We start from the raw sequence: 122,738 nt of genomic DNA on the forward strand, positions 1-122,738 counted from the left end.
GCCTTTAAAAAAACAAACATCTATTTATTTTTGTGTGATTGTTTTTAGAATCTGGGAAGGGAGTGTTTATTTACAGCAAAAAATATTCCTAAGAGTAGGTGGCTGACCCCCTTCTCTGGCCAGCTTCTGTTTGCTGTTCACAGACAGTGGGTCTGGCACCCAGCAGGTGGCTGAATTGCTGATCTGTTCCCAAAGAGCTGGGAACTGGGCTGTGATGCGGGAATTTGGGTTTATGAATCCCATCTCTGGCTTGAGGAGTCTCAGGTGGCTCTGCTATATCCTCAGACCCATGAGGAAGACAGCCACTTTTCATGATTAAGAGCTGAGGCTCTCGTCTGTGGTTCAGCCACACCTTTGAACACTCATCTTTTCAGTCGTGCCTTTTGAATGCTGGCTTCTCACTCAGCCCTGGGACTTCAGCCTAAATGCAGATTAGGGGTTTAGGAGAAGGAACCAAAGTGAAGTACTCTTCATTTATTCAGTCGTCTATTCATTTATCAAAAGGATTGCAGAAATAAACAGTGCACAGATCCCATCTTTGAGGTGTTCCAGTCTAGTGGGGAGAACAGCTGGTGCAATAGATTCTTGTAACATATCTATTGTATATGCTACAATAAGGGTACTAGAAGCACACATTCTTTGGAATACAGGAGGAAAAGCAACAAAAGCATGGAAATTAGACAAGGCTTTGCAGAGGATGTGACAAAAGTCAACTGGACATTTTGAACCTATGTACAATGTTGTGCATCTTACAGACGCTCAATAAAGTAATTATTGACAACTCATTAGCTTTTCTGTAAAATATTGCAAACTGGAGACTCCTCATTGATGAAATGAGGTTTGAGGATTATTTTAGTTATTAATGCTGCTGTAACAGAGATACAAGAAATGGTAGCTTTAACAAACAAGTTTATTTTCTCAGTTAAGAGACTGGAAGTCCACATTCAGGGTGCTGGCTGTAGGGAAAGGCTTTCTCCCCCTGTTGGCTCTGGAGGAAGGCCCTTGTCTTTTCAACTTCTACCCCTTGTTTCCTTGGTGACTGTCCTGTAGCTTGGTGTTTTTCTTTCCCATCTCTGCTCCTTTCTCTGTTTCCTTAATCTGCTTCTATATCTCCAAAGAGATTGATTTAAGATATACCCTACATGAATACTGCCTCATTAACATACCAGAGAAAACCCATCCCCAAATGAGATTATAACCACAGGTATAGGCCTTAGTATTTTTTTAAAAAATTGTTTTTATTTGGACGGGGATGACATACAATTCAAACCATAATAGGAATTATCTGTGATTTTGTTTTTTAAATTTTCTTCTTGATCTGCATTAATTCAAACAGTAACATATTAATTACATCTGGCTTTTGTTCATTGTTTAAATTTTGAGTCATACTGTGAAAACAAAGAGGGTATGGTCCGTGAAACAGGCCTTAGAACTACTTTTCTCTGTTGTTTTTCTGCAAAGCTTTTTTTTTTCCTCAGCTGTTTGGGACATCCAGTGTTTGTGACTGTCCTTTATAAATAAGCACCAAAGGCTTATTGCTTCCCTAATTCTGAAGCACATAGAAAATTCTAGAAGTAGGCTTACTTGTATTTGTTTAATTCCTTAGTAAACTCCCACTGTCTGAGAAATAGCAAGCAGTCTCTGAAGGGGGACAGGTCCTCTCTGTGGCCTTTACTACAGGGAACCGGCTCTGGATTGGAGGTGGTAGTCATTCTTGGCTGCCTTTCCCAGTGTGGGCAGGACCTGATGTGTGATGTGATCCTGTGTCTTGTTTCCCATTGGTTCCCCACACAATACATGCTTTTCAGAATGTTACACAAGTATAGTGTGGTCTGCTTGATATTCACAAATAGGCTCTCAGACTTCTTATTGCCTCTTTCTGGAGATGACTTCCCTGGTCATGGACTGTATGCTAACAATGAGACTCCCAACCAATTATTTTTGAGCTTAAAATTCAAGAAAGAAAGTGCTCTTGTGTACCACTCATCATCTTTTACTGTGTTCAATGTATCTCAGGAGTTTAAAAAAGATTATTCCTGGAGGTTGCTAGTGTGTAATGGCTAGGAGCCCAGGCTTTGGAGTCAAAATGACTTAGGTTCAAATTCTGGTGTCATAACTTAGTGCATGGTCTTGGAAAATTTCTTTACCACCCAAAGCCTCAGGTTTCTTATCTGTAAAATGGAACTGATCATTGTACATGGTACAAAGGATTGTTATTAAGAATAAAGTGAGCTAATGCATATAAAAGGAGCTCTGATAGCATAGTGGTTACAAGTAGGGCTGCTAACTGCAAGGTCAGCAGTTCAAAACTACCAGCCCTTCTGCGGGAGAAAGATGAGGCTTTCTACTCCCACAAAGATTTACAACCTTTGTTGTACAGGTCAGAAACCCTGTACAAGTTTGCTATGAGTCAGAACCGACTCCATGGTATATCACCACCACCACCAATGCATGTAAGGAGTCCTGGTATGGTGCTGAAAGGATCAGCAATGGGCTCTTAACCACAAGGTTGGCGGTTCAAACCCACCAGTCACTCCTCGGAAATACAGGGTAGCTATGAATCAGAACTATCTCCACAGCAACAACAATGCAAAAAAGCATTCATTACTGTATCTGATAAATAATTACTTAATTATTAATTAATTACTTAAATAATTACTGTTGCTGTAAATTGTTGTTGATAATAAAACCCACACATCATAGACTGGAAGTTACCTGAGAAGTCAAGATGTCTCTAGATCACAGCAGAAAGGACTGGAGTTATGAGTCCAGGCCATAACTGAACATGAAGGAAGTCAGCGCCTCAGTGGTGTCGATGTGTCTGAAAACAGGTCAGGGTTGGCTCTGCAGTCTAGGAAATAGGGACTCAGAGAATAATATTGGAACGCGCCATGTTTCCAATATTATTAAGCAAGTGAGAGCTAAGCATTTCTGGGCTGTGAAGTAGGAATTTTTCCTGCAGGAAAAAACTCCATTTCACTGAGACCATGGCCACAGCACCTTCCTTCTATAACAGACTCAGCTTCCCAAGTTGCAAGAGAGTGAACTAGAGGAAAGGCCTGTGCATTTTACCTGCAGAAAAGGATGATGACCTCAAATCATTACTCTTATTCTTCAGCCTCTTGTGAGTAAATAACCCTTTCATTGATGAACTGTTTTGTTTGTGAGACTTTGTAGATATAATGTATTTTTGCTAATGGAATGCATGCTGAACCATGGAGTTTAAAATTTTTTCCTAGGTATGAGGGATTTTGAGAAATATTATGTGGGACATATATGCCCCAATGGAATCTTGTGATAATCACTTGAATATTACCTAATCCTGAACCTGCACCTTCCCAGTGACACACAGGAAACAGTAAATATATATATATGTCAGATCTTGCTGCAAGACTCCCAAAGAAACAAAAGTTTTACACAATCATCCCTCCAGGATGCACACACAGCCTCATACAACACAGCAATATGTCATTGACAAACTTCCTTCTGTTTTACACAATTACACAAGTCCCCACTCAGCACCAGCACATCCTATATGTGTGTGTGTGTGTGTGTGAAGCTTCCCAAGAAACCCTAGAGGTGCAAAGTGTAAGTGGTATTTATCTGTACCATGGATTATGAAAGAATTAAGGCATTAAGAATTAGTCCCCAAAAGGCTAATTGATATTGGAGTATTGATAGGTAGAATTTCTACCTCCACAGCAAAGCCTTGGATCCTGTCTCCAATGATCATCCAGTTGATACCACCCATCCATATACACCAGGTACAATCCCCAAGATGCCTTGCCTAGCTTCCTCAGTGTCATCTTTGGGTTGTCTTATCCCATCTGCAGTATCTACAACCAATGCCAATGCTGATAATACTTTCGGAAATTGGAGGCTTGAGTGTGATATAAAACTGCTTATCTCTAAAGATAAAACAGTTATCTCTGAAGACTATATAATTGTTGTTGTTGTTTAATGAGAGATTATTTTTATATTTAAAAAATCCATACAATAACTCAAATCAAATGAACCAAAGGGTAAACTTGACCAGTAATTAAAAAATGAGAAGAGGTCTATTTAGTCTATGTATACTGACTTGGACCACTTAGTGGATCACTCTGAGACAAACATTTAAAAAGAGCCACACTGACAGATGCTGAGAGTTCATGAATAGTTTTTGAACCACCCTTTTCCACTTGCAAACTCCTTTCTCTCATCTTGGATTCCATACTGGGAATCTTCTCATCTCTCTCTGTTTCTTGCATCAATGTACTGGGTTCCTTCTGGATTGCTAGGCCTTGATCCTTCAGGACTGATGTTGCCTCTTTTATCTTGATGTAGTTACATTCCCCAGAAAGACGACTTTTATAACCCAGGTTTCCTTCCCTATGGGCAGCTGCTCAAGTAGCCCCAGCTTAAAGGGTCCTATCTTTATTTTTTAACGTTTTTATTGTGAATTGAGTGAAGGTTTACAGAACAGATCATCAGTTTCACATTCAGCAAATCATATACTTTGCCTCAATACAATGATTGCAATCCCCTCCATGTACCAACTGTCAAAGGTATTAACCTCTATTCACTTTAACTATTGCATTTCTCCTGTGTCTCTCACTGCCTTTATCTTTCCTCTGATAACCTCCCTCTTGTTACCTAGCGCCTGCCCTGTCACCCATGTTAACATGTGTCTACCCTGTAGACCATGAATGATTTTTTCTGCCCCCTCCCTCTGTAACTATCATTATTTCTTTTATTAAGAAAATATTTTCTTAACTTTTACCACATTGGTCTCATACAATATTGTCATTTTTTGCTAATTGACTAACTTCACTCAACATAATGTCCTCCAAGTTGATCCATGTTGTGAGGTGTTTGGTGGATTCATCATTATTATTTAGTGTTGCATAGTATTTATTCCACTGTGTGTATGTACCAAACTTTCTTTCACCATTCTTTTGTTGATGGGCATTTAGGCTATCTCTTTTTGATGTATCTCTGTAGACAGCTTATTAAAGGATCCTGCTTTCTTATTTGATCTGATCTCTTTGTCTCCTGACTGGTACATTTAATCCATTTACATTCATTGTAATTATCAATAGGTACGAATTAATTGCTGTCATTTCGCTGTGCGTTTTTTGTGCGTGTGTGTGTGGTACTGCTGGTTTCTTTGTTCCACATAATTTTCTGCTCTAATTTTTTTTGTGGTTTTTTTTTTATTTTCTTAATTTTTGTTGTGTTCATGTTTACTGAATCTTTCTGGTGTTTCTCTTTTTATATTTAGATGTACAGGTATATGAATTTTCTTTGAGGTTTCCCTATAACATTAATTTTTTCCCTATTTAAAACATCTGTTTTATCTTGAAATCTTCTTGAATTCCTTGCCAGTTGGAAGTTCTGTATGTATACTATTCCATCTTTTTGTTCTGTAGTTGACTTCATTATAAAGTAATATCTCTGGTTCCCTATTTTCAGTCTTTTGGGTTTGTTTTTTGTGAAATACTTCTATATTTGGAATGAGTTTTGGATGTTGTTATGTGTGATAATCTCAGGTTGTTGTCTGTTGGTGTGGCTCCCAACCACATGGCTCTGAACTTCTGGATCTGTGCTGGGGGTGGAAGAGGGTGGAAACTGGTCAGCACTCTGGTCACCAGGGGAGTATGGGGGAAAAGAAGGAATCGCACCTTTCCCATCATCTGTGTGAACCTGCTCTGCCAGGCCTCCTATTGTCAAAGCTGCTCATAAGATGGTTGTACTGCATCTGGTCGGCCGTTCACAAATCAGTCTCCCTCTCTTGCCATCTCTGCTCAGCTTCTCCTCCCATCAAGCATTCAATTCACTTCTTTAACCTTTCCTCTGAAGTTCAGGGCTCCAGAATTCTCATCTGTATCTGTTTCATTTGGCCTCCCTTATCTTTGTTGTAGAGGGTCTGTGCAGTGAGTCGCCTAATCCATCATCTTATGGGAAGTCTACAAGGGCCCCTCTTTTAATGAGCACCCTAAACATAATCAAAAGGCTCCTGGACAAGCAGTAGATGTTTGTGAAGGCAACACAGGGGCTTTAGTTTTGCAACCACCAGGAGTTAAACTTACATGAATTTTAAAGTATGGTATAGGAAAATACAATTCACAATAAATGAGAGGGATTTTAAGAACAGATATACTAATGCAGTGGTGACGGTGGTATTAACAGAGAAGGCTGATGCCTAAGATGCTCATAAACCAGCGATCACTATTATTCTTATGTTCATATGCCTGAAAATCCTTTCTAAATACAAATGTATTTTGGGCATTCCTTGCCTATCTGAAAATGTTTATTGGCTTCCTTTTCATCTGAAGATGGTGGACTCGCCCTTATATACCCACTCCTCACTTAATCAAAGTAGGTTCCGAAGACCAGGTTGTTAACATGAAAATAGGTGTTTTGTGAAAATGGAGGATGACAACATTACTACGGAACTGCCAAATTCCATAACTGCCAAACCACTGAGAATAATGGCCCAGCCAAGTTTACATGTGACATTTAAACATCCCAGCCGGCATTACTATCGCCTTGTACTTTGCTGTACATTCTGCCAGGCATATATTGTTCCAAAAGATCTTCAACTATCTCCTCTGTGGACTTGTGTGATTCTTCCTGTTCCGGAATGCTGATAATTCTTAAGTTATTCCTCTTCATGTTGTCCAACATGAATCTTAAGCCTTCTTCAGATTTTTTTTTTAATCCTTTTTTGTGTTTGCTCTTCTTAGTAGTGTTGAGAGATTTATCTTCTAGCTCACTAGTTCTGGCTTCTATCTCTTCAGTTCTACTCCTTTGTCCTTTCAGTGTATTGTCCATTTCTGATATTCTATTATTAATCATTTGGACCTCTTTCTGTAGGTTTTGAATTGTTTCCAACACCGTATCTATCTTATTTGATTGTTCCTATAGCGCTTTCCTGACTTCTTTCTTATTTTCCTCAACTCCATTATATAGTATTTTGATACATTTTATAATCGTTTTTCTGAATTCCTTCTCAGGCATTTCCAAAGCCTGCACATCTTCCAGTATGGAATGTAGGTCTACTTCTGGCTCATTTGTCCCAGTCACTTTATCTCATTTCTGGACTTGTGCTGATATGGTCATCTGTTTCTGTTTTTTGGGCATATTCAGGAGTTATCTGTGGCCTTAATACTTAGATGAATGTGTATTTTGGTATTTTTTATACTTTCTGATTGCCTCCAGGTATACGTGATCAGGAGATGGGCCTCCCTTTTCACTCTTCTTCCTCAGAAATTTCAAGATGCCACTGTTGGTCATTGTGATGTAACTCAACATTTTTTAAGTTTCAGCCTCTTCCCTTTTTAGTCCGCCTGTCTCACTCCACAATCCCCATTCAGGCCTTTTTCCTAGTGATAAACAGTTCAGGGCTGGCTGTGGCCGTTTCACTGCAGTTTGGTTTTAAGTGGAAACCGTCACTTCAAGTTTTGAGAAGATCTGTGCGCATGTATAGTAGAACCATCTGAGGGTGGGAGTGGGGATGGGGGGGGTAGGGTGTCCACTCACTCAAGCACCCCCTCTAGTCACCAGAATGGAGGTGCACAGACAGTGAGAGACCAATTAACGGATGAAAAAAAGAAAATGTTCACACCTTTATCTCCGTGGTTCTGTCAGGCTTCCATGACTACTCTGATCCTTGCCCTGCTTGGTCTTTCCCGAGATGGTGGCTCTGGGAGCAGATGAGTGTCTTGAATTAGAAAACAATGGATTTCTTGCTTCTGCTACAAATTACCATAGCTGTAAGCCTTTCAACCTTCTAAATATTCCTTTATATGTGGTTCAGAGTTCCAGCACCATCCTCTGAGCCTGCTTGATTCAGTATTCTGTGTTGTTGCTGATGGAGCTCCTCACTGCCCTTCCACCTGATCTGCCATCTTGTTTGTTCTCCCAGGCATATATTGTTAATGAGCAAAATAGTAAAATGGTAGATTTTTTTACTAGTGTAAATACAAAATGTTGGATAACAAGATTGTCAGTGAGGAGTAGGTGCAGTACCTTATAGTTTGCAGATGTACTTTCACCTACAGCGGTCTGACAAGGGCACTGGTCAGTACCTATCACAGGCATCTAGACCTTGGCAGGACAAGCCTAGGACTCTGTTCCTCTTTTCCTGGGGAGTGTTGTTTCTTATTGTGTAGAGAAGGAACACATTCAATAAAATGAACCCAACAGTCAATATAAAACTGTTTTTCTTTTTTAACTTCACGGTCCAAGAGAAGTTTCATCCAGCACTTTATATAATCCATATTCTTCCAATCTGGAATATTACTATCTAGAACCTTCCTATAAGGATGGTGTCATGAAAGAAGTCATGTCCTTCAAAAAGCTTCCAGAATTTCTATCTTCTTTACTAGGTAGGAATAAGGAAGTCAAGATCAAATTCACTGTGAATTCTGCACTGAAGTGCTTCTATAAAGAGCTGCGGTGTAGGGTTTCTTGTTTGTTTTAGTGTTTTAGGTTTGGTTGGTTGGTTTTTAAGCCTGGACTTTGGAGTTAATCTGTAAATCTGGATATGAGTTTTAGTTCTGCTATGATGCTTTTTGTGAGCTTTAATCCATCCCCAGTAACATGTAGATGATAAAATTTTCAGCCTCCTAGAGTTAGTGTAAGGATCAAATGAGACAATGTGCTTTGTACACTACAAACCATTATAATAATATAAAGATTTATTGTTATTTGAAGCTCCAGGATTGACTTTTTTTTTTTTTTTTACAAATTGGTGTATGGTTCATGTTTAAAGTGAAAATTAAAGCATATATCCACAAAGAGTGAACAGTTTAGCCAAAGGTTAGGTTAAACAGTAAATGGATTGTTATGCCTTGATAAGGTTCTGAACTTAAAGTCCTCAGAATTCTGCCTTTTAGCTCTTCTTAGGCCCTACATTCTTAAAGCTCAATAAACTTCCTCTCTAGTAGGCTAGTCAATACACACCTCACAACCATTTGCTTTTCTTTTATATGGACCAGCTGAAAAGAAAATACAATATGAATTATATAACAATAAGTGACTGAACAAGAAACAGGTGTAGAAAGTAAAAAGTCACATGTGAACCTCTGAGAACTTGCAGGAACCACCCGTACCTCCCCTGGCAGCCTGTAAGCTGAGCAGTCCATGACTACCACCACACCAACCATGCTACCATGAACACCAGACAGTAGCTCCCAGAATTCTGATTCTGAGGGCTGTTAGCAAGTGTCTGTTTCCCCAAGTTATCTGTCGACTCATCATACCCAGTCAGAGCCTGTTCACTGCATCTAGAAGTAAACTTGCCCGGAAGCGCAAGTCCCTGAATTGAGGAGCTGGTAGGCTAGTTGCTCTCCGGGGACACATGGGATCTGCCTTTACATCCCATGAGCTACTGCAATTTCTCTGGGTGTCATCACAGGCCTATCTGCCACAGAAGAAGAGATGGTCTGGCCAAATAGCAGATAATAAGATGTTTTGCTTTTCAACAAATACTTACATGTCATTGGGACACAGAAATTCTGAAGTGAGTTTAGCCTCTCTGTCAGAACGATCCCCAGGCTTCTGGGACATTATTTGGAAGGACAGTGTTGATTAGTCCTGGAACATCATCACCATCATCATCATGTTCATTATTTACAGTACTAGTATTTATTCTTCCCAGACTTGTGGAATTAATTAGTGGAGTTACACTTAGGAGCAGGTGGTAGCCAACCTGAGAGCATTTTAGAAATACTGGTAATGCTTGTTGCTTCCAAATAACTCCGTCAGCAGCCCTCAGTGCTGCCAGAAATACTACCACCTGGCACTCTCCCTCTCAGTTGTCACTGCTTTCTATAAAAATGCAAACAGTTAAAAAAGTGGTAACGTGTTAATACTAGCAACTTAGAATAAATGGTCTTAGAGCTGGGAACAACTCCTACACACAAATTACTGTTTTGAAAGGTAAGTGGTATGGTGAGAAACAGAATTGAGAATGAAGAGGTGCCTTCTGAGACCAGCATCCCATGGTTCTGGGAGTACAGTGAAGTGCCTTCTAAGGTTTTAGAGATAATGTCAACAAATTGCTTTCTTAATGTCAAATATAAGATCAGGCCATAATGAAGTAGAGACATGCCCTTAAAAGAAACAGTAAGTTGTTGGGCCTACTTCACTTATAACCAGTGATTTGTTGGTGAGTTTTTAACAACCAGCTTCCAGGGGCAGGGGGATGGCCCTGATTTATCATGTTTGCCAATTTCTGTGGTATAAATACTCCCACCATGACTAATTTTAAGCTGCCAATGAGACATCACTGAATGCAGAGTTGATAAAAGATAAACATAGGCTACTCTCCTGAACTGTGCAAGTCAGTAAGAGTCAGCTCTACCACGTCACTACATTTTTATTAAGATACAGTGAATATAATAAGATACAGATATGTTTGTTGTTGTTGTTAAGTGCTATCGAGTCGGTTCTGACCCATAGCGACCCTGTATAGGGTTTCTGAGAAGCAGCTGGTGAGCTTGAACCACTGACCTTGTAGTTCAAGTGGCTTTGCAGTCTGGCGCATTAACCCACAGTGCCACACCAGGACTCTAAGATACAGATATAGACATGTGGCTATATAGATACAGAGAGAATGCTGCTAGAAGAAGAAGAAGAGATCAGTCATGGAATGGTACAGAGGGAGAATCACTAAGACCAACACTGACTGGACCCATATAGGAACTGTCCTGGACAGAGGAAGACTAGACAATTTGAACTTTGAGTATTTCCAAAGACCATTCACCTGGCCAGTAAAATGAACTCATCCAATACCATTCACACTTGCCTTATCCAAGCACCTCGTGTTTGATCCCATTCCCGCTAAATAACCTTCTGATCATAAATTGTCTTCCTGTGGTGGTTTACCTCTATGGCGAGAGTGCACTGAACACATATAGATTCCAAAGCCCCTTGACAATGCTTTCTCACAACAAAGCTTAACAAAGTAGCTTTAGATTGTTTTGGCTTCTTGTGTCTTCTGAAAATATTGTTACTGAAGATGCCAATGGCAGTGTTACAACCTATACATTAGTTCTACTTCTCACTGTAAAGGAATAAAATGTCATTGTGGCGTTATTCTCAATTTCTTATGTGTCTTAGTCTGAATCCATTTTTTTTTTAAGAACCTAATAATCTAAAAGCTAATCAGAGCACACATGAGTAAAGACCTGAGACTGTGGTGCACAAGTCAACGTGTAGGATTCTACACCACCCCAGCTAACCTTCCCTGAAACTTCACTGTCACTGTTCCATCTTCTCTCTCAGGACTCACATCTGAGCTCTGTAATCACTATTTATGAGTCAAATGTCATGAGGACGTGTTAAAAATCAATGAAAACTTATCTGCTGTCTTTGTACTTCCAGATCGCAAAATGTATCAGTCAGAATTCCTTTGTTTGCATGCAGCAAAACACCCCCTTAAGACAGCCTAGGCCCAACTTTGCTGGGTCTTATAATGATAGCTTGAGAAGGGTCTGTTGGGTCCGATTGATAAGGACACCAATGAAAACAGAACTCTATTGCTATCCCTATGTTGGTTTCCTTTTCCCCCTAGAGATAGCCTTTCTTCATACAGTGTAGGACATGGTCACAGGCAACTCTGGATATTTACTCCTAGAGGCTCACATCCAGAGAGGAAGCTTCTAAAAGGAAATCTTGAAGGAGCTTCTTTGTGAAACCTAGGCATCTAAGGCAGCAAACTGTGGATCCAGAATCATGGGAAATAGAGTAGAAATGATCCTTCTCCTGATGCTCCCAGTGATGGTAAACCAACTACCTGTAGCAGTAACCAGGGGACACGCAGTTGGGAACACCTATTTGGGAGCTGCTCCTTTTCGCCAATATTCTTCCTACTCATTCAGAGATATGGCAAGAAATGTCTTGTTTCAAGTCTCATTCTGCTTCTTACTAGTTTGAGCAAGTTATTTGACCTCTCTCTGCCTTTATTTCCTCAGCAGTAAAATGAAGATAGTAAGGTCTCTTCATTTATCTCATCAGAGTTATTGTGAAGATCAAATGAGAAAATGACTGTGATCACACATTACAGACACAAGGTGCTATTGTTTACCATGATTTTTTCAATGTATTATGGAAGGGGGAAACCAAGACATAGCTTTAATTGCTAAGAAACTGGCCGGTCCTAGTGCAATCTGAGTGGGCAGAGGAACGACAACACTGTTGGGGAGGACACTCTGCAGAAATTGGACATTCATTTTTTATATACAAAAATATATATTTGTTTTATTTTTATAAAACAAAATTGGACATTATTGTTTATATGACTTCCTTAATGCTATCAGCATGATGACAACAATAATAAACAATAAAAAATGTGTCACACACTTATGTTCTAGGCACTGTACTAAAATGTCTATCTAGTTTATTCTGAGTTTACGAAGGAGGACACCGAGGCTTAGGGAAGATAAGTAACTTGCCCAAGGTCAGCAGCCAGTATGTGGACTTGGGTCTTAACATATGTGTAACCTGCTAAGCTTTCCCTTACAAGGGAATGTTTCTTAGCTCAATATTTTAATAAGTGACTTAGTCATTCTCTTTCAATCCCAAAGCAGGTAGGTAGAGTTATATTAGGAATCAGAAAACAGAACCTTGTTCTAGGATTGTCTGTATTTTATCTAGAACTGAGTTGTTATTGTTAAGTGCCTTCAAGTTGGTTCTGACTCAGTTGAGAGAGGATGTTTATGATTGGGTTTTCAAAATAAATGTTCTTCTTTAGATTTTAAAAATAAAGCTAGTAAAATTTCACTAGAACTGTAGATGGCTTGCAAAGCGTAGGTTGATCTGCTTTGTAGATTTTCTGGTTAAAGAAGACATGTGAAGCAGGGAATCCTTACTCATTGAGCACATCATGTCCATTAAACACTTTATTAGGCACAGAAGGTAGACCAGAAGTACAGGTGTGTGCTTGTGTTTATAGTGTTTATATTGTGTGTCTTATAGACCATGGTGGAGGTTATGTGTGGAGAAGACTGATCAATATATAATATGGCAAAGAGCTAGCATCCTTAATATAATATAATACAATATAATAAGATGGTGGTGGTGGTTATATGCTGTGGAGTTGGTTCCAACTCATAGCGAGCCTGTATAGCGCTTCCGAGGCTGTAAATCTTTACGGGAGCAGAAAACCTCATCTTTCTCCTACGGAACAGCTGGTAGTTTTGGACTGCTGACCTTGCAGTTCACATCCCAATTAGTAACCACTATGCACTACCAGAGCTCCTTAATATAATATGATAGACATATAATATATATGTATCTTATAAAAGTACATAAGAGAACTATCATCACTATTTTTTGGTTCCTGTTGTTACGTGAAGTTTCTGTTGATCTTTTTGAAAGCAATGAGTTTATAGAAATGCAGATTAGGAATATAATCCTTTTCCAAAAGACCTGTTTTAGGTACATATATTGTTTTAAACAGTCAAAAAAAGTTAAAATGGATGAAGGCTTTCAGAAAAAACTGTTTCCATTTTGAGAAGGAAACAGACAAAAATATTTTCTTATCTTTAAGAAGGGATTTAAAATCAGAAGTGAATTCATTTACTTGAGCTAGAGGTAAGCTTGTAGACTGGGGTGTATTTATTGTATCCCTTGATGTAAAAAAATCATCATTGTGAGCAGGTGTTTGACTTCTCCCTGAGTAATTCCAACCCATATTCGGGGATGGAGAATGCATTTTATTGTTGTTAAGCGCCCCATCAAATCAAAATCATGAGGTCTGGACCTGCCAAGTCAACCACAGTTCCAGTCATCACATTGTTAAGTGCTGTCAGGACGGTCACAACCTATAGTAACCCTGTATAGAGTTTCCGAGGAGCAGCTGGTGAACTGAACCACCGACCTTGCACTTCAAGGCTACTTTGCGGTCCAGCGCATTAACCCACAGTGCCACACCAGGACTCCAGTCATCACATTAGGAGTGAGTTAATTAAATGTTTGACCAAATATAGCAGACTAATTTTTAAGTTGATTATTTTATATGGTCTGTGAATGATATTATCATTTTGGCAGAAAAAACATTCCCTACCCCTGAACTGTTTGATTTCAAAGGACTGTGGAGTCATCTACATGGAAATGAAGATTGAGTAAACGCTGATCACAAACATTTGACGATCCTGAAAACACTAAATATGGATTCTGTCTCAGAGGGGAATGTTCTTGGGGAGCTTCACAGCCCTGCCAGTTTGACAGCAAAGTGTTCTAGATGGGAAACCTTTTCAGTTCTTTGCTCAGACTTATTCCAGTGAAAATCAATCCTCCTGTAAGAGGGACCAAGGACTTCAGTTTAACTGGAAGCCTGAACTGCTTCCAAAGCTCCCTTTGTTTTCTTTGACCTGGAGGCCTGTTTGATCAACAGGCTTGGATAGGTGTTGCTCTACCGCTGATAGCCAGAGTCCTGTCAGACCATCACCTTCATTATGTTGGGCAAAAGCTGATGACCAGGCAGAAAGCAAGTTGTAGACACACTGGCACAGTTTTACCTCCACGTCCATGTTAACATGGAAAAGTCACTATTGGACCTTTAAGATGAAAGAGCCCCCTACCACTGATGAATGATTCTCCACTTGGCCATCACTGCCCTGAAGTTTTGTCCCTACCTTTACAGATAGTGCAATGCTCTCAGCTCAGGACCCCTGAAGCTCTCTGTTACCTCAACATGCTCTCTGAGTCTAATCTTGGTACCAGAACTCCACCACCAATTTCTGAGATCTACTCTCAGCTCTTCCAAAAGAGCTGGACTTCATGTCCAGACCCAGAAGTCCACCCATCAAACACTGCAGTGCACGCTGGAACACAGGGTGAGCACTGGCTTCTGGGGTTTATCCTATCATTTCTGGGATTTACCCCTGAGAGTACAACCTAAAAACACAAGAGTACAGCCTGGCTCCCAATTTTCCAATGAGGAAGCCCCACTCCCCTAGAACATTCCTAGAAACAACTCGCTCTCTCCTCAAATGAACAGATCTGTTGTTTTTTTCTCCTTTTCCTAATATGGATTCCTTACCCTTCTAATTTTCCACATCACCAGCTGCTCAGTGGGAGAAAGATGAGACTTTCTGCTCCCATAAAGATTTACAACCTCAGAAACCTATACAGGGTCATTAATGAGTTGGACTCCTGGTGTGGCGCGGAAGGATCAGCACTGGACTGCAAACCACGTGGTCTGCAGTTCAAACCCACCAGCTGCTCCTCGGAAACCCTATGAATCAAAACCAACTGGACAGTACTTAACAACAACAAAGGGTCGGACCTCACTCGAGGGCACTCAGCAACAGCAATTGCCCATAGACAAGTTATGGTGATTTTGTATAGGGTAGCATACTGTCTCTCTCAGAAGCAGATTAAACAGGTCCTGTTCTCCCTCAGGGTGAAATGGATACATCATGGCAACAAGAAAAATATAATAAAATGATTCCACTTTTCATATAGGAGCACTAGTTGCGTAGTGGGTTAGGAGCTGGGCTGCTAACCCCTAGGTCAGCAGTTCGAATCTACCAGCCACTCTGAAAGATTTACAGCCTCAGAAACTACATACAGGGTCTCTATAAGTCAGAACTGACTCCACAGCACACAACTACCAGCCACCATTTTTCATAAAAACAATTATAACAATTGAGAGAAACATTGATAACAAGCAAGTGATAAAATTTTCAAAGGAGAAGAGTAAGAAGGGGAGGAGAGATTTGACTTGAGATTAAAAGAAAATGATAGATACAAATGATTAAAGTGCTCCACAGCTAACCAAAAGTTGGAGGTTCGAGTCCACCCAGAGACACCTCAGAAGAAAGCTGAGTGATCTACTTCTGAAAGATTGTCGCCATTACAAGCCCTGTGGAGCAGAGTTGTATTCTGAAAAACCTGACTCAGTGGCAGCTGGAAAAACAGAACAGTTAAGTGAGCTTTTTTTTGGAATCATGTACATTGCCCCCATTCCCAGTACCTTGGCAGTTAGTCAGGCTCAGAATAAAGGGTCCAATTCAGAGGACCGTCGGCTGTGGTCTCATGGATTATATCTATTTGTGCCGGAAGAAGACCAAAACCCTCTCAAGTGAGATGCAGAACTTTATCATTTCAAATACAAATTTAAACTCATATGTTTGTGTTATACTCATGGTTTGTGAAACATGTTTTAGATAATTTTAAGCCATGAAACATGAGTCCAGGTGTGGCACTGTAGGTTAAGCACTGCTAACCACAAGGTTGCGGTTCAAATCAAATACCAGCTGCTCCTTGGAAACCCTATAGAGGGTCACTATGAGTCGGAGCCGACTCGATGGCACCTGACAACATGTGAGAAGCACTGGGACTGGCACAAACCTAAGTTATAGAAGCTGTTAATGACTTGACTATAATGAACTCAATGGGAACTCTTTAGAGTTTTTACCCCAGCCTATTCAACTTCAGTATTAGTGTGGGGGTTATGAATCGGGCTGCTAACCTCAAGGTTGGCAATTCGAAACTACCATCTGTTCCTTGGGAGAAAGATGAGGCTTTCTGCTCCCGTAAAGATTTGCAGCCTTGGAAACCCTGGGCAGGGTCGCTATGAGTCTCAACCGACTCCACGGTATTTAAGAACACAACAATCTCTTGTGAAGCTTGAGAAAAGACCTTATGCTATTCATTTTCCCTGCTGTAAGCATTTGAAACAAACTTGAATTGAAAGAATCCCTGGCATGTTTCTGAACTCACACATGATGGGACGCATTTTTATTGTTGTTTTGATGCGATGTTTTCTTTCTTTCCTTTATTTGTTTGCTCTTGGCAAGGAACTGGGACCTCCATGATGAACAAGATCCAGGCAGTGTCTTTAAAGGGTTCATAGGCTTGTGTTTAACTGGCAGGGAAACCCCTCCTGCCTTGCATAAGGGTCACTATGAGTAGAGAAGGGTGGGTGGTATGGGTACATAGAGCCAATCAAAATTCAGGTTTATACACAGAAACTAGATCAGTCAGATCCAGTTGTCTAGGGACATTGATTAACCACAGTTAGCTGCAATGAAATGACTAACTGCATTTACTCCTGAGGAAATGTGTCTCTCTTCTCTGTATTCCTCCATCCCCACACATACTACATTGTACTGAAGTTGTCTGAGGTTTGCTTCTGGCACTGAAGTCTGTTTGAGTCCTCTTTTTATCCCACTAGTCAGCATCAGCATCCACCATGGAGTGGGGATTAACAACCAAGTATTGGATTATAAAAACATTCAACAGATGTCCTCACTGGGTAGAATATTGAATTTAGAAGAGTACCAAGAAAACCTGGTATATAATAGGTGCTCTAAGTATTGAACCAGACAATGCTTGCTTTGTCTTGAGGCTATTTATAGCCATATTTTATTTTCCTTTGTAATCCTGGTGTAGGGCTGTAGGATAAGCCCTGGACTGCAAGCTCAGCAATTCAAAGCCACCAACTTCTCCTTCAAAACCCTATACAGGTTCTCCTGGCTTTTCCTTCTCCAGAGAAGAGGGTGAGGCTGGATCCAGCCCAGACGTGAGAGATGGGGCCTGGAAAGTGTGCCATTTCCTTCATGTCATCTCACTCACTTTGCACGCTGCCCTTCAAACTGTTATTGGTATGATTAGTTGTTCATGTCTTACTGACTCACCATCTCTTGCCATGGGCCTTTCTGAGTGAACGGTTCCTGAATTATTTACTTCGTGGAACTGCTCACTGGGTATTGTATAGGTCACAATTTGGAACCCTAGATCAAATAAATTCAATACTGTAAATTGATTCAATTTGGTGCTATGTCTAATCTCAACAACATTAAAAATGTACTAGACTGCCCTGAAGTCTCCTTGGGAAGGTTAAGCAGAGCACCTTGCTCTGTTCATCTTAGAGCTTTGCAGGTCAGTGTGGGCTGGAGATCTTTTGAAGGTTGTCTTGGAGTTAGGCCCCTAAACATGGTAGTTCCCTTCAGGAAAGACTTTCCTTATTCTGGGTCTAGGACGTATTGCAGCTCCATTATCAATGGATCTCCAAGTCACTCAGTAATGTGACTTTTATTTTTATTTGTGTATTTTAAACTTATTGTCATTTTAGTGGTTGAATCTCGGTAGGCATACAGCCTTTGCTGTTGTTAAATGTCATCAAGTTGGTTCCGACTCATAGCGACCCTGCATACGGTTTCGGAGGAGTGGCTGGTGAGCTTGAACCACAGACCTTACGGCTCAAACTGACTTTGCAATCCAGTGCTTATTCCTACAGGACTATACCAGGATTCCTTCAGGCTGCCCTCAAATAAATGCAACTTCCCATCTGTGCTGAGTTATTAGCAAGAACAAGTGGTCTACATAGCCAATGCAAATGAAGAAGGAAAGCAGGAAAAGGGAGGGTTGGGAGGAGAATTTTGTAATGTATGGAGCTGTGAGTGCAAGCACCTCATTTTTGCCTCATCCCTAAATAACCACCCCCACATATTGACATTCTCCTAAGGAGTCATTCAGTCTGCCTGTCTGGTCTGAGGTCTCTCTGTGACCACAGCCAGCACCCACTGGCCTGGGCCTTGGCAATTATCCTTGGTCTGAGACTGGCTCTTACCTCCGTGGGCACCTGTGGATGCTGCCAATAGTTTCTCAAGGAATACCCCAAGGTCTACCAGCTGCAGAGCAGATGGAAAATACTCTTTCCAGGCCCTGGAGGTAAGGCTGAGGCCTGAACATGGAGGTGAGGCAGGAGGGTCATTGTGGAGGCACACCCAGGTAGAAAGCATTGTCTTTTCAGAACTGAATGAGGAGGCAGAGGGCACATGACACCAGGCTCCCAAGATAGTTACACTCTGGCTCTGAGAGTTACCAAGCACTACAAAGAGGTAGAACCAGTAAAGAGGGAGATGGGAGAAGGAAGGACTAGGAAGATGTTGTTTACTGAGACATGCAGAAGAACTGGAGACAAATGCATGGCAGCCTCTTGGAGGGTCTGGGTGGAAAGCGGACAATGTCAAAATGGCATGCATTTATTGTTTCTTATACCTGTGTGGTTGTTGTTGTTGTGTGCCGTGGAGTCGGTTCTGACTCATAGCGACTCTGTACAGGGTTTCCGAGGCTGTAAATCTTTACGGGAGCAGAAAGCCTCATCTTTCTCCCACAGAACAGCTGGTAGTTTCGAACTGCTGACCCTGAGGTTCACAGCCCAATTTGAAACCACTATGCTACCAGAGTAGATATCAGTAAGTCAGAAAACACTGCTACAAAATTACAGAAACCTTTACTAAACAAAAATATCAAAATGTGACGCTATTGTGTCTCGACATAGCCTCCATATAGTTCTAGACACTTCTGAAGGCAGGGTTACCATCTCGTTAACCTTTTTCTGAGAATTCTGTGATCTTCCATTCACAGCTACCAAAATGGCAGCTTTGTCATCCTGGAGGAATTCAAAACGTGTGTCTTTTCAATGTTCTTTGCGTATAGGAAACAAAAAGAAGTTTGTAGGGGTCATGTCAGGGTGGACGGGGCAAGATTTCCTATGAAATTCTCATAGGACAGCCCTTACCACCCTTGATGAATGAGCAGGTACATTGTAGGGCTGGAAAATAATTCCTTTGCACAACTTTTCTGGTCTTCTCCTCACCAATGCAGTTTCAGTTTTCATAAAACTTCTTCCTAGTAAGCCTCTGTGATTGCTCTGTATTCTTTGAATTCCTGTGGAATCTCCAAGACAATCACCATAACTTCAATTTAGTTGACTTCAATTGAACTGATGCAGCGGATTTCCTTGGAAGCCACTGTTTTGAGGGGACCTTTGTTTTGAAGGCACCCCAAGAAGACAAAGACAAGTGTATTACTGAGAGACATTTTATGCAGCCATCCATTGATTCAAGAGACATGTTTGGACACGTTTTGTTTGAAATAAACTCATGATTATATGAACTACCAGTTCCACAGGAGAAGGTAAGGCTTTCTGCTCCCATAAAGATTTACAGCCTCGGAAACCCTGTACAGAGTCTCTATGGGTCGGAACTGACTCCACAGCAGATAACAATAACATATGAACTGGAATCCTAGTTCATAGAAATGTGTGTGTGTGTATGAATACATGTATTGCATTAGGCAAATCTGCTGCACAAGACCTCTTTAGAGTATTGAAGAACAAAGACGCCGGTTTGAGGACTAAGGTGCGCCTGACCCAAGCCATGGTATTTTCAATAACCTCATATGCATGCAAAATTTGGACAGTGAATAAGGAAGACTGTAGAAGAAGTGATATACTTGAGTTTATGGTGTTGGAAGAGAATATTAAAAGTACCATGGACTGCCAAAAAAACCCCAAACAAATTTGTATTGTTAGACGTACAGTCAGAATGCTCCTTAGAAGCCAGGATGGCCAGACTTCATCTCTCATACTTGAGACATATTATCCAGAGGGACCAGTCTCTGGAGAAAGATATCATGCTTGGTAAAATGGAGGGTCAGCGAAAAAGTGGAAGACCCCCAACAAGATGGACTGACACAGTGGCAGCAGCAATGGGTTCAAGAATTGTTGATAAAAAATAAATATTTTGTTGTTGTTAAGTGCCATTGAGTCAGTTCCCACTCATAGAGACCCTGTATAGGGTTTCCAAGGAGTAGCTGGTGAGTTTGAACCATCGACTGTGTGGTTCATACAGATCTTGCAGTCCAGTGCTTTATTCCACAGTGCCACACCAGAACTCCTATATTTGTATATTCAACAATATAATAGATATAGTTGTTGTTGTTGTTGTTATGTGTCCTCAAGTCAGTATAGACTTACAGTGATTTTATGCACAACAGAACAAAACACTGCTCCATCCTGTGCCAACCTCACAATATTTCCACATTTGAGCCCATTGCTGCTGGCACTATGCCCATTCACCTAATTGGGGTCTTCCTCTTTTTCGATAACTCTCCACTTTACCAAGCATAATGTCCTTCTCAAGAGACTGGTCCCTCCAGATAATATGTCAAGTATAAAAGATGAAGTCTGGCCATCCTGGCTTCTAAGGAGTCTGGCTATATGTCTAACAACACAGATTTGTTTGTTCTTTTGGCAGTCCATGGTACTTTCAATATTCTCCTCCAACACCATAACTCAAAAGTATATAAGGGAGGCTTCAAGGGTGGCACTCAGTCAAAGTGCAGGGAAAGTTCCCTCCTTTCTACTCTGTCAGAGTGATTTCCCACAGGCGAAAACCTCAAGGAGTGTGGCGTGTGACTCTCTTTGGAATTCTCTGAGGGGAGGGTGCCTGGGTGTAGAAGGGTAGGTGAGAGGGCAGGGACAAAGGAGCATTGTTTCCGCAGATTGGGCTGGCCTGGACAGCTTTGACTCGGCTGTGGGCATGAACGTGGGCAGGTTTCCTCCCCCTAGAGAAGTTCTCCATACCCACCCACAATGGACAACCTAAACAATAGTTTTATTACAAATCAAGCATCCAAAAAAATGTCAAGGATCGTCTTTTGTTTTTATTTTTTTCTTCCCTTGTCCAGGCTGGGTTCAGTTTGTCCTGCCTTCCGTGTGGCTGTACGGAGATCCGGGGTCGTCAGGAGGTCGCCAAGCGACAATGTGCCTTTCCCAGCATAGCTCAGCCCCTCACCACCGCGCGCAGGATGGAGATGCTGTTTTCTAGCTGAGGCCGGAAGTCAGGATAAACCAAGTCCTGTCTCGGGGATGGCACGGAGCGACAACATAGATGAAGGTCTCCCCTTCTCCCCTAGTCTACACCACGCTCACTATACCAAAGCTGGCAAACCAGCAGTTGTGATGGAAGGGGGAAAAGAATAGCGACCCTGTATAGGGTTTTCTAGGAGTCCTGGCGTGCCGCTGTGGGTTAATGCGCCAGACTGCAAAGCTGTTTGAACTGCAAGGTCGGCGGTTCAAGCTCACCAGCTGCTCCTTGGAAACCCTAAACAGGGTGGCTATGGGTTGGAATCGACTCGACAGCACGTAACAACAACAACATACATATACATTTTATATAAATAAGGAGCTTTGGTAGCGTAGTGGTTACGAATCGGGCTGCGAACCACAAAGTCAGCAGTTTGAAACTACCAGCTGTTCCGCGGGAGAAAGATGAGGCGTTCTGCTCCGGTAAAGATTTACAGCCTCCGAAACCCTGGTCAGGGTTGCTATGAGTCGGAACCAACTCCACGGCACATAACAACAACTATATATATATATAGTTGTTGTTAAGTACCATAGAGTTGGTTCATATACAGGGTTGCTATGAGTAGGAACTGACTTAACGGCGCTTAACTATAACAACAACACAATACAAGAGGACTTCAAAAAGTACGTGGAAAAATGGAATGATAAGATCATGGGTTTTTTCCCACGAACTTTTTGAAGGGCCGCGTATATTATATACAATATATCTATGTAATGTATATACATGTTATATATATATCTATATTTCTCCACTGGAGACAGATAATGCTTTATGCTTCGGCAAAGATGGACAGCCTCGAAAACCCGATGCATGAGTCGGAATCAACTGGACGACACTTAACAACATATCACTCCGAGGGGGCTTAATAAAGTTGTGGGAAATTTCTACTGTCTTTCAATTATATATATCGGGCCCATCTGCAAGGAAAACGGTGGGTCCTCTGACAAACAGCTCCTTAGTTCCAGGAGGGATGATGGCTTTCCGCTTGGGGAAGAGGAGCTGGACCCAGTTTCTCCTCGGGTTTGTCTGCTGCTTTGCGGGTTCTGAGGCGCCTAGGGGCTTCTCCCCAATATTTGAGTTCGAAGGAGGAGGGGATAGAGGTTCGAGAAGCAAGAGGTAAAATCACCACGATTAGCTTCCAGCTTGCTTTGCCCAGGCGGTGGACGCGAGTCCGATGGGGGCAGCCCTACTGTTCTCCCACGGTCCCCGCGTTCCCCGCATCTCTGTGGACACACCGCCACACGGGGTGTGAAGTGTTCGAACCCCTAGAAACAGTCGGCGGAGGCCAGGTGGGACAGCCAGGCTTGGTCTCGCAGGTCGAACCTCATGTCCCTCCTTCCTGCCTTCCTAGGGATGGAGTCCTTTAAAAAGAAAGAGGGACGCCGTAGATTCCTCCCCAGAAAATGCATCCTCATCTACCAGTTCTGCGTTACCCTTCCGAGCTCCCGAAGGGACCCAGTCCCACCTCCAGAAGGACTCCAGACTTGACCTCTCCTGACCCTACCCAAGCCAGCTCGGGAGTGCCTGGAGCAGGCTAACCCCAGGGGCCTCACCCAGGGGCTCGACTGGGAAAGGATCGGCCGTGCTCACCACGCAGAGGGCCGTTTGTTAATTTACGCCTAGAAAGGGCTGTGGGGCGACGGGGAAAGTTGGGGGGGGGCTTTTGTGTGAATCCGCCTCGGGCAAGCCTCAGGGGAGGTCGGAGAAGAAGTTGCTGGAAGATCTTGGACTCAGAGGAGTCAGATGAAGCAAATGGGCAGTAGCATCAAACTCCGGCAGCCTGTTGGCTTATTTCAATACAATCTTATACTTCGTGAGCCCCAAAGGGTCTGCTCTTACCTAGACCATGTTTTTTTCTCTCTCTTTTTTTTGGGATGCATTCGGGATTCTACTATAAACTGATCCCATCGTCTCCCCTGCAGAGGGCAACCTTACTCTAAATTCTTGCGCTCCCTCTACAGCTACGCCTTTCCTAACCAGTGGCATGGAACAGGTGTCTCCCTAGTTGGGTTGCAGCCATGTCCTTCACATGCATTATGTTTTCTCCTCCTTGGGCACTGGGCGCCCTCCAGTGGGTCTCTACCCTCCACTCTGCTGTAAGTCTTAGGGAAAAGTATTCCTACACATTTATTTTTAACAGAGCCACTAGGAACTGGCTCCATTGAGATAACTGTTCTCTAGGCCTTTCCTTAGGGACGACTTACATTTTAAGGAGACACAGAAACCTCCAAGTTACCGAAAAGGAGGCCAGGAAACGGTAGGGTTAGGATAGGAGAAAGTGGTGGGGGAAGAGAAAGTTGGCCCTGCAGTCTCTGAACGTTTAGCTGCCTTCCATTTGATTCCAGTGTATAGCAACCACTGTGACCCTTGTAAAGTAAATGTCTATCTTCTGTCCAAAAACCCAACAGTGGATTATAGAGGGTACTTGGCCAGCAGGAGGCTATGCAGTGAATCAGACAAGAGAGGGTGCTGACCCAGGTCATGTTTTTGAAAAGTAGAATAAGATTTCCTGTTAGACTGCTTATGGGGTATAAGAAAAAGAGAGGGATCAAAGATGACTCCAAGACAGATGAAAAGATGGCATTGCCACTGACTAAAATTGGAAGACTGTGGTGAGCGGTATAGAAGAGTTCACCTTTGGACATTGAGTAGGAGATGTGTGTTAGAAAAACCAATGGAGTGATTGACTAGACAGACACACAGAAGAAGAGAACTCAGCTAGAAATAGAACTGTGGGGTGGTTAGGACACAGGTGTACAGAAAGATTATAGGTGAGATCACCAGTAAGTGAGTGAGTGTAGAGAAGTCCTAGGTCTGAACGCTAAGGGGCTGTAACATGTACATGTTACCCGTTTCCTCTGCTTGACTACAATTCCCATGACACTCTTACATAACCCCCACGATCCTCTTTTGGTCACTGCTCTGTGCAGTGCCTGCTGAAGGAACATCTATTAAACAAATGAACCTAATCTCTCTAACTTATTTTTTATCACATGTGTTATGACCATATAAAATGATCCCAAACCAAACCCCACTGCTATGGACTTGGTTCCGATTTACAGCGACCCTGCAGTACAGAGTAGACCTTCCCCACAGGGTTTTCTCGGCTGTCACCTTTACAGGAGCAGATTGCCATGTTCCTCCCAACAACCAGCTGATGACTTTGAACCACCAAACTTGTAATTAGCAGCCAAGCACTTAATCACTGCACCATCAGGGGTCCTTATAAAATGAAACCTACTCCATAAAGTTGTTGTCAGGAAAAGCCAAATAAAAGCAAACATACTTTACAAATAGTTGTTGTTATTAAGTGCTGTTGAGTCAGTTCTGACTCCTCATAGTGAGCCTGTATAGGGTTTTTGAGGAGCTGGTGGTTTGAACCATCGACCTTTAGGCTAGTAGTCTAGTGTTTATCATGCAGTGCCACACCAGGACTCCATGATTTCCAATTGTTGTTGTTGTTGTTAGGTGCCATTGAGTCGGTACCGTCTCATAGCAACCCAATGCACAACAGAATGAAACACTGTCCGATCCTGTACCAACCTCACTGCTGTTGCCACACTTGAGTTCATCGATACTGCCACCTGGCCAATCCATCTAGTTGGGGGTCCTCCTGTTTTTCTCTGACCCTCCACCTTACCAAACATGATATCCTTCTCCAGCAACCGGTCCCTCCTGACAATATGTCAGAAGTATGAGAGACGAAGTTTGGCCATCCTGGCCTCCAAGGAGTACTCTGGCTGCACTTCTTCCAACACAGATCTGTTGGTTCTTTTGGAAGCCCATGGTACTTTCAATATTCTTCTCCAACAACTATAACTCAAAAGCATCAATTCTTCTACAGTCTTCCTTATTCACTGTCCAGTTGTCGCATGCATATGAGGTTATTGAACGTACCGTGGCTTGGGTCAGGTGCACCTTAGTCCTCAAGCTGACATCTTTGCTCTTCAACACTTTAAAAAGGTCTTGTACAGCAGATTTGCCTAATGCAATACGTCATTTGATTTCTTGACTGCTGCTTCCATGAGTGTTGATAGTTGATCCAAGAAGAATGAAGTCCTTGACAACTTTAATCTTTTTTCCCTTGATAAGAATGTTGTTTATTGGTCCAGTATGAAAATTTTTGTTTTCTTTAGGGATATTTTAGTCTTTTTCATATTTTTGTATCCAACATAGTATTTTTTAATGAACAAATATAGCAATAAATGACCAATTAATGTTGTTGTTAAGTGCCGTCAAGTCAGTTTTTACTTGAACAAGGTTTCCAAGGAGTGCTTCTCCTATAGCGCCATACCAGGACAAATTATTAGTCCACACCAAAGAATCCATGGTGTGGTGCTGTAGGAGAAGAATTTGACCACAAGGTTGGTTTGAACCACAAAGTTGGTGGTTCAAACTTACCAGCTGCTCCTCAGAAACCCTATACAGAGTCACTATGAGTCGGAACTGAGTCAATGGCATTTAACAACAATATCAAAGAACCCTGGCAGCGCAGTGGTTAAGCAGTAGCTAGTAACAGAAAGTTCAGTGATTTGAACCCACCATCTACTTCTCAGGATAAAGATGTGGCTGTCAACTTCTGTAAAGCTGACCACCTTGAAAATCCAATGGGGCTGTTCTACTCTGTCCTACTCGATCACTATGAGTTGGAATTGACTCTCCAACAATGAGTTTGGTTAGGATTTTTTTAATCCAGTGACAATTTTATGGGTATCCAAGATTGTTTTAGAGATGAGGAAGGAAACTAATGCTCAGAAAAGTGACTTGCCCAAAAGTCAGGCACCTGATTAAATTCTGGAGTCTGAGCTCCAATGAGACAATGAGGTTGTTTCATTCAAACTTAGACATGAGTTATCTTGACAACTGCTGAAACCCAGGTAACTTCAAAGCTGCTGTTCTCTGCTTCTTCCTCTGCCATCCAGGCTCCTTAAACCATCTCCCACATTGTCCTGAAGGTGGCAGCAGAGGCTGAAGAAAGGTGCTGTATTATGGACAAAGTCCCAATGGGCAAATATGGTCAGGTATCTTCTTGGATCAACTATCAACACTCGTGGAAGCAGCAGTCAAGAGATCAGACGACGTATTGCATTGGGCAACTCTACTGCACAGGAACTTTTTAAAGTATTGAAGAGCAGAGATGTCAGCTTGAGGACTAGGGTGCGCCTGACCCAGGCCATGGTGTTTTCAATAGCCTCTTATGGATGCGAAAAGCTGGACAGTGAATAAGGAAGATCGTAGAAGAATCGATGCCTTTGAGTTGTGGTGTTGGAGGAGAATGCTGAGGGTGCCATGGACTGCCAAAAGAACCAATAGATCTGTTTTGGAAGAAGTGCAGCAAGAGTGCTCCTTGGAGGCCAGGATGGCTAAGCTTCGTCTCTCATACTTTGGACATATTATCCGGAGGAAACAGTTGCTGGAGAAGGATGTCATGCTGGGTAAGGTAGAGGGTCAGAGAAAAAGAGGAAGACCCCTAAAGAGATGGATTGGCCAGGTGGCATCATTGATGGACTCAAGTGTGGCAGCGGTAGTGAGGTTGACCCAGGATCGGACATTGTTTCATTCTGCTGTGCATGGGGTCGCTATGAGTTGGTTCCGACTCGATGGCATCTGACAACAACAACAATGGAAGGAAAGACAGAGGTCCCTAGAGATGGAGCAGGGTGACTGGAAAGCATTTTATATAGTCATTATTTGTAACTCAGAAGGAAATTGTTTAGACACTCACAGTGTAAGCACTAGTAATAAAACCCACATGGAGAAAGGAAAAAGCGAGTAAAATAAAAAGACATCAAAGAACAAAAATCGTTCTCTTTAGATGAAAAGGCTACGCAACCTACTCCAAATCACAAAGCTAGAGAGCAGCAGAGCAGAGGGAGGGTCAGTCTTGGAGCCCATTGCCAACTGTGGCCTGCAGAGAAAGTTTCTGCCTGATGTTTAAGGAGAGATACAAGGTCCAGCTAATGGTATATTTGATGGGATTCAGTGGGTGTTTATTTATGGAATGATGTTTACCTGGAGGGCCAGGACATTGGCTTCTTGTAGGGTTCTATCAGCAGCCTAATAAATATTTTTACCAATGACTTCATGAAGGAACAGAGGAAAGGTCACAGGGTTTGTCAATGACAGGAAGCTGAAAATACTTGCAAGTGCCCATTCTGAAGAACTGAGAGTTGTGTGAGCCCAAGCAGTGTGTGCCTGTGGGGACATGGAACAAGGTGGAACTTTACCCTATGCTCAAAACAATAGGACAAGGACAGCCTGGGAGAACCAGGGCTTTACCATGTGTGTGTGGAAAAAATAGGGCTGTTCAGAAGAAAGATCTGTAGATGTACTTCTGAAACATCAGTCATTGAAAAGTCTGTGGAGCATAACTCTACTGACACACATGTGGTTACAAGGAATCAGAGTTGGTTAGGCTTGGAGCATCTTACCCAAGGCTACTCAGCTAGTTAAGTGGATTCCATTTCTGTAAACTCTGAATTGGTTTCTCTGTTTTTTCCTCATCTGTATCAGGCTGTATGGAGTCCTGGTGTGGCGCTATGAGTTAATGCGCTGGACTACAAAGTTGGGTTGAACTGCAAGGTTAGAAGTTCAAGCTCACCAGTAGCTCCTTGGAAACTCTATACAGGGTCTCTATGGGTCAGAACTGACTTGATGGCACTTCACAACAACATCAGGCTATACATTTGGCCCACTCTTTCTTCAGAACATCTGTCACCTCCATCCCAGACATCCATCCCAGTGTAAGAGTGTCTTACCTGTCTCTTTCTGAGGCTGACACAACCTCCTGATTTAATCTCATTCTAAAGAGAATTTTGGTACACATGGCCATATTTGCACAACAATCAAGCAACCAACCAAACACCAGGATATTTTGCTAAATCAGAATTTCAGATAAACAATATATGCTTTTTATTGCATGAAACATATGTATACTAACATATTTGTTGTTTATCTGAACTTCAAATGTAATTGTTGTTGTTATGTGCCATAGAGTCAGTTCTGCCTCAGAGCAACCCTATAAATAGGGTTTCCCAGGAAAGGCTGGTATGTCTGAACCGTTGACTTTGCAGTTATCAGTCCAGTGCTTATCGTACAACATTACATCAACATCCTGTGTTTGACACAGCAGTCCCACCTATGAGTGATAGTTCTGAAATACCGATATCATTATTCTGAAACTTTTCAGTTAGCTCCCTGTTACCTTTAGGGCTGGGAACATAAAGTAAATTCCTATAGGGTCTGGGCAGTAATGTAAATGTGTGAAGTGGGTGAAATAAGGAGAAGTGGGGCTTGGGGCTAAATTGAAGGCCAAATGAGCCCCTAAATTAAAAAATTCGGATTTAAAAAAGATAAAATAAGATACTATGAAAGTAACAAAACGAAACAAACAAAACTCCCAAACAAGCAAGGAAATGTAGTGTTACCAGAGTCAAACTCAGAATCAACAGCTGCCTAGAAAACTTCTCAACTGGTTCTGAAATTGGAGGTCCCAGACTAAGTTCTCTGCCCTCCACTTCTATCACCTTCCCCCATGGGCTGTATCCTCCCCTCTTTCTTCTACCTGTGGCCGGCCTCACCCCTGGCCAGCATCCCCTCTGCTTGTCTCTCTGGCCACTTAAGCCACAGTGATCTTTCCCTTCTTTTTGGTCAGTGTTCCTCCATGTCCAGACGCCTCTAGTGTCTGACACCTCAAGTTTCTCTCCAACACTTCACAGGGAAGACAGGAAGTGATATGAGAGCCTCCTTTATTATGTGCAAAGTCCTTTCTGTAGATCTTTGTTCATCTCCTTGACTAGAGGGCAAATCACTCAAAAGTAGCAACCAACCCCGTCTTATACACCTCTGAACTTCACATTGAACCTTGGCATAAAATACATGCTGTGTACATTACCTGCCAACGAGTCCAAGGATGTCCAAACTCATGAACTCAGGAACTGTAGACTGGAAGCAAAAACATACACCAATGCTTCCCCACCCCCACTTTTTCCTACCACACCCGTCACCTCCTAATTCCATTTTCAAGTATTTTTCATATCTGAGACTTTAGCCCAAGTTTAAGCCTTGGTTTGATTAACTGCAGAGGGAGGATGTAAAAAAAAAAAATCAATTTTTTTTACAGAGATGATTAGGACCTGTATTTGAAATATGTTGACTCTTTTTTGTCTTCTGTCCTGCTGTGTGGTTCTGCTTTATTAGAAAACTAGCCAGAGCACCTTCAAAGGCCTCCTCTGTGCATGTTGAACTGAGTCAGATTTGGAGCTTTGAAAAGAATGCCATTTAATCTTGGCAAAGCCCCACCTTCTGTTTCTAAGTGAGGAGAAAGGCTCACGGAACGCGGATGACTTGGGGCCAAGGGCCATTTGGTTCCCGATCTGATCCTTTGATGAGATGAAGGCCAGAACCCTGGAAACTCATGCATTACACGCTAAGCTGGACTAAGGAAGGGAAAACACTGAGGTGCCAGGCAAGGTTTTGGTTTTATTAACTCCAAAGATTTTTAGAAAGATCACCCTCCTCTTGTGATTCCTGGCCTACCCAGCTATGCCTGGCAGTCATGCTGAACATAGCTTGACACCTAGCAGGCAGGTAGGCTGGGGGCTGCTGTCCCCGTGGCTTGCAGCCAACTGTGCTTTCAAAGTTCTCCCTCTTTAAGATTTCCTCCCTCTGATTCCACCACTGCTTTCAGGAGCAGGCGGGGCAGAGAGGGGCCATATTGGAAGCCCAGTTGCCTTTTCAGTTCTGTTATTATTCCTTTCTTTATAAACACAGATGCTTCCTTTCCATGAGGGAAAAGCATCATGACAAATACAAGTCTCTATTTTAACATTAAGGAGCCCTGGTAGCGTAGTGGATTATGAGTTGAGCTGCTGACCGCAAGGTCAGTAACTCAAATCTATCAGTCTGCTGGAGAAAGACAAGGCTTTCTGCTCTGTAAAGATTTAGAATCTCAAAAATCCTATCCAGTGTGATTATGAGCCAGAACCCACTCAATGGCACACTACCACCATCATTTTACCTTTTGGCCCTCAACTTCTCCATGGGAAAAAAAATGGCTTTTTTTTTTCTTTTCTTAAACTATACTATGTATCTTGGGTAGGATTCAGAGCAGAGTGTCCCATAGGGAAAGCACTCCTGAAATGGGAGCAAACCTAGAAACTTAGGTGAATGTTACTGGCTTGGTGGTTTTCCTTACAGACTCCAGTTTATTGTGTGTGAGAGGGAGGTTGCTTGAGCTTGCGTGCCAGGTACTATGCTAGGAGCTAAACCAAAATGAAATGCCCCACTGCCCTCGACTTGGTTCTGACACCGTTACAGCACAGAGTAGAGCTGCTCCTTAGGAATTCCGAGACTGTAAATCTTTGTTGTTGTTGTTGTTAAGTGCTGTCAAGTCGGTTCCGACTCATAGTGACCCTGTACAGGGTTTCCGAGGGTGTAAATCTTTACGGGAGTAGAAAGCCTCATCTTTCTCCCGCGGAGCGGCTGGTTACAGGGGTGATAACCTCAGCCTCTTCCTGCCAAGTACCTGATGTGCTTGAACTGATCTTGAGGTCAACAGCTTAACCTATTATGCCACCAGGGCTCTTTGCTAGAGCATGCAGAAATGACTAAAATCCAATCCTGGTGCTCCCAGACTTATGGAGCCCAAGAAGCAGCAGTATAGTCAAGTGATTGTTGTTGTTGTTGTTACTAAGTTCTGTTGAGTCAGTCCCAACTTAGTGACCCGCTATAAGGTTTCTGGGAGTCCTGGTGTGCCGCTGTGGGCTAATGCATCAGACTGCAAAGTCATTTGAACTGCAAACTCAGTGGTTCAAGCTCACCAGCTGCTCCTTGGAAACCCTATACAGGGTCGCTATGGGTCGGAATCGACTCAACAGTACTTAACAACAACATAGGATTTCTGAGGAGCAGCTTGTTAGCTTGAACCACTGACCTTGTTGTGGTTTAAGCTGACTTTGCAGTCCAGCGCATTAACCCACAGCGCCACACCAGAACTCCATCCAAGTGGTTTGTGCCCTGGCTCTGCCATTTATGGGTTGTGTGCCATTATGCAAGTTTCTTACCTTCTCTGTGCCTTACTTTTTGCATCCTAAAATGGTATTATAAAACCAACATTTTAGGGTTCTTGTGAGAATTCAATTAGTTAAAATATTTAAAGTACTGAAGCACAGCTTCTGGTACTTGTAAGTGTCTGTTACCAGCACTAAGGAAGTGTGTGGGAGCACAGAGGAGGGTACAAGTGCCTGCCTGGAGGAGGCAGGGGAGGCTTCAAAGAGAAGGTGACATTTGACTTGCACCCTTGAAGGATGAGTAGGAGTTCAGTAGACAAAGAAGGGGCAGGGGAAGCCAGGCAGGGAGGCAGCAGAGCCAGAGGCAGGGGTGATGGCAAGCAACAGCAGGGAGCTCAGTTCAGCTGCCGCCAAGAAAGCATATTTTGCATGCTGCTGTTAGGTGCTGTGGAGTTCTACTGAATACAGTGTATGAAAGACAAAAGAGTCTGGAAAGGTGGGCTCAGGCTCAATCAGGAAAGGCCCTGCACTCCATGTCATAGATCATGAATTCATTCCTATAAATCATTCAACTGTATCTGGTGTACTATCAATGCTCAATAAATGTCAGTAGTAGTATCATTACCATTGTTCTCAAGTCTTTCATCATTGCATTCTTGCAACATCCCTGGGTGTAATGGAAAGAATTGTGTTCTCCACAAAGATATGTTGAAGTCCTAACCCCTGGTACCTGTGAATGTGACCTTGTGTGACCCTGTTTGTAGATGTCATCAATTAACATGAGGTAGACCTGGAGTAGTTGTTGTTACATGCTATTGAGTCAGTTCCGACTCATAGTGACCCTGTATAGCATTTCTGAGGAGCAGCCGCTGAGTCTGAACTGTCTACCTTGCAGTTCAAACCAATCTTATGACCCAGTGATTATCCTACAGCGCCACACCAGGACTCCAAATCTGTGCAGGTGCAGAAAGCCTCATCTTTCTCCCAAGGAGCATCTGAAGGACTCAAAACATGGACCTTGTGGTTTGCAGTACATTGCTTATCATATGGAGCCACGTGGAGTAGAATAGATCCTAATTTCAACGGAGTGGTGTCTTTATAAAAGAGGAGAAGAAACAGACGGAGGATGGACTGCCATCTGAAGAGTATTTCTCAAGCCTAGGAACTTCCGGACTTAGGAGAAGACAGGAAAAACAAGAAAGAACCTTCCCTACAGACTTTTGGAGGGACCCTGGCCGGCTTGACACATTGATTAGGACTTCATTCATTTGTGTGAGAATAAGTTACCCTATTTGTAGTATACGGACCCCTGATGGCACAGTGTTTGCGCATCAGGTTGCTAACCAAAAGGTTGATGATTTGAACCTACCAGCTGCTACAAGAGAGAAAGATGAGGCATCTTCTTTCGTTAAGATTTACAGCCACAGTAAATCTATGGAGTCCTCGTGTGGTGCTGTGGGGTTAATGCATCAGACTGCAAAGCCATTTGAACTGCAAGGTCGGTGGTTCAAGTTCACCAGCTGCCCCTTGGAAACCCTATACAGGGTCGCTCTGGGTCAGAACGGACTCAATGGCACTTCACAACAACCCTGTGGAGCTGTTCTACTCTGTCTTGCAGGTCTGCTATGAGCCAAACTTAGCTCAGTGGGTTTATTTGTGGTATTTTATGCACAAGTAAACTAATGCACCTCAAAAGTAGGTTGTATGACCCCCATTTTATAAGATGAAGAAGGAAAGTATGTAGTTTGCCCAACATTACTGAGTCAGTAGGTGGCAGAGCTGGCATTTGAACTTGGGTCTGTCTGACTTGAGAGCCTAAACTCTAAGCTTCACAGTGCTGTGATGGCTGTCTTAAAACACTGCTTCCCACTCAGCTGGTTAAATGGGATTGTCTGTGGATAATACTAAAGTTATGAATTTGAACTATGGTATTGGTGAAGAATATTAACTATACCATGGAGTGCCAGAAAAAAAAATAAAAATCTGTGTTGGAAGAAACAGCTAGAATGTTCCTCACAAGTAAAGACGGCGAGTCTTCCTTCGTCTCTTGTACTTAGGGCATATTTTTAGGAGAGACTTGTCCCTGGAGAAGGACATCCTGCTTGGTAAAGTAGAGGGTCAGTGAAAAAGAAGACCCCCAACAAGATGGATTGATGCAGCAATGAGCTCAAAAATAGGACACTGTGAGGAGGGTACAGGACTGGGAAGTGCTTTGTTCTGTTGTACATAGAGTCATTGTGAGTTGGAACTGACATAACAGCGCCTAACAACAAAATACCAGCCACTTTCAAAGAAAGAAAGAATCTTAATCTAGCAGTTTGACAAGGAACCTAGTAAATCAAGGCACCCTTTGACTGGACTGTGTTTCTGGCAGCTGGGTTAACTAACTCTTGGGGCTGTATTGCCAAGACTCAGGCCCTAGAAGGGTGGCCATCTGAACTCCCAATGTTTTGTCCCAACTAGCATTTTTCCGGCGATTGTTTGGCAAGCAGTGCAGTACCTGACACCCGCATGGTCACTTTGCTTCAAACAAGGCCTTTCCTTCCCTAAGGTCCAGTCACAAACCAGGTGTGCAGGCTGCCAGGCTTTGGAGAAGAGCCCAACAGCTTCCAGCGGATGAGGATTAAGGCACCTTGGTGCCTACATATTTGCGGGGAGGGGCACTTTTGTCCTGGGTTAGTTGTGCAGGTCCTCTTCTATGTGACTTGGAGGGCACTCACTGGTCAGGGACACTTAACCACTTAGGTCCTCAGCAACTCCTAGGAAGTAACTAGGAAGAGACCAGGTCCAGTGGAGATACAGACAACAGGCATTAGGGAGTTCCTCTTCTCCGTACCCTCCCATGGGTTACACATTGGGCTGCTAACCGCAAGGTTGGCAGTTCAAATCCACCAGCCACTTCACAGAAGGAAGATGAAACTGTCTACCACCATAAAGATGCAGTCTCAGAAAGCCTTATGGATCAGTTTTACTCTGTTCTAGAAGAGCTCTGATGGGGTAGTGGGTCAAGTGTTAGGCTGCTAGCCACAAGGTCAGCAGTTCAAATCCACCAGCAACTCCATGGGAGAAAGATGAGGCTTTCTGTTCCCATAAAGATTTACAGCCTCAGAAACCCTATCCAGGGTCTCTGTGAGTTGGAACCGATTCAATGGCACATGACAACAATATAGGCTCACTATGAGTTGGAATTGACTCGATGACAGCAGGTTTACTGTCTTCAGTGCTAGAGGCTTAACCCTGGGACACTTATCCCTTATAAGCATCCTGATTAGCTGATCTGCAGAAATGTCAACTACTCAGAGAGACCTCCCCTCAACACCAAAATTCACTTCTTATTCCATATTTTTCTCTTCATAACTTTTGCCCCAATTTGTAATGCTGTGGGTTAATGCACTTAACTGCAAAGTAGATTTGAATTGCAAGGTTGGAGGTTCAAACTCACCAGCTGCTCCTTGGAAACCCTATACAGGGTCGCTAAGGGTCGGAACCAACTTGATGGCACTTAACAACAACAATGTTGTGGTAGGAGCCCAGTAGCATAGTGGATTACAAGTTGGGCTGCTAACCAGAAGGTCAGCAGTTCAAATCTATCAGTTGCTTCACATGAGAAAGATGAGGCTTTTTGCTCGATTTAAGATTTACAGCTTTGGAAATCCATACAAGGTCACTAGGAGTTCTGGTGTGGTGCTGTGAGATAAAATACTGGATCACAAGCTCGGTTTGAACCACAAAGTCAGCTGTTCAAACTCACCAGCAACCTTAACTCAAACTTGGCAACCCGATGTACAGAGTCACTACGGGTCTGAATCAACTCGCCGACACTCAATTAACACCAACACGAGTAGAAATGAGTTGATGGCACACAACCACCACCACTACCAATGTTGTAGTGAGCCCTAGTGTGGCGAAGAAGCACTGGACTGCTAACTGTAAGGTCGGCAGTTCAAACACACTAGTTGGAAAGTCTCTACAGGGTGTATGAATCAGAACTGGCTCAATGGAATATAACAACACTGTGGAATCCTTGCTTCTGTCCCTCACCCATGGACTCGGTAAGAGTGCTGTGACCACGAGGACAAGGAGTAGGTTCCCTGACAGCATGCCAGTGTGCACATCAATGAGGAGGTAAGGCTGTGTGTGTCAACAGTTTGCTTGGAGAATCATATATATATACACAAAAAGGGGCTTCAAAAAGTTCATGGAAAAATACCATTACCTTACCATTCCATTTTCCATGGACTCTTTGAAGCCTCCTCACATAGTCTACACCATCAAGGGGAAAGTACAGAAAGATCCAAGACATTATTCCAGGTATTCAGGAAACTTCACAAAGATGACATTAGGGTAACCTTGCAGATCCCGCCAGGCTCGGGTTGTCACGAAGATGTTGTTGTTTCATCCATTCTTGTGCTGAAGACTCACTAAAAATGGCTCCACTATGAACCAGCTTCCATCCAGCTTTCCTTTCCAATGGAATAAATACAAGTATTGCAGCCTAACCTTTTAGGTCCTGCACAGACACTTTCCAAATCCACCTTCTAATGAGGTACCATGAGCATGCTCTCAACACCACATTCTGGAGTTCTGTTCTCATTGACCCCTCTACTTAGAATGTTCTGGTCTTCCATCTCTGCAAATCCTAGTAATTATACAAGCATCAGCTTAAACAGTATTTTATTTGTATGTTATACAACCCTCACTGATAACATAGGAGCCCTGGTGTTCTAATGGGTTACACATGGGTCTGCTAACTAAAACTTCAGTGATTTGAACCCACTAGCCACTCCATGGGAAAGATGAAGCTGTCTGTTCCCAAAACCATGGTGAGTACTTTTACTGTGTCCTGTAAGATCACTATGAGTAGGAATGGACTCGAGGGCAGTGGATTTGGTTTCTTGATGCTTTTTTTCTTCACTGATAGCACCAAACTAAAGTGCACCAATTTCCTCTTTATGTGGTCCAGAGGAAAGGGAATCCCAACTGAAGTCAGATGCATCTGAGAGCTGTTCTAGTGTTTGACTTTAATAAGGTTGCTTTATTTTGCTAAGCCTATTTTTTTTTTTTTTTTTAAATAGGGATAATAACCATCCTTCAGGGTATTATAATACAAGGTGAATGATGAATTTAAAATCCCTAACATTTAGAAAAGGACCCTGGTACCATATTGGGTTACATGTTCATAGGTAACCACAAGGGCAGCAGTTTGAGTATACCAGTTGCTCTGCAGGAGAAAGATGAGGCTTTCTGCTTCCATAAAGATCTACAGCCTTGGAAACCCTGAGTCAGAAGTGACTCCTCAGCAGCCCACCGCTACTGTCACCATTTAGAAGGTTAGGACCCCCATGTCACAAGCTATTAGATCATTATTTTCTGTATATATATATATATACAGCAGTTTGACAAGGAACCTACTAAATCAAGGCACCCTTTGACTGGACTGTGTTTCTGGCAGCTGGGTTAACTAACTCTTGGGGCTGTATTGCCAAGACTCAGGCCCTATACACACACACACACACACATACCGAAAGGTTGGTTTGAACTGCAAGGTAGGCAGTTCAAACCCACCAGCCACTCCCTGGAAACCCTAGACTGGGTCTCTTTGAGTTGAAAACAACTCAACAGCACTTATCAACAACATAATATATTTTTTACATTCTCTCATATTTATATAAGGAGCTCTGGTAGCTTAGTGGTTACGAATCGGGCTGCAAACCACAAGGTCAACAGTTGGAAACTACCAGCTGTTCTGTGGGAGAAAGATGAGGCTTTCTGCTCCCGTAAAGATTTACAGCCTTGGAAACCCTGTACAGGGTCGCTCTGAGTCGGAACCGACTCCACGGCACACAGCAACAACAGCAGCATATTTATATGGGAGTGCGGTGGCTCTGAACTTCGAACCACAAGTTCTGTGGTTTGAGCCTGCCAGATGCTCCACAGGACAAAGTTGAGGCTTTCTGCTCCCATAACCCGACTCAACAGCACTTAACAACATATTTATAGATTGTTGTTGTTAGGTATTAACTAGTTGGAACTCACACTCTATGTACAAAAGAATGAAAGCTGGCCCTGTCCTGCACTGTCGTCACAGTTGTTGTTATTTGAGCCCATTGTTGCAGCCACTTTGCCAAGCTACCTCTTTGTCCATCTTCCGGTTTTTTTTTTTTTGCTCTTTACCAAGCACTGGTCCCTTCTGATAACATGTCCAAAGTGCATGAGATGAAGTCTTGCCATCCCTGCTTCCTAGCTGTTATTTTCTGTATTCTTCTCTTACCCTCTTCCAACTAACTTTGATCACTTCTAAAAGACAAGGACTATGTCCTATTTCTTAACAGGATCTGCATTTTACAGATGATGAGACTGAGGAATTACAAGATTCAGTAACTTGATCTGGACCAGATAGTTAGCAATGATGGAGGTGAAATTTGATTTTTGTCTGCTTTTCCAAATTCTTATCCTATACTGCCTTGTCTTAGCATGGGTCCCACCGGAAGCAAATCTGAGCTCAGGGTTTGTTTGAGATCAAAGGAGAAGTGGAGGACAGGAGGACTGACACAAGAAAGGAAGGAAAGACAATAAAGGATTGGATTGGTACGCACCCCCCACCAGGCTCTCTGAGGTGGACAAAAGGAAGCACTCCACCACTGCAGCGAGCCACTGGTCACGGCCACCATAACTCTGCACTAGTGGATCCCTTCTAGCATTCTCCCCTGGAGTAGGCAGCCAGAGGTAGGGGTCACAGGGAGTACTTTCACACTACTGTGTTCCCTCAAGTCGGTTCCAACTCATAGAGACTCTGTACGGGGTTTCCAAGAGTGACTGGTGGGTTTGAACTGCCAACCTTGCGATTATCAGTCCAATGCTTATCCTACAGAGCCACACTAGAGCTCACTCAGCCACTGCACCTGTAACAAAATCTGGCCAAAGCCTGCACAGGACAGGTTACCTCAGCAGTGTCAGGAGTTATGAGGTCCAGGTGTGGAGAACATGCCTCTTTATAGATTAACAAGATAGCCAACAGGCACTGAAATGTACAGTAAACAGGATGCTGAGTGACCCTGACCCCGTATGGGGTTTCTGAGGCTGTCAATCTTTCATGAAGCACAAAGCCTCATCTTTCTTTCACCAAGTGACTGGTGGATTTGAACTGCTGATCTTGCACTTAGCAGCCCAATGCAGAACCCACTATGCTACCAGGGCTCCTTGTAACCAGGATGCTGTTGTTGTTGTTATGTGCTGTGGAGTCGGTTCCGACTCACAGCGACCTTGTACAGGGTTTCTGAGGCTATAAATCTTTACAGGAGCAGAAGACCTCATCTTTCTCCTGCAAAACAGCTGGTAGTTTCGAACTGCTGACCTTGTTGTCTGCAGCCTGATTCGTAACCACTATAGTACTGAATTTCACTTGGATGGGAAGATGATGAACTTGAGTATGTTTATTTGAGGAGCAAGCCAGTACACTAGGGTGTCTAATGTAGGAAGAATTCTCATCTCAGCTTCTCTTTAAGGATTCATTTATGGAGAAGTTTGGGCTCACCTAAGTATTCTGAATCAGGTCAACTAGATGAGACGGTGGGAGAGATCTTCTCTGAGACTGACTTTCTTCTCAATCCACAAAATGGGAAGTATATGTTAGGGAGTTGCGTGCACTGGAAAACTGTGATTTGAGATCTTAACTTTTGTCACAAAGATTACTTCTAGAAATAAGACTGTTTAACACAGTGTTAGCCCTTCATCCCGAGTCTACTTCACCATCAGGTTAATCGCTACCTGGGGATGGGGATAATTCTTAGCCTTTAAACCCACAGGCACTGAGTCTCTTCAGGGATTAGTTTGAGTTCTAAACAAATAAAAAATCTGTTTTTCTTTTAAATTGAAAAAAGATTTTTGCAAAGTTAGTCAAAGAAAGCTATCAGAACTGCTCTGGGATATGGATTATCCTTTTACGTGTTAGTAATGGTAACTGGAGTCCTGGTGTGGTGCTGTGGGTTAATGCACCAGACTGCAAAGCCGTTTGAAATGCAAGGTTGGCAGTTCAAGCTCACCAGCCGCTCCTAGGAAACCCTAATACAGGGTTGGTATGGGTCAGAAGCAACTCGACAGCACTTAACAACAACAACAATGGTATTTAGTACATGCCAGGTCACTACTTACCAGTAAGCAAGAAATTTAGGCTAAATTATGTTGTGAAGTTCAGTATTTAAAATCCACTCTGCTAATTCTAGGTGACAATTCTTGGGCAAGAAAAGCTCTCAAAGTTTCAATTTCTTCATCCATAAAATAAAGGTATCAGTTCTTTACAAAGTTATTGTCAACATTAAATGAGATTGTATGTGTGAAAGGGCCAAGTAAATACACATGGAGTTTTACTTTTTAAGCTGGTTCAAAGTTGTTAATAATTTCATAAGGAACTAGTGGCAAAAAGTCAGATTTTGTATTGAGGTCCAATTTGCAGAAGGGCGGGGCTGTTGACTGATACTGTGGTTTGATGGGCTCCACCTTCTACTTCTACCTCCCTATAAAGGTTGCAGATTATTAGAAAGACAGAATCTCATTAGCAAGGATCTGGTTTCCACTTGTCTCCCATTTCAGCTGGATATATGGCACAAAGGAAGAACTTGTTGCTTTGGGTGTGATTTTTTTATGTAATTTAGCAAGTTAAGAGAAATGGAAAGTAAGGATTTTTTTTTGGAAAACTATGTACAAACCGCCACATATCTCCTATTGCATTTTACATTTCTACTTGGAAGTCTTACTGTCGCTTCATATCGTTGCTGTTGTTAAGTGCCGTGGAATCACTTGTGACTCATAGCAACCCTATATAGGGTTTCTGAAGAGTGGCTGATGGATTTGAACCACCGGCTTGTGGTTAGCAGTCAAGTGCTTATCCTACAGCACCGCACCAGGACTCACTTCGCATTGGTGATGGTTATGTGCCGTGGAGTCGGTTCTGACTCATAGCGATTCTGTACAGAGTTTCCGAGGCTGTAAATCTTTACGGGAGCAGAAAGCCTCATCTTTCTCCCTCGGAACAGCTGGTAGTTTTAAACTACTGAACTTGATGTTCGCAGCCCGATTCATAACCACTATGCTACCAGAGCTCCTTTCACTTCATATTACACATGTATAATCTCCCCACCCCACTAATTTACCATTTTACGTTTTTTATTTCAAATTAGTGACACTATATACCCCAGTGTCTTAATTTATTCATTCACACTTACCACTGTGCTGTACTATTTCCCCCAGTTTGCAGTGAGAAAACCAAGGTTCATAGAGATGAAATGACTTCCAAGGTCTCAAAGCTAGTAGAATGCAGGAAAAAAACAGGTTTTGAATTCAGGCACTTAGCAACAACAGTATTACCCTAGTAGAATATTGCAATTATGCAAGTTTTGGAAAATGCAGTTGTGATCTCAACAAACGGCAAGTGAATTTCATCATTACCCCCTTATTAATGAATATAGTAATGTAGGGTGGGGAAAGGGCGTGGACATGGAATTCAAAACCTGTTTTTTTCCTGGATACTACTAGCTTTGAGCAGCTGGTGGGTTTGAACTGTTGACCTTGTGGTTTGAAGTCCAGTGATGATCCTACAGTACCACACCCAGAGTCCAAGGTAATACTGGGTGATTATAAAAATATGAGGATACCCTGGGTCAGGAAGAAACCAGGGAAAACAAATGACTTAACATGTTTGATGTATTTCCAGATAAGTGTCTCAACTGATGTTATTGCTCACAGCAACTCTTTTTAGGGTTTCCAAGGAGTAGCTGGGGTTTGAACTGCCAACCTTTTGGTCGCAGTCCAGTGCTTATTCAACAGAGCTACACCAGGACTTCTCTCAATAGTCAAGCAGTAAAAACCAAGGCAGAACTCTTACTCCAACTCAAATCTATGTGCATACATACAAAACGAGATGATCAGGGTGCAGTTTTGCCAATTTTATTGAACCAATAAAATTCCTACTAATAACAATGAAATAAATTTCTGCAAGTATAAATGTGATACAGTTTAACAAAACCCATTGTTCTGTACCTATAAATAGATTTTTAAAATGTCATAAAAAGTGCAGTTATGAATTGTTAACATGTTAATACACAGTTCCTTTATTCCAAATATGTTTCGTCTTGACTCACTAACAGTTCCCTTCTGCATCTGTTCAAATAATATTACCCATCCCTCCAAAAAAAAAAAAAAAGCATTAAAGCCCTAAAATATTACATATAAACTGATCCATTCAGGTCAGCTTTAGTCAGAATTGTAAAATCAGCAACATAAGAAAAACAAAACCTAGTTATACAAAAAAGCTTTCATGGGTTGTGTAATCTCCTAACTGCTGACTCATGTGGAGGGCATACAAGTTGGAAAGGCTTATACGGTTAACTACCTTAGACTGTATCTACAGCAGGGACTGGCTTGCCAGAACAAGTTTAAAGTGGCTGTTTATCAAGTTTGCTATTTTCAGAATTGAAACTATAAATATAAGACCGTCATCTGACACTGAAACTTGTGTGAATCCTAATATGCCTCAATGATCTATCTGATAAAAGCTTACTCTAATCTCAAATTTTATATAGTAGGAGACTGATATATATAGCAGTCTTAAAAGATCATGTCATCCGCCTCACATTAGTCCCAAAGTCATGTGCTTTGTTAAAAAAAAAAAAAAAAAGAATTACAGTAACAAAGCACTGGACTAAAAAGGCAAAACATCACAGCTTTTGATTACATTGAATAAAAAGTACCAAGGAACACAAAAGATAATTCTGTATTAATACTGATGAATTAAAGAACTATAATAGACATTTCACAGCATGCTACATATATCGCTCACAACTTAAGGATAAACTGTCTAAAACTGAAAGTCAAGAAGTTGGCAATCTGATTTCATGTGCAATTCAGCTACAAACTCTTAATATATACATTCATTGTGTAGCTGCCCTGCAAAATCAGGATAAACAAAGAGATTTCAAGTTCAAATCCTATTTCATTAGCAAAAGGATACATCCAGTTATTCCATGACCAGGAAAGTTATTTTAAGGTTTGAAGGAGCTAATCCAAGTAGCAAGGCCATGGTCCAAGTTGACCTGACAGGGTTCTTTTTGGCCTTGTTCAGACTGCAAGTGGATATGCCTATTCTGCTACATTGAGAAGATGCCAGACTAGTATGTGGTTTGCTTTCTGTATCTATTTTATTTTGAGTTGAAAAGAGTAAATGTGAAAGGAAAGAGAGAGGGGAAAATCGTGTTCTCTTCCCAGAGAAGATCTATGAATGCCAATGAAAATATTTGCACAAGATACTTTGGGTCACTCTCCTTGGTGAGCAAGGGTGCCATTTAACTATTTGACATGTTTTAGAGAACCAGTGAAATTCAGAAAGAAGAAAAGTAGTCTCTCAATATTACCAAGGAAATGCTCACCTAACTGATAGCTTTCCTTTAGCCTAACTTTTTGATCCTTCCTTATCAAACTAGGGATAGGCATTTGGAAATTTGTATTGATTAAGCAAGAGACGTAAAATCAATTTTTTTTCAGTACTATAATGTACATACTTAACTGATCAGAATTCATGAGCAATAGTGTAGGAGTAAAGACAAGTTTTCGTTCCCTGTTTCTAGCCTTCTGTAGAAATTATATATTTATTTTGAAGAGGTTAGGTTGAACATGCAATACACTGTTTTAGCAAAATTTATATACCAATCAATTAAGTTTTTTTTTTATATTTCCACATGTTTCATGCTGCCCTGTGAGCTGAAAAGCGGGCATTTGTTCTAAAGGCTATTTCAGAGTATGCATTGTTCTACTTCAAAGACTTCCCCAAGTGCTGAAAATCATCGCCCTAATGTTTCTTCTTTTTCAATGCTGTACTTCATGTGGGGCAGTCATAATTAGTTTAAAACTAGAATGCTTGGCATGTTTAAGTAATAACCGTCCCTTCAGCTTCAATGATTAAGTCTCATTTCTAAACTAGGCCATTGATTCACTCCCAGCCGCCTCAAATCAACTTGACTGTGCTCTCAGGTTGGAGTGTTCATGAATGAGATTGAAAAACATCCAAAAGCTACTGTTGTTGGTGTTAAGTGCCATCGAGTTGGTTCCGACTCATAGCCACCCTGTATAGGGTTTCTGAGGAGTGGCTGGCCAATTTGAACCACTGACCTTGGGGTTAAACCAGTGCATTATCCCACAGCGCCATACCAGGATTTTGATCCGACTATAGATCAAAATAATCTATACTTTCAAACAGGGTTGTGGTTTAGCTTTAGGCCAGACAATCGTCTATAGATAAACACTCCCTATGGTAGAAAGCCGACTGAGAAGTTTACATTGAACAAATGTCTGGCTAGAGAGGAAGAACTGTTGTCTCTCCTTCCCCTGTACACTTGCTGTAAGGTTACTGTCTGCATACACCTGAAAGGCAGCCAAGGAAATGAAGGTCACAGAGTCAATGCACTTCCTTGTCATCCCATGTTGTTGTTGTTGTTGTTGTTGTTGCATGCCGTTGAGTCGGTTCTGACTCATAGCCACCCTGTGTAGGGGTTCCGAGGACTGGCTGGTGAGCTTGAACTGCCGACCTTGCGGCTGCTCACGGGCTCAACTGCTCACTCAATGATTATCCTTCAGCGCCACACCAGGACTCCTTTCATCCCATTTTCATTCACACAGAACAGGGTAGGAATGGAGGCTAGAGTCCTAGTCTAATCTGGGAAAGCCTGATCAAACCTTATGTGCCACATTTTGTGGTATTTTATCTTTATATCGTATGGTTCACATGGGCTTCTGTGTTCTGGTAGGACCACCTAAGCAACACTTCTCATACAAATCCTTGTATTAAAAATGTGTTTCAAGGTCCCAACAATATTAATGAAACAACTGTCTGAAACAGCACTCATTTATACGACAGGAATTTCTGGTTCCACTGAAGGGTTACAGATCAATCTGGATTGCTGGGGAATTTTAACTTTACATTCAAATAACTTGAATTAACACTAGTATTCATTACTATTATAGATCCAAGTTTGAATGGAAATTCAATCACTTTAAAATCTTCTGTTAAATGCTAAAGTCTGCATGGTAGAAATAGTTCAATTTCTGTATCATGTATAAATATAAAGATTCCTACTTTGATAGAAGGCGAAAATCTTTTATGATTTATTTAAAATATGGAAGTTGTATTAATGAACAAGTGGGAGTAAATCCATGAAAAGGTTGGATACTCCAAATTTATAGGCTCTTTGGGGATGAGGTAGAGGACAGTAGGATATTTTGGCAGCTAGGAAGAGAAGAATGGTATGGGACGGACAAGATTACACTTGATGCTGCGTAGCATCTGGTGTCTAGGGTAAAGGTCAGCCAAAATATATCTGGGTGGTTGAGGGATTAAAAAGGAGTCCTGGTAAAATCACATTCTTAATGAGTGGGACAAAAGTCACTCAGAAAAGGGGATGCTGGTGACTATGAGCAGGTGGCTGGTGATGTTTGGCTTGGGTTCTAAAGGCATTTGCATCAGGATTGGTTACAGGGTTACAGGAAGGGCTGGAAAGAGGGCATGTAGAGGTTGAGGCACTTGAAGGAAGAGAAAGTAGGTAAGAAAGGGTGGACTGAATGCAGGTAGGAGCTCCCAGGTGGGAATGTTTTCTTTACAATAGGTGGGAGGACAACCACACCCTCAGATTATGCTCCATGTGTTGTTCTCTGAGAAACTGTTCCTTCCTTACAGTGCTCTACCCTAATATACACCTCTACCTCTATGATCCATTTCACCCCAGCTATTTTTGTTCTAGGTCTCACCTGAGCAGACATTGCTAAAGATGCCAAATTAGCGCTGAAGTAAGAATAAGCCCCACATTACAGTGGGCATTTCAATTCTGTTGACTGAGATGAATACATTCATGTTACAGTACTGCTTTGAGGAAAGACAACTTATTTTGATTCTCAGTCTCCAGAGGGATAAAATAGGGAAACAGTCTATGATGCTGTCCCCCTAGAATAAGTTCTGACTCTACAAATCACCCAAATTGAAATTTAGTTTGAACAGAGGAGTCACAAATCTTTTAGTTTGCTGCTGAATTGTATATACTGTTAAGAACATTTCATATGCTACTCACGTAACATCAACTGTCTATTGCAAGCTTTTCACTCCATGCAAGGATGTATAGTTGCATAAAAGAAGAGACAGTCCTCTTGGATAAAGATAAAGGTCTTGTTTTCCAGAAAAGTGATTTACAATTGTCTTTAAAACACAACGTAATAAAAACCTCATTTTACCAACACAGTGCAAATGATTTCTATCATAAGCACTGAAATTTCTTTCCTGGTGAATTGTCCTTAGAATTTAAAAGAATCTTACCATCATCTGTGTGTGCATTCTGAACAAAAATCGAACTGTTTTGAGTTGTTATCTTTAATTGTTTGCTGATAATTTTATTTTGCTGCGGGATAATATCCTAAAAGTATTTCCCCAAAACGTTATAAGGTGGAAAAGGAAAAAGTTGCTCTGGAATAATTTAAAATCTCTATGAGCTATTATAACATAAGTAAAGTAGGGGCTCTGGTTCAAATATTACTTTGATATAGAGCTCAGAGTGAGTCTTCTATTCTGAAAACAGCCCTATGGTGTTATGCCACAATTTCAGTTTTAAAGCCACAATTAAGGGCCAAGGCCAGGCTCCAGCTTCCAGGTATCTTTTATTTATTTTTTAAAATTTTCCAAATGGGACAAAGATTCTTTCTGAGACCGAGACGATATACTTAAGTTTAACTAGTCTCATCTCAGTCTCGTTTTCCCCTCATTATCACAAGTCCACCTGAGGGAACCAAATGTGAAGGATCCAACAAAGTACCTGCCTGGCCACTCTCACACTCTAGTGATCATGTTAAAGAGCAGGTTTACTTTTAGATGGAAGAGAACTCAGATATTTCTTAAGGTGATGTGAGAAATCAAGGATTACGACTGAAGCTGGAAAACTTGTTCTTCCAGCAAGAAGTACACATTACTCACGAATAGACATCAGTGGGTCATTACACGCATTGTAACATAACGTAGAAGATTCACATTCACATGTGCTTTTTGAACGTACACTTGCACATATAAGTTTGGCACAATGTGAGCCCAAGGTGTAGGTTAGCATATCGTATAATCATATAATTACACCAATTGAACCAGACATCTCTTTTAAAAATATCACATTTGAATATAAAAAGCTATACTATAAATTACTACATAGTAAATTCAATACTCTGAAAAAATACCACCCTGGAAAACCGCATCAGAACTTCAAGTTTGCATTAAAGAAAGGTTAACAGCAAACTCGTTGCAAAATGGTATTCACAACTTGGAATGCTGGGCACACTGCGTCTTACCAAGGGCTTTAGCACTTTCAGAAGCCAATGTTTCTAGGCTGGTTCACTGAGGTTCACAAATATATACTTATGTTTTTGTTTACAGTTCCAAGTCAACTTATTTTCCTGATTACTGATGAGACAGACCAATGCTGAGCTAAAGAAGAAACAGAGCTAGGAAAGAGATCTAGTAAAGGCACTAATATTTCCATAACCCAAACTCCAATTACTTATGCTTCTAGGGAAGAAATTAAACAAAACAAACAAATAAAACCAACAAAAAGCTAAGTGGCCTTTTTAGTTACTTAAACTTAGTTTCTCATTTTGGTCTAAAGCTCCTATGGTGTTCTGTGATAACTTCTCCATTTTAGGATACAAAAATCATTTCCATCCTGTAATACACTTCACCTGCACAAAATATAGGGCTATTAAGTAAAAGAATTCTAGTAATAAAACAAACGCAAACAATAAAAAATAACCTCAATGTGACAATTCTAAAGTTTGGGTAGTCAAATGGATATTTATGTTGCCATCTATATTTTGCCATTCTCCTAAATACGTTCTTTATACTTGATACATATCAATATAATATGCTGTTGGATTGAATCAACAATTATATGAAATTAACAAAAGAGAAGTGACACAGTTCTCTGAATAATCTCCTTAAACAAACCACCCTGTCTTCAAAAATATTAGTAATTTTTTTTTTTTCCCCTCACATGGAAGATTTCAAATAAGAGCTTGGAACAAAAAATGCAGATATACCTTGCAGTAATAGATTTATAATAATCTTTTTCTTTTCATATTTGGAACAAGAGCTAAAAGAATTCAACCTAGTATGTGGTAAGAGAAAAGGTTGACAATGGAAGGGGGGAAATGATTTAACAAAGACTAGTCCACAACTCTTTCATGAGACAAAAATAATAAGGAAGTCTGCAATGAAACCTTCGTGAGATCGCTAACGGAAAATTTTATTTACTATGAAAAAAAGGCCTGTTTAAAAAAATCAGCATGTTTGTGCAAAATTCAAGTCACCCTTAATTAACCAAAAAGTGTTCAAGCAGTGCAGCTGTGTCCTACTGGAAAATTGTAAGCATCTCTTTAGGCACTTCACTGGTTCATTAACATAGTACAAATTAAAGCTATAAACACATAGTGTTGTGCTCTTGGAAAATAGTCTAATCAAGCAACTCCAACCAATGCAAAAATGTGACTTTCTGGCCACTTAGCCTTCCCCTACGACTTGTTATACTTATTATTTTTATCTGTTTTTTTTAAACCAGTTGTCCAAAAGAGATTTCTCTGGGGAAGGGGATGCTTTGGCATTATGAAAAGAACATTGTTCCACCTCAGTCAGGTAGTTAAAACTGAAAAGGAAAGAAAGAAAAAGCCTCGTGAAATAAAGAAATTTGAACACAATTTCTTTATGGCTATGTTTAGAAGGACACTTCTGCAGTGGCATAATCAGGGAGAATTTAGTTGAGTATTTCTTTTAATGTATTGCACTCTGTTGTTGTTGTTCAATCACGCGAATGCATAGAAACACAATTTCTATCTTTCAATATTAAACTGTCTAATCTATTATAAGCAGTAAAATCATGGTAAGTAATTTCTAAAAGCCTAATAAGGAAAAATACAGGTATATTAAGCTTCCTTTGCTTACCACAATATAGGAAGTAAAAAAACAAAACCAACTATGAGAAAGGAAAAAATGTGCAAAGACAATTTTTGGTCAGTCTTGTGTGGGTGCAGGTTTCCAAGTACCAACAAATGAATGGTGAGCGGCACTGTGGACACTGCTTACTGAAGATGACTGAGGAGTTCTGTCAGGGATACAAAGGGCTATGCATACTTCCACCGTTAATATATACATCTGCTATGGAAACCTGAAACTTCTGTTTCAGAAGAGAAAGAAAATAGCTGAATTTGGCATTTCAGTAGCATGCTATAGAATTCACCTTGATTAATTTCACATTAAAGTATGGACAATGGCTGTATCACATTTCACGTTATCGCCAATAGCAGTCAAAACAAAACAAAACAGTGCCAGACAAATAATCTCCTGGGGACACAAATGTGTCCATTGAGCAGCTTGGTTCAACAGCGCATGCTTTTCCTTTACCAGATTTAAGACATAACATCAAGATTTCAGAATGACCAGAGTGGGCCATTCTGTGCTGAACTCCAATATCGGAAAATCGTACGATTGTAAGCGCTTTTTCTTACTTAAAAAGAAAAACAAAAAACCATATGTAAAAAAAAAAAAAAAATCGAAAGTGAAAAAAAAAAAATACACATACACACAAACCCAAAAATGCTGAAGTTAAGCATTAACAAACCAGGTTCATGATTTATGGTCAGTATCCAAAAATCCAACTATAAACAATGCAAAGTAGTGCTCCTCAGTATTATTTTTGCAGTTGTTAGTAATGTTAAGCATCAAGAAAAATAAAACACATCATTGCACATTACGGCCGTTAAAAAAACCGGCTAAACTTTGACACTAGAGAATTGGATAATTTTTGATGCTACATCACAAACAGCTTCTGATGTATATCTTATGTGAGAAGATCTGTAAAGTATACGACACTTTCCCTGGGCGATGCTTCAGGTTAAATGCCGAGTGATGGCACGAAGAGCATAAAGAAGTTCAGCTTGCATCCGTGCTTCCATTAAAAGTAAATTTACGTGGACCTAGAAATAAAAATATGGTCAGTGTAGTAAACACTATAAACAACTTTAACAATTTTGATATATGATTACTCACAAATGTGTTTCATGTGTCTAGAGAGAGATATAGAGTCCTGGTGTGACACTGAAGGATAACGCACTGGACTGCAAGGTCAGTTTGAATTACAAGGTTGGCAGTTCAAACCCACCAGCCACTCTTCAGAAATCCTATACAGAGTTGTTAAGGGTCGGAACTGACTCAACAGCACTTAACAACAACATAGAGAGAAATACGAACGCATGTGCCTGAGCATATTTATGCGTACATGTGATGTAGCTCTCACAAGAAACCTGTCACTTCTTAAAAAAAAAAAAAAGACCTCTGTGAGCAGCTTAAAAACCACAATGTTGTTGTTGGGGTACATTTTACATAAAGCCAATGTACCTTTTGGGCTACAAAATTAATTTTTATAAATTACAATTTTCTTACAAATTATACTTCATTCCACTAAGTGTAAAATGTCATGTGGCTAAAAACCAGCGCTACATTTCTTCTTGTTGTTGTGCATTTGTTACAGCATATGTTTATTATTTGGAAAAAGTTTTTAAAATTTTCTGTTATTCACTTGAGAGATATTGAAGTGCAAACTGGATGCTTAAAGCATTACATGTGTGTAGGCTCCCTAGAGTTTGTTAGATAAAGTCATCGACAAGTGCTTCTTAACTTCTTTTGGGGGTAGTTCTAGGTTAAAATGAATACCCATGTGTTTTGGTATGTTATAATATATTTAAATTCTGTTTTCCTCTTTCTAACGGTAGATATATTGTTGGTGATATATTTTCCTGATGCATGAAGGGAATTTCTAGACACAATCTAGAAAGCGAAAAAAAATCTACTCTAAACATATAAACTGAGTACAAAGGTCCATCCACCAGGAAAAATGCCAGAGGCACAATGGGTACTACCTGATGTCTGGTTGATTTTAAGACTTCAAAAAAATCTGTTCGATACCGAGGCTGTATGCCAAGGTCACACATTTAATTAGTCACTGCTGAAACCTGTTAACCTGCTCTTGCAGAGTCAATTCCTATTCATAGCAGACCTGATAAAACAGAGTAGAACTTCCCCATAGGGCTTCCGAAGTTGTAATCTTTACAGAAAGGATCTCTGGTAGCACAGTGGTTACAAATTGGGCTGTGAACTTCAAGGTCCACAGTTCGAAACTACCAGCTGCTCCGTTGGAGAAAGATGAGGCTTTCTGCTCCTGTAAAGATTTACAGCCTTGGAAACCCTGTTCAGGGTCGCTATGGGTCAGCATGACTCAACGGCACTTAACAACAACAGTCTTTACAGAAGCAGACATCTTTTTCCTGTGGTGTTGCTGGTGGGTTCGAACTGCAGACCAAGTGCTTAACTGTTATGCCACCAGAGTCCTTTAGTGAATGTTGTTTTTGCTGTTGTTTAGTGTCGTCAAGTTGGTTCTGACTCATAGGGACCCTGTATAGGATTTCCAAGGAGTGGCTGGTAGGTTTGAACCATTGACCTTTTGTTCAAGCTGACCTTGAGGTTCAGTGCTCATTTACAGCATCACGCCATGCAAAGATTTTTTTACTTTCATCACTGGAAATTTTAGTATGAAAGAAAGATCCTTGGAGCTAAAGGTCAAAAGACCTATGATTTAAGGCCACCTTTGGTACTATGTTGGTAAAGCTAATTTGTTATTAGATTTTAAATGATGGTTCCTATATATTTCATCCCCCCAAAATTCTTTTATAGTACCTGGCTCAAAAGTCCCAGATTATAGTGTCAAAATACCAAGTTACCAAAATGAAATGAGAAATTATTGTTCTAATAGGTTGACCCCAATGGCTAAATAAAGTTAAAGAATTTCTAAATGAATATGTCTACTAGGCCAAGATACAATTACAATGAACACAGCATCTCAACAGATTTGATTTTTTAATGAATAACTAAAATGGCAGATTATTTCCCAAATGATTAATATACGGACTCATTTTCCAAAGACTAATTAAAAAATTTATTTATACACACACTAGACAAAACATATAAACAAAACTTAGTTAATAATTACTATTATTGAAAACACATTTAAAAAATATAGCTAGATGATGCCAGTTTCATTTTTCCAATGGTCCAAAATTGTTACTACATTCATGCATCATTGTCTTCTCATAATCATTGCATCCTGTATTGAGCATATATGTAGGGTACAGTGTTTTGTCAGGAAATAGTTACCTTTTCTGAGTGTTTGAACTGACGCCAGTAACTATCATACATGCGCTTTGTTGTTCTCTCAGGATAGCAGGTCACTGTCTTAATGTAAACCTTCAGGCTTCGTTCAAGTAATTGATTAACTTCTCCATAATCATAGTCATCATACCTAAGCAATGAAATACCAGTTTTAAAATGACATAATAAATCAGAACTCTTAATTTATAAAGTAATAACAAGAGAAATTCATCATCTAGTAAACAAAACACCAAAAGCTCATTAATTCATTTAACAAGTATTTACTGAATGCCTATTATTGTGCTGGAGTTCTGGTGTGGTGCTCTGGGTTAATGCACTGGACTGCAAGGTCAGTTTCAACTGCAAGGTCGATAGTTCAAGCTCAACAGCCGTTCCTCGGAAATCCGATTCAGAGTCGCTATGAGTCTGAACCAACTTGATGATACTTAAAGTAATGGACAAGTGCAAAGGCTTTGACGTGGGAGTCAAGTGAAGAGTATTTCAGGGAAGAGGGAGTAATCAGCTGCCTAGTGCTGCTGCTGAGACAAATATAACGGTCACTGAGAAATGACCCGTGGAAGGAGCTATGTGGAGTTGACTGCAGCCTGAACAAGAGCAGTTTTGTTGGCATGATAGGGGTGAAAGCCTGATAGTGTGGAAAGGTCATGAAAGAACGGGAGACAGGAAAATGTCCAAATTTTTCCCCAAGAGATTTGCTGTGCATGGGAGCAGGTGCAAGGGGTAGTAGTCAGAGGGGCAAAGAAGAAAGAAGTTGTTGTTGTTTTTTTTAAGAAGGGGGAAATAACAGTAAAGCTGATGATGCAGAGGAAGAAGGGTAGAATTGCTAGAAGAGCATTTCTTAAAAGATGTGAGGAAATGGCATTTGGTGCCCAAGTGGAGAAGAGAAGGGACAGTTTATCTGTAACAACACAGAGGCTGCACAGTGGAGAGGCACCGAAGCAGGCAGGTGTGTGAATGCTGTATTAGGAGTTTGTGCAATTTGTCCTTTTTTTCCCCCACGTAATTAAAAAAAATTTAAATGTAATATAGACTATGGGTGTGATACTTTGAATTTACTTGATACGGCTTTTCTAACGAAAGTCTTCTTGATTCCCACCCAGTGATCAGGTTGAAACCATGCAAATAAGGTGTACAGGACTCTAAGGCTGGGATTGGTTAGTTCTGCCATCTAGTTAGGTTTAAAAGGCGCCATCTCAGAAGCAGGAATGGATGATCCCAGGACCATCAAGAAGGAAGAACAGAGCATGAGAACCCTACCTAGAAAAGCAGGGATAGCAGAGGTGACTCAGAGGCAATGGCATGGAGAGACAGAGCAGCAGCTGGCTCTAGGCCATGGACTGAGTAAAGCTGAGTGCCTACGGGAAGGAGGCTGGCTGGCTAAAAGAGCTCTGTAACACTTGCCCAAGAAGGGAAGAGGTCAAGTGGTCACAAGACTGAGAGACTGAAGACAAGAGCGAGGCATGCCTGCAGTATGGCAGAGAAGAGGTGTTTCTGACAGGAGAACTGCTGTGTTCTGAGCTTTCTGATCCTGAATTGTACTCTGTTCAGTTCCCAAGTAAACCCCATAATTATGGTATTGTTATGAGTTCTGTGTGGCCATTGCAATGAATTATTGAACCCAGATGTGAAGCAGAGTACTGTGGGAGGGAAGGTTGATGTCAGAATCGGATAAAGAAGGCTGTAATGTGGAGGTATGCCCGATTCATAGGAATCAGCCTTGGGCAGGTATGGAGTTTGATTCACCTTCCCCATAGTGAAGCCAGAGGAAGTCAGACATGAGTTTTTGCAATGAGTTTTGAAAACCACCTTGGAGAATTTATGTAAGTTTTGTTTAGAAGCATCCACGAGATAAATATAACAACTGTACATTTATTATTTATTGCCTTGTGTATAATACATATTTATTACAGTTCAATTAAGTTCGATTAATGTTTATTTTTTTCTTGGATAGGTATAAAGTATATGTGTTTTATAATGTGATGATTCTCTGGTAACTTATTCTGTAGGGTGGAATGTGGCCAATAACATCCTTATTTTGTACCATGATAAAAGTGGGGTTTTATTATTCTGGTTTTTTTTTTTTTTTTTTGAGAGAATGACGCATTGTTAACTGATCTGTCAGGACATTCTGGGATAATCCATTTAAGCATGCTGCCCAACAACTTAAGTTCCAAATTCTAATTCCATCCTATAAAATCTTTAGAACCATCAGGAAGAATATTGTAAACAGTCAAGATGAATGTAATAAGCATAGCTGGAAATTTTCTTTCTATAAATTTATTGCCATAGAAGTCTTGAAAGTTCACCTTAAAAAGCCAATTATCCAAAATAAGCTTTCCTGATAAGACCATTCAATCTCATTTACTTTTTCACTCATTGTCTTCTCAATTCTAATTTTCTAAATTTAAAACCCATTCATTTATATTGACTGACTTGTTGGAAATTTTGTTGTTGCTGTTCAGCGTTCTTATGTGGTAATAACGCATACAAGCTTTGAGAACAAAATCTATTCCAGTCTAACTTATATTATATTTACCATCCCTTCAAAAATAGATTTTAAAAAGAAACAACTAATCAGTACCTATTTCTATGATTTGAAGGAACACAATATATACTTTTTAATTGATCTATTCTTCCAGGAGTCCTGACATGGCACTGTGGGTTAATATGCTGGACTGCAAAGTCGGTTTGAACTGCAGGGTCGGCAGTTCAAGCTCACCAGTCGCTCCTTGAAAACCCGATCAGGGTCGCTATGGTTCGGAATCTACTTGATGGCACTTACCAACAATAACAACATTCTTCCACAAAGGATTCTCAAACTAAGTCCGAATCGATCTATCTGCGATGATTCCTGATGCTTTTCCCCTCCTTAGAAAATTACTACTCTTCATGTGCATCCTTTAACAAGAAATGTTTTCCTACAAAATGGAGTACATTTTTTTCCCCAATCAAAAGTCTAAACTTTATCACCTGAATGGTGTACTTCTAAACAATAAGCCCAGGTGTGTGGAGCTGTAGGATAAGCACTGGACTACTAACCACAAGGTCGGCAGTTCAAACCCACCAGCTGCTCTTGGAAACTCTATACAGGGTTGCTATGAGTTGGAACTGACTTGACGGTACACAACACCACACAACACCACCACATAGGAAGTAGATACGACTCAAGTAAATACATTTCATCAAGGATTGTATAAAGCTGTCTCTATAGAGAACATACCTGATTCCAAACATACAGTGAACATAGTTAAATAAAGCTCTGCGGAGCATGGTGGTGTCAACATCCTCGTGGGTGGCCATAGTGTTATAGGTGAGACTGTAGACCATCCGAAACTTTTCATCAAGAAGATGTCCAATGTCAGAATAAAGCCTGTTCACCAGGGAGAACCCATGGTTTTCCCAAGTATAGTCCTACAAGAGTAAAATTCCTCCAGTTGTAAAATAGGCGTTCTCCATTTAAACTCTGTCTTTCTGTTAAAGTTAACTACTGAAGCAGCTAAGTGAACACACTTCAAATTTACATTCTAGGTTTGTGATTTTCCTAATGTTTTACTAAGAGCCTTTCACATCATGGAGTGGCATGGCGTTTCTTCAGCGGAGTCCAGAGCTCAGCGTTAGGGATGGACTCTGGCCACTTCCTGTGATCACATACTAAACACACCAATGCTTTTTTGTGGAAAGACCCCAGCTAGGTCTCAGAATATCCCTGTGTGACCAAACTGACGCAGTGACATGGACAATTAGCAGATCATCTGAAACAAGCAATGTGTCTGGCTTAATTAAACCTATATATTCTCTCTGGTGTGGCACAACAGGATCAGCACTGGACTGAAAACCACAAGGTTGGCAGTTCAAACCCACCAGCTGCTCCTCAGAAACTCCATACAGGGTCACTATGAGTCCGAACCTATTTGATGGCACTGAACAACAGCAACAGATAACCTCTCAGAGAGCCGCATGGCTATGTGGCTATGTTTTCCGTTTAACATATGTTTTATGTTTAACATTTCAAATGATAGCATTTATTCTGTAGTTTCCCACATCTTACGCCTGAGCTTAGAATGTTGGCAACTGCTCTGCTCTTCATCTGGCAATGTCCCTTAAGTCTACAATTACTGGTACATGAGCTCATTCCAAATAACTTTTTATTATAAATGTGACTGTGTCGCTTGAGTTTCTCCCTGCTCCCTTCCAAATAAACAGCATGAACATTATACAGTAATTCTGGAATAATGCAAATAACCAAAGAAAGCCATTTACTTTTACTGCTTACGTGTTGGAATAATTATCCATCCGCTTGGATATCAACTTAGAGGAGGTAGACAAACTAGGTCAAACAGAATAATTCACAGACCCGAACAAAATGACCTACCAATTTTTCTAACTGTTGCTGTCAAGTCAGAATTGATTCATAGAGATCTCATGTAACAGACTACGGTTTTCTTGGTGATAATCTTTATGGAAGAAGACTGCTAGGCCTTCCTTCCGTAGTACTGCTGAGTGAGTTCAAACTAACAATGTTAGTAGCTGATCACAGACCCCTTGCACCACCTATGGACACCTATTCAATTTCTTTATAAAAGACAATTTATTTACACTTGAAATTTAACAGTTAAAATAACAGTATTTATGCTGTTGTGTCCTTGAATTAAACATTTGTTATACCTGAGCTCGGAACGTTGGCAAATGCTCTTCCCCTCTTCTGGCAAAGTCTTCATATCCAAAGCCAGGGTCTTCAATATATCGGGAGACATCAGATGTTACAATCATGTCGTCTTCAAAATCTAAGGGCGAAAACGAACACTGCCGTGTTAAGGAACACAGTACAAAATTAAGGCGATGAAACGAAACTGCACTTCCCCCATTTTTAGCTTTTCCATGGCATTTCTGATACTGACATTTAAATTCAATTTTGTTAAAATATTGGCAGTACATAACATTTAACTGTAGTTATTCAGACAAAAAAACTTACTAAACTGGAATAACTCTAAACAGTAGTGGCTAAGGATCAATATACTAGTGTTAGAACTTTAGAAGGGGTAGATAGCACAGGACTTTGAAAGAGCCCTGGTCGCATGGTGGATTACAAGCCGGGTTGCTAACTGCAAGATAAGCAGTTCAAATAAATCTACCAGCTGTTCCATGGGAGAACGATGAGGCTTTCTGCTCCTATAAAGATTGACAGCCTTGGAAATCCTAGACAGGGATGTTATGAGTTGGAACCAACTCCATAGCACACAACCACCACCTCCATTGCCATAGGACTTTTTTTTTTTTAAAGTTTTTGTTGTGAGTTATGTGATAGTTTACATGGAAGAACATTAGATTTACATTCATCCTATCATATTTCGTTTCATTGCAATGATTATAATCCCCTACATGCATCATCAAACAACCAAAGGGTATACCCTGCAAGTCTGCCCCACAGCCAGCAGCACACAGGCCCTCTCTTTCCCTGAGTCCAGAGTCCCCAGCTGCTCCATCTCTCCATGTCATCGACTCTGCCTCCATTTCTGGCATTACTGCTTCTCTGGGTAGGGACCTGCACTCCACTCCTCTCCCTTGATGGTCCCAGGGACCTCCGCTCCTAGACTGCAAAATCAATCACTCCCTTCCTTTTGTTACAAACATCTACCTTTACATTTCTAACCCTCACAGTCAGTCCTGATAGCAATTATTCACTATTGTACCACAAAAGTCTTATCCCCATCTCCTTTCATCTGCCACATCCAGGCAGATTGGAAACCACTCAGTGGAAATTCTACCTTCCCCCACCCTCTCTGGAACTAGGCTCCTTCTTGAAAGCTTATAAGCCAGTCACTTCATGCCTTTGTAGCTCCCCCCTTTTGGGTAGCCAATGTCTAAGTTGCCCATCTCTGTCAACCCTGCATACCGAGAGGGTGGGAATGATCCTCGCTGTAAAGAATTTGTTCCCTTTTTTGAGCTACTACATCCATAAGTATAGGTCAAGTTCATCAAATTGTAGATTACTTTTTTTTTTTCCTCTTCTTTCTTCTAGTCAAGTTCTGATCATCCAGCTGCCATAGGACTTTGAATTTAAATTGAAATAGATTTTTTAGCTCTCTGGGAGCATAAATGGAGTATAAAAGGAGAGATGAAGGTCAAAGTCTACCTTAATTGAACTGAATTTTCAAAATATTTTTAAATACTTCAAAAAAGTTAGTATAAAAAACTACAGAATGATGTAAGTGGCAGCATCAACCTGAACTCAGTGGACAAATTAAAGAGTCAAGAACAGAATAAAATTATAAGAACAGAGGATCTGGGAGGTCAGTCTATGATCAAAACAATTACAATGTGAAAAAAGGTAAACACAGAAGAACAGAGATCCAGGTGGTGGGAAGGTCAGGTAGATTACTGGATAAAACAGACTATCTTAAATGGAGGGAAGAACTAATGGAATATAAGGTAACCACAATGGGGTTGGGGTGAGGGGTTTATTTTAGGTGTTGGGGAGGGCAATACAAGAAGGGGGGAGGAGGCAGAAGAACAAGATAGATAGGGGAACACTGAGACAGGTTTGCATGGCCCAGTGGGACAGAGGGAAATAGTGATGCATATTCAACCTTGGAACAACAGGGCTCTGGGATACAGGGATCTGTAAATAATACTAAGAGGGTAAATAATACTAAAATCCTTGACTGCCTTATGAATATTAGTTTCCCTTACCTACTGTTGTAAAATAGACACTTGAGTGGTATAGAAAGGAATGTTGGGAAACATGATTAGAGAAAACTTGTAAGCCCGCCTTCAGCCTTAGGTATTCTAACAGATTAGAATACCTAAAAGGGTTTCTACAACTTGCTCAGTGAAATAGGACCTTAGGTGGAATCCTGAGTCCCATCTACAACCTTGTGAGGTGAGACATTTCCACTATGAGCCGGGAAAGACTCGACACTACTGTTAACAACAAAAATACTCTAGAAAATGAACATACAAGGATAAGTCCAAAATATTCCTACAAAGTCATTTAATAATAAACCTTTATTATATGAAAATATCAAAATGTGATAGTATTTCTCAACAAATCTCTCCATCTAAGTCTATTTTCTTCTGAAGAAGATGTGTCCATCTCTCTAACCTTTTCCCAAAGAATCCTGTGTTCTTTGATTGATGCCACATCAGAATGGCAGTTTGGGGCATATCAAGGCACTCAGAGAACACTGAAAAGGAACATAATTTGCGTTGTGAAATTAAAAGGAAATCTGAAGGGGAAAGATCGGGGCTTTAGGGTGGGTGGGGTAAGGTTAACCAATGAAATCACAGGACAATGCTTGCTACACTTGAAAAATGAACAGGAACATTGTTGTGATGGAAAAAAATGTCCTCAGTGCAACTATGCTGGCCTTTTCTCACCAAAGGAGTTTTCAGTTTTGTTTAAAAATTTTCCTAATAAGCTCCTGTAATCGTACTGTGTCCGTTGGGAAACTCTATCAAGATGATCTCTATGGAATCTAAAAAAAGTCACTGTAACTTTCTGAGCTGACCACTACGCCTTGAATTTTACTGGCCCAACAGATCTCCTCTGAAGGCACTGTTCTGAATGGACTTAGTTTTTGAAGGAACCCTAACGGTAGCGCAATGGTTATGAATCAGGCTGCTAATCTCACGGTCAGCAGTTTGAAACTACCAGCTTTTCCGCGGGATAAAGATGAGGCTTTCTGCTCCCGTAAAGATTTACAGGCTCGGAAACCCTGTACAGGGTCACTAAGAGTCGGAATAGCCTCCACGGCACACAACAACAACAACAACGAGACTAAGACAGGTGTAGCATCAGATAAATTGTCCTCAGCCAGCTACTAGTTGCAAAGGCATGTTTAAACATGTTTTGTTTGGAATAAACCAATGCATGAATTAACTAAAATCCTAGCAGTACTTTTTGATTTTTCCTTGTATATTCGTCAAAATAAAAGGGGGTGGGGGGAGAGCTCATTTTGTACAATAAACAATATTTTCTCAGTAAAGCAACTAACTTTATGACATAATAAGAACTATAATTCTTAACTGGATGAAGTCTTGAGAGACTTGGAAAACAAGGGCAATTAAATGAATTAATCTGAAAAAAGTGCTGGTAGACTAGCAATTCTTTATCATACTTAATTTTTGCTATTTCATGTAAAGCTTACTAATAAATATTCTTCTCTCTCTAGTTTTTAACCTTTCCTTAAATTGCTGCCCAATTTGGATTCCCTGATGACAGCAAGAAAGATCAAGTGTCCAGGCTATGCAACTTCTGTCCAGGCTATATCTCCTTAAAATGATCACCTAGCTTTTTTATGGTGTTCTGCTGTGGCACTGTAAGATAAAACACTGGACCGCAAGGTTGGTGTGAACCACAGGGTTGGCAGTTCAAACTCACCAGCCATACCTCAAAAGCCCTATACGGGGTTGCTATTGAGTCAGAACCAACTCAAGGGCACATAACAACAACTACTTTATTACGCATAACAGACTATCTTTGTTGAGTTCAGTTTGTGAAAATTCATTCAACTTTATACTTTTTAGATATGTGCCCTTTTAGGTATGTATACAATTCTTAAATAAAAGTTTAAACAAAAATTAAAATATATACCCACTCCTCACTTGTCAACACGGTTAGGTTTCAAAGACCAGATTGTTTATGCAAAAATCAGCATTATGCAAAAATGGAAGGTGACTATATCAGATCACACAATGGAGGATGATTATATAAATCAAACCACTCAGAATTACGGCCCAGCCAAGCTGACACATAACCTTCACTATGTATCACAGCTAGTAATTTATTCTTGCCTGACATCTCGGCATTCTTTACTATATGACTACACTGCTAATGGGCAAAAACATTTAAGACAGCAGACTTTTAAAAAAGTACTTTTTATTTGCTTTATTAATACAAAACGAAATATCTACTTAAGAAAAAGTCAGCTGAGTATATTTTACTAATACCATTGTCAGTAAATAAGACATGCAAAGTGAATAGGTAGAGAACGTCTAAATATTATATTGCTTGAAATTGACCTGAAGCTTATAAAAAGACTTTCAGTTCTCTAAAGAGAAATCTCAGACTTCTCCCTAGCTCAATCCCATACTCAATTTTGCTTTCTTCTTGTATTCTAGCACTCTATTCTGGTAAAGGACTCTTGGTGTGGAACTATGGGTTTATGTGCTAGACTGCAAAGTTGGTTTGAACCACAAGGTTGGCGGTTCAAGTTCACCAGTCGCTCCTAGGAAACCCTATACTGGGAAGCTATGGGTCAGAATTGACTTTTTGGCACTTAACAACAATTAACATTCTGGTAAAGAGAAGTACTTTGCATTATCTCTTAACATTTATAAAATAGATGATACTTTGCTTAACATTGTCCATTATAGCATAATCAACAGGAATGAAGCAAGAAAAAAATGTACTAGCAATCACTGACGCGATTATGAAAACTAGTAGTTTTGTGGGTTGCAAAGCAAAATGAAACCAAGAGTAGTGATAGATAAGTTCTGCAAAGCTGTTTCTCTCTAGAGAGATCGTTTACTGTACTGTTTTGCACAACCAAGTGTTTTCCTCTGGTAAATGTGATTCTGGAGTTGGCTATTACACATAGCCATGTGCTAGATATCTCTAGATGGGATGCCTCACAGACACCTTCACTTTAAATGTCAGAAATATGGCAGGCTACATGTTCCTTAAGTTTTAAAGACCATTATGATAAGGTCCTTGTTAACCTAACTAGTTGCCACTCACAATTTATCTCTTGATTTACATCCTAACCACACGGAGCCACTTGTCCTATAACACAGAAACCTATTTCCTTAACATCATGACTTTGCTCAGGCTAGGACGCTGGTTACCACTTCCGTTGTTCCCAAGGCACGGCCTGGTATCCTCTCATCCTGCTTTAAGACAGCTCCAATAGTAATTCTCAAGGCTCCCTTCTGTGCACACCCCTCCCTCCCAGGACTGGATTCAGCACCCTCTTCTATGCTCACCCATCTTTACATTCTGCTGTGTACCATAATCATTCAGTTCTCTACCACTAGCCTGAGAGCTCCCTGACAGGAGGGTTCATGTCTTATTGAGACTTAGAACCTCTGTACCTACCACAGTGTTGAGACTATATTGGATACTCAATAAATGTTTGTAGAATGAATATTACACTGATAACTAAAATGCCAAGTTTCTTTATTTGGGATTTCCTGCTGATTTGAAGCTCTGATTTACAGTTACAGTATCTTTTAATGGATTAAAAAAGAATTGTTAGTTAATATATTCAGTTTGATAATTAAAATCTTTTATAATAGGATACACAAGGAAAATGATAAAAGGGTTCTTATTCCTCCTGGTAAAACTTCTGAGAACTATTAGTAAATGTCATATTTAATGTCAGCAAACAGGCTGTGGACAATACAATTACCCTTAGAATTTAATAGAATGGCCAGCCTTAAAACAGCAATTCTGAAGCCCCTTTAAATCCACGAATTTCTATTTGAAAATAAATCTTATGTGGATTGATGACTTTCGAAAGATTTAAACTTTTAATTAAAGCTATACAACTTTAGTAATAAACTGTGGAGTCCTGGTATGGTACCGTGAGTTAGTGTGCTGGGGTGGCAAAGTTGGTTTGAACTGTGAGGTTGGCAGTTCGAGCTCACCAGCCACTCCTTGGAAACTCTCTACACGGTTGCTATGAGTTGGAACCGACTTGATAGCACTCAACAACAATAAACTACTATGTGGGCGTCAACATATTTTTTTGTCATAATCGAAAAGTTACCTCCCTATTGAAAAAGCCATAAGACTATTAGAAAAAACAATGTGTCATTTAGATTGTTGTTGTTGTTGTTAAGTGCTGTCGAGTCGATTCTGACCCATAGCGACCCTGTATAGGGTTTCCAAGGAGCAACTGAGGTTGCAATTCAAACGACTTTGTAGTCTCATCCATTAACCCACAGTGCCACGCCAGGACTCCGTCTTTTAAATTAGAAGGAATAAAAAATATCCTAGCTTTCAATACAGAATGATTTCTTCAAATTTATAGGAAAAAGAGGACTAAAATAATTTACATTAGAATTTCAAAGAAAAATTTCTCTAAAGCAACACAAATCTAAGTGGAATGTAATTTTAGAACTAACGTGGATAGGCAGCTGTGTGAGAATAATCCCCATCCCTCTCCAAACTCCAAAGAAAGAAAATGGTATTTTATAAACACACATGTACACATAGCCATCTGGAGTCCTGGTATGATACTGTAGGATAAATCCACCAAGGGCTTCTTGGAAACCCTATACAGCGTCACTGTATGTCAGAACCAGCTCAATGGTACTGAACAACATATAACTAAACAATCACACATGCATATGAATGGGGAAACTGTACTGACTTATTTGTATAGTGTACTTAATATTGTTTAAAGCACGTATTGTAGTCCTGGTATGGCACTGTGAGGTAAAACACTGGACGGCAAGGTCAGTATGGACTACCAGGTCAGTGGTTCAGACTCACCAGTCACTCCTTGGAAACCTTATACAGGATTGTTATAAGTCAGAACTGACTTGATGGCATTTAACAATAACAACAATAAAGCCTATATCGAGTTATTGAGAAATTACCCAAAGCTTAGTATGTTTCCTATTACACAACAAGTCTCTTCTATTATATTTATTAAAGGAGGCCTGGTGTGGCGCTGTAGGGTAAGTACTGCACTGCAAGGTTGGTTTGAATCACAAGGTTGGTGGATCAAACCCACTAGAGTTGCTCCTCGGAAACCATATACAGGGTTGCTATGAGTCGAAATCCACTTGACAGCACTTCAGTGTGTCACAACAACATCTTCTAAAAGAGTTCACTTATTAAGAGATAACAAAAGTAGGATGAATTAAATATTTTAATCTCATTTTATAAGCAATTGGTCTGCTTTTAACATTTCATCAAGGATAGAGTACCAACTGTAAATTAACCACAAAATTGGGAGTTCCTCTCAACTGGATCTGAAAACCAAGGGGGAAAGCAGTAGCATTAGGGTAACCGAGAAGAAGGGAACTAAATAAACAGAAACTAGGAGTAAAATTATTTTCACATATCCACCTGGGACACACTGAAGTTTGTTCTGTCAGGGCTCTAAGAACAAGCAGAATGCAGACAGTAAAAATAAGCACCTGACTGAGGAAATGAATGGAGAGTATCTCCAGGAACCACAAACAGACTTTCTTTTGTTTCCTTCTCAAAACGAGTGCTCATTTCTTCCTGAGATGCCTCTTCATCTTCCCTTTCTTCGTGAAGCCTTTTCATCCTGACCATTAAGGCCTCGAGCTCACTTAGTGAATCCACAATCTGTAAGCAGAAGATAGTGTTATTATCTTTAAAAACAGTTCTAGTAAATGTTTCCATTTCCCAAATACCACTTTATTATGTACAGTGTTGTGGGCACAGTGATTATATTCTTCTTTAGATGGGTTTTCCACAAACTTCAAAGAAAATCATAAGGCAGATTCAAACATTTTTGACAGGGCAATCTTTTTGCTTCAGTTAAAATAGTAAAATTTAAAAAGTAATTTTTAAGTGTAAACATCTGCCATCTAGAATTACAGCATATGGTATACATATATATTGAATAATAATTTTAAAGAAACATGCTGTTGTCAAGTCCGTTGTGACCCAGAACGACGCTGTATATACAGGGTTTCCATAGAGCGGCTGGTGAGCTTGAATCTCCAACCTTGTGGTTCAAACTGACTGTGCAATCTAGCCCATTAACCCATAGTGCCACATCAGGGCTCCACTTTGTCTTTACTATCTACTGTCATAAAATATATTTTCTATTGTTTGTTTCAATATTTTATAGAAATGAATACAATATTCTGGGATTTGCTCTTCAAAGTATGTAACATTAGAATGCATCACTGTTTCAGTCTATATAATTTGCAATCATTTCTAAGTGTTCTAAAAGTCTCTTTAAAACAAACCAGAACTTCAGGTACCAGTTAAATTTTTGCAGTAATAAAAATTACACACTGGTCTGTACATGTGGAAAAAAAAAAAAAAGGGGCTGAAATGTCAAATGTTGTGCTATATGAGTATACATATAAATTTTATATTAAAAAATATATGCAAAAACAGTTCACATATATTATATGCTTTTTAATTAGAGAATAAATTCCTTCTAGAAAGCAAAAGTAGTACAGGAAACATAGTTTAAAACACACAAAAAAAGTCAGAAAACAAACCCCAAAGTTGTTGCTTGTAAGGGACGCATTTTCTATGTTGTTGTCATTGGCAAGATCACACACGCAGAAATTACTGACTGATATTAGTCTGAATCCATTGGCGATTTCTGGGTCTCTCTCTGGATTGATGCCACTACCAAAAACAAAGCTTGCCAAAGCATGATAATGCGTCAGTAGGACCACAGCGTGTACCAGTTCTGGCAGAGACCAATTATTTTCCCCAGTTTTGACAAGCTTCTAAAATGAGAAAGTAAGTAAGAGAAAATGTGAAAATCATAGACATGAAAATTGCTATAAAGAAAAATTTAAAAGCATGGGAAAATCTACCAAATTTCATACAGCTATTTATATACATGTACTGGTAGCGTAGTGGTTACGAATTGGGCTGCTAACCTCACAGTCAGCAGTTCAAAACTACCTGCTGTTTCGTGGGAGAAAGATGAGGCTTTCTGATCCCATAGATTTACAACTTCGGAAATCCAGTACAAGGTCACTCACTATGAGTTGAACCAACTCCACAGCACATAACAACAACAACTGTTATATTGGTGTTGAGTCAGTTCTGGCTTATGGCGATCCTGTATAGGGTTTCCGAGGAGCAGATGGTGGGTTTGAACCACCAACCTTGTAGTTAGCAACTGAGTGCTTATCCTATAGCGCCACACCAGGACTTCATTCAGACATGAATTAGTATAAGCTTACACAGTATTATAAACTACTCAAATACAGAAATGGCAAAGGATGCTATAAGAACATGCACATGTACACATATACATGTGTATACCCCTTGGAGTACTATAACATAACTCTGGAGACCATAATTTCTTGAGGTTAAATGTGAGTTCCTTTATACGATATTCATCAAGTTATAAAATTATGACAATTCTTCCCTTTTCTTATTCTCACATTATATAAAATGCATAGAATACAGTAACCACTGTTTCAGTATAATCACAATATTGCATACTATATTCATTGTTTGGAATGCTCTCCTGCCCTTGAAAACTCCCAGTTATTCTTCAAGACACTGCTCAAATGATACCTCTCCCATGAAAACATCTTTGACCCCCATTAACAACATTGGGATCCCATTCTCTTAATTATGCTGTGCTTAATTGTCTTCCCGCAGTTGCCTTTTTTCTCCCTAGACTCTTAAGAACCCAAGGGCAGGCAGGGTCCTTATCTTCTTAGACCCACCAAGGTATCTTTCACAAAGTAATCCACACTCAAAATAAATACGACTGACTCCTTTCTCTAATGGAATGATTATTAAAGCACACATAATCCTCAAGATAACACAGGAATTTACAGATTTCTGATAAGAGGATCAGAGATTTATAAAAGGTAGACTTAGAAACCACTATCATCAAGTCAATTTTGACTCATAGCGACCCTGTGTAGGGTTTCTTGGACTGTAAATCATTATGGAAGCAGAAAGCCTTATCTTTCTCCTGTTGAGCAGTGGGTGGATTTGAACTGCCAAACTTGTGGTTAGCAGTTCAATGCTTATCCTTACAGCACCACCAGGACTCCTACAAAATTTAGAGCTATATCTATAAAAGCTAAATTTGGTTAAATAACTAGGCAAATAACTAACAAGTATGTATTATCTAACAAGTATGTTGGACTCTGGAGTCCTGGTATGGTGCTGTAGGTTAATGCACTAGACTGCAAAGCCGTTTGAATTGCAATGTTGGTGGTTCAAGCTCACCAGCTGCTCCTTGGAGGAGAATTATAGTGACAGGATCGCTATAGGTCGGAACTGACTCAACGGCACTGCACAACAACAATAATGGACTCTAGTAAGGGGATTAAAAAAACCCAAAACCCCAAGAACATTTCTGTTCACTAGATACAGAGATTTTAAAAAAGAAAGGTTTCTAGTAAGAGTGGGGATCCCTGGTAGTGCTCTGGGCACTGGGCTGCTAATCACATGGTCGGCAGTTCACATCCACTAGCTTCCCATGGGAGAAAATGATGCTGTCTGTTATTGGAATCAACGTGATGGCAGTGAGTTTGGTTCTACTGATAATTCATATAATGCTGTTGTGTTGACTCATGGTGACCCCATGTGTTGCAGACTACAACTGGTCCTCAGGGTTTTCTTGGTTGTTGTCTTTTATAAAAGTAGATTCTTAGCAGAGGCGCTGGGGAGTTTAAGCCACCAAACATTTGGTCAGCAGCAGAATACAATATTTGCACTACCCAGGCTCCTGATTTAGATCAGAGCTACTATTTACTGAATACCTACCATGTATCAAAAGAGCTCTGGTAGCCTAGTGGTTACGAATCGGACTGCAAACCTCAAGGTCGGCAGTTTAAAACTACCAGCTGTTCCACGGGAGAAAGATGAGGCTTTCTGCTCCTGTAAAGATTATAGCCTCGGAAACTCTATACAGGGTTGCTATGAGTCGGAACTGACTCCACAGTACATAACAACAACAACCATGTATCAAGCACGCTGCACTCACCCCATAGGCCTTTGATGAAAGTTCCTTTTAAAGTACAGGTATTCCAGCCAAGCACAAGTCTATTTCTTCTCTAAACTCTTTTTAAAAGTACTTAATGATTCACAACAGCTGGTGGACCCCTTTTTAATTTGCAAAACCATTTTTTGAGACTCTTACAATTATGGAATGTTAGAACTAGAAAACAGTTTGGTGCTCACTGAATTGCGCCCCCTCATTTTACAGAAGAGGGAATGGAAGCCCATTGAAGCTCACCGATTTAAGGTCACAAATTTGTGAGTAACGGAATAGAGACTAGAACCCAGGCATCCCATCATGCTAATGAATTTTCTTTGTTCCACTTACTGCTTGACAACAGAAATCAACTTTTCTCATAGCCACTTTTCAATGTACTTATCCAGGTGAATTAAGAGTAACTTAAAGAGAATGCTTCATTTTATACTGAAACCCACTAACTTTCTAAATTTATCTTTTCTATACATGTTAACATACTATTTCATTATTTTTTTGTGTTCTTAATGTGCAAAGCTTTAAAAAATTAAGTCTTAAGTAAACCCTTAGCTAAACAATTAACTCTCAGAATTAGTAAATTTCCCTTGATTTAAAAATGAAAAAACCACTCAGTACCTGAATGTGCTCTTTTGTGATCAGCCAGGGCCGGTGTGCTAGCAGCTTATTTATTTCATTAAGGTTTTTCAGTCTTTGTGGTACATATTCCAAACCATTCAACCACTCAGCCATACCTCCGGTCTTTAAAAATTCATCCACATGCATGTTTATTAAGTAAGAACACTGATGCCTAGCTGCAGCCTAAACACACACAAAAAGAGTTCAGTGATATAACAATCATGACGTAGTATTACTTCACTGTTTATAAATAAATCATTTAGATTGAGTTAATAATATTTGTAGCCAATGTTTTTTACTTTGAGAATCACCCATCTAAAAATCCCATTCCAATGCTTTTTTGGAATTGATTTTTGAATGAATGCATGTATAAGCAAATCATTATCACATGAAACCAATTACTCCATCCATCCAGCAGTTGGTATAGGTCAACCCAGAACCCACTATCTATGTTAAGGATCCATATGTTGTATAATTTTTTTCATTATGGTAAATGGTATCTCCTAGATTTTGTCTAATATGTAATACAGTCTCATTAACTTGTATGCATATTCTACCAATACAGAATTCATGCGAATTTAGGTACTTCCCTTATTCCCTTTAAGACAACATGACTCCAGTCATGAATAAGAGAAAATGAACTGAACCACCCTGATCCCTTCCTTCTATGCAGTCAGAATCAGCCTTTATACTTACTGACAGCTCAGTCAAATTAGTGATATTCTTCATGAACAGTATGACTAAGCAAGATGTCACAAACAACCTGCTTTTAATTAATAATAAAAACAGGATATCAAGAACAAAAACAACACTTGTGTGATATTATTTTGGACCCTATAAGCATTTTTAATCATAAAACATTAAATATGGAAAATGTGTTTACTGACAATTAAATGAGAAACATTCAGCATATTAAGTGGTCTAAAGCATGCAATATGTAACCAAGGGACTTGGTACCCAAAAGGTCACAGGCTTCTTCAATTTAACTTTCATAACATTTTACTTAGCCATGTACACATGTACACACAAAGTGAGAAGGGAGAAAGAAGTTCTATGAAAATAGTAAAAAGTAAGAAAACAAGTTACCCACCATGATTGCGATATAGTGCCTGTATGGTAGAGGAAGGGGGCCATCCATGCGCAACATGTAAAACTGGCTCCTCAAGAAAGACTCTAGGTACTGAGTGTGTAAACTCATGACCTGTGTGATGTTGTCCAGACGACCGGATGTAGAGTATTCTTCCACAAGAAAGTTAGTACGTTCATCTACTGTATTTGCTTGGACAACCTTATTACCAAGAAATGCAAAACAAAACAGTTACTGAGTAGCAAACATATCCTTGGTTTACATAAATTATGCCACCACTGAAGCAAATGAATGTTCTTTTAATATTAACAGACACTGAAATATGCACTTGCTCATACTAGAAACAGCAATATCAAAGAAAACATTAGTCATTTTTGGCTTCGATACCACAATTTATTAAACAACAAATGTCAAATTATGAAACATTCTACACATATCTATGAAACCGGAGAAAAGATGCTCCATCTGTTTTGCCAGGCATACAGGCAGATTTTTGGGGCCCACTTGCCTGCCCATTGTCATAACTAACTCGTGGACAGGCAGAGGCATTTTACTACATGCAATTCTATCATGACAGTCAATGAAGATAATTAATCACATTTTCTTTAGACAAATATCTTCAGTATGATCATTTGCCTGTTTGTTGGTTTTTTTAATCATTCAACATTAAGAGAAAAACAAAAATCAAAAACTTTTTGAAGTCTTCCTGAGGATGAAGAAAAATAAGATAATTTATAAGAAAGTGTTAATTGAAAAATTAATAAGTACACTGAATACTATCATTCTTATTTCGAGCTTATCACATTAATTACCAGAAACAAGGTAAGGTATTAAAAAAGACAACCTCCATCTTAGGAAATCAAAGGAGCTTTTCCAAATCAGATTATTTTTACACAGCATTATGGCACAATGACAGTTTGTGGGCTTCACGCCAAAAACTGGCTCTGAAGGTGTTAAGAACTTATTAGCACCTTTTAGAAAGACCCAACTCTGTGGAAATTAATGGACATGAGATGCATGTTTCCTTATTTTATTTCAGCTCATTATAAAACCAAGAATACATTTCATTTGCTTATTTCCCCCCTTTTTGTCTACTATAGGGACCAAGATGATTGTTAAAACTATAAAAGGATCCAGATGAACCATATACAGTTTGGGAGAGATATTTGCTGTTATTGTTTTTCTTCTCAGAAGCTTCTTTTGTTTAATGGAATTCCTGGAATATACTGATAGATTCTTCTGAGCCAACAGATCCTGACAACAGTGGTGGCATCTACAAACCAGATTATCTTAAAATCTACACTGTCAACTGTATTTCAGTACATCTTTATGTCCCAGGCAATCATACCACTAAGAGCAGCACCTAGTTATAGGAGAGAAATAGGCATACGCATAGCAGTTTCTCTGATGTGTGGTCACCACTGAGACCAACTGTTGTCTTTGAGCCACAGAAATAATACCACTATACTTTGGATTTTCATTTAAATAGTAATGTTACTAAAAAGTGATAAGAAGATGAAGGAAGTGCCAGTTCTAGCAATGATAAGGCATTGCTGCTGTTGTTGTTAGATGCCATCAAGTCGGCATTGACCCATAGTGACTTTATGCACAGCAGAACCTTATAATCAGGCATCCATTATTCTAATTATGCTGTTATTTATTGTTGTTGTGTAGTCAGTTCTGACTCATATCGACCCCATTCATATAGGGTTTCCAATAGTGGCTGATGGATTCTACCTACCGTGAGTTTACCAGTCTAGTGCTTATTCTACAGCACCACACCAATCCTTTTTTTTTTTTTTTTAATGTTTTATTATGTGATAGTTTACATGGGAGAACATTAGCTTTATATTCATCCTATCATATATCATTTCAATGCCACGGTTACAATCCCCTCCACGCATCATCAACCAACCAAAGGGTATATCCTACAAGCCTGACCCCTGGTCGTCAGCACACAGCCCCTCTCCCTCTCTGGATCTAAAGTCCCCAGCCGCTGCATCTCATACCATCATCTCTGCCATCAATGCTTCTCTGGGTAGGGTCTCGCTCTCTGCTCTTTTCCCTTGATGGTCCCAGGGACCTCCACTCCTACACTGCAAAGTCAGTCATTCCCCTCCTTTTGCTGCAAAACACCTACCTTTACATTTTCAACCCTCACAGCCCGTCCTGATAACAATTATTCACTATTGTATCACAAGAAACCTATCCCCATTTCCTTTCATCAGCCCCGTCCAGACAGACTGGATACTACTCAGTGGAGATTCTACCTTCCTCAGTGCCCCCTGGATCTAGGTTCTCTCTTGAAAGCTTATAAGCCAGTCACTTCTTGCCTGTGTAGCCTCCCATTTGGGTAACCAAATGTCCAAGGTGCCCATCCCTGTCTACTCTGTGTATGGAGGGGGTGGGAATGATCCTCATTGTAAAGATTTGTTCCCTCTTTTGAGCTACTGCCTCCATAGGTGTAGGTCAAGTTTATCATATTGTATCAGATTACTCTTTTTTTTCCTCTTCTTTCTTCTAGTTGAGCTCTGATCATCCAGTCATTGAAGCCAGGTCAAGTGGGTATTAACTGCAAGTGTGGGTGTTCTTATGAATATGTCCTCTCTTCTTGTCAGCTGGACGCTTCACTCTCTACTCTAGTCCTCTGTGGCTACTGACTGACTCTGGGCCCAAGAGTCCTGGGGACTGCTGGCCAACCAGTTCTCTACCCGGGTTCATAGGAGTCTATTGAGCTTTGTAGGGCTTAGCTTGCAGCTTCATTGCTGTTTTTCCCTCACTTCCCCTTATCAGTGACAAACGTGGTCACCAATCAGAGTGTGTATTCCCATTGAGTCTTAGTCTTGGAAGGGGGTTTGCCCTGAGCGGACCCGACTACTTGCCTTGATGTCTCCTGGGTGAGCAACTTGCATGTTCTTGTAGTAATCAATCAGATTGCCTTTACTGTTTTGTATTTTTCCTGTTGGTCTTTCTTTCAAGAAGTATCTCCTGTTCTTCTAGCCGCTCCAGGCTGGTCTGCTTGTCCTTTAATGTTGAAATTTTCCACCTCAGAAGATTCTGGGTGGGGTTCAGGACTCCACCTATGGTCTTATGTAATGTAGATGCTCTGCAGAAAGCCTCCTTCACTGGGCATGTTGTAGTACCATTTTACTTATTCCAATCAGTTATAGGCAGAAGACAATCCCTTTTTAAATTACTGTTGTTGTAGTTAAGTGCCGTTGAGTCAGGTTCCGACCCATAGAGATCCTGTATAGGGTTTCTGAGTATTATACTAGCCCCCTTTTTAATGCTTAGGTACTCTATGAATATTTCTTGACTGATTTCAGAATAATATAGGGATAATCTTGGTGTCTGAAGATAAATGATAGCTTTACAGTACACTGTGAGTTGGTAAAATGCTAACTATATTCAAGATGAGCTAATAGTTCCTTGAAATAGTGGTTCTTAACCTTTAACTTTGCCCAAACATATCTGAGAGGCACCTAGGAATCTAGAAGGTGCGTGCATTGCTGTGATCTTTCATATAGAAATGGCCTTGAAGAAGTCCTGATGTGGCTAAGCATTGGACCGTTAACCACAGGGTCAGCAGTTCAAACCCACAAGCCACTTCTCGGAAATCCTAGACAGGATTGCTATGAGTCAGAATTGACTCTATGGCAGTTAACAACAACAGTAATGGTGGTATGCCATGGAATCGGTTTTGACTCATCGAGACCCTGTGTAGGGTTTCTGAGGCTGTGAATCTTCATGGGAGCAGAAAGCTTGATCCTTTCCCCGTGGAACTGCTGGTAGTTTCGAACTGCTGACTGTGAGATTAGCAGCCCAATTCGTAACCACTACACTACCAGAGCTCCTTAACAACAATAGTTTTGAAAAATAGGCATAATTTTTAAAAACATTATAATCATCTTTGTGTTATTTTACAACCCTTTTCCTTGCATTTACCACCTTGACATCCCACTTCTACGGAAGGGTACCAAATTGAATCAGAAGTCCTGTGACATCCTATCCAATAAAAAACTTACAACATGATGGAATATCATGTTTTATTCAATAGGCTTAGTTAGGAAGCTCACTATTTTATTTTAAAATATCTTTTCTTAAAGTTTATATAACCTATAATCACCATGAAAACAGTGACCAAGTAAAAAGTTAAAACCTTTAGGCTAACAGTAGTAGTAAAATTGTTAAATACCAGTCAATCCAGTCAATCCCTCTCACAGTGACCCTATGTAAGGTTTTACTACTCTTAGCAGCTTTGCTCAAGAAAGCTGTATTTGAAATGAAAACATGGTATCATTTATATCCTTTCAAAATATTAAGACACTCAAGTTTTTAAGTGAAGTTGAAAAGAAAATACCTCTGTGCTTTCCTGACATCTGAGTAAGAAATTCAAGAACAAAATACTTTTCTCAATTTTGTATTAAAAATGTTTTTATATAATGAAGTTATCCTTTATAGCGTTTTATAGACTCTAAAACAGATAAACTTACTTCCTTTTCGGGAATAAAGGCACTTGGTCCTCGTGTCAATGGTTGAGATACTCTGATTCTTTTATCCTGTTTGTAAAAAAGAAAAAAAAAAAAGTTTTTATGTATTAGTGGTGATTATAAGAAAAGTTAAATTGAGGCACTTTACTGATAAAGTACTAAAATAAGTGGATTTGAACTGCCGACCTAGAGGTTAGTAGTCCAACACGTAATCCACTACACTGTTAGGGTTCCTTACTAAAATAAGTAGAACAAACTGCGTCATTTGAAACCAAAGTAAGTGTCGGGTCTCAGATGGAAGAAAACTCCTAAGATCACTGCATGGATTAAATCATGGTTTAACCTACTACCACGCACAATGCTGGATTCATAGTTGTTGTTGCTGGATTGTGCCATTGAATCAATTCCGACCCACAGCGACCTTGTATAGGGTTTCCGAGGAGTGTCTGGTAAGCTTGAACCGCCGACCTTGCAGTTCAAATGGCTTTGCAGTCTGGTGCATTAACCCACAGCACCACACCAGGATTCTGAATTCATAGTAGTTTCCCCAAAATGTCTTTTTATAGCATGACTGAAAATCATTAACCTCTATAATAAAATAGTCTCTAACAGTATGCTATTAGACATCAATCTGAAAGCTAAAGGAAAGATGATAAATTCAAAATATGCAACTTTCTAAAACAATGTACCTGCCATATATACATATGTGTGTGTATATATATATATCTTCCCTCCCCCCAGAAATTATACATACGATTAAGTTTTAAAACTTTAAGGAAAATGGAGAGATTAATTTAGACAACAGAGAATACAGTAATTATTGTTTTTCCACTTGCTATTCTATAAGCGGAGTCCTAGTGTGGCACTGCGGAGTCCTGGTGTGGTGCTGTGGGTTAATGTGCCAGACTACAAAGTCGTTTGAACTGCAAGGTTGGTGGTTCAAGCTCACCAGCTGCTCCATGGATACCCTATGCAGGGTCACTCATGGGTCGGAACTGACTTGACAATACTTAACAACAAGTGTGGTACTGGACCACAAGGTTGGTGTGAACTGTGAGGTCAGCAGTTAAAACCCACCAGCTGCTCCTCATAAACACTATACAGGGTTGATATGAGTAGGAACTGACTCAATGGCACATAAACAACAACAACAACAACAACATTCTATTAGTAAAAGCTGACAGATTGTCAGCGTTATGTTTCAGTGCAGTTTTTTTTTTTTTTTAAAAGCTTTTAAGTTTTCTGTTAAATATTTTTTGATTGAAAATATTTTGGTATTCTCATTTAAGTGTGATTAAGCCATGAAAATTCTAATTATGGAACATTTACTTCTCTACAAGCATGTCACAAGGTCAGCAGTTCGTGTGCACCAGCCACCTTGCAGGAGAAAGAGGAAGCTCTCTGCTCCTGCAAAGATTTACAAGCCTTGGTATCCCTATACAAGGTCACTGTGAGTTGAAACCAACTCGATGGTACGTAACAACTACAAATGTACAGGGTCGCTATGGGTCGGCTCCGACTCGAAGGCACTTAACAACAACAACAACAACAAATGTGTTTAGGAACCAGAATAGAGAGGTTATCATGCTTTCAACCCCTTCTTAACTAGGAGATGAGACAGACTAAATGGCCACTTCATTTTCTATAATAAAAATAATATAAAATTCTGAAAAAGAAGACCTCCAAAACCATAAAGTAAAAATGGGAGACTAGGCCATCCATGGCTTATAATGACTAAGAAAATTCAGGAAGGTGCATCTATTGTTGTTGTTAAGTGTGGTTGAATCGGTTCTGACTCACAGCAACACTGTATATAGAGTTTCTGAGGAGCAACTGGTGGGTTTGAACCTCCGACCTAGTGGTTTGCAGTTCAGACTCTATGAGAGAACAGCAAATTAAGCTTTTAGGTGCCACCAAGCCCTCCTGAGGAAGCTTCTAAATGGAGGAAGTAGCTCTAAGAGATTTCTTATCCTAAAATGGCAGCATCTATTCTAAATTATCCTGCCTCCTGGCCATAGTTAACTGGATCCAACCAGGCAACACAGCGGCTGATTAGCATAGCAGTCCAACAGTGTCTGGATGCAAAAGTTCTACCCAAACAAGAGCTGAGCAGACACATACCTGGCTGAGTCTACCTGGCTGAGTCGTACCTGGCTGAGTTGTACCTGGCTGAGTCCGTAAGGTTCTAAGGACTATGTACTAGAATTACACAAAAGCAATATAATCTGACTGAGAAAAGAGAAGAACTATATCACTCACATGCAAAGAGGTACAATAAACAATGGAGAAGCAGCAGGGTAGGTATCAACAGATTATCTGTGTCTAAGAGAACAACCTCTAGTGTTTCTGCGGATTCACTAGAGAAAGAAAAACCTAATCATGGTCTTGGTCTAACCATGGTCTTGGTCTCTACGGGTAAGTCTTTTTCTTTCTTGCATTACTGAAAACTTACAATGTGCTAAGCACAGTTGGGACACAAATAAAGATTATTTTGGTAGAAATGCATAAAACTAACTATGGTGGTTGTGGTGGTAGTATGCTGTGGAGTCAGTTACGACTCAACAACCCTGCATAGGGTTTCTCAGGCTGTAAATCTTTACCAGAGCAGAAAGCCTCATCTTTCTCCAGTGGAACGGCTGGTAATTTCGAACTGCTGACCTTTTAGGTTAGCAGACCAACTCATAACCACTATGCTACGAGAGCTCCTTATAATTAACTATAGCGTATGATACATTATCATAGCAGACACATACACAAAGTGTTATAAGGAGACATTTTAGCAATTATTATCCACCTAGTTGTATTCTTATCTGGCTGCTAACCTCAAGGTCGGCAGTTCGAAACTACCAGCTGTTCCACAGGAGAAAGATGAAGCTTTCTACTCCCGTAAAGATTTACAGCCTTGGAAACCCTGTACAGGGTCACTATGAGTCGGAAGCGACGCCACGGTACTTAACAATAACAATAAATTCTTATTGTTGAATATTTAAATTATCCAAAACATTCACTATTATAATTCTATGATGAAAACCTTTTATTAGAAAGATCTTGTGTTATTTAGTTTCTTCAGGAAGATTCCCAGAAGTGGGATCATATTATATACTGCCAATATGCTAACAAAAATGTTTTACTAATTTTATTTTCATCCGCTAAGAAAATGTTCATTTAACTCACTAATTTTAAAGTGAAAAAAGTATCTCAAAATCTGAAACTTACTATGGTATGTGTATTGCGCACAAAATGTTCTTTATCAGAGATGTGGGTCAGATCTATGATTTTAACAATACAGTTCTGGAGGTGATGTAAGAAAACCAGCTAAAAAGCTACTGCCACAGTCAGGAGAGAAATGACATGGCTTGATCCAAGAGAGATGTTTATACACTGAAAATTAAGGAAAACTAATATTGTTTAAAGTTTTCCCACCGTGCATTCTTCCTCAGTTGTACTTTAAAAATAGCATTGCTACTGAAGTTCAGCCTAGTTCCCGCTGATGTGTAAGGAACAGATTATTTTCTGGTAAGGACTCCACTCTCTTGTCTGTGATGGCTGCTTTTCATATTTATATTAATGCGAAAAGCAAAATTTTTAAAAGATCAAAGCAGTTCATAAATTTTACTTTCATACCATTTTACTCTGAAAGGTTTTATTTTCTCACCTACTTTCTGTGTTTTGAAAGTCATTAAAATCAAAAGAGATAAGGACAGCACTCTACTGAACAGTTTAAAATCATAAGCGCAGTTCTGGTCAAATTGTGATACCTTTCCCTACAGTTGCAGAAAGGTTAGAATATACACTTTTTCAGTCTTATTGACATGGCAGCTTTTCCAAATCACTAAACTAAAAAGAAGAAAGAAAATTCTCTAAAGCACTGAGCTAAAATTTTAGTGTTAAAAAAATAAAAAAGTCAAAATTCTAGTGTTAAAAAACCAAAAAGTAACATAAAATTATCTAATAAATTTTAAACAGTAGTAAATGTAATTGTGGCTTATTTTGAAATATCTTAGACAAGAGTCATAAAATTTGCTTAAATTGTATTTTATAAACTCCTATAAATTTCAATCATGAAAGAAATAAAAGAGAAACTCCTATTTTATAAACAGTCCTATGTATTTTAAGATATATTTACAAGGATTATGATATTAAAAAATACTACATTAAAAAACACTTTTTATTTTCAGATATGCTACCTACCATACCAGGGTCACTATGGGTCGGAATCGAATCGACCGCACTTAACAACAACTATAGCTGGAAGAAGTTATGTTTGCAATTCATCAGTGGTGATTATGTCTATTAAATGATTATCTGCTGGGAAACAAAACATTGAAAGAATAAAGATGAATTATGTTTAGAAAACTGCTTATTTTGTCACTTAACAGAGAAGCAATTTACTACATCATTTTACACAAATTAATCCTAATATAAAATTAAGATACTTGGAAGGCAGGGACTCTTAAAATTATGAGTTTTCAGAAGTAATCAGCAAATTTCTTGTCCCTAAGAAGCTGACTGCCAAAGAAAATGGCTGAATTTTAAAATTCTAAATACTTTAAAAATAAACTATCAAACTTAATTTTTAGTTATCTTTTCTCTTTATAACACTAGAAACTGGAAAAGCAAAAAAAAAAAAAAAAAACCAACCAAAAACCACATAAATTCTAGCCATTACAAATGTAAAATGCTGCTTACGTATTTCTTTCTGTAAAAGAGGACAATATTAGAGAAATAAAATGTATTATTAATTTTATAAAGAGACATTTAGTAAGATTAAAAACAAAACAAAACAAAAAAAAACCTGTGCAAGATACAAAGAAATCCAGCAAAGTAGAAATTGACTACCATTACTAATCCCACAATTTTAAAAGAAGCCTTTAGAAGATAGTTTATTTAATTGCTTTTACATTATTTTTAAAGCACACTGTTGTTGTTATTGTTAAGGGTCGTGGAGTTAGTTCCAACTCACAGTGACCCTGTCTAAGGTGTCTGAGGAGTAGCTGGTAGGTTTCAACTGCAAACTTACAGTTCAAACCAACCTTGCAGTCCAGTGCATTATCCTGCAGCACCACATCAGGACTCCAAAAGCACACTATAAATACCAAATAACTTAAATATGAAACACAAATTACAAACAAAATTTTTAGATGTGAAGCCAATGATAATTATCAATACAGAGAGTAATTCCAGTTGTTGACTCTCCTGCTGGTGAACTTTAGCTACAAGATTCCATATAATAAACACCTGTTGTTGTTGTTGTTGTTAAGTGCCGTCGAGTGGGTTCCGACCCATAGCAACCCTGCATAGGGTTTCCAAAGAGTGACTGGTGAGCTTGAACCGCCGACCTTGCAGCTCAAACGGCTTTGCAGTCTGGCGCATTAACCCACAGCGCCACGCTACTGGACTGCAAACCACAAGATCTACAATCAGAGCCTGCCAGTCCCTCTGAGGGAGAAAGATGAGGCTTTCTGCTCCTGCAAAGATTTAAAATCTTGAAAACCCTATACAGAGTAGTTATGGGTGGGAACTGACTTGGTGGCATTTAATAACAATAACTGCACTAAAAGCTATATACTATGAAACAATGGTGATGCCAAGCTTCTATCCCTAGCAGATAATTTCAAGAATAACTACTGGCTTGTAGAAAATTAATGACAGTATATATGTCAAGGGGGAAGGAAAAATGAAAAGTAACACAGAGACACTGACAAAAAAACCTCTTTAACCCTAAATGAGAAAAGAACAGGTTTTATACTAGATTAATTATAATGGATTGGTCGTTCTACAATAATTTCACATTTAAATGTGAATCATTACCTGGAACATATATTATGTTCCTACCATCCCTAGAAGAAAAGCCCAAAAGATAGATCAACAAAACAAGCTGGTTTCATTTTTCAACTTGAAATCTCAAAATATTTTCAATCAGAAATAATGAATTCATGAACTCTAGTTTAGCCATTTGCCCCTTGTTTGCCTACTATGCTGCCAGCTCCTTGTGCACTGGGGCAATGCCCTTGTTCAACAATGAGTACTTCAACCTTACTGGTGATACAAACCGCCAAGGCTGGTTATATGCTGTGGAGTTGGTTCTGACTCATAGCAACCCTGTATAGGATTTCCTTGGCTGTAAATCTTGACAGGAGCAGAAAGCCTTGTCTTTCTCCCATGGAATTGCTGATGGTTTCAAACTGCACTAGCAGTTAAAATCTACAAGTTGCTCCATGGGAGATTGAGGCTTTCTGCTCCTATAAAGATTTATAGCCTCAAAAATCCTATATAGGGTTATCAAGAGTAGGAACTAACTCGACCACACACCATCATGAACTACCACCACCATTTTGTACATTGTGAGATGTAATTTTGGTACACTCTCCTAAATTTTATAATGCTCATTTAAATAATAGTGCTTTTTTAAAATTTCCGTCTATTTCACATGTCACAAACCTACAAACATGCAAATATATTAAGAATGAATGTGGAGCTGTGATAGTTATTAAACTATTCCATTAGCATTATACTACTAATTAATCATTTAAATCAGAAGTAAATTTAAAATGATATGCATGTCCACTATGTTCTAGAGGCAAACCCAAAAAAAAACACACCTCCCCTTTCCCACTTACACAAAACACAGAGTAAAACTAATTAGTAATGCTAGATTCAACTGTAAATTAGAAAGGTAATTGATCATTTTAGTGCGTACATTGTTTCTGTGCCCTATGAAATTTGGATATATTTGAACCAGCATTTTCTGAGGATCTGCCTTTCTTTCTATTTCAATTGAAATCCTACCCATTCTTTCTTTAAGATCCATCGCAATGCTATTTTGTTCTTTCCTTTCTCGTTAATGCTAACTTCTAACCTCTTACCTGAATTTAAACCTATCCCTCTTTACCACTGTATTTTGTTTCTCTCATGTTGTTGTTGTTGTTACGCCCCACTGAGTTGGTTCTAATTTGTAGAGATCCCAAAGAGCAGGTGGTAGATTTGAACCACAAACTTTGTGGTTAGCAAGCCAGTGCTTTTCTTACAGCTTCACACCAGGGCTCCACTGTAACATATATCACTATCTTATCACTCCTTTCAGTCCATAAATTCTATAAAGAGCAGGATCAATTTTCAACACTTTATCAGTAGAATCATAACATTGTTGTTAAGTGCCTTGGATTTATTCTAACTCATAGCAACCCTGTGTAGGGCTTCAGAGGAGTGGCTGGTGGGTTTGTACAGTCAGCAGTCCAGTGTTTATCCTCCAGTGCCACACCAGGACTACAGTGCTGTTTTTGTTAAATGCTGTTGAGTTGTTTTTGACTCATAGCAACCTTGTATAGGTTTTCTGAGGCTGTAAATCTCTGCAGCAGCAGAAAACCTCATCTTTCTCCCACGGAGCAGCTGTCGGGTCAAATCACTGACTTTGTGATTTGCTATCCACTGTTTATCCTATAGAGCCACCATACTCCCCTAATTTTAGCACAGCAGCATTAAAATAAAACATGCTCATATATTTGTTGAATTTACGGAGACCAGTGTCTAGGTTCTGGTTCTTCTATCCTATTTCCTTCCTTGGACAGAGCATCCTGTGGATTGTATTTGAGTTAAATTCTGCACAGTGGGTTTGCAGAAGGCTATGTTTTACAGTGGGAGCCTTAAATCCACTGAGTGTTAACATAAATTCAGCCCCCACTGAGTTCTTTCTAACCACTAATTGGCAATATTAAAAGCTTTGCCCTCAGACAGTGCATTTCAAAATGGATAAGGATTCCTGGTATGGTGCTGTAGCATAAGCACTGGACCACAAGGTCAGTTTGAACTGTGAGTTCAGTGATTCAAACTCACCAGCCACTCCTTGGAAATCATAACACAAGGTTGCTTAAGTCTGAACTGACTCTAAGGCACTTAACAACAACAACAAAGGATAGTTCCCCTAGCCAGTCCAAGGAAAGGCAATATTCCTTTTAGAGACTTGTCTGCATGTACCCTTAAAGGAAATTGGTAAAACCTGGCCATAGACCAAGTTGGTAAAAGGCTCCCCAAAACAATCCTGTAAACTTTTCTAGTCTGCAACAGTGTACGTATCACAATCATGGTCTGTTTTCCACCTCAGTAGTTTCACCTTGAACTGTGATGAATTGATCTGCCATCAAATCACGGTTTTGTGAAACTTTCGTTTGTTTTCCATCTTCTATAATTGGCCACGTGGCTGTGAATTCTGTGAACACCATATGGCCTCATGCTGATTGTCTCCCTCATCTGGATGATTTGTCTTTTTCCTTTAAGACTTATCAAAGGAGTCTCTATAAAGTACATTTGAAAGTTCTAAACTCTGGTTCCAAAAAAAAAAAAAAAAAAAAGAAATAGAAAATTTGAATTTGGGGTCTTTCTTCCCTTAGAACAGGCTTTATTTATACAGAATTTTTAAAGTTTCTGTATTGTGCAATAATAAGGCACTCGGGTAGCATAGTGGTTACGCGTTGGGCTGCTAACCTCGAGGACTGCAGTTTGAAACTACTGGCTGTTCCACGGGAGAACGATAAAGCTTTCTATTCCCATAAAGATTTAGTCTCAGAAACCCTACACAGGTCGCTACGCATTGGAATCCACTCCAAGGCACACCACCACCACCAGCACTGTGCAATAATAAAACCTCTCTTTGTATTTTGGAAAGTTTTACTTATTAAAATTATTCTCCAATTAGATGAAAAGAAATTAAAATTAGAAGGTTTAGAAAGTAAAACTCCAATTAGCGATAAATGCAGTTACATAACATCCTAATATTATTCAGTAGATGGCTGATAGGAAAAATAATAAATCTGGTGTGAATGTAGTTAACTTTGTCTATGAAGGAAAAGTATAATTTCAAACAAAGCCCTTATTGCTGCTGTTAAGTGCTGTCGAGTCAGTTTCAACCCATAGCGACCCTGTATAGGGTTTCCAAGGATTGACTGGTGAGTTTGAACCACCAACCTTGCAGTTTAAACGATTTTGCAGTCTGACACATTAGCCCACAGCGCCACACTAGGACACCTTAGTGGTAATAAATCAAGTACCTACCATCTCAATTGTGAGAAGGTCAAAAGGCCTTTATGTTCATTCTAATGGAATACAAAATAACAGGATAGTTTCTGGGTCTTTTAAACATAAAGGTAACTGCAATTACCTGCTCAGCTTTGAAAAATCAAGGAAAATATATGAAATACATTTGGTGTCTAGAGATTTACAAAACAAGCATTTAGCCATTTGAAAATCAACACTTCTTTCGACACAGCAGTCAAGAATCATCAGGATTCTGATACTAGAGTACTTCTGCCTGAAACACAAAAGCCATATATCTGTTACCATTTAAGTTATAATCAAAGATTGTGTAGTTTACAAACTTTTAAGCCAATCCTTAAACAACCTAACCAAACCGTCAAACCAAATTCACTGTCAATAAGTCAATTCCAACTCATAGTGACCTTACTATTGTTATTGTTGTTAGGTGCCGTCGAGTCGGTTCCGACTCATAGTGACACTGTATGGGGTTTCTGAGGAGCAGCTGAAAGGTTTGAATCACCACCGACCTTGTGGTTCAAAGTTCAGTGCTGATCTTATAGTGCCACATCAGGAGTCCCCATAGTGACCCTAATAAGATAGAGAAGAATTGCCTCCATAGGGTTTCCAAGACTATAAACCTTTACTGAAGACAACAGCCACATCTTTCTCTTATGGAGTAGCTGGTAGATTCCAACCACCAACCTTACTTACGGCTAGCAGCTGAAGGATTTAACCACTGCACCACTAGGGCTCCCTGTACAGTATACTTGCTGTTGTTTAAAAGTGCTGTTGAGTTGGTTCCAACTCATAGCGACCCTATATAGGGTTCCCAAGGAGTGGCGAGTGAGTTTGAACTGCCAGTCTTGCAGTTCAAGCAGACCTTGCAGTCTGGTGCTTATCCTACAGAGCCACATCAGGATACAGGCTACCAGTTCTGTTGTTTTAGAAGCATGCCACTCTGTAGTAAGTATTGTTGTTGCTGTTGAGTCCATTCTGACTCATAGAAGGACCTACCTTGTGGTCCAAACTGAACTTGTCCAGGGCTTAGCCTATAGTGCCACACCAGGATTCCGTAATAAGCATGTTGTTATTGTTGTTATGTGTGGTGGAGTCAGTTCCGACTCATAGTGACCCTGCATAGGGTTTCCAAGGCTGTAAATCTTTATGGGAACAGAAAGCCTTATCTTCTCCTGCGGAACAGCTGGTAATTTCGAACTACTAACTATGAGATTAGCAGCCTGATTCGTAACCACTGTTGTTGGTGTTATTAGATGCCAGCGAGTCAGTACTGACTCATAGCGACCTTATGCACAGCAGAATGAAACACTGCCCGATTCTAGACCAACCTCATTATCGCTGCCATGCTTGAACACACTGATGCTGCCACTTTGCCAATCCAACTCATTGGGACCTTCCTCTTTTTCTCTGACCTTCTACCAACCACTATGCTACCCTAATAAGTATATACATATAAAAAATATACCTGTACTTTGAACAGGTTCCCTATGTGCCACAAATGACTTTAACAACAATAACAATAACAAAATCAAAACCCTTTCTACTAGAAGATGAGTCCTGGTGTGGTGCTGTAGGATAAGCACTGGACCACAAGGTTGGCAGTTCAAACCTACCAGCTACTCCTCAGAAATCCTATAAAGGGTCACCATGAGTTGGAACTAACTTGACGGCACTTATAAACAACAACTGGAAGATAGGCCTCTAGCAATAACAACAACAACAAAAAGTAGAGTATTGTAAGACTTCCAAAAATACTGTTTCTGTTTTTTTCTGACCCCAATATGTTTATTTTGCTTTCAACCAGAATACAGGCTCCTAGGCGGTGAAAAACATGAATTTTGCTTTCTCTGTTTCTATCTTCTGTGGTGCTAAATATGGGAGTGTTCAACAAAAGGTGAGTTCAGCACGTGCGCAAGCTCTATTCTGAAAAAATACAATTGAAAGAAAAAACTTCAACAATCTAGAATTATGCAAACAGTCTTTTCTCTTCAAAATATTGTATGTATACTATTGTTGTTGTTAAGTGCCCTCAAGTCGACTCCAACCCATAGTGACCCTATATAGGTTTTCCCAGAAGCAGCTGGTGAGCTTGAACCACCTACCTTGCAGTTCAAATGGCTTTGCAGTCTGGCACTTTAACCCACAGAGCCACACCAGGTTATTTATAGATATTGTATACAAAAATGTTTACCTGGAATATACAGAGAATTAGAAAATCGTGGAGTAAATGATTGGATATATTTGTGAATGGCGGAAATGCATTCATGAGCAAGAGAACAAGAAATCTGCAAAGAAAGCAAAGATCACAGCTTTCTAATATAATCTCCCTGTGATAAATTAAATTTTATATTCCTTAATAAGAGTGCCTGCTTCATTTAAATTGAGAAAATACCTCTCACACAACCTTCCAGGAACATCATGATTGAGCAAATTAAAGTATGTTTGATTTTACATTACATTATATTAACTTTGTTTTAATAAAATTTAAAAGAAGAACAGACATTTTCATTCCTGGTTCTGAACAGAAAAGTTGTTTTAATTTTTGCTGGATAGAAAACATATTGCTTTGTATAGTGAATTCTTATGAACTTCATTTCTGCTCTATTTTTTCAGTCCCTAAATCTACAAGGGAGTTCTGGTATGACACCATAGGATAAGAACGCAACATCAGAGTCGGTTTGAACCACAAGGTCAGTGGTTCAAACTCACCAGTCACTCCTCAGAAACGCTATGCAGGTTCACTATGAGTCGGAGCCAACTCCAGGGCACTGAACAACAAGAAGTTTATAAGAGGACAATAGCACTGTGCTTCATGGACATAAATAAATGTACAACTTATTGGGAATCAGAATTAAACCTGTAAATTATTTTTAGGTGTCATCAAATCAGTCCCTACTCATTAAATCCATTGCTTTATCTTAACTCTGTGAATAGACCTTTAACTCAAGCATGTTGTTGTTGTTGTTATGTGCGGTGGAGTCGATTCCAACTCATAGCGACGCTGTACAGGGTTTCCGAGGCTGTAAATCTTTATGGGAGCAGAAAGCCTCATCTTTTTCCTGCCGAACAGCTGGTAGTTTCAAACTGCTGACCGTGAGATTAGCAGCCCAATTCGTAACCACTTGGCTATGGCTTTATAAGGAGTTCTGGTGTGGTGCTGTGGGTTAATGTGCTAGACTGCAAGGGTCACGTTGGACCACAAGATCAGCAGTTCAAGCTCACCAGCCACTCCTCGGAAACCCTGTCTATACAGGGTTGCTCTGAGTCTGTACTGACTCGATGGCACTTGACAACAACAAAATGGCTTTATAATGTCAATCACTGGCCATTTAGAACACACTGGCTCTGAATTTTGCAGGTTTTCCTAATGTTGACACATGTCATTACATAATGTTGTTGTTGTTAAGTTCTTATCCTATGGCACCACACTAGAACTCTGGCACCACACCCGAACTCCAGTTACCTAGTTGTTGTTGTGTGCTGTCGAGTTGGTTTCAACTCAGAGCGACCCTGGATAGGGTTTTCGAGAGTTGTTGTTGGGTTTGAATTGCAGTCCTTGCAGTTAGCTTATCCTACTAGGGGCTTCTATGTAATGTAAGATTTAAGGAAAACAACTGACCGGATTTGTTGAGCGTTCAGATGAAAAACAGTTTTGAGTTTGACAACTTCTATTTGAAGACTTTTCTGATCTGATCTGTGCTGATTTTATTATAATCTTTAAATATTGTATATTAAAACAAATGAAATAACACGTGTTAAAACAACACAGATCAAATCAGAAAAATCTTCAAGTAGAAGTTGTCAGGCTGAAATTTCCTTTCTTCTGTTAGCTCAACAAATCCTGTCCGTTGTTTTCCTAACTTGACAGGCTCATTTTGTTCAGGCTCGTTTTGAGGAAACATCTGTGAAATACCCAGGCCTGAATAACCATAGTTGTCAGTCAGTCTTCTCTTCGTGCCATGAAAAAGTGGGTAGTTAGGCTCACAACAATCACACAACTGCTTTTCTTTTATACTTTGAAACATAGGAAAGCTTTATGCGTATTACCCACTTTGAAACACAGACTGTTAAGAGGATATGTATTGAGTAGTCAAGATACAAGATGTAAGATGTACTGTATCACCATCATCATCAAGTCAGTTTGGACTAACAGCAACCCTATAGAAGGTTTCTCAGGAGTAGCTAGTGTCTTTGAACCTCTGACCTTGTGGTGAGCAGTCCAGTACTAATCCTACAATGACTGCTGCTACTGCTTTGACTTGTGATAAGATGTCAAAAGTCTAGCTTCAGAACCACAGGCTTTGAAATGAATGTTTCAGATACACTCCTATTTAAGAGGGAACAAGTCCTTACAGCAAGAATCATTCCCACACCCTCTTTCCTTTTAATTATGTATCCTGCAAGGTTGGCGGTTCAAATGCACCAGCCACTCCTTGGAAACAGGGTGGCTATGAGTCAGGATGACACTTAACAAAAACAATAAAAAACGGTTTCAGTTACTTGCAAAAACAATGCTATATTTCACTCCCTTGTGGTTCAAACAGCTTTGCAGTCCAGCATATTAACCTAGAGCGCCACACCAAGACTCTATCATATATGGTTACTGAATCCAAATAGACTCAAGAACACCTAACAACAACCAGACCACAGATCTATGAAAGTGTTCATTTTTGCATTTGTACAACAAACTTTCAATCAATTAAATAGGCATGGTGGCCAACAAAACCCTGTAAAAGAACAGCAGTGTAAGAAGGGCATACCTATCATAATGTTTCTATAAATACAAGAATTGTATTGGCACATGAACAGAAGCACCAATGGAACCTTCCTATACCTCAAAATCTAGAAACAAGAGGGAGAATTCTACTACTCAAAAACAAACCAAAAAAAATCCTTTTTATGATACAAAATATCATAAACCAAGTCAAATAGATGACATTAGGAAAAATATTGGCAACTGAACACAAACAATGTGCAAGTATGCCACTTATAGTGTTTCTAAAAATCACAAAGAAAAAGCTCTAGCACCAAATTGAAAAAATGGGCAAATAATAGGCAATTAACAATAAACTACTCATAAAAGGAGAAAAGCAAATACCAAATTTTATATGCATTCAAATTGGAATTCTATTAAGTTGGGCAGTATATTCTGTTGACAAGGTTATAGGGGGACAGGCTCTCTCAAAAATGGACAATCACCCCTTATATGGATAAGAATGTGGCAAAATCTAGAAAAATAATGTATATACTTGCCCTTTGCCCCAACAATCTCAAATCTTTATCAATATGAACATAAGAAAAGAATCAGGAAAATGTTTACATATCAAAGATAACTTAAACATATATCTAATAAAGCCTTTTGCTGCTATTGTTAAGTGTGGTCCAGTCGGTTCTGACTTATGAGTCAGAACACAACAACACAACAACAAGTGCAAATTAACAGAAAATACTGGGACTAAAAGAGCAGTTAAATGGCACCATGAGGGAGCACAGAAAAATATTCAGATGATGAGGTATTTTATAGGGTAATGAATCCAACTTCTTCAACAAGTTAGTGGCATGGGAAGAGAGAAACAGTGAGAGACATGCAGTATTCAGAGAAAAAGACCAGGAGGGACTATTCTAAGACACTTAAGACTATATCTTGCAATTAATTAAGAGTAACTTGCAATTTAGACAGTATTTTTATTTTTTTATGAGAATAAAACTACAACCAGAACTAGGCAACCCTTTTCTACCAAATATGTATAATGATGAGCCTAACTCAGAACCACTCAAGTCTAAAAAGACATTTTTGAAACAACTGGGGGAAAAGTGAGTAAAACAAAGCAGTAGATGACATCAAGCAATTATTGCTAATTTTGTGGATGAATAGTGGTGACACCAACTGAAACAAAAGGTAATGAGGCAAGTCTTAGATTTAGGTTGATGCAAATAATCCAGGGCTGTTTGTAAGGCAGGTATGCAGAAGCTATGGGAGCTAAAATTGCTGGTAAGAGCAAAGCATTTCATTATTTTAACTTTCAACAGAAAAACCCCGAAAAACCTTCCTATTATGTATAATGCTCCAACACTTGATAATTTCATATTTGTTGTTGCTGTTAAGTGCTTTTGAGTTGGTTCTGACTCACAGCAACCATGCATAGGGTTTCCGAGGAGTGGCTGGTGAGCTTGAACCACCAACTTTATGGTTCAAACCAATATTGCAGTCTAAACCAACATTACAGTCCAGTGCATTAACCCACAGTACCACACCAATTTCATATTAGGTTCTCTCAATACCTCTTCAGAACACTTCTTTCAGTGACTCTAGTATGCTTTCCATTTACACCACAGGAATTTGGAATAATAACAAAGGACTGCGAGGTCGGTTTGAACAGCAAGGTTGGTGGTTCAAATTCACCACTACTCCTTGGAAACCCTATACAAAGTGGCTATGAGTCAGAACCGAATTGTCAGCAATTAACAACAACAACAATCCTAATTTGGTCTAACATTTTATCCCTAGCTAAGAAGAGTGGGAAGGAAACACCACAAGAGACAGGTAGGCAAGGTCTCTAATATTCTGGACCCTAACCTACCTTCCCAAATTTTGCTTTCCATGTGTTTCCTTCACTTCAATCACATTAGTCTGTTAACTCCCAAGCATGGCTTTACATATTGCTGTGTCTTTGTTCTCGAACTATTTATGATGTGGAATGCCACACACCTGTTCTTCACACGAATTAAAATGTGTACACACACACATACACAATTATAATAGAACACAAATATTTTACAACATCCAAAGATTTTGGGTTTCTGTTTTGACAATGACACTCTCAGTGTAGTTTTTGATAGAAAGTACTGTAATTATGCTTAATTAAGATCTGTGCAACTAATTATTTTCTAATAACTACAAAGGCTTTAATTTGTCATTCTACTGATATCTCCTCCTGATTTTCCAATGAGTTTACATACAGATGATACTTACCCACTTTTTGCTTCCTTATAATAACTATTCTAACTAACTCTACAATGCTCTGTCACTGTGGCACTGTGGGTTAATGCGCCAGACAGCAAAGCGGTTCAAGCCCACCAGCTGCCCATTAGAAACCCTATACAGGGTTGCTATGGGTCGGAACTGACTTGACAGCACTTCACAACAACATGCTTCAATAATAGCATGTTAAACTCACAGTTTTCTAGTTGACTCGATACAATACTTGAGAGTGGTCATAAAGATGCAACAACTGGTCTCTTCCCATCCAGGGCAAAGGAGAGTAAAGAAAATCAAAGACTCAAGCAAATAATATGTCTAATGGACTATAATTGAGGCAACCCACAGCCTCCACTACTATCCTGAGACCAGAGAATTCCATGGTGCCCGACTACCACAACTGTTCTGCTTGGGATCACAATAAAAGGTCCTGTATAGAGTGGGAGGAAAATGTACAACAAAATTCAAAATCATAAAAAAGACCAGACTTCCTGGTCTGACAGAGATTGGTGGAAACCTGAGAATATAGTAATTGCCCACCCTTCAAACTTGAAACTTTTAGCTTAACAATAGACCTATAGTCCCTCAGAACAATCAACTATCTCAAACCTAAATAGCACCATTTATGGAGTCCTGGTGTGGCACTGTGGGATAATGCCCCAGACTGCAAAGATGTTTGAACTGCAAGGTCAGCGGTTCAAGTTCACCAGCTACTCCTTGGAAACCCTATACAGGGTTGCTATTGGTCGGAACCGACTCGACAGCCTTCACAACAACAACAATCCAAAATCAAAGCTTAGAGAGCAGAAAGGGTCAAGAAAGAAGGATAAATGGAGAATCCAAGGCGGAAGTAGGTTGAGTTACACTGAAGGAATTGCAACTAATGTCATGAAACAAAAAATATAAAAATTGTTAATAGAAAACTAATTTGCTCTGTAAACTTATACTGAAATCACAATAAATTAAACAATAATTGAATTCATTCCCAGGTTTTTATACCTATGTTTCTGTTTCTGAGTCTGCGTTACTCACCCACATACATATTATTTTTGATTCCTTTGTTGACTTACCTACAGCAACTATGGTTATCTGTTAAAACCTATATACTCTTTGTTTTTAGTTTACCATTTCACTTAGATTTGTTCTCTTCAGTATCATTCAACCATTGTTCTACCCTATTGCTTCAAAACAGTAATGAGAGAATTTCAAAAAGTCTGTAGAAAAATGGAATTCAAAGACAATGATAAAATTACAAACTTTATTTCTTAACATATGCTCCATCAAGCCCAAACACTTTAGCAAGTTATGATACCAGCGATTTGGTCCATCCACCCATAAAGAACTAGGGTCCTAGGGATTTAGCCATGTCAATGTAGGAGTCTTGATGTGCCACTGTAGGATACCACTGAACTACTAACCCCAAGGTTGGCAGTTTAAACCCACCGGGGACTCCTCAGAATCTTCATAAAGAAGGGTTACTCTGAGTCAGAACTGACTGAATAGCACTTATCAACAACACCAACCAAAGAAAAACAGGTGCTCTTTAAAGTTTTTTTAAGATTAGGAGTCAAACAAAAAAATCAGGAGGAGTCAAATAAGGACTGTCAAGTGGATGCCCAATGAGTTCCCACTGAAAATTTCACAAAATTGCCCTTATTTCATGAAAGAAATGAGCAGGAGTATTGTGCTGGAAAAGGGTTCTCCTGTGCATTTTCCTTCTAAAGCTTTGGCTTACTTTCTCAAAACCCTCTCATAATAAGCAGATATTATTGTTCTTTGGCCCTCTAAAAGGTCAAGCAAAGTACCTTAATCATTCCCCAAAATTGTTGCCATGACCTTTGCTTTTGACCCATCTATTTGAGCTTTCACTGGACCACTTCCACCTCTTAGTTGCCACTGCTTTGATTGTGCTTTGTCTTCAGGATTGTACTGGGAAAGCCAAGTTTCATCTCCTGTTACACATCTTTGAAGAAATGCTCAGAATCTTGATCCCATTTGCTTTAAATTTCCATTGAAAGCTCTGTTCTTGTCTATAGTTGATCTGGGTGCAACAGTTTTGGCACTCACTGAGTGGAAAGTTTGCGCAACTTTTTCAGTCAGAATTGTGAAAGCTGCACCAACTGAGATGGTGTTTGGCTTTTGTTTCTGCTGTTAATTGTTGGTCCTCTTCAATTAGGGCACAACATTTTAAAATTTATCCTCACAAATTGATATGGATGTCTGTCTCTGAGGGCTTCATCTTCAACATCATCTTATTCCTTCTTTAAATTTAACTATCCATTTGTATGCTGCTGATTTCTTCGGAGGAATTGGCCTCATAAACTTTTCATAAGTATCAGTGATTGCACTATTCTTTCACCCAAGCTTCATCATAAATTTGATATCTGTTCTTTCAATTTTAGCAGAATTCATGTTGCTCTGATAAGGGGCTTTTTTCAAACTGATGTCGTCTTCTTCTTAGTGGCTCAAACTAGATCCTGTTCTGACCTGTGAAATAACAAGCTGTTGTCAAGAACTGCCGAGTTGGTTCTGACTCATAGTGATCCTGTACAGGGTTTACACGGAGTAGCTGGTGGGTCTGAACCACCAACTTTGTGATTAGCAACAATCCAGTGCTTAAACTACAGCACCATACCAGGACTCCTATAACAAACTAGTATGAGCTTATTTTGGTGCCAAAAAAACAAAAAATGCTTTTAAATCCATGCACAGATTTTTCATAACAAATTCTTCCTGAACTTTCTGAAGACCCGTAGTAAGCTTTTAAAATATTTTTATTAAAAATAAGGCACCAAAGAGAAGAAGACAAGTAAAAATAACCACTTTTAATTGTATCACTCAGAAGTTAACACTTTTTAAAGTCTATCCTTCTAAGAATGCTCTATATTTTAAAAAATAGAAATGAAAATCATACTTCACATGTTTTTTAGAAACTAGCCCTTTCCACTGGGGGGAAAAGAGTGATCTATTAGGGTGGCTATCTGTCTACTTCAATAAGTAAACCTACATCATAAGAGATGCCCAGTAAGTAGTCTGTTGCATTTATGTCAATAATTTGTTTAATCAACTGGTTAAGCATTTACTGCTGATACTTTTAAAATGAGAGATGAAGGATTCAACAGAAAATTAACCCTATACTGGGATGAGGCTTAGTACAGGAAGAAATATTAGAAAGGTAAATGGACCAAAAAAGATTCCAAATGATAATGGGGCCTTTGATATACAGCCCTCTCACTGGCTTTTGCTGATGGTTGCTAGCCCAGCAGTAAGAATCAATGGGCTCTGCCTCTGAAGTGGGTGCAGAACCAAGGGAGGCAGGTTGCCAGCTGAGAGACTTCATAATAAAATTAGAGATCCACAGAAAACAAAATTGTAGGGATCCAAGAAAAATGGCATAAATTGCTAAGCTTTTATTTTTTTAGTTTTTTTGCTCCCAGTGTTTCAGAGATAATTTTGTTTAGATATAATTATGACTATCTTCCAATCTAGACAATATTTGTGTTCTTTATAAGACTGAAATTACCATCAGAACAAGGCAGCCCTTTTCCCTCACGCTTGGATCCATTCCCAAACTTACATCAGAGTATCTCCATTTTTCTATAAATCTTAAGACAACAACCATCACTTATTAATTAAGAGAAGGGATATTGTGCAGCATTTTGAAATGCCCAGGTACAAGGTGCTGTGTAAAAATAGATACGTTAGTTTAATCAGCCATGCAATAACTAACAGGAAATATCCTCATACTTTACATTTGCTGCACTGTCTATTTTAGACCACGAAAAGGCTTTTTTTAAAATTTCCTTTTTCATGAGTTTCAAAGTCAAAGGCTGACTGCCCATTGCCATGGAGACAATTCTATTGAAGGTACTCTATTAGTTCTTTCCTTACAGAAGGAGGATAGAGAAGTGGTCAATAGGAAAGCAGCCCTCTCCACGATTCCTCATTAAGTACCTGCACACGCCTCTGAGGCATCAGACATATAAGAGACCCTAGAGGTGGTGTGGGGCAATTTAATACTATCCATCATTTTTCCTTGTTGTTGTTGTTGTTAAGTGCCATCGAGTCAGTTCTGACCCATAGCCATTCTGTTTAGGGTTTCTGAACCACCAATCTTGCTGTTCAAACTGACTTTGTAGTCCAGTGTACTTGTTAACCCACAGCATCATACCAGGATTCCATTATTTTTCCTTAGAAAACTCTATACTGCTTACATTTCAGTACTGCCACAAGACAATATGAGCAACACTTATATTTCCTCAAAATTATGTGTAACCAAAGGAAAATCATTTTAAAATCTATATTCTCTATTCCAGATTACAATTGCAACTAACTGAAAACAAACTGTACTTAGAAGTATAATCTTTTATTCTTGTGATTCCATATAGACTAAATGTGCTTTAAATTTGTTTTGATTTAAATTTCAGGCGTCCTGTTCTGACTTTCTGACACTCCATTTGTAACTGAAGAGTAGTAAACTATCAGTTTACAAGTGGGAAAAATTATCTATAATTTATATATGAATTTAATCCTCTCTAAGAGATTCCAAACAATTAAAAAGAAACAAAAAACCAACCCTAACTTTAGCTTTAGGACAAATGCTATCATTTTCCTTCTACTTAAGAAATGAAATATCCAAGATAATTTTCTTCTTCATAAAAGCTTAATATGCCAACCTTCCTTGAAATAAAAATAACAAAAGACAGTAAGGGCCACCAATGCAGCACTAATACACTCGTTTTTATGTAAGCAGGCAATTCTAAAAGACAGTTTCACTTGATCTCAGTCATAGGCAAGTTTCCAAAGCCCACTCTTTTTTCCTTAAGCTAAAGTTCAGAATCAAGCAACAAAAAATAAAACAGTATATTTTCCTTAAGGTGCGAGCATATTATGTCTAAAGATTATATAATTTATAACAATATTTTCAAATAGGCAAAGGAGCTTTCTGATTCTAAAGGTGATACTGTAATTATTATCTACAGAATAGGACTTTAGTTTTTTTTTTTTTTTACAATATTTTCAAACAACTGATAATGTATAGTGAAAATAAAACAAACTTAAAATAACTCTTATTCATTTTTTATTGTTGCTGTTAAGTACTGTCAATTCAGTTAAACTCATAGCAACACTGTATAGGGTTTCGAAGGAGCAGCTGGTGGGCTTGAAACACCAACCTTGTAGTTAGTAGTCCAGTGCTTATCCTACACCAGTTAATAACCGTAGGCCCAGGGTTTCAAACCAGTTCATTTAGTTCCACTTTCTGGTTAAAATTTCCTTTTCCATCACAAATATACTAAATCAGAATTTTACATGTATCCATGAGAATTTATCTTATTAAAATGTGAATTCAACTAGTCATGAACAGCAAGCACCTACTATAAAATAAGAGGAACTTCATACTTATGTAAATGTAATTTTTTTCTTAGCAATAACTATGAACCAATTATATTACATTGTTGTTGTTAAGTGCTGTCGAGTCGGTTTCTACTCACAGCGACCCAGCACAGGATTTCCAAGGAGCGACTGGTGAGTTTGAAGTGCTGGCCTAGTGGTTCGGGCCAACCTCGCAGTCCTGAGCTTATCCTACAGCACCTCACCAGCATATTGCTCCGGAAAAAATATGCAACAAGTATTTGTGAGTTCAATATAGTTTTCCCCTGACTTAACACCTCCATTATACCAATCTTTATCTTGCAGGGATTGATCTATAATTGCAGCAAATTATATTTTAGTTTTAAAGTATAGTCATGCATCATTTAACACACAGAATATATTCTGTGAGACAGGAATTTATATGATCTGGATGCTGTGTGAACACCATATATATACAGGGAGTCCCCAGATTATGAACGAGTTCTGTTCCCAAATCTGGCTTTAAGTCAAATTTGTATGTAAGTCAGAACAGTTATATATATGGTTCATGTCTAATGTCAGTCAAATGTTTGTCTTAGTATATAGTGTACCTTTCTATACATAAAAAAAATTTTAAGAAATGCTTCCAGATACATGAAAACATCTTTAGCATACTAAGATAATAATAATGATAATGTTTTAATGTGTGTCACAAAGTAGTGCCATTTGTTATTACAAACTACTTGTAAATTGCATTTTTAAATAGGCTTTAAGGGGGTTGGAATCATGAATATATGTATAGCCACATGTTGCTTGAGTGAATGTTATATGGTCCATGAATGTACTCTATAGCTTCTGTCAAACAGGTAATAATCCATAAGCATTAGAATGACTATAAAGTGGAATGAAAGGAAATGACCTTTAAAACCATACATTCCTTCTCTTTTATGATCATGAAATACATACCTGTCACTGATAGCAATAGCTAAGTTAGGGGTTCTAGTGGGCAATTCCTTTAGTTTTATGACATCAGAGCACTGTTCATAAAAGGTAGCACAATGGTTTACTAAACACATATTGCCACAACAGGTTTATTAAACACACATTGCCACAACAGGTTTATTAAACACACATTGCCACAACAGGTTTATTAAACACACATTGCCACAACAGGTTCAAATTTTAGTGGCAGTCTGAAATAAAAGATGTGATAACCTGTAGCAGCATTCTGACATAGTTTATACTTCATTTTTTCAAAAATCCAAGAGTACATATAAGTATTTACTATTAAAGAGGGTTATCATTAATGAATGATTCTATACATTTATAATAATGGCAACTCTGTTTTCTGTAATAATTCTAGTAATGACCATTAGTAGAGAAGTAAGATAAAAATGTATAGATGTTATGTAGGAGCTCTGGTAGCGTAGTGGTTACGAATTGGGCTGTGAACCTTAAGGTCAGCGGTTCGAGACTACCAGCTGCTCCGCGGGAGAAAGATGAGGCTTTCTACTCCTGTAAAGATTTACACCCTCGGAAACCCTGTACAGGGTCGCTATGGGTCGGAACCGACTCGATGGCACTTAACAACAACAACAACACCTACCTTTAAAGGATTTAATCCAATTGTTGTTGTTAAGCGCCATCGAGTTGATTCCAACTCATAGCAACCCTATACAAGGTTTCCAAGGCTGTAAATCTTTCCAGTAGCAGAAAGCCTCATCTTCCTCCCATGGAGTGGCTGGTGGGCTCAAACCACAGACCTTGAGGTTCACAGTTCAGTGCTTTTCCAACAGAGCCACCATGCTCCCTTTACTCCAATTAAAAGTAGAATATATTCCATTAGTAGCTGCGTACACATCATAGTCGTGGGGGGCACTTGTATGATATGCACTGGACTGCTAACCACAAGGTTCAAACCCACAATTCACCTCTTGGAACTCCTGTACAGGGTTGCTATGAGTTGGAAATGACTCAAGGGCACTTGACAACAACAAAATACATCACAGGAATTTATATTTCAAAACCAAATGCATCAACTGATTTGTTACTTACATACTTACCACAATAAAGAAAGAAAAGGTTAAAAAAAAAGTAAGGAAGGGAACATCAGATTGTTATTGTTGATGTCCTCAGGTTCATTTCAAATTATAGTAATTACCTTATAAAACAAAAAAAAAACAAGTTAAGAACTATCATAGATATCATTGTACAAGTTATATAAATTTCATTCTTCTACAGGTAACATAGGAGCTCTGGTAGCGTAGTGGTTACGAATCGGGCTGCGAACCATAAGGTCAGCAGTTCGAAACTACCAGCTGCTCCGCGGGAGAAAGATGAGGCTTTCTACTCCCGTAAGGATTTACACCCTCGGAAACCCTGTACAGGGTCGCTATGGGTCGGAACCGACTCGAAGGCACTTAACAACAACAACAACAGGTAACATAAAGGCGCTCTGGTAGCACAGTAGTTATGAGTCGGGCTGCTAACCTCAAGGTCAGCAGCTTAGAACTACCAGCCATTCCAAGGGGGAAAGATGAGGCTTTCTGCTCCTGTAAAGATTTACAGCCTCGGAAACCCTGTACAGAGTTGCTATGAGTCAGAACGGACTCCATGGCACACTACTGCAACCACCACCACCAGATCTAGTTTGAAGCACACAAAGCGTAACGGTCAGTCTTCATTTCGATGGAAATTCTGACTGACTGAAAGAGGGCTGGCTTGGGTCTTCCATGTTGCATGGGCTGTGCCACCGGTCTAGGTATGGTCAAAATCTCAGCCATGGAAGATACTACATATTGATTCATTTTCTCTGCTAGTGTGGCGGTTACAAGTCAGGCTGTTAGCCTCAAGGTTAGCAGTTCGAAATTACCAACTATTCCGTAAGAGAAAGATGAGGCTTTCTGCTCCCATAAAGATTTACAGCCTCAGAAACCCTATACGGGATTGCTATGAGTCAGAAATGACTCCGTGGCACACAACCACCACTAACAACCTAAACAAATGTTGCCAAGCTACAGTTGTTGATTAATGCTGGTACGAACATTTCAGAACTCATATCCATAAAAAATACTGAATAATGAATGATTTTCCATTTTTAAATGATTGAAGACCATCACTTCTACTTCTGTTCACCATTAAATTATTACTGTCCTCACATACAGACTTCTCCACACCAACATTTATGCATCCTTGCATTTAACTGTTACTCATTAGCTCTGGATATGTGTATTTGTTCACGTACATTTTCTGAGTCTCACTACGTTGTTAATGGATAGAGTTCCTGTGTGATGCAAATGGTTATGAACTCAACTACTCTCTGACAGATTGGTGGTTCAAATCCATCCAAGTTCAAATCCATTTAAAGGACACCTGGCAATCGGCTCCTGAAAGATCACAGCCTTGAAAACACTATAAAGCCGTTTTACTCTGCACACATGGGGTCACTAGAGGTGGAAACAACTCAAGATCAACTAAGAACTTCATGATGTTAATACTGAGGAAGGCAGGTAAACAATTAGGACTTCAACTGACTGAGACAAAGAGCTAAACACTTAAAGTCATTCACTATAGAAAATTACTATGCCTATTGCATTGTCTATCTTGGAATCATAAAGGTCTAAAGAACTATCATATACAAGGAGATACAAAAAAAGTTTGTGGGAAATGTAATTAAAAGACAATGTATTTCCCATGAACTTTTTGCGTCCCTTTGCATTCTCTTCACTTCTGACCTCAAAATGAGTAAGAATTATAGAATCCAGAAATCCAGACACAGAGATTCTCACCAGCACAAAATACATGTAAGTAAATTCCATGATTCTAAAGTGACTGGTTTCACCCTCTCACATATCACTTCATACTTGTTGTTGTCGTTGCTGACAAGTGCCTTCAACTTGGTTCCGACTCATAGCAACACTGTATAGGGTTTCTGAGGAACAGCTAATGGCTTTGCAGTTCAGTGCATTAGCCCATAGTGCCAAACAACTCCATATAAATTAGATTTTGAAAAAAAAAAAAAAAAAAACTCTCAAAATGTAACTTTAATTAAAATGTAAAGGTCTGTAATATATCATAACACTTTTTCTGTTGAAATCAAACAAAGTTTCATAATTTCAAAAGAGATAAAAAGCATTGTGTTTGTGAGTGCCAATTCTGTTTTCAAGTATACTGAGGTCTACTGATTTATTAAAGTTTTACTTTGGACTCATCAAAGTAGCTGCATGGTAAGGACTAGCACGAATCCCAACCCTAAAATGCCGGGAGTGGTCCAGACCTCACATTCCCTCTTCTCCATCACTGTTAGCTGTTCTCCATGACACCCTTACTCCCTAATCCTAACCACCCAGAGTTAGGGCAGAGCTCACAAACGCAAATGGCACCATCCTTCAGAATGCCATAGACAAATGCCAGCTGCAATATAGGGAATTCACAGGACACTCCAACCTCTACCTGCTAGCCACCAACGTGGGACTGGCTTCCCACTACCTCTTCAGGATGTCAGTCATAAGGTGAGAAAACCACACAATACCCTTCTTTTCTGACCTGCTGGCTCCCATTGTTCTTTTAGGTTCAGTAACTGAAATAACTCACAGAATTCACTAAAGAGTATGTGGTGCTTTAGGATAAGTACTGGACTGCTAACTGCAAGGTCAGTGGTTCAAAGATACCAGCTACTCTTTGGAAACCCTGTATAGGGTGGCTGTGAGTTAGAACCGACTTGACAGCACTTAACAACAGTATCATACTTGTAAGTACAGAGAACTGTAAAGGAGCTATGGTAGTGTAGTGGTTACGAATCAGGCTGCTAATCTCAGGGTCAGCAGTTCAAAACTACCAGAGAAAGATGAGGCTTTTTGTTCCCATACAGATTTACAGTCTCAGAAACCCTATACAGGGTTGCTATGAGTTGGAACTGACTCCACAGCACACAACAACAACTACTACAGAGTATAGCCCAAAAGGATGCAAATGAGAAGACTCATAGGGCAAGGTCTGGAAGGGTTCCAAGGCAGAGCTTCCTTGTCCCAAGGAACACACTACCTTTTTGAAAGCAGATGTTCTAGACAAACAGGAAGCTCTCTAAGCCTACGTGTTCCGGTCTTTTTATGGGCCAGTCTGTATGACAAGCTAAACACTGCCTCCTGAAGTTCGTTGATATTGACCTACCAGATGAATATTTTCTGGTCTTAGCTGCTCCCATTCAAGAGCAAAACTACCAGCTATGGTCTGGAAGTCCCAGATCAAGTCACCCCAGTTACTCTCAAAGTTATTTATTTGGAGCCAAGGACTTAAGGCTACCTTACTGGGGATAAAACTAGGTCCTTTACTCCACAGTAGCTACCAGGTACTAAAAAGCAACATCACTCTAATTAGATGTTTGTTTAAATGGCAGTGTTATTATACAGTTGCTTTCAATTAATTTTGCACATCAATCAAAGTATTGTTAGCATGATACAGAAAATTATTTTTATATAGGTCTTATTACAACCCCTACTTCACTAATGATAGAAGTACAGTTCAGAAAAGTCAGATGATGCTAAATTGCTTGCACTTCCTTCTGTACCAGAGGATCAACAAACCATAGACTGCTGGCCAAGGCCAGCCAGCCCATTGCCGGTTTTGGTAACTCCTGGGGCTGAAGAATGGTATTTATGTTTTTAAAAGATTAGAAAATGTTTATCTCAAAATCAGAATACTATTTCATGAGAGAAAGATGAGAATTATATAAAATTATGATTTTGGTGCCCATAAATAATGGTTTATTGGAACCACACTTAACTTTTTAAAAGAATTAGCCTTAGTTAGCGTAATGGTTATGAATCGGGCTGCGAACCGCAAGGTCAGCAGTTCAAAACTACCAGCTGCTCCGCAGGAGAAAGATGAGACGTTCTGCTCCATAAAGATTTACAGCCTTGGAAACCCTGTTCAGGGTCGCTATGGGTCAAAACCGATTCGACGGCACTTAACAAAAACAACAATCACAATGCAAAGACAGAGTTGAGGAAATATCATAAAGACAATATGGCTTACAAATCTACAATATTTACGAAGTAGCCCTTTATAGAAAATGTCTCCCAAACCCTTTTCTATACTATCTGTCAAGTGAGGGGCATAATGCTGGAGATCTCTTAGTGAGACCCAGATGTATGCTGCCACTTATCACACTACCTATAAGAACCCTGAGGGCCTGTGTTCTTTCAATGCCCTTCATGTTTGTGGAATGAGTATGTAAATGAATGAAATATATTCATATAGAATGTCAGTAGTTTATAGATGTTAAAAGCCTTCACATTTCTTGCCTACTTAAGAATGTGAACACCAGGAGGGGGCAATATCCTTGCAGCACAGAATTCTGATCAACATAAAATGATAATCTATATACTTTTACCAAATTAAGAAAAAACCCCAACAGTTTCTATATTTCTATTTATCTGTACTTACCTAAATAAAAAACTTTTTTTTTTCCATTTAAAGAACAGGAGGACTGGTATGGCACTGCAGAATAATGAACTGGACTGCTACGTAGGTTTGAACTGTAAGGTCGGTGGTTCAAACCCACCAGTTGCTCCTTGGAAACCCTAAACAGGGTTGCTAAGAATCGGAATATCTGCAACGGCACTTAACAAAAACAAATACTAAATATGATGACTAGATAGATACTTCCTATTCTGAGTATTCAACACTGCAGTTTACCTAAAGAATAATAAACTTAAAACTTGTAGTATTTCAACAGTTACATAATATATATGGAACAAATTTAATATGTCACAAGATTAATCAACTATATAGATCATGTTGTTGCTAGCTGCGGTCATGTTGGTTCTGACTCAAGCAACCCTATGTACAACTGGCTGGTCCTGTGCTGTCCTCACCATCATTGATGAGTTTGGGTCCATCTAACAGTCACGTCTTACAGCCATATCCTTAAGGGTCTTCTTCTTTTTCGCTGACCTTCTACTTTACACCAAGGTCCATCCTGATAACATGTCCAAAGTACAAGAAATGAAGTTTTGACATCCTCGCTTCTAAAAAGGCATTCTGACTGTACTTCTTACAAGACAGAATTATTTGTCCTCCCAGCAATCCAAGGTATATTACTTTTTCATTGCTAACACCATCATTTAATGGTATCAACTCTTCTTTGGTCTTCTTTATTCATTGCCACTTTTCAAATACATATGAGGCAGTTGAAAGCACCATGGCTAGAGTCAGGCTTATTTTTGTCCTCAAAGTGTTGTTGTTGTTGTTGTTGTTGTTTTTTAACACTTCTAAGATACATTTTGCACAAAGAGGAAGTGGGATAACTGACGTTAAATAGAGGGGATTAAAATCATTGAAATTAAGCAAAATACATGATTTGGTGACTATAAAACTGATACTCTATAAACCTTCACTCAAGTCACAATAAAAAGATTTTTTTAAAAAATTATTTTGCAGTAGATTTGCCCAATATAACATGTTTGATTTCTTGACTGCTGCTTCCATGGGAGCTGATTGTGGATCCAAGTAAATGAAATCTTAGACGACTTCAATCTTTTCTCCTTTTACCATGATGATGTCTATTAGTTCTGTTGTGAAGTTAGTTGTTTTCTTTATGTTGAGGTGTAGTCCATACTGAAAGCTGTAGTTTTTGATCTTCACCAATAAATGCTTCAAGTCCTCTTGCCTTTCAGCATGCATTCAGATAGTCATCTGCCTATCACAGTTTGTTAATGAGTCTTCCTCCAATCTTGATGTCTCATTCTTCTTCGTACAGTCCAGCTTCTCAAATTATTTGCTCAGGATACAACCCAGACAGACACCTTTCCTTATTTTAAACAACATAGTAGTCCCTTGTTCTATTCAAATTACCATCTCTTGGTCTATGTACCGGTTCCACATGAGTACAATTAAATATTGTGGAGTTCTCATTCTTTACAATGTTATCCATAATTTGTAATAATCTACACAAAGTCCCTTGAAGAGGCAAGAAAACACCGATAAACATCTTTCTGGTAGTCTTTTCTTTCTGCCAAGATCCATCTGACATCAGCAATGATATCCCTCATTCTACATCCTTTCCTGATCTGAATCCAGCTTGAATTTCTGGAAGTTACAAGTTGATATACTGCTGCAACTGTTTTTCAATTATCTTCAGAAAATTTTACTGTGTGTGACACTAATATTGTTTGAAAATTTCATCATTCTGCTGAATCATCTGATAGAGAACAGACAAACCATATTGGTCATATGTTATTAAAAACTCAAAACTACAACACAAACAGGTATTCCATACTTAAAAACTCCAAGTATATACAAAAAAGTTTTTATAAAATAAAAATAATCAAAGATTACATGGAGTTCAGTGCTAAGATATCTTACTTTAGCTGAAGTGGTTTTCTTCTGTTGCTTTTGTTTTAATTCTTTCTTAGTAGAGAAAATGTGTGGACTGACTCACTTGTCTTTATTAATTTATGCCAAAATAATCAAAAGTCACATGTTAAATTCCTAATTTTGCATAAAAAGGAAAATTCCTAGAGATAAAAATTTTTTTTCAAAAAATTCATTTCTATTGCCATAAGGACAACAATGAGTAGTAAAAGACAGGCTACCCAGCTTTAAATACTCAGTGCTGGGCCAGTGTTAACCAGTACCAAGTGAACAAGGATAAGTCAGTTTGACATTGGCCCTTGGCCACCCCAACAACCTAATTATCACCAATGTTATTCCTTCCTTCATTCCAACTGCAACCTGAATATAGGCTACAATTGTATTAACACGGTTTTCCTATTAGATAAAACAACCAATTGATAAACACATCCTTAGTGCACACATTAAAATTATTTCTTTACCAATATCATCTCCACTGAAGCAGCCACTTAGATTCCAGGATTTATTTTTCCCTGGATACAATGTTATGCCTAGTGGCTAGCTTTCCAGACTAACCAGCAAATGCCTACCGAATGTACCTGTAATAATAATAGATTTTTTGTGTGACGCTATAGGATAAGCACAAGACTGCGAACAACAGGGTCGGCAATTCAAAACCAACAACTGCACCTTGGAAATCCTACACAGGATGGCTATGAGTCATAACCAACTTGATGGAACTTAACAACAACATAATATCAATAGTACTCTGGAACTTAAAATAGCACATACCTTAGTATTTCTATGGAAAACTGATAGTTCTAATTTAAAAACAGCAGAACCATATGTCCCCACAAAATCTTCCTCCCTAATATAAAACCTTTGTCAGAGAAGATATTCTACCTCTTGCTGTTGTAGCTATTGTTGTTATGTGTTGTCGAGTCGATTCTGACTCATAGCAAACCTGTACAGGGTTTCTGAGGAGCAGGTGATGGTTTTGAACTCTCAATCTTGTACTCCTGGCCCAGTGCTGATCCTACATTGTCACACCAGGAGTCCTTAGCCTGCAATATTGTAGGAGAAGGAGAGCAGCCCCAGAGTTTCTTTGTTCCCTTTCCCACCATCTTTACTAATAAGCCCATTCCTAAAAAACTCTTTTTCATACAAAAATTTTTACCCAAAAGTAAAAAGCATTTCTTAGTGACCTTATTCAAGAGACACAATACTTTTACGCAAATGTTTCCAGACAGTTTCTTCTGTCACATACTACAGTTGTGACACACACTATACTAATGACCTAAGGCCAGAAAAATTGTGGGATGGCACCAAGAACATCATACAGGAAGACAACAAAAGGTCATTAAGACAAGAAAGGGGGGAAAAAAACCAAAATGGCAGTTAGAAGAGACTCTGAAACTTGGTCTAGAGAGAGATGATAAAGCAAATGGAAGAAAATAAGTAAAAGAGCCAAACACAAAATTTCAAAGGGCAACTTGAGAAGACAAAGTATTATAACGAAATATGAAAAAGACCTGGAGTTAGAAAACCAAAAGGAAAGAATACAACACACTCAGCATTTCTCAAGCTGAAAGAACCAAAGAAAAAATTCATACCTTGACTTACAATATTGAAGGATTCTATGGGTAAACTATTGAATGATGCAGAAAGCATCAAAGGAAGATGAAAGGTAAGCACAGAGTCACTATACCAAAAAGAAATGGTCAATGTTCAACTATTTCAAGAGGTAGCACATGATCATGAACTTGATTCTGAAGGAAGAATTTCAAACTGCACTGAAGGCATTAGTGAAAAACAAGACACCAGGAATTAAAAGAATATAAATTGAAACTGTTCAACAAACTGATATAGCAGTGGAGTTGCTCACTTATCTACGCCAAGAAATTTGGAACATAACTACCTGGCCAAGTGATTGGAAGATATTCATATTTGTGCCTATCCCAAAAAGAGGTGACCCAATGAAATGCAAAAGTCAAACAATATCATTAGCATCACAAGCAAGTAACATTTTGCTGGAGATCATTTAAAAACAGCTGCAATAGTACATTGACAAGGAACTGCCAGAAATTCAACCTGGAAGCAGAACAGAATGTGGAATGAGGGATATCACTGCTGCTATCAGATAGATTTTGGCTGAAAGCAGAGAATACCAGATGTTTACTTGTGCTTTAATGACTATGCAAAGGCTTTCAACTGTATGGATCATTACAAACTATGGATATAAGTATAACTTCACAAAGTATACCAAAATGCCTAATTGTGCTCATGAGGAACCTGTACATAGACTAAGAGGTAATCTTAGAACAGAATAAGGTAATACTGAATGGCTTAAAATCGGGAAAGGTGTGCGCCAAGGTTATATTCTTCCAATACAGTTATTCAATTTGTATGCTAAGAAAATAATCTAACAAACTGGATTACAGAAGAATGTGGCATCAGATTTGAAGGCAGACTCATTAACCTGCAATATGCAGATGATATAACCTTGCTTGCTGGAAGGGAAGAGGACATGAAATACTCACTGATGAAGATCAAAGACCACAGCCTTCAGTATGTGTTGAGCCTCAATATAAACAACACAAAAATCCTCACTACTAGACCAATAAATAACATCATGCTAATAAGAGAAAAGACTGAAGTTTACAAAGACTTCAGTTTGCTTGGATCCACCATCAACACACATGGAAACAGTGGCCAAGAAATCAAACAATGTATTGCATTAGACAAAAGTGCTGCCCAAGACCTCTTTAAAGTGTTCAAGAGCAAAGATATAAGTTTGAGGACAAAGGTGTGCCTGACCTAAGTCAGGGTACTTTCAATAGTCTCATATGCATGTGAAAACTGGACAGTAAGTAAAGCAGATCAAAGATAATTGATGCATCTAAGTTATTGATATTGGAGAAGAATACGAAAAGTACCACGAACTGCCAGAAGAAGAAACAAATCTGCACTAGAGAAAGTACAGCTAGAATAGAATGTTCCTTAGAAGCTAGGCTAGCCAGACGTAGTCTCTCATACTTCACGCATGCTTATCAGGAGGGACCAGTCCCTGCAGAAGGACATCATGCTTGGTAAAGTGGTGGGTCAGCGAAAATGAGGAAGACTCCCAATAAGATAGACAGGTACAGTGGCTTAGTATAGCAGCAACTGTGAGGATGGCATAGACTAGGCAGTGTTTTGTTCTGTTGTGCAAAGGGTTGATATGAGTCACTACTGACTTGACGGCACCTAACAACTATAACAATGAAACACCGTTTGGAGTTACACCTGGTTTCAAATCCTAAGTGTGCTACTTAGTAATGCCATGACCTTATTATGCAAGTTACTAAAGTTCACTGAACCTGAGTTTCTCTATCCATAAAATAGGAACTCTAGCTAGTTTGTTCCAGTTTGATCCTTTCCTAAAAATTTATATTTCTAACCCAGATACACTGAATTAGAATCTATATTTTAACAAGATTCCCAGGTCCTCAGGTGATTCTTGTGTATACATTTATACTTGTACCTGTACAATAAGGAGCCCTGGTAGCATAGTGGATAAACGTGGATTGCTAACTGCAAGGTCAGCGGTTCAAATCCACCAGCCGTTTCACATGAGAAAGATGAGGATTTCTGCTCCCATAAAGATTTACAGCCTTAGAAACCGTACGTAGTGTCACTATGAAATGTAACCTACTTTGTGGCACACAACTACCACCACTACCACCACCTCATGTATACATAAGAATCACAGTCTTGATAAAATGTAGAGTCTGATTCAGTAAACTTGGGGTTGAAATCAAATTATCAGCAGGGTGTGGAACAGAACCAGGCAGGCCAGATAGAAGACCTGACATAAATTGTGACAAATGGTTCATTGTAAAGATTGATAATATATGTAAAATTTAAGCACCAAGCACAGTGTATGGCACATAGGCAGTGTTCAACAGAAATTACTGTTATTATTGATAGTATAAAATGTTTTGGAACTAAGAGATACAATGTCAAATAATTACAATAGTATTCCACCAAATTCAGTTGTTTAAATCCGAGCTTTCGAAACATTCTATACAACTGCAATTGAAAAACAAAGATTTCATTTCTTCAACTGATCAGTTCAACCTTTGCAAGTGCACAAAGATGTAAAAATAAGTGTATATCTAGAAATGAGCACATAGTCCTCCATTATAAGCAGTTGATAATTAGCATACAATAAAGAGAAAATAAGTTTCAAATACGTATTTTATTCTTGTTTGTTGGGAAGTCACTGGTGAAAGAAACACTAGGCCCTAAAGCAACCATTTTTATAACTGATCATACTTATTTCATATATATATAAATATATACAGGAGCTCTGGTAGCGTAGTGGTTACAACTCGGGCTGCGAACCGCAAGGTCAGCAGTTCAAAACTACCAGCTGTTCCGTGGGAGAAAGATGAGGCTTTCTGCTCCAGTAAAGATTTCCAGCCTTGGAAACACTGTACAGGGTTGCTATGAGTTGGAACCGACTCCAAGGCACATAACAACAACAACAACAAATACACACACACACACACACACACACACACACACACACACACACACACAAAAGGAGCTCTGGTTGCGTAGTGGTTACGAATTGGGCTGCAAACCTCAAGGTCAGCAATTCGAAACTAGCAGCTGTTCCGCAGGAGAAAGATGAGGCTTTCTGCTCCTATAAAGATTTACAGCCTCGGAAACCCTTTACAGGGTCGCTATGAGTCGGAACTGACTCCACAGCATATAACCACCATATACACATATTTGATGTGTTTTTTATGAAGCATATGGTAAAATGTTTTCATACCTTATCTGAAGCTTTGAGCAAGAAATGCAAGGTATTTTGACCACACTGCTGAGTGCTACAAGAAGCTATAGTGGCACAAGGAGTTAAGCAATGGGCTTCTAACAGGGAGGTTGGCAGTTTAAACCCACTAACTACTTCAATGAGAACAAGGAGACCATTTGCTTCTGTAAAGATTTACAGCCTCAAAAACCCTATTCTGCCCCATAGGATCACTATGAGTTGGAACTGACTCAGTAGCAGTGGGTTTTTTGGGGTTTGGGTTCTAAACAGGGATAAAATATCCCATAGTATTCATGTGCCCCTCAGGAGGCCGCCTATATCCTAGCTTACAGATCACCCACTTTTGAGAAGATCTAAAAAGCAAAGGTCAGCTATGAGGTAGGCCAGGCTTATGAACAATTGTCTGTTTCAGTTACCAAGTAAGTACCTACAGTCAAGGAGCTGGCTTGGGAAACTTCCAAAACAGAGTTTAAGGGGAAGTGAAGGAAGGAAAGGCTTAACCAGAATTCTATACTAAAACTGGACCCTTAGGAAACAGCCTACAGAGAAATCTCATGAGCTTGAAGGTATGCTTTAAATAATCTAAAACAGACTTTCCTTCAAGATTCTAAGAGGTGGAGCCTGAGTCTATTTTAAAAAGCAGTGGCTATTTGACATATCTGAGGACCAGCAATGAAGGCCAGCATCCTGATCATCTTAATGGACAAATATTCAGAACGCCCTCTAAAAGCTGGTATGATATTTAATTAAAATATTCCTATGGCCACTAACATGATAAAATCGTGTTTTTAAAAACTATGCACTACTACCCCTTATTTTCTCAAATCACGTTTGCTACTTACTGCACTTCTGAAAACACTCCTTATAAATTAAGAGAATACGGCTGCAAAACCACAAATCTGACAAACATCTAACTTTCAATTTGGGGAAATGAGAAAACTTTTACTTTTATTAGCTATATTACATAGTGCCCAATATCAATATGAGGGGAGAAGATGAGGCTTTCTGCTCCTGAAAAGATTTGAAGTGTCAGAAACCCTATTACAGGTTGCTGTGGTCAGACTGACTTGACAGAACTTAAAAAACAACAGTCAATATGAGGTGCTCCAAAAAGTCCACGGATTATTCTATTATCTTTTAATTCCATTTCTCTATAAACTTTGTTGTTGTGTTGTTAAGTGCCATCAAGTCAGTTCTGACCCATAGCAACCTTTTATAGGGTTTCCAAGGCGTGGATGGTGAGCTTGAATTGCCGACCTTGAAGTTCAAACCAACTTTGCAGTTCAGCGCCACACCAGGACTCCTCTATAAACTTTGGAAGCCCCAAACTATATTACCAGAGTCCTGGTGTGCTGCAAGATAGTGCACTGGACTGCAAAGTCAGTTAGAACTGTATGATGGGAGGTTCAAACTCATCAGCCACTCCTAGAAAACCCTATTCAGGGTTCATTTCAGAACTGACTCAACGGCCCAGAACAAGAACACCAATATTTAGATGATCAATACATCTGTATATCAAAATCCCATTTTGCTAAAAACAAACTTGCCATTAATCAGATCCCAAACGAGAGACAACCTATTAGGAGAGAAATATGTAAATTGTTAATTTTAGTATAATTTATTGTGCTAAGTATAATACAATGCAATATACTTAGATGGCAGGACAGCCGAGAGGACTGAAGGAGTGGGAAGATGGACAGAGATTAGGAAAGGCTTTTTTAAAGATGCCTAAAGAGATAAGGAGCTCTGGTAGCGTAGTGGTTATGAATCAGGTTGCTAACCCCAAGGTCGGCAGTTCAAAACTACCAGCTGTTCCGTGGGAGAAAGAGGCGGCTTTCTGCTCCCGTAAAGATTTACAGCCTCAGAAACCCAGCGCAGGGTCACTATGAGTGGGAACCAACTTCACGGTACTTAACAACAACAAAGCGATTTGGGAGTGGGGGGTGGGAGGACAAAAACAGAAAGAAACAGGGATTCTGTAAATTAACTGAAGATTTATATGGTAAGGATATGTAATTTTAATAATTTATACCTCACCTACTTATAAGAGCTTTGGCATGGCACTGCAGAATAAGCACTGGACTGCAACTCACAAAGTCAATGGTTCAACCCCACCAGTTGCTCTCAGAAACCCTATACAGGGTAGCTTTGAGTCAGACTGACTGGATGGATGGCATACGGTAACAACTATTAATAACGTTTTAAGGTAACTATTGGAGTTCTGGTGTGGTGCTGTAGGATAAGCACTCAACTACAAGGTCAGCTTGAACCACAAGGTTGGTGGTTCAAACTCACCAGCTGCTCCTGGGAATCCCTATATAGGGTCACTATGAGTCAGAACCAACTGGATGGCACTTAACAACAACAACAACAAGGTAACTGTTATGGGACACATGACTAAGCAATGTATTTACCAAACAGTAAGTGTATTGTGAATTCCACTTCCTCCCCCTCACCCCCAAGGCCATCACAGTGATGTCTAAAGAACTGTTAAGATGTTGGTGGTCATTTGCAGGCCTCATCAGATGTAACCAGTCCAAGTAAATAGATCTTTGTTCTCATGGTCTTTAAGAATACACTGAATTGTAGGGAGTTATTGGTTGCTGGCTATCAGGATGATTAGGTATACTACCTCTCCCCACTCCTCCAACCGTCCCACCCACCCCCACTTCAAAGTGGAATTGTTCCTATAGTATTTGGGTATGCCAAGATTCAGAGCTGTCCGATTATCTGTCTATAGTTGGTTGCCTTTTTTGCTGTAAGGGTGTTGTGTTTATTATCAGTTCTTCACATTGTTACTTCCTGAATTCTGTCTTGTGCTTTCCTTCTTCTGTTGCTCCTCTCACAGGTCTCATCTTTCAAGAAAAAATGATAACTTTTTAAAGACATTGCTACTTAGGGCCTTTCTCTCCTCTTCAGCCAAGAACCAACCAATTAGGGCACAATAAGCATAATCTTTGGATGTGACTGTTGTTTGGTTGTTACACAGTATTAAGGAGAATACACCTTCAGAGCCAAAGAGGTTTTTCCCATTTACTGGTTTCTGCCAGGTAAAAGATGATCATGAAAATTACAAGGATCATCCCTAGTTAGCCAAGTTTGTACTGTGGCTATAAAAGATGCCATTGAAGACACTGGGCTTCCTTTGAAGTGATCCCTATGCAAAATTAGATGACTGGGTTAGTTTTACCTACATTTTCTATGTTATTAGTATTAACCTTTCATTTCAACCACAGATACTCTTAAGAATTATAATTACATGTAATATTAATAGCTCTGGTTCATGGGTTTCCAAATGTTTTGGTCTTGGAACCCCCTTCAGACTCTTAAAATTTATGGTGGACTCCAAAGATTTTTTGTTTGTGTGGGTTATAAACTGTCAATATTGACAGTATAAGGAATTTAAAAATGTTTGAAGTATTTATTGATTCATAAAAAATAATACAATAATACATGCTAACATAAATGACATATTCTAATGAAAAGTAACTATTTTTCAAAAAGAAATGAGTAATAGGAGTGAGATTGCTTTTATTTTATACATTTCTTTGATATTAATTATAAGACAGGTGCCTTTTCAAATTTGCTTCTGCATCTGATGTGATGTTTTGATTGAAGGATATGAGGGAAATCTAGTCTTATGTACATTAAGTTGTTGTAAAAGCCAAGAGATCATTGTGATTATTCTTTGATACATCATCAAAACTCTACAAGTGCAGTTTTTTTAAAGGTTAACTGTAACATAGAGAGACTCCTGGTGATACAGTGGCTAAAGCACCAGGCTGCTAACTGAAACTCCAAACCAGTCACTCTGCAGGAAAAAGACGTGGTAGTCTGCTTCTATAAAGATTTACAACCTTGAAAACTCCATGGGGCAGTTCTACTCTGTCCTGTAGGGTTGTTGAGTCAGAATTGATTTGATGGCAATTGTAAATCCTAACCTCTATGCCTGTAGTAACAATCCCTATTTGGGAATGGGTTGTCTTGTTGTTTTTTTGGCCATATAGGTTTGAAACCATAGTACTGAACTTTTCCTACTATAATCCATAGTATATCTTGCAACAATTCATATCACAATCTATAGTGTATCTTATACTTCAAATGGATTTTTTACCTATACATGATATCACACCACTGTGCATTTGGAAAATACTGGCTCGAGTTATGTAGACCCTCCAAATGGTGACACATTTCATCATACATTATCAAAAAATCACACACATTAATATCACACTTGTGATCTCAAGGGAAGAGTCTTGTAATATTGGGTTTTAAGTCTAATGGTGGCAGACATACAATTTCCATAATTCTTGTTTTTCCCTTGAGAGGTTGAGTTTCTATCACGGTAACAAATCCTCTCAGCTGGTTTCCCTGAACTTTCACAGTCACTTTACTCATTTTTAAGTAAATGTTTACCAAACACTTAATCTGAATAATCATAGTTTGCCACTTTTCATTCAGGTAAAATTAGTATTAAATAGGAAAAAAAAAGGTAGTTCAATTTGACAACTCAATAGCACTACTGTTAACCCTAGAGATAACCAGTTTATTATGCAGCAGATATGGTTTTCCCATGGTTATAGGTTCAATTATGTCCCCGCACCAAAAAAAAATATCTTAACCTCTATGCCTGTCGCTATATTTCCATTTGGGAATGGACTGTCTTTTCTGTTGTTGTTGTTAATTAGGCAGGATTAGTGTCGGGTGTATCTTGAGTCAATCTCCTTTGAGATATGTTGTTGTTGGTAAGTGCCATCGAGTCGGTTCTGACTCATAACAACCCTGTGTAGGGTTTCAAGGAACGGCAGGCAAGTTTGAACCTTGTGGTTACTGTGGTGGTGGTTATGTGCCATGTAGTCAGTTCTGACTCATAGTGACCCTGTACAGGGTTTCCAAGGCTGTAAATCTTTACAGGAGCAGAAAGACTCATCTTTCTCCCGTGGAACAGCTGGTAGTCTCGAACTGCTGACCTTGAGGCTCACAGGCCGATTCATAACCACTAGGCTACGCCAGGACTTATCCTACAGCGTCATACCAGAACTCCCCTTTGAGATATAAAAGAGATTTAACAAATAAGCAAAGCAGAACTGGAGAAAGAGAGATGTGGAGTCACATGAAGACTGACCAGAAGCAGAAGCTCAAAGACACAGGGATCTTCCGGCGCTTACTGAGAGTGAGAGGGTCTTCTGTAAGCCTGCACCATTAATTTGGACTTTTAGCTGCCAAAACTATAAGAAAATAAATTTGTTTGCTAAAGCCAGCCACATGTGGTATTTCTATTGTAGCAGCAATAGATAACTAAGATATATGAGAGGGGTTCAAAAGGTTCACAGGAAAATTGAATGAAAAGATATGGAATGTTCTCACAGTTGAAGCCCTCTTGTATATACTTCCCTTTTCTCACATAGGATGTCAAAAAGATGGTTAATCAAAGGTTGAGATTTAATAAAAGTTAAATTTTGAATTGCTTCTTCAACATTCTTAAGTGAAACTGGCATCCTTTGCCCCAATCTCACGCCAGTGTAGTGAAGAATATGGTGTAGTGAAGAATATGGTGATTCTTGCTTTGTATTACTTTCTTATCAGAGTCCTGGTGTGGCTGTGTAGGATTAAGCACTGGACTGAAAGGTCTGTTGGAATTGCAAGATCAGAGGTTCAATCCCACCAGATGCTCCGCAGAAGCCCTACACACAGCGTCCCTATGAGCCGTAACTGACTTGCTGGCATTTAACAACAAAACTATCTTAATTTACACTAAGGGCCCAGCACAATTTTATCACTGCTGCCTTTTCACAAGGGAAAAAAGCAAATCAAGCCATAGTATGATTATCAAAATAGTTTTGAGCTCCAAGGGTTTTTGGTGGGGAATCCTTCAGTGGTCCAATGATTATAGACTGAGAAATGCTGCTGTTTTACCTGGTTAAGGAATTAACCACACAATTGTTAAAAGCACCTAGCTATTTCTTTCCTACCTTCCTCCAGTTGATCTGCAATAATATGTCTAAGAGTGGTTAACTTTCATTCTTCCAAACAAAATTACCTGAAGAATTTTAGGGACCTACAAACATTCCACAGGTACTGGAGCTTTAAGTGGACAGTCCCTTGGGACCTTAATACTACAGTGGGACAATTAGAATACTTTTGAAGCAATATTTTAGAAGCAGTCACTACAGGATAAGAACTAGACGGCTAACCACAAGATAGGTGGTTAAAATCTACCAGCCATTCCTTGGAAACCTTATACAGGGTCGCTATAGATTTGAAACCAACTTGATGGCATTAACAACAGCAACATTAAGAATTAAAACATACTTAATTTTGACTGTATGACAGAGGACATTCCACTTAAATTGTCTCAGTTTCAATTGGTGAGAATCAACTGACCTATGTGAAAACAATATTCTAAAAATGGTGAAGGTCTATACAAAGATTATTGTAATTCAACTCTTCTAAAGGAGAAAAAGGATGAAGGGAAGAGATTAAGAGACTTTTATTTCCCTAATTTTCCTCTTAAACTAAGTGAAACATTTTGCTTTACCTTTAATTTACCCCCACTCCTACTAAGCATGCTCTGCATCTTTGACTCTTAGTCTTCTGAAAGAAAATAGCAATATCCCTAACCTACTGAAGTAACTGTTTTATTTACTTGATTTGAAAAATATAAAATCAACATATTGGAATGTCATTTAATTGGGGAAATGAATATAAATAGAAATATGCAAATTATTGATCAATATATACATTATTCTAAACTAAAAGTATATCTTTGCTTTTTACTTATAGGCAATAAAGAAGCAGGTCATAATAATTAACCAAAGATTAACCAAATTACTTTGTATGTATTGAGCTACAACACTACAACACATAAAGAACTAGGATATTCTGGAAAAAGGAAATAAACACACGTCTATTTCTTCCTTATAGTTGTACTTTATGATTTTACAAAGTACTTTAACATATACTATCTCTCTCAAAGTGGGTAAAAATTACCTACATTTTACAGACAAAACTTGGCTCAAAGAAGTAATTTGCAGTTAAGTGCCATCGACTCAGTTCTGTCTCATAGTGACCCTGCATAGGGTTTCCAAAGAGACGCTGGTGGATTTGAACCACCAAACTTGTGGTAGGCAGTCCAGTGTTGATCCTACATTGCCACACCAGGTGTCTTGCCCCAAATAAAAAGATCTACATTTTGAAACTACCAGCTTTTCCGTGGAAGAAAGATGAGGTTTTCTGCTCCCGTAAAGATTTGCAGCCTTGGAAACCCTGTACAGGGTCACTATGAGTCAGATCCAACTCCACAGTACTTAACAACAACAAGAATCATTACATCAGCAGATGTTTTTATTTATTTGCTTGGATGGGCCAGCAGAATCCCTTTTTACCAATAAAATGTTATACTGAACCTAAATATATGAAACACACAAATATACAACAGCAACAATTTTTACAGTGTTTTAATTAAACAGCAACAGTTAGTGATAACAATAACTTTGTGTTCTCTTAAGTAGAAATTTAAGATGTGTAGATTTGTTTAGGAAGGAGCCCGAGTAGTGTAGTGGATTATGGGTTGGGCTGGTGCTCCAAGGGAAAAAGATGAGATTTTCTGCTCTCCTAAAGATTTACAGGGCTGCTATTATATGGCTAGCAGTTCGAAACTACCAGCAGTTCTGCAGTTGGAAGATGAGGCTTTCTACTCCCGTAAGGATTATTTACAGCCTCAAAAACCCAATATAGAGTTACTGTGAGTCGGAACAGACACCACAGCACATAACCACAACCAAAGATTTACAGCCTTGGAAACCTTACACAGAGTTCCTATGAGTCAGAATTGAGTCCATGGAACACCACCCACCAGATTTGTTTAGGGGTACTAGTGTGGTGATTTGGATAAGCACTGGACTGCTAACTACAAGGTTGTTAATTTAAACCCACTAGTTGTTCCTCAGAAACTCTATACAAGGTAGCTATGAGTCAGAATCAACTTGATAGTACTTAATAACAACAAACTGTTTAGGAACTTTTAAAATGCCAGTGCCTTGAGAATATATAATAATCTTTCTCATCAATGATATATTAAGAAAACATTCAAACATGTATAAAATAGCAAAATAAATTCTGATTTAAAGTTTTCACAAAGAATAAATTATCTTTTAACCAAATATAACTGTGGTAGGCTCCAAATAAGCGAAAATGTGGCATAAAACATTTTTGGGTAGTTGTATTTCTAAATTATAATTTAAATTATATTTAGAAATTTAATCTAACTTAAGCACCTTTGAACTCAGAAACATCTTAAGGATTCATAGAAAGCAGTCTGAAACCACTACACTATGGTTTACGTGTTAAATTCACTGCTTGATTTCTATTTACTTCATTTAAGATAATGATCAGGTAAAAGACTACCTTTAACAATAAAAAAAGATATAAGAAACTTGATTAACCAAGGCAAAATATAGTTGCTAATCCATATTCAAAGCAATTCCATTCTAATGGTTGCACCACATAAATAAGCTAATATTGGACAACTTCGACCTATAAAAATGAGGTTCGTGGAACTCAATCTATGTTTCCCATTTCAATTTGGCAATATCTTCATTTGTAAAACCATCAAAAAGTACGTAAGGGCAAAAACCACAGAAATATTTACCCCTGGAACTGGAGTCCGGGTGTGGTGCGGTAAGTTAATGCACCAGACTGTAAAGCTGTTTGAACTGCAAAGCTGGCAGTTCAAGCTCACCAGCTGCTCCTCGGAAAAACTATACAGGGTCACTATGGGTTGGAACTGACTCTAGGGTACTTAACAACAACAATAACCTAAACATATTGGAGTTCTGATGTAGCGCTGCGGGAACATGCACTAGACCTCAAGGTCGGTTTGAATTGCAAGGTTGGCAGTTCAAGCTCACCAGTCGCTCCTCAAAAACCATATACAGGGTCCCTATGGGTCTGAATAGATTGGATGACTTGACGGCACTTCAGGACAACAACCTAAATATATTAAGAATTGTGAAATGTTAGCTCATCTGATTGATTCATAGCGGAGGACTTTACTTACTTTGGTAGCACTAACTACTCAATAGTCAAAGTATAGTATAATATGCCACCTTATATGTTCCAGAAGATGAGTGGACTGACAGTTACTTATTAGGTCCCCTAATGCACTTCACTTTGAAATTAAAATGAGGAAGCACATCTAGTTGTTACTGGAATTTCTTTAGGTAGAATGTATTCAAAAACATAAAGTGAATAGAAGAACTTTTTTTATTAAAAACTTTTTTGGAACTACTTCAGTGAAATAACACATCTGAGTAGGAGTTACAAGTTTGAGGATACTTTTTATTTGTGCTATTTATTTCGGTACCTGGTTTACATCTTGGTTTTTTTTGCTGAGCTAAGATTCCTTGGTATGGTGCTGCAGGATAAAAACTGGACTGCTAACTGCAAGGTCAGTGGTTCAAATCCACCAATTGCTGCCTGGAAAGCCTATACAGGGTCACTATAAGTCAGAACCAAATCCATAGCACTTAACAACAACAAGGTTCTTATATTAGGCAATTAAAAGTTTTATTTTTTAAGATATTGAATCAAAATCGTAAAGGTATTCTAAACATAAATATTAAACATAAAAATGTTCAGATATTAGATTATTGTAAATTCTTTTATTTGAAGGTCAATTCAGTTTCTTTTGATGTTCTCCCAAAGTTCAACACATTTCAACAAATGGAACCACTTATAGGGAGGAAAGTGCTTATACCGGTGATCCTCCTCCCATCATTAAGGAATTCTGGTAGCATAGTGGGGTTATGAGTTGAGCTCTTAACCACAAGATCAGCAGTTCAATTCTACTAGATGCTCCAAGGGAGAAAATGAGGCTTTCTGATACCTTAAGATTTTACAGTCTAGGAAACCCTATACAGGGTCACTAGGAGTTCTGGTGTGGCACTGCGGGTTAATGAGCTGGACTGCAAAGTCAGTTTGAACTGCAAGGTCAGTGGTTCAAGCTCACCAGCCATTCCTCAGAAACCCTATATGGGGTTGCTGTGAATTGGAACCGACTAGATGGCACTTAACAATAACAACATGAGTCAGAAAAAGTTGTGGTATGGTGCTGTAGGGTAAGCATTGAACTGCTAACCACAAGGTCAGCAGTTTAAACCCACCAGGTGCTCCATGGAAACCCTATACAGAGTTGCTCTGAGTCGGAACCAACTCCACCTCACTTAACAACAACATGAGTTAGAAGGCGTCCACAGCACATCACTACCACCACCCTCCCATCATTAGTGAGGGTTCTAACAACACATAGCAATTCACACTGGGTTTGCATGACTGTCATTCTTCCATTATTAACCATTCTGTGAACTAAATTCAAAATGCTAAGACTCACTTGGTTATTACTGAACATTTTATTAAATAAAAAAAAAAGAAAATCACTTTTTGAAAACCACAGCTGAATTTTACTTGAGTTATATATACTCTTTCTAGCAAGAAGAAAGGTGTCTATTAGAAATGGAGTCTTATATGCTATTTTTAGAACAGTGAATTTAAAATACTAGACCCTTGATTTCTTTTCAGAATAGTTTTAAGGATGGCACTCTAAAAAAGCTGTAAGTGCTGCCAAGTCATGTCATAACTGGCTCAAACAATCCTATTTTCATCTAATGTTACACTTCAAGCTACTGCATGAATCAGTATTAAATAATAACTTGAAGTTACTAAAAACTAGAATATTGGCACAGATGTGCACAGCAATTATAGAATATGGTAACAATGAATATCCATTTTCCATATACTTTTTTCTTTTAATAATGATTAGCATGAGGATGTTCTTTCTAGGTAAACAGAAATGGCTTCATAAAATCTAAGAGTAAGAAACAAAAACGCCTCACTTGCTAGAAAAGTGTCAGTTATCCATAGCCAGAGTTTTCTCAGAAGAAAAATGAAATAGATTTTGAAGTCTATTTTTACCCTCAAACATTTCATTAGTCTACCAAATTGCCAGAGCCATTTCACACCCACACATGCACACACATCTAGGTCAGTATCACTTTCCCCCTTATTTAAAAAAATTTTAAAGGGCAGAAAAGAAAGCAAAACAAACACTAGCTGTTATTTTAACCAGGCTGAAGTTTAATCAAATGTATGTAAAAAAAAAAACAAAACACTTGTCATGTTAAAGACATACTATCACTTTTAACAACAACAACATCACTTTTAAGGAAATAATAATAAGCTAAATCAGATGACATCTGGCCCTGCAAATGAAAGAGTTAACATTCAACTGCACAGATCTGCACTTCTGATCCATTACATTTCTCACAAGCTGAGCTACAATGAGCAGTGCAAGTATCAACTGTAATTTGATCCCAGAGTTTATGGGAAAAAATAACTGCACATACTCAACATGCACATTCAATAAAAATCTGCTTGGAGAGAAACATATCCAGTAAACACAACATAAGGCATATTTAAATGTTCGATTAACTTCAAATCTGCAATCCCTTTGCTTTCTTCTTGCTCTTAAGGAAAAAAAAAAAAAAAAAAGGCAGCAGCCCTACTGCAGGGAAAAGAGGCTTGAAAAACAACTTTGATTGGCACTTGGCCTGACCCACAAAGGAAGAAAAACAGTTTTTGGACAAAGAGCGCAAATATTTGAGCTTGCTTATTTCATGCATTAAAATATATATATATATATATAAAGAGCAATTCCAATGTAGGCTGTAGTTCGAGAAATTGACTAAAAACGGTACCGTACTCATCTTAGTCTTTCGATCTCGATGCATTTGCACACTCAGCAATTTTAATTCATTTGTAATGGACAAACAGTAGCATCTTAACTAATGTTTTCTATTTAACCAAATGTAAAACTGTAGTGTGGAGAAATATAAAAGGATTAGAATATTAGTGACGGCTATTAAAAGTCTGATTAAAAGCCCCCTTGCCCCTCCCCAACGAACTGATTAAGCCAAGTAAGTTAAACAACACTGGAGTAAACTTTCTATCAGTCATTCTAGGACGAAATAAATTGATTATGCGACTGATATTTTTTCTGGACCAACATTGAGGAGGGGTGGTTAAGCGGGATAACGCACGTCCACCTCAGTCACCACCACCCTCAACCCCAGACTAAGGAACTAGCATTTCTCATAGTAATAAAGTTCAAAGCTGTTCTACCAATTCCTTTGATGACTAAACTAAAGACATAGGATGAACAGCCAAAAAATTTTTAAAAAGAGCGTTAGGGGAGGGCGCGCGAAGCAGAAGCTACCTAAGAAACAAAAACAACACCCGCGAGAGTTAGCAACAGCAAAAAGGGAGGAAGGTTCCTCTAGACCAAACTGTTCAGATTTCACACCAACCTCATCTACAGCTAAACAGCACCCGGAGGTGGATCGAGCCGCCAAGACCCACAGAGGAGCGGGTCCTTCTTCCCTCCCTCCGCCCGGGAGCAGACCCGGGCTGGCAAATAGGGAGGCGAGCCGAAAAACACCACAGACATCAAGAGGAAGAAAATCTCAGCCCCTCGGGACTAGCGTCTGTCCCGCGGGAGATAAAAAGCAGCAATGTATGAACCTTCCACCGTCAACCCACGCCCCCTTCTTGGGTCTCCGGTTAAGGACCGTACTCGGTGATCCCTTCCCAGCTCGCCCCCAGTACGCTCCCGTGGACAACCAGCCCGAGTCCCCGCCGCAGAAGGCGCCCCCAGTCGGCCAGACCCCAGACCGTGCCCGTACCTTCCGCAGCACTTTCCGGCAGTTGGTGCAGAGCAGGTAGTTGGTAGCGGCCGACGGGCTGCTGCCTCCCCGGTTCATCGTGGCTGCGGGCGCCGAGAGCTAGGGCGGGCGGCGGGCCGGGCTGTCACTGCCGCCGCCCGCACTGCGGGGCCGTGCTGTCCCCTGCCGCCGGCCTCGCTTCAGCTTCAACCTCCTTGGGACGAGATGTCGGGAGGGGAGGTGACGGCCAGAGAGCGAGCGGCGCGGCCCGAGGCGACCACCGCGGCGGCTGCCGAAGCGACGGCGGAGACGGCGGCGGCTGCTCCTCACCGGCCGGGTGTTCCACCCGCCCCCATCCTCCAGACCCCCGCCCCCGCCAGGCTAGGACGAGCAGCCGCCACCGCTACCGCCGCCGTCGCCGCCGCCGCAGCGCCTCAGTGCAGCCCCGCCCCCGCCTTCCCACCACCTTCACCACCTCCACACTACGGGACCGCCCCCTCCCGCCAATCCGATAGCTCCGGCCACGCCCCCGGGGCCCTAACCCTCAGCCAATGAGCTCCCGGAGCCGGCTGGGAGCCGTGCCGGCCAATCGCAGAGGCAGAGGCCGCCTTGAATCTCCGGGCAAGTTAAGTTTGTCTCTGAGGCTCTGAACTGAAGGGAGATGGAGGGTTAGTAAAGTAGCGGGGTGGGAAGAAATACAGTGCATGCTGCTCGGCCAATAGGAGGTAGAGGGTGTTTTGTAGGCAATTAACTGGGAAGTACAACTCCTCCTCTAGGGCAAGCCACACCCCCTTCTCTCTGTCCCTGCAGAAATGGTGGGGAAAGTGAGATAAATAGCTGGGAGCTAGAGCTCACTAGAAGGTATAAGACTGAGCTAAATGTTTCCTGATCTCTGGAAACAGAGGGGCTGAAACATTCTTACCACCAGGACAGTGGTTTGGCTCGCAGCTAAAATCAAACCTTAAATGTAAATAAGACTGCGTTCACGCAACACTTTGCATTCCAGGATCTCAGAGAACTTTATGCATCGTCTGTTATGAGCCTTGTTTTGCAAAAAGACCAGTTACCTGAGGCTTGGGAGGGAGGCTGAGGATAGATGTTAGAAGTATATTTATATACAGTTAATCGGATTAAGGGGGAAAAATCCAAAACTCTGATTTAGGAGATGCCTCTGAAGCCCCTTGTCACAGTCCTCTCAACGACAAAAGTTCCTTTATTTGTCAGTACGAAAGGGCCAAAAGATAGGTTTGTCTTTTCTCCCAAAAGTGCTTTCTGAGGCTTGAGGAAGGTTCAGAGAACAAATTTCCATTTAAAACTATTAGGCTGGATCTGCCTCTTCGAATGCAAAGACAGAATGGTGAGTCAGGATTTTAGCGTCCCGATTCTCAGGAAAGAAGGCAGATGTAATTAGGAAAAGCTCTGGTTGGCAGGGGCTGAGGTTGGGAGTGGAGCAGGTCTCCTAGGGGGCCAGCAACACGCGTGCGGGTTGAATGTAGGTTCCGGATGCAAAAAGCCCGAAACCTGCTCCCCAGTGAGAACAAAGACGGGCGCTGAGCAGGAACCTGATTGGTGCCTGGTCCTCACGCCTCCTCCAGGCCCCGGAGACAACTTGCTTCACACACCCCCTCC

At 39.6% G+C, this 122,738-nt stretch overlaps 1 protein-coding gene across 3 annotated transcripts; it reads right to left on the minus strand.

Moving 5' to 3' along the window:
* Positions 1 to 49,346: 49,346 nt before the first annotated feature.
* SESN3 (sestrin 3) lies at positions 49,347 to 121,430 on the minus strand. Of its 3 annotated transcripts, none has more exons than XM_006833744.1 (10): positions 121,131 to 121,430; positions 73,844 to 73,909; positions 69,354 to 69,551; positions 68,264 to 68,446; positions 65,169 to 65,405; positions 64,101 to 64,275; positions 56,616 to 56,734; positions 55,171 to 55,361; positions 51,936 to 52,080; positions 49,347 to 49,702 (listed from the first exon to the last, which is right to left on the minus strand). In XM_006833744.1, exons 1-10 carry the CDS (start codon positions 121,206 to 121,208, stop codon positions 49,616 to 49,618), a joined length of 1,479 nt encoding a protein of 492 aa, XP_006833807.1. In that variant the 5' UTR covers positions 121,209 to 121,430; the 3' UTR covers positions 49,347 to 49,615. The 3 variants fall into 3 exon arrangements, with proteins under 3 accessions (XP_006833807.1, XP_006833809.1, XP_006833808.1); XM_006833746.1 differs by lacking the exon at positions 121,131 to 121,430 and adding an exon at positions 59,582 to 59,597 and having other exon boundaries at positions 49,616 to 49,702; positions 56,616 to 56,725; positions 64,138 to 64,275; positions 73,844 to 73,894; XM_006833745.1 differs by lacking the exons at positions 68,264 to 68,446; positions 73,844 to 73,909; positions 121,131 to 121,430 and having other exon boundaries at positions 49,616 to 49,702; positions 69,354 to 69,461.
* Between the last annotated feature and the right edge of the window lie 1,308 nt (positions 121,431 to 122,738).

This window comes from Chrysochloris asiatica, unplaced genomic scaffold (genome assembly GCF_000296735.1).
Source record: "Chrysochloris asiatica unplaced genomic scaffold, ChrAsi1.0 scaffold00008, whole genome shotgun sequence".
Taxonomy (NCBI): domain Eukaryota; kingdom Metazoa; phylum Chordata; class Mammalia; order Afrosoricida; family Chrysochloridae; genus Chrysochloris; species Chrysochloris asiatica.

Bases quoted from the DNA above. Each gene is read 5' to 3' on its own strand.
- SESN3 (XM_006833744.1), bottom strand. From the start codon at position 121,208: ATGAACCGGGGAGGCAGCAGCCCGTCGGCCGCTACCAACTACCTGCTC. The intron at 69,552-73,843 runs GTAAGTTTATCT...CTTGGTAATAAG, and splicing joins CCTTTATTCCCGAAAAGGAA to GTTGTCCAAGCAAATACAGT. The intron at 49,703-51,935 runs GTAACTATTTCC...TTTTATTTCTAG, and splicing joins AGTTCAAACACTCAGAAAAG to GTCCACGTAAATTTACTTTT.